Below are 144,179 nucleotides of genomic sequence, written 5' to 3'. Positions count from 1 at the left end.
GGATTATACTCTTGCGATCAGGGGGTGGAGAACTGGCTAGCTGGGAAGATGAACACTAGTCTGTTTGAAGGGGCCACCCTCTCCCTCCAAAGTGTAAGCACAATGTGTAGAGCTGGGATTGAGAGGCAGGAGCAGGGTTCCCACGCGTACATGATTTGTGATCCACGGGACCTGGACTTCCCTCCCATTGGGCACAATGTTGGCACGAAGCCTGCTATGGTGTGTGTGGAGGCAGGGCATGGAATTCTAAGGCGATGACACTGGTCAAGGGAAGGTCCCTTTCCTCACTCAACCCACGCTTCCCTTGTCAGGCAAACACTCCTCAGAATCCAAGGTAATGGGTGAGAGCAGGATTCACCATTGAAGAGTTCGCAACTTCGGGGTGGGGAGGTGGTGGAGAGGTGGTGGAGAGAGAAGGGGCAGCAGGGTTAGGGTATTGGTTAGCACAATGCTGAAACAGCGCCAGCGCCCAGGATTTGATTCCCGTGCCTTCGGTAAGGAGTTTCCATGTTCCCCTTGTATCTGTGTGCGTTTCCTCTGGGGGCTCCGGTTTCCTCCCTCCGATCCAAAAAAAACTTACCAGGGGTTATAGGTCAATTGGGTATAATAGGGCAGCCCGAGCTCGTGAAGGCCTGTTACCATGTTGTATGTCTAAATCTGGTATAAAATGTCTGAACTCCCTCTCCATTTCCTTTTGTTCTTTCACAGCATTGGTCAGCTTGTGTGAAAAGATGCACAGAGGCAAGGACCGATTGGGCATCAAATCAAAGTGCACTTGTGTCGATGGAGACGAGAGCCAGGTGAACAACGCAGCTGAGGTGAACCAGAGTCCCAAGGTAGCGAATGATGTCATGACGTATTCCTGTTGACATAACGTGGGCCAACAACCGCAACCTTCTCCCTATTGCCTAGGATCGTGCTTGCAAAAGAACTGGCAGAGACACAATCCTCCCACTGTTGTATGGAGCTATCCATGCTGCAAGCCTACACAGCCATGGCTCCTAGACTCTCTGTTACATTGACATCTATATTGGTTCTGCCTTCTGCACCCATGATGAACTTGTCAACTTTATCCACTTTGCTGCCAACTTCAACCCTGATTTCAAATTCACTTTGTCCTTCTTGGGTAACTTTTCCCCCTTTTCTTGATCTTTGTGTCTCCAAACTATCTGCAGACATCTTTGATAAACGTACTAACTCCCAAAGTTACCTTTGGCAGCACCTCTCCCCACCCTGTCTCCTGTAAGGCTTCTATTCTATTTAATTCCTTTGTCTATGCCACATCTGCTTCCAGGATGAGGCTTTCTATTCCAGGATGTCTGAGATGTCCTTCAGAAAACGTGGCTTCCCCTCTACTGCCATCAACTCAGTCCTTACCTACACCTCCTCTATTTGCCCTGGCCCAACGTGAACAGGATTCCTCTGTCCTATCCTACCCCTCTAGTCTCCGCATCCAATGCATCATTCTCTACAAATTTCTGCCACTTACAACATGATCCCACCACCAGACACTTTTTCCCTTCCTTTCTCCGTTTTTCACAGGATCTCTTCCTCCATGTCTCCCTCAACAACTCCTCCCTTCCCACCAATCACCCCCTCGGTACTCACTCCTATGACCGCAAGAGGTCCCACTTGCGCCCACATTTCCTCACTCCCCACCCATTCAGGGTCCCAAACAGTGATGTACTACATCCAGTGCTCCCATTGTAGCCTTCTCTACATCGGAGAGCCTGGGAGTTGGCTCTGCTGAGCACCTTCACTCTGCCTGCTGCAACATCAAGGATCTTCTAGTGGCCACCCACTTCAATTCTGCACCCCATGGCCACACTGATACGTTTGTCCATGGCCTCGTATTGGCAAACCGAGGTCACCCGCAAATTGGAGGAACAGCATTCTGTCTTGGCAGTCTGCAACTGGATGGCATCTGTATAAACTTCTCCAATTTCGGTTAGCACCCCACCTCCCCAGATCTCCTTCTTTTAACTTGTCCCTCTTTCTCCCTTCCTGCAGCTCCCCTGCCCCCTCCCCCACCTTCCGAATCCTATTGGAGAACTATCTTTATCACTTCTCTGCTTCTTCCACTTCTACCCCTTCCCTCCCACCCCCACTTCTGAATTCAGACGTTGGCCTGAACTTTCAGCACCCTTGAGGAAGGGTCCATCCCTGAAACATCGGCTGCCTCTTCATTTTCTATTGGATGTTGTGTGACCTGCTGAGTTTCTCCAGCACCTTTGTGTACTAAACAGTTGCAAACTTCTAAGCCCTCTTTTATTTGGTTCAAGGTTTCATGCTTATCTCATTGCCTTTTAATGATGCTGACAAGCCTATTTATACCCTATTTACAGTAAAAAAAATCCCCATCTCCCAGCACCTACGGGATCACAGATGCCAGAAGTATGAATTTTCTGATTGACCGAGACTCACTGTTACAATGCCTAGCTAAAACACCTGCATTAAGAATACAACATTTAAAAGACAAAAGACAGTGCAAAATGTTAAGTAATATGGAAAAAAAATCAGTATTCTTTAATTATGTAAAGTTCACTTTAATCGGCTGATTCCTGCGACTTACAAAATTTAAATTTGAACCCTGGTCACTGGCGCTGTAACAGCGTAATGCTATCCACGACGCTAACCATTGCCACCATCATAATTAACCCCCTCCCCTCACTCCACACCAGTATACCAGTCAAGGCCCTCAGTGCAACCGAATTCCAAGCCAGTGTCCTGGTCAGGCCCTCAGCGCAACTGAACTCTCCTCCATGCTAGTGTTCTGGTTGGCGCAACCCCACTCACCTCCACGGCAGTGTCCCGGTCAGGTCCCCAGCACACCTTCCTTTAAATTCAAACCCCGGTCGCTGGCACTGTAAGAGCATTGTGCTAACTGCTATGCGAACCATGCGTCATAATTAACCCACCCTCCCCAATATTTACAGATAAAGCCTTACTAATACACTTACTAAAGATAAAATCTTTTACGAGGCAGGGATAGGGAGGCACTTTTGGAGAGTCGCCCCAGCGCCGAGTGGCATAGACCAGCTCTTCATCTTGGGCACTGCCATTTTATTCAAACAGCTACTGCAGGCAGGGCATGACCCGGGTCGCTCAGCTGGCTGAATATTTGTTCCCATTTTCACCAAGAGGTTGTGTGTTGTTTCAGAGAACCTTTACTTTTATAATTTTAAACTTTTGTTTAAAATTTTATTCTTATTTATTTTTAAAATTGGTTTGTTTATTTTTTTTTCGATGGTTTTGCTGGATAATGGGGATTTTACTGTAAATTCTTTCTTTGGCTTGGCTTCGTGGACGAAGATTTATGGAGGGGTAAATGTCCACGTCAGCTGCAGGCTCGTATTTTGCTGACAAGTCCGATGCGGGACAGGCAGACATGGTTGTAGCGGTTGCAGGGGAAAATTTGTTGGTTGGGGTTGGGTGTTGGGTTTTTCCTCCTTTGTCTTTTGTCAGTGAGGTGGGCTCTGCGGTCTTCAAAGGAGGTTGCTGCCCGCCGAACTGTGAGGTGTCAAGATGCACAGTTTGAGGCGATATCAGCCCACTGGCAGTGGTCAATGTGGCAGGCACCAAGAGATTTCTTTAGGCAGTCCTTGTACCTCTTCTTTGGTGCACCTCTGACACGATGGCCAGTGGAGAGCTCGCCATATAACACGATCTTGGGAAGGCGATGGTCCTCCATTCTGGAGACGTGACCTACCCAGCGCAGTTGGATCTTCAGCAGCGTGGATTCGATGCTGTCGGCCTCTGCCATCTCGAGTACTTCGATGTTAGGGATGAAGTTGCTCCAATGAATGTTGAGGATGGAGCGGAGACAACACTGGTGGAAGCGTTCTAGGAGCCGTAGGTGATGCCGGTAGAGGACCCATGATTCGGAGCCGAACAGGAGTGTGGGTATGACAACGGCTCTGTATACGCTTATCTGTGTGAGGTTTTTCAGTTGGTTGTTTTTCCAGACTCTTGTGTAGTCTTCCAAAGGCACTATTTGCCTTGGCAAGTCTGTTGTCTATCTCGTTGTCGATCCTTGCATCTGATGAAATGGCTCACTAAATGACTTCTGAAACTATAATTTAGTATCAGATGCATTGACTCTGTTCCATGATTTAATAAATAACTCTCAGGTTCACAGAGGTTGATTTACCTCTGTTAATCAAACTTCATTAAAGTCCAAAAAAACTCTGTTGTTCCTCATTATCATTTTTGCACTGTAATTTCCTGACTGGCTGGCCTGCAATTTCTGGATTTATGTCCTTCTTGGAACTTCATTCTTAGAACAATGGTGAGATGTTGGCCAGCCTCCTGACACTGTCTCAGTGTTGAGGGAGGAACAGAAACCATAACTTCAATACTTATTTCCTCAACGATGTGAAATGCATTCCCATTCAGACTAGCACGATTTTTTACCTTAATTAATCCCAATTCCTCCCCTTTATTTGTTTTTAACCTCTTCATCGTCCCCACTTTATGTATTTGGCAACATCTGCTTCCTTGTTAAAGTCTATGACAATGAGATAAAGTAAGTCCTTTGCAATATTGAAAAATCACCAAGTCCTGGTAAAGGATAATAGTTTTATAACAAGTGATAGCTAACAGGTTGGAGGGCATGGTTAGCGTAGAGGTCAGTGCAATGCTGTTACAGCGTCAGCGACCTGGGTTCAAATCCAACACTGTCTGTAAGGAGTTTGTGCGTTCTCCCTGTGTCTGTGTGGGTTTCCTCCATCCCTTCAAAAATGTACAGGGGTTGTAGTTAATTGGGGTATTTGGGCGGCATGGGCTCATGGGCCGAAAGAGCCTGTTCCTGTGCTGTATGTCTAAATTTTAAAAAGTAAATAAAATTAAATTTTATTCAAGGAATCTTTATTTTTATGCCAATAGCCCTCATGATTGTAGAGAGTGCTAACATCTCATTCTGAGCTTCTTATTTGCAGCCACAGAAAGAAGCCAAATTAGAAGGGCCAAGCTTCCTGACATCTGGAACAGAGTCCACTAAAGCCAGATCAACGTCTGGGCAAAGCCAGGGAGCCAACACCAACCACTCCTGTTCCCAGTCACCGCTGCACTGGTTGGCAGAACTAGCTACAATCAAGGCGAAAGAGGAAGCAAATGGTACAGAAATATGTCACCACTAACTGTAACATTGCATCTGATGATTATATCACTGGGAAGGGTCATTGGTTGGACAACAATTTCCATTTGTGCACGTTATGTTAAAATCAGTATTTTACCTAAATCAGGAGGGATCAATTAGTAATTTAAGTAGATTCATTCTTGCACTATAGCTTGATTGTGTTTGGTGGCACAGTGGAGAGGTAATTAATATCCAACGCAGGCTGTACCTGTCGAGGGAGTGTTGCTGGACTGACAGAGGCATTTTTATTCCATGTTGAACTTGTGTTGAATCTCCTCAGTGTGTTGACACCAACGTGTAGTAGAGTAAAACTAGTTGGACTTTGGCTCTGAAACACTCGTTTCTGGTTTTGGATCATTGAGATTTCTGCAACTTTAAAATAAAAACAGGAGCAAGATCAAGCAGGCTAAGTGGGCTCACGAGTCTGCTTATGTTCAATCTGTTAAGATCAGGCAGGTGCAGGAAAGTGGTTTGTGGTCGGACTCCGTGACTCATTGATTCTCGCCTAACTTTGTCCTCCGCCTTTGTACTGTGAGTGGTTCTCAGGTCCCGCAGCTAGTATCATTGTTCGTTCCTTGGCAGAAGAAAGAATAGTGCAAGTGATATTAGCATCATGGAAGGGGAATTCCTTTGGCTGGTTCAACCTGACCCACTTCCCTACACTTTCCCTACATCCCTCCAATGTTTTTTTTTCCCCCAGCGTGTATTCAATTTCCTTGAAGGCATCCATTGAAACTGAATCCTCCATCCCACACTAAAAGCAGTGTTTCATAACAGCATCTTAAAAATCAGCACTCCTCTGACGATCAGCTATTCAGCCCATTGAGTCTTTGCCAAAGCCTTAGTGATACTGTTGTCCTTTGTTGCAGTCAATGCCATCCTTGTGTCTGTACTTAATTTCACCTGACCACAGGCAATCTAAACTAATGATGAGCGAGCGGCAGTTCCAAAACAAAAATTCCAGCAGCCTGCATTCTCTTGTGACTCTTCAGTGACACACAACCATTGCTTTGAACAAAAACAGAGGCCAGGTGTCGCAATGAAAGTTAGTTATTTTTCCAAGGGATGCAGGGAGTGCAGTTGATTTGATTTTCTTCCCTGAGCGTCAACATCTCCGAGGATCTGTCCTGGAGCCTCCATGTTGATAGAATCATGAAGAAGGCTCACCGTGAGGATTTGATATGTCACCAAAGACTCTCAAACTTCTACGAGTGTACCATGGAGAGCATTCTGGTTTGTTGCACCACTGTCCAGTATAGGGGTGCTAATACTCAGGGCAAGAAAAAACTCCAGAGGTTTTTTTTTTGTTTTTTTTTAATTTTTTATTTTTCACACCATAAATCACGTTAGCCATGATATACACTTTTTCTTTTTCACACATATACAGTGACTTTTTCTCCCCCCCCCTCCCTCCTCCCAAGCCACCCCCCCACCCCCCCCCCCCCTCTCATCCATTTTAGGTATACAATCTAGGTTGCATTAAGCCAGTCAGACAATGTTGTCATTCAACAAAAATACACCAGAAATTCTACTGAGTCCATTCTTTTCTTTTCTTCTCCTTCCATCAACTTAGGTAATGTTTGTTCCTGGTAGGTTTTCGCTATTGTATTTAATGTAAGGCTCCCATACTTGTTCGAATATTTCAATATTATTTCTTAAACTATATGTTATTTTTTCTAATGGAATACATTTATTCATTTCTATATACCATTGTTGTATTTTCAAATTATCTTTCAATTTCCAGGTTGACATAATACATTTTTTTGCTACGGCTAGGGCTATCTTAACAAATCTTTTTTGTGCATCTTCCAAGTCAATTCCAAATTCTTTATTTTTTATGTTACTTAGGAGAAAGATCTCTGGATTCTTTGGTATATTGTTTTCTGATATTTTATTTAATATCTGATTGAGATCATCCCAAAATTTTTCTACTCTCTCACATGTCCAGATTGCATGAATTGTTGTTCCCCTTTCTTTTTTACATCGAAAACATCTATCAGATACTGTTGGGTCCCATTTATTTAACTTTTGCGGTGTAATGTATAGTCTGTGTAACCAATTATATTGTATCATACGCAGCCTCGTATTTATTGTATTTCTCATCGTTCCAGAACATAATTTCTCCCATGTTTCCTTTTTTATCTTTATATTTAAATCTTGTTCCCATTTTTGTTTAGTTTTACCATTTGTTTCCTCATTCTCCTTTTCTTGCAGTTTAATATACATATTTGTTATAAATCTTTTGATTAACATTGTATCTGTAATCACATATTCAAGGTTACTTCCCTCTGGTAAACTCAAATTGCTTCCTAAATTATCTTTCAAGTGGGATCTCAGTTGGTAATATGCCAGTGCTGTATCTCCAGTTATATTGTACTTATCTCTCATTTGTTCAAAGGATAAGAATCTACTTCCTGAAAAACAATTTTCTATTCTTTTAATCCCTTTTTTTTCCCATTTTCTAAAGGAAAGGTTGTCTATTGTAAAAGGGAGTAGCTTATTTTGCGTCAATATTAGTTTTGGTAATTGATAATTTGTTTTATTTCTTTCTACCTGAATCTTCTTCCATATATTGAGGAGATGGTGTAATACTGGAGAAGTTCTATGTTGTACCAATTTTTCGTCCCATTTATATAATATGTGTTCCGGTATCTTTTCCCCTATTTTATCTAATTCTAATCTCGTCCAGTCTGGTTTTTCCCTTGTTTGATAAAAATCTGATAGGTACCTTAATTGTGCGGCTCTATAATAATTTTTGAAGTTTGGCAATTGTAAGCCTCCTTGTTTACACCATTCTGTTAATTAATCTAGTGCTATCCTCGGTTTCCCCCCTCTCCATAAAAATTTCCTTATTATTTTCTTAACTCTTTGAAGAATTTTTCTGTCAGTTGTATTGGCAATGCCTGAAATAAGTATAGTATCCTTGGAAAAATGTTTATTTTAATACAGTTTATCCTTCCTATCAGTGTTAGTGGTAGCTCTTTCCAATGCTCTAAATCGTCCTGTAATTCTTTCATTAGTGGATTGTAATTGAGTTTATATAATTGGCCTAGATTTTTGTTTATTTGTACACCTAGGTATCTTATTGCCTGCATTTGCCATCTGAATGGGTATTCCTTCTTAAATTTTGAGAAATCCGCGTTATTCATAGGCATTGCTTCACTTTTATTTACGTTTATCTTGTATCCCGACACTTCTCCATATTCCTTCAATTTCTTATATAGTTCTTTTATTGATAGTTCTGGTTCTGTTAAGTACACTATCACATCATCCGCAAATAGACTGATTTTATATTCCCTGTCTTTTATTTTTATTCCTTTTATATTATTATCTATTCTTATCGATTCTGCTAGTGGTTCTATAGCTAGCGCAAATAATAATGGTGATAGTGGGCATCCCTGCCGCGTTGACCTGCTTAAGTTAAATTGCTTTGATACATGTCCATTTACTGTCACTTTCGCTAACGGTCCCTTATATAATGCTTTAATCCAATTAATATACTTCTCCGGTAAACTGAATTTTTGCAATACTTTGAACAAATAATTCCATTCTACTCTGTCGAAGGCTTTCTCTGCGTCTAAAGCAACTGCTACTGCAGGTGCTTTATTTCCTTCTACTGCATGAATTAAGTTAATAAATTTACAAATATTGTCTGTTGTGCGTCTTTTTTTGATAAATCCAGTTTGGTCTAAATTTACCATTTTCGGTACCTGTTCTGCTAATCTGTTTGCTAATAGTTTAGCTATTATCTTATAATCTGTGTTTAGCAAAGATATTGGTCTATATGACGCTGGTGAGAGTGGATCTTTCCCTTGTTTTAGTATCACTGTAATTATTGCTGTTTTACATGAATCTGGTAAGTTTTGTGTCTCATCAATCTGGTTGATTACATCCAGGAGGGGCGGTATTAATAGGTCTTTAAATGTTTTGTAGAATTCTATTGGGAGTCCATCCTCTCCTGGTGTCTTATTATTTGGTAATTTTTTTATTATCTCTTGTATTTCTACTGTTCCAAATGGTTCTGTTAATTTATTTTGTTCCTCTATTTGTAGTTTTGGTAGTTCAATTTTAGTCAAAAATTCATCTATTTTCCCTTCTTTCCCTTCGTTTTCAGTTCGGTATAATTGTTCATAGAATTCTCTGAAGTTTTCCTTAATTTCTTTTGGATTATATGTAATTTGTTTGTCTTTTTTCCTTGTTGCCAATACCATTTTCTTAGTTTGCTCTGTCTTAAGCTGCCATGTTAAGATTTTGTGTGTTTTTTCACCTAGTTCATAATATTTCTGTTTTGTCTTCATTATATTCTTCTCCTCCTTATATGTTTGTAATGTTTCATATTTTATTTTTTTATCCGCCAATTCTCTTCTTTTAGTTGTATCTTCCTTTATTGCTAATTTTTTTTCTATGTTTACTATTTCCCTTTCCAACTGCTCTGTTTCCTGATTATAGTCCTTCTTCATCTTGGTTACATAACTTATTATTTGCCCTCTAATGAATGCTTTCATTGCGTCCCATAGTATAAACTTATCTTCCACTGATTCCGTATTTACTTCAAAATACATTTTTAATTGTTTTTCAATAAATTCTCTAAAATCCTGTCTTTTAAGTAGCATGTAGCATGGGGTTTAATCTCCATCTATACATTCTTGGAGGGATGTCCTCTAGCTTTACTGTCAGTATTAAGGGTGAATGGTCTGATAGCATTCTCGCTTTATATTCTGTTTTTCTTACTCTATCCTGCATACTAGCTGATAACAAAAATAGGTCTATTCTTGAGTATGTTTTATGTCTAGTCGGGTAGTATGAGTATTCCTTTTCTTTTGGGTTTTGTTTCCTCCATATGTCCACAAGTTTCATTTCTTGCATTGATTTAATTATAAATTTGGTTACTTTGTTCTTCCTGTTAATTTTTTTCCCCGTTTTATCCATATTTGGATCCAAATTCAGATTGAAATCCCCTCCTATTAGTATGTTCCCTTGCGTATTAGCTACCTTCAAAAAGATTCTTGCATAAACTTTTGATCTTCTTCGTTAGGTGAATATATATTAAGTAGATTCCAAAGCTCCGAATATATCTGACATTTTATCATAACATATCTCCCTGCTGGATCTATTATTTCCTCTTCTATTTTAAATGGCACGTTTTTGCTAATTAATATAGCCACTCCTCTTGCTTTTGAATTATACGATGCTGCTGTTACATGTCCTACCCAATCTCTCTTTAATTTCTTGTGCTCCAATTCAGTTAAGTGTGTTTCTTGGACAAATGCTATATCTATTTTTTCCTTTTTCAGTAAATTTAGTAGTTTCTTCCTTTTAATTTGGTTATGTATTCCATTAATATTTAAAGACATATAGTTCAGCGTAGCCCTTTTATATTTTGTTTATCTTCTCTTTCCGTTTTTCCATCATTACCTTTCCTCCTTTTCCATTTCTGTTTTCTTATTTTCAACTCTTTACAAGACAACATTCCTACAACATCCAACATTTTCCTTGTTCTCCTATTTCTATCTTCTTTATCCCCAATCTCCCCTTCCCCTCCTGAGTTGACCTTTATCCCTTGTCGGACAACCACATCTCCCCTCTCCATTTGGATTTGCGAATCCACTCGCAAGTGTCAACTGATTTTACAGTGACCGCTCTTTTCCCCCACCCAGCCCCCCCCCAGAAAAGATTTCACTTTTCATATGTCACAAAGGTCACTCTTTTAATTCCCTCCTTATTCTCTCTATTCCATTACCTTCCCTTATTAATTCTTGTCTATACTATCTATATTTTCCTCTAATTACAGATACTTTCACGTATGCACATTGTCTCTATTCACTCTTATACCTCTTTACCCGCATACATATCAATCGTGGTCATTTTTACCCTCATTACCCGTCTTCATCCCTCAGTCTATTTTTGTCTTTACACACATACATATCAATCGTGATCATTTTTACTCTCATTACCCGTCTTCATCCCTCAGTCTATTTTTGTAATTGTTCTGTAAATTTTCGTGCTTCTTCTGGATCCGAGAATAGTCTGTTTTGTTGTCCTGGAATAAATATTTTCAATACCGCAGGATGCTTCAGTATAAATTTATACCCTTTCTTCCATAAAATCGCCTTTGCTGTATTGAACTCTTTTCTCTTCTTTAGGAGATCAAAACTTATATCTGGATAAATGAAGATTTTTTGCCCTTTATACTCCAGTGGTTTGTTGCCCTCTCTTACTTTTTCCATTGTCTTCTCCAGTACCTTTTCTCTTGTAGTATATCTTAGGAATTTTACTACAATAGATCTTGGTTTTTGTTGTGGTTGTGGTTTAGAGGCCAATGCTCTATGTGCCCTTTCTATTTCCATTTCTTGCTGTAGTTCTGGACATCCTAGGGTCTTAGGGATCCACTCTTTTATAAACTCCCTCATATTCTTGCCTTCTTCATCTTCCTTAAGGCCCACTATCTTTATGTTATTTCTTATGTTATAATTTTCCATTATATCTATTTTTTGAGCTAGTAGTTCTTGTGTCTCTTTAGTTTTTTTATTAGATTCCTCCAATTTCTTTTTTAAGTCTTCTACCTCCATTTCTGCTGCTACTGCCCGTTCTTCCATCTTGTCCATTTTTTTCCCCATTTCTGTTAAGGTCATATCTATTTTATTCACTTTCTCTTCTGTGTTGTTTATTCTTCTTCTTAAATCATTGAATTCCTGTGTTTGCCATTCTTTAAATGACTCCATGTATCCTCTAACAAGAGAAAGTATATCCTTTACCTTGCCTTTCCCTTCATCTATTTCACTGTATTCTTCCTCTTCTTCTTCCTCTGGGTTGGCCATCTGTTGTTTCTTTGTTGCCCTTTCCTTCTCTTCTTTCTTGTTTCTATTGTCTTCTGTGGTCTCTTCTTGCTGCAGGTGTTCTGCAGCTGTCGTTGCCGGCTGTGGAGATCGACTCCCCAGCTGGTCCCCCCTCCCGTCGTTTTGTTTTTTTTTCATGCGCGGTTGCGCCCTTTTACTCGGCTCTGCGAGCCATTGTTGTAGTTCTTTTTCTACCGACCTGAGGTAGCGGGCTCCTCTCTCCACAGCGGGCCTCTTCGGACAGGTAAGGCCTTCACCTTTTTCCTCCGTTGTCTTCTCTTCCTCTCTTCTTACCGTTGATTTTGATTTTTCTTCTTTTGTCTCCATCTTCTTTCCACCTTTATACTCACTTTTCTTTAACTTTTATTTCTGTGCCTTTGTATTTTCTCTTGTTTTTCCCGACTTTTCTGGAGAGGGCTGGAGTTCTCCGTCCGGCCACTACTCCATCACGTGACTCCTCCATCACGTGACTCCTCCACTCCAGAGGGTTGTTAACACAGCCTGTGACATCACAGGCACCAGACTTCATTCCATCGAGGACATCTACATGAGGTGGTGTCTTAAGAAAGTAGCCTCTATCCTCAAGGACCCCCACCATCCAGGCCACTCCCTCTTCACTCTGCTACCATTGGGGAAAAGGTACAAGAGCCTGAAGACGAGCACCCAGCGACACAAGGACAGCTTCTTCCCCGCTGCCATCTGATTCCGAAATGAATAATGTACAGACACTGCTTTACTTTGATTTGCACTATATTTATTTATTTATATGTCAAAAAACAACAAATTGTGTGATGTGTTCATGACAATAAATTCTGATTCTGATTACAGAAGCAGATGATGTCCCAGGTAATGGACCCAGGAGTGCATCCTTGAAGAGCCCTGCCAATCAGGATTCGAGAGCAGCTGAACACTGTTCAACGCTGTGTGACCTACTCACTACCACAGCAGGCAAACTGCGTTTGGGGTCCACAGATGCTGGCATCGCATTCGCTCCAGTCTACACAACATTAAACAGTGTAAGCATGGGAATGGAGAGACATCTTCAGACTGATCATGTGGGGAATTTATGAGGAGTTTGTGGTGGTATGAGCCCAGAGAACCCTAAAACCCAGCAAAAATAGATATTCTCCACAACAAATGGTTACTTAAACAAAAGTTTTTCTTAATTAACTCTGTCGACTTACTTAACCTAACTTAACTCCCTTCTAATTCTAAGCGCATGTGTAAGTTCAGAAAAGTTCTTTGGTTCACAGTCCAATCTCACTTCTCATTCCTCCAAGTTCACTGGTTGCAGGCAATTTTTATACTGTGCACAGAATTTAACATTAATAAAGTTCACCAGGCTTTGGTGCTTGAAAGGTAAATGGTTACCGCTCAGTTAGATTCTTGTCAGTTTTCAGAGAGAGATGTTTTGTTCCAGGACCTCCACAACTGATGTACTTCCATCAGCCATTCTAGTGTCTTGCTGACGAAACTTTCCCCCCTTCAGGGTTCTCCAGATGATAGCCTCTTTCTTTCAAGTCACCACAGAGTTCCTTTTTGTTTCTCTTATTCCAAGTGAAACATTAGACAGCCAGTCCTCTCCTCTTGGATGGAGAAACTCAGTAGGCCAAATGGTGTATTTTATAGAGCAACGATAAAGATACAGAACCAAAATTTTGGGTTTTGAGCCCTTCAAGGTATGGAAAAGTGTAGGCAGGCACCTGAACAAACTAATGGGGAAAGGGGCAGAGGCATGGTTCCACTGACAGGAGGTGGATAAGGGAGGGAGGGCACACCAGCAAACGGGGGTGGGGGGGGGGATGGCTCTGTGAATGGAGAGGGAAGGGGGTGGAGATTAGAGGAAAGAAGGCAGGGAAAGGGAAGGAAGGGAGAATGGGGAGCAGGTTAGTAGAAACCGGAGAAGTCGAAGTTCATGCCATCGGACTGGAGAGTACCCGGATGAAAAATCAAGTGTTCCTACAATTTACCATCGCTCTTTGAGGGATAGTACATAAGGCCATGTGAATGCTGGAGCGGGGCGCGGAATTGAAGTGATTGGCCAGATCCCTGTCACTGATGCGGAGAGAGTGAAGGTGCTTAGCGAAGCGATCTCCCGGTCTCTCCGATGTAGAAAAGGCCACAAAGAGAGCACCGGAGGCAGTAGATCACTCTCACGGATACACAAGAGAAGTGTTACTTCACTTGCAAGTTTATGAGGAGTTGGAGGTTGGCAGGTCCTATGGTACAGAAATGTGATGGTGAGTGACAGCTGAAGCAAATCAACCTGTTCTATGGAGGAATTTGAATGGAAGTTGTATGTTCATCTCTGATAATATTCTGCATAAATGTGCATAAATTATTTGGAACTTGCAAGTGTCGCCCTTTACGAAAAATGCATTTACTGAGGAGCAGCTAGGCCTTGTGTCCTGGAATCTCCTCCCAAAGCCTCTCAACATTTTGACAGATTTTGTCTGCTTTTAAAATAGTCCAACGTATTGGAGTAAACCATTGGTCATTTGTCCCAAAACGTGGCATCATTTCTATTTATGTAAGACTTGAATGAAATGCTTTGGGACATCTTTATTGCAGCAAATTTCTTGTGTATACCTGGAAAGAGGTTTTTTTTTCTCCTCACTGTCATGCCTTGAGTTGCTCCCTTGCAAGCAATTTCGCCAGGAGGGACAAATTGATCTTTGATTGCATTGGTGTTTAGGGAAGCACAGTAAATGCTGGAGGAACTCGGCTGGTCTCGCTGATATTTTACTTGAAGAAGGGCTCAGGCCCGAAATATTGGCAATGTATCATTACCTCCTATTGACGTTGTGAGACCGGCTGAGTTCCTCCAGCATTTTGGTATTTTGACTATCGGGATCTTCACTCCTTGGTGTATTGGGAGCCTTCTGGCTGCCTATTAATCTCAAGATTACCTGCTGTTCCAAAGTGTTCTGGAGCTTTGTGATCCAAAACTCTTCACGTGAGATGCAGGCACTCATTGTTTGTTGAACTTTTGTATTATTGCTACCAATTTTTACTCTTTAAAAATCCTGTTGACCCATGGTTAAGGCAGGCCACACCTCTGCCTCGATCAAAAAGCACCACCATTCAATACATAATGCTCTAAGCTGTTGTTGCTCTCTTTGGCATGACAGTGCAACGTGACATCACGGACCATGCCGAGCATTCTGGATGACATCATTGCATCAGTGGTAGAGAAGAAAATTCCGATCACCAAAGCAGCGAGGCAGGGCGCGGAAGGTCAGCCGGGGAAAATGTGTCATGATAAGGAATATGACCCAGTCGCCATGCAAGACCAAGAACCAAATTCCACTTTCCATTACCTGTGGCTTGCCAAAGGAAATTTGCCTTGGATTCAGGATCCCACGGACAAGAATAACTGGAAATTCTTCCAGGAATACTGGATGAAAGGACTGGTGAGAAAAATTAAACCTATTTATGGAATTTCTGCGAGGATACCAGTTCTCTCTTTGTGTTGTCCTATTAAACTCTCTGTGACAGGTGCATGGTTAGGGTCAATGCAATGATGTTACAGCATCGGCAACCCGAGTTTGAATCCCATGTTGGCTGTAAGGAGTTTGTACATCCTCCCCATCTCCACGTGGGTTTCCTCCCACCCTTCAAAAAATGTACAGGGGTTGTAGGTTAACTGGGTGTAATTGGATGGATGGGCTCGTACGCCAGGAGGGCCTGTTACCGTACTGCGTGTCTAAATTTAATTTTAAATTTAAGAACAAGACCTCTTGGGATGAACATACTTTTATTTTCAAATTGCTGTCTCCATCTCTTTACTTGTCTCTCTAACCTCTCCCTCTACTCATGTCTCCACTTATTCCACCTTCAGTCCAATATCCTATTGTTTAGCCTCTTCCCAGAATCATCTCCTCCACCACCCCCACCCCCTCCATTTCTGTCTCGGTAAAGGGTCCCAATTTCTACCCATGGATGCTGCCTAATCTGCTGAGTTCCTTATTTCTCATTGTTTACTATCTCTATGGTGTCCAATCAAATCTCTCAGGCAGAGTTGGCACACAACGGATAGGTCAAACACTCTTGGTGCAGCCACAGTGTGGGTTGGATGAAGATTGGAGCATCTTCTGTTCTGTAAAAGTTGATGCATGTCTTGTTTTGCACATTTACTGATTTGTTTCATTGTGATCTGAAGCCGGTGCTGGTGTCTGGGGTCCTGACAGCAACAGACACTAATTCCTGGGGACCTGAGTGTTTGAGGCAAGACCTGGGAGAGCAGAGTGTGAGCTTGGTCAACTGCAGGGACCACTCCGTCCTGACCAGAGCAAGGAGCAAAGAGTTCTGGGAAGGATTCAAGACCAACTCCAGTGAGTACCTCGGTGTTGTCATCAAGTGCCGCTCCAAATCAGAGAGTGAACAAGCCTAATCTTAGGTTAATGTAGAGGCACTGAATCCATTATTCTGTTCATAAACCCGAGCTCACTCCTGAGTTTCAATTACATCTTAAAGCAAAAGGTAAATGCAGCAGATGCTGAAATTGTAAAAATTAAATCAGAAAATAATATACTGACAAAAAAAACCACCTGCTTGAACATAGAACACTACAGCACAGTGCAGGCCCTTCGGCCCTCGATATTGTGCCGAATCATATATTCTACCAAAAATAATACAACCCTTCCTACCCCATAATCCTCTATTTTTATTCCATCCATGTGATTGTCGAAGAACCTCTTTAAATGCCCCTAATGATTAAGCCTCCAGAACCGAATTCCAGGCCCCCACAACTCTCTTGACCAAAAATCTTACCCCTGACGCCTCCCCTAAACTTTCCCCCCTTCATTTTATACAGACATCCTCTGGAGTTTCCTACTCCCGCCCTGGGAAAAAGGCACTGGCTATCTCCCTTATCTATGCTGCTCCGAATCTTGTAGACCTCTATTAAGTCACCTCTTATTTTCCTTCGTTCCAAAGCGAAAAGCCCTGAAGCCTTAGCTCTCCTGACCTTGTATTCCAATCCAGGCACCATCCTGGTAAATATCTGCAGCCTCTCCATAGTTTCCACATCCCTCCTGTAATGAGGTGACCAGAACTGAAGACAATACGCTTAAGTATGGTCTCACCCGAGATTTGTAGAGTTGCAACATGAACTCCTGAGCTCAATCCCCATCCCCCAACTAATGAACCTCAGCATCCCATTGGCCTTCTTAACTGTTTTATTGGTGTCTTTGAGTCTGCAGATGTTGGCTGGTCTGCTACGCTAACAGCTGCTGAATCTGATCCCTATCATTTGACGGATACCCTGGTTCTGTTAATTCACTTGAGAGTCCATGGACTGGTTGTTACTGCTCCAATAAAGTGGATCTCAGCTTGTCTGAGTGTTAGACACATGGACTTATAAAGACTCTCTGTTTCTCCTGCAGACTGCCACAGACTGAAGGGTAGAAGCTCAAAGATCTTGCGGTTAGATTACTGTGCTTCAGAGAAGGAGTTCAGCGAGCAAATGCCTTCTCAGTAAGTGACAGCAGTTTTACTGACTTCTGATGGGAGGCAGGTATATAATCTGTAATGGGTGTGTTAACAAGGAAGTGGAAACCACAGATAAGAAAAGGAGTCCTTTTACTTGGAGTGCTTTATCTGTACAACTCACTATCATGGATAGCTAAAATGAATAGGACGGATGCATTCAATAATAATCTAGATAAGGATGCATTACAGGGATTAGATAGTGAGAAGATTATCTAAACATGAACGTAACAAGGAATAGAGCAGTTGGTATTTCGAGGCGAGTAGGAATGGTCCCGACTCATCATTTACCAGTTCTGAACCCATGACAGCCTTTCCTTCGACTTGACATCTGTTAAGTGTTCAAAGACCACTTTGTACAGGGCCAGGACTTTTCTGCATCTCCACTACTGGATTGCAGATGCTGCAATCTCGGGTGCACAAAGAGAACCTGGAAGGGCTCAGCGGGTCGGGCAGCAACCCTGGAGAGAAACGGTCAGTCCACGTTTCCGTTCAGGACTTGGACCTGAAACAAACATCGACTGACAGGATAACAACTCGCCCCCATCTCCTCTTTGTGCACTTACAGAATGGTTAAAGCGCAAAAGAAGGCCTTTGGCTCTTCACAACTATAGGAGCATCCTAGATCGGCCCATTCCATTAGCCAGAGCATCAATCAAAGGCTATGGGGAGAAGGCCGGACAGTGGGGCTGAGTGGGTCAGCTTTACAAAATGGATCAGCTTACATATGCCGGTCCTAGATTGTTAAAAATGTCACCCCAAAGCCAGAGGTCAATCCTGTACGCCAAGTTTTAAATCTGAACCTTATGAGCGAAGTCTCAGCACTTCCCGCGGGGTACATCCGCTTTAAACTGCCTCTTAAAGGAGCCGACGGCAGATTACTTTAAAATGATCTAATAAAATGTAAACCTTTACTGGGTAATTTGCTTTCAAAATAGTGTGAATTTGTACATTAAATGTGCCCAGCAGCATCATTCCACTTGTTAGCGGTAAGTGCCAGACTTTGGGTCATCTGATACGGTGAGTATAGCTCAAAACCTACATTTCAGGTGGAAAATTCAGGGTCATCTTGTACGTCAGTTCCACCCCTTATCTACGGTTTCAGTTACCCGCGGTCCGAAAATATTCAATGGAAAATTGCAGGAATAAACTATTCATAAGTTTTAAATAGCATACAGTCCTGAGTGATGTGATGAAATCTCGCGCCGGGACGTGAATCATCCCTTTGTCCAGCGTACCCACGCTGTATATCCTACCCACCCATTAGTCACTTAGTAGCTATCTCTGTTATCAGATCGACTGTCACAGTATTGCAGTGCTTGTGTTCAAGTAACCCTTACACATTTATGGAATGTAATAGAGTATGTTATCATAATGTTCTATTTTATTATTAGTTATTGTTGTTGATCTCTTACTGTACCTAATTTATAAATTAAATTTTATCATGTGTACTGTATGTATAGGAAAAAGCATAGTGTATATAGGGTTCAGGTCTTGGAACATCCCTCATGGACAAGTGGGGGGAAGTACTGTACAGTATTTCTGTTCCTATGTTTTATGGTCTAGACCTGTGGAGTGAAGCCAAGAACAGTGAAAGCACCTCTCTTCTACCCCACCATCCCCCCAACCATCCTTACTACCATTGAATGTATTTTAGGTGACCCTCTTCCTGTTTGCAGGTTTGAAGAGCTACTTAGGAAGTTGCCATTTCCAGAATACACCAGGAATGATGGTAAACTGAACCTTGTTTCCCGATTCGCTGAGGAGACCGCCAAGTCGCAACTGGAGCTGAGGGTGTGCAGTGTGTATGGTAAGCAGTGGTCCGTGATCGTAATGAGCCAGCCTTTCATTAGTTCCCCCATGCACCAATCATCATCCTTGCAGCAGGGACTTTTTTTTCTTGGTTGTGTTCTGAGAATCATAGCTCCCCTGATTGGCATCAGGAGGTCTTTGTATTTCAGGGAGGATACACCTATCTTGGAGACTGACGAGCATGGATAGATTCCTCTGCACACACTCAGATTTGACCCTCAATTAATTTTTTTTTAAAGTGGCTGCTGGAAATAGAAAACGCAGGAAATACTCAGCAGGGTCAAACCTCAACAAACCCATTCTGACTGACATTGATTAGTCCTTGCCTCGTCCAAGCATGGATTAATTCCGTCCCTGCAAGGGGTGATAGTTAGCACCAGTGACAGGAGTTTGAGTCCAGCACCTACTCCCTGGCTTTCTCCCCATAACCCTGTGCTGACTAATCAAATACCTGTCAATCTCTGCCTTAAATACACCCAACAACCTTGCTTCCACAGGTACTTGTGGCAATAGATTCCATGGACTCATGACCCTCTGGCTAAAAGAAATTTTTCTGCATCTCTGTTTAATCCTGAAGTTGTGCCCTCTTGTTCTAGAGTCCCCTACCATGGGGAAACAACCATGCCACATCTACTCTATTCAGTTCCTGTGGGAAGAAACTGTTCCTCAGCTTGGTCCTACTGACTCTGATCCTCCTAGGTCTCTTCCCCAACGGGAGCAGCTGAAAGATGTGTGTGAGGAGGAAGGGGACCTCAATGATTTTGCACGCTCTCTTCAGACAACAATCCCGATAGATCACATCGATAGGGGTAAGGGGAGGGGGGGGCAACGGAGACCCCTAATTGTTTTTTGACAAGAAAATGTGTTGGCTTTGCAGGCTTGAGCTTGGATGATGGAGATAAAGGAAGCACCAGTCTCCACCTGGAACTCACTGACACAATGCACATCTTGGTCCATGTGGAGCCTCCGAAGGAAGAGAAGGACACACTAGAGAAAGGTTCGTTCAAAACTTGCACTCAACTCACTCTGTTTCCCTCACCTTGTGACCCATGCTGGGCTGGTTTACCCTGTGGGGAGATCACCAGGGCCAGTGAAGACCATCAAAATAACTCGGACCACAGAGTTGGAACAAAAAAAAGAACTGCAGGTCGAGCAACATCCGTGGGAGGTAAACAGAGTCAATGTTTCATGGCGAGGACCTAGTCATCAGAATTGGTATATATGTAAAAAAAACTCTGAAACCGGTGGAGAGAGTCTCTGATGGGTTTCGGACTGAAATTGTCAAGGTAACAATACTTTAAAATCTGCTGTTTGGCGACAGAATAAAGGAAAAATAAACAGGTAAAAGGGGAACAGTGGAGAGAGTCTGTGATGGGCTGTGGACTGAAGTCAAAGTAACAAAATCTGGTTAGAGGCAGACTAGAGGAAATAAATAAACAAAGTTGTCATGACGTTTGTGGAGAGAGGTGTTGGCTGAAATTAAGTCTCAGGCCTGGGAGAGCAGGGATTCATAAGAGAGCAAGGCCCTCTCTGCATTGTCCCCTCACACAACTCTATGGTGGGGACAGTGTGGCTTCAGGCAATGCTACTTTTCTCCCTTCTACTCCCTGTTCCAACTTGGACAATGTTAGTCTGCAGCTTATCACAGATCCGTGTCGTCTCCCCGCTTCCTTCTCACCTTTTCGTTCTGCTGAAGAATTCCTGTCCTGAGGTGTTGACCTGCTCTCTCTCCCCACTGATGCTGGCCGACCTACCTGCATTCACCTTGGAACAGGATTCGCATTGTTCCTGCAGCAATGTGTTTGCATTTATGCAACACCTTCAGTGGTACGATTAGCACAACGCTGTTACAGTGCCAGCAATCAGGACTGGTGTTCGAATCCCACCCTCCAATTGGACTCGTGGGCCAAAAGAGCCTGTTACCATGTTGCATGTCTAAATTTTAAAAGTTTCAGTCAAGTGCAAAGACTTGTTAGGATTTTTAAAGATTACACTCTCCGAGCTGTTTCTCTCTGTTACCCAAAACCCATCCAGCGTGTCTGAGTTTATACAGGATTCTACGTCAGCGACTGACTCCACACCAGCTGAGGCCTGGATTGAACATGGGTCCATCCCGGCCTCTGATAGTGGGGCCGTTGCCTTTCATATGCTTTGGGGTTGCCAGTGGTGGGATTTTTTTAAATCCATGATTAAAGGGTTTCTCCCAGATACAGGTGATCAGGCAAGTGCAATGGAGAGAAGCGAGCAAATCCTCTGCAGAATCCAGGGAACATTCAGTTCTACAAGGGCAAGGTTATATTCATACGCATTATCAAAAGCTGATGCCAAATAAATGTGAGGCAGGTGGGAAATTGATTGGGTTCCAAATTATGGGAAGTATTTTGGTGTCAGAGCTGGAACCTGTGACCTCACAGTATCAGTAGAAAAGGAAAAGCTGTGCCAGAATACAAATCCCAAGCCTTCACTTCAGTGAAAGATGTTGCTTGCGATGCATTTAGCATAAAGGTTTGTTGTGTAAAATCCCCATTATCCGGCACCTACAGTGATCACGGATTCCAGATATGCAAATGTTCCAATTGCCAACTAACTTTAAAAGACAAGAGTGCAAAATGTAAAGTAATTTCCATAACTTACAAAATTTAAATTCGAATCTTGATCGCTTGGGCTGCAACAGTGTTGCGCTAACTATGCTGCCATTATAATTAACCTGCCCCCTCCCCCAAGTTTACAGATAAAGCCTTACTAATAAAAATAAAGACTCTTACTGGGCAGGGAGATTTGCTGCAGCGGAAAGCTGGAAGGCGCTTCATCCCTGTGTCCTGGTGCACTCTACCATCTTCCTCGCACAGACTGCCCGACTTACCTCCACACCAGGGACCCGGTCAGGCCCTCAACACACTTTTCTCGCGCTAATGACCCAACCTGCCTCCACACAAATGCACATTGAGGGGCAAACCTACGAGTGTCCAACAAAGTCTCAGTGCTCCCCACCCAGTCGTATTTCTCTCAACATTTTTATTTCCTTTTTTCGGCGGTTGATTGAGCTTCTAGTTGACTGAAATCTGGATAATGGGGACTTTACTGTGACCCAACCGCTGGTTGTGTTTCTCTGTGACTGGATTTTGAAAACTGCATGTTTGGAATCGATGCTGTGCTGGGGAAGCAGGTCGTTGATCAAGAATGATTTCAAAAGGCACCCTTGTGTGTCCTACCATTGATAATGGCTGTTTTAAACAGCAGTTCTTGGCAGCTTTGAGGGAGATGCTGTGGATGACATCATCACGAGAAGACTAAGGGACCCGAACGAGAGGCCTGGAGCTCTCTGGCACATCTATACCAGCCAGGACACTGAGAGGATAAAGGAGTTTTTACAGAAGGTAGGGTTATTTACTTCTCTTTGAGGCAAAAAGTTCCGACACAACCAAAGTTGATTCTCAAATCTTGCTCCTTGATTGGGCATTCATGGTGGGCAAACTTGAAGACACAAATGTTTAGCCAGAATACCTTTGTCTCAGCTGGGATTAAGCTTGGCTGCCCCAGGAGTGCTGCTGTCTACTGCTTTCTGTGTTCACCCCAGGCCCTCTGTATTTCACAGAGCTTGGGAGCAGAATTTTGTCATTAACTAAAACTCCAAAACAGAATCTTGTGTTGAAACACTATTTAAGTTTCATTTAGAATACAGCATGGCCACTTTCTGGCCCACAAGCCCATGCCAAATTAGCCTACAAACCCCTATATTTTTTGAAGGAAACCCACTCAGACACGGTGAGAACGTACAAACTCCTTACAGACAGCGCGGGATTTGAATCCCGGTAACAGCGTATGCTAACCGTGCCTCCCTTTACTTGAGGTTGAGAGATTACCATAATGTTACAGCTCCTACTAGGAGATGAAGCCTGTCTATATTTACAGCCAACTTTCAATGATCCAAAGACTGACCAATTTACAATTCCTGATTGTAGGAACTCTCTGCTTGTGAGGGGAAAATCCACAGCTCCAAGAAATGGAAACCCCAACGTTCTCATGCAGTTAATTGCACTCCCTCCCCCACCCTTCCCTTCTGGACTGAACAAACAATACTTCAACTCACTTCTCCTTTATGCTGTATGAATTACATTTGAGGTGATCCAACACAATTATAGTGGTTAAGTGGATTAATTCAATAATATTTCAGATGTGATGAGTAGAACAGAATCGCACTTGGGGAGGGGGAACTAAAGCTAAATATTTTGGCGATGTCCAAGATCATTCGGTATTAATGAAAGCCTGTGATTTTAGAGCCTAATTGTGTGTTTTGAGGAGGTGACAAAGGAAATTGATGAAGGTAGGTATTTGGATTATAGTAAGGTTTTTGACTCCATTTCTTCGCCCCCTCCCCCTCCCCCCCCAAGTAGGCTCATTCAGAAAGTCTCGGATCCTTGGCTGTGTGGATTCAGAATTGGCTTGCCTGCAGAAGGCAGAGGGGTAGTATCCTGCCTCGAGTTCAATAACTAGTGGCATTTTTTTAGGGATCTGTTCTGGGACCCCTGTCTTTGACTCTTTATAAATGATTTGGACAGAGGGGTGGGCCACCAATAAGTTAGCAGAGGTACATTGGAGGTGTGGCTAGTGCAGAAGGTTGTTATAGGCTACAGCAGGATGTTGAGTTGAGCAAAGAAACAGTAGGTATGAAATGATGCATGTGGAAGGTGAAAGTACATGTTTTTTGACAGGATTCTTAACAGTGTGGAAGAAAAGAGACTTTGGGGTCCAAATCCATAGATCTCTCAAGATTGGCATATGGTGTGCTGGCCTTCATTAGTTGGGGCATTGAGTTCGAGCCATGAGGTAGTGTTACAGCTCTGTAAAATTCTGGAGGATTGTGTTCAGTTCCGGTTGCCTCATTACAGGAAGAATGTAGAAGCTTTATAAAGGTAGCAGAAAAGATTTACCAGGATGTTGCCAGCATTGGAGAACCCATCTTGTGGAGCAAGGTTGATAGATTAGGCTTTTCTCTTTGGAGTGACAAAGGATGAAGGGTGCCTTAATGGAGGTATATAAGATTATGAGAGGCTTGAACAAGGTGACAGCCAGCTCCTTTTTCCTGGGGTGACAATAGACATCTGTTTAAGGTAATGAAGGAACGTTTAGGGAAGACGTCAACATCAATTAATGGGTACATTGAAGGTATTGCTGAGGGTGGTGGAGACATTTAAAAGACACATGAAAAATAGAGAGGTATGGGTGTGAGGGAAGGAAGGGGTAGATTGTTGTGGAATAGGTTTACATAGGACAGTGCAACAGCTGAAGGGCCTGAACTATTCTATATACATGACCAGCAATAAACTTAACCTTCCCGTCACCTATTTGTGTTATTCACCCTAACTAACCTACTGAGAAATGCCATCTGTAAACCAACAATTCCAATTTGCCAGTTTGTAACCACTTCAAACAAAAGGGGTCTCTAGGTTACCACAAAGTTGTGAACATTACAGGTCTGTGGGGAATCAAAGCCACACGCTTTTCTTTGTCACACGTAAAATTGTGAAGATTAATGCTCTCAAAGTTCTAGACTAGTGGTTCTCAACCTTTTTCTTTCCACTTCCACTTTAAGTAAACCCAATGCCATCGGTCCTCAGTGATTAGTTAGGGATTTCTTAAGATGAGATGCGAGTGGGAAGGGAAGGTTGAAAATTCATTGCTCTAGTTCCAATTGTTACTGAAATATTTTGCTTGAGAAAAATTGTCATTGGCCCATTTCCTTTGGAGTTATGAAACCGTGCACATAATGAGTCAATTAGGGACGGTTAAAACAGTGGTTTTCAAACGTTTTCTTTCCACCCACATATCACCTTAAGCAATCCCTTACTAATCACAGAGCACTATGGCCTAGGGAATACTTTAAAGTTGTATGTAAGTGGAAAGAAAAAGGTTGAGAACCACTGCTCTAGAACCATGCACATTCTGGTCAATTTCTGGGAGTAGAGGACAAACGCTCTCCAGCCCAGTGAATGTACAGATCATTGACCAGAGGGGCATTGCTAGGTTGCCTCATTAACTGTTCCTTGAGAAGTCTGGGTGGATGGTCCGTCGAGGAATCAACATGTTCGGAATCCTGTTGGAATAAGTAAACAGAAGGCCTGTGTTGTTGCCAGGTGGAGAAGGAAAGAGATCTAGAAGGCCAGGATCAAGTCCTCGTTCAGAGCGGGTACCTGGATCAGAACCTGAGGGCAAGACTTCTGGAGGAGAGTGGAATTCGAGGCAGGGCTGTGTTGCAGTTCAGGGGCGATGCAGTCCTTATTCCCACCGCAACCACCTATCAGGTAAAAACAATAATAGATCATGATTCGATTCATTTGTACGTGTTGTTTCATTCAAAGTTTTACAGCACAGAAATTGATAGTTTGGTTCAACCTTGTCTACGCAAGCATTCACTCCATATTCATCTCAACCTTCCTTATCTCTGTATGTCTCTTAATATTACAATTGTTTTTGCCTCTGGCAGCTCATTCCATTTCCCCACCACTCTCCATGTGAAGAAAAGGTGACCCTTTGCTCCATTTTAAATCCCTTAGACTCTCAGGCCATCCATTTTCCCATTTAGCCCCACTGCCCAGCCTTCTCGCCATAACACTTGACGCTCTGGCTGATCAACAACCTATCAATCTGTCTTAAATACGCCCAATGACCTGGCCTCAACAACGCCCTGTGGCCACAGATTTACCATCTGCTTAAGTCCTTGAGTTTTAGTTTCCCCTACCCTGGCAAAAAAAAAGCTTGTGACTATTCTTCTCATCTATCTTTGCCCTCATGGTTTTTTTTTAAATCCTTGAAGGTGATCCCTCAGGCTCCTACACTCCAGGGTGGAAAAATCCCAGCCTTTACACTTCTTCAAATTCAAGCCTGCCTATCCTATTAACATTCTTGTGAATCCTTCCGAGATTCTCCAGCTTAATGATACCTGTCCTAGAGCTGGGTGACCAGAACAATTGGCGTTAGCAATCGGGACCAGACCGGTGTTCGAATCCTGTGCTGTCTGTAAGGAAATTGTACTTTCTCTCCTGGGGCTCCAGTTTCCTCCGACCCTTCAAAAACTTACTGGGATGTAGACTAATGGGATATAAATTGGGCAGCACTGGCTCTATTTTTATTTAAATTTAATACCCCACGTGCGGCCTCACCGACATCATCTACAGTTCTAATGCAAGATCCCTGTTCCAGCACTCAGAGTCCTGACCAATGACGGCAGATGTTGCAAAGGCCTTTAACCTTCATGTAGCCACCTCTGTGGAAATCCTTAAGGGTGGAAGGAAACCCACGTAGACACAGACAACGTCAGATTCGAACCCATTCGCTGGTGCTGTAATACTGTTGCACAAACTGCTGCCCAGCCCTGCAACACTCTTCAGGACCCTGCCATTTTATTGCTGCAGTGCAACATCTCACCAAATTAAATTCTCTCTCCTAGCTCTTCTACATTCTATTGTAACCTTTTTTGGAGTCATCCACAAATTTCCATATTGTTAATGTAGATGACAAACAGATCACAGGCCTCCCATCTGAGAAACACTACTACTGTGTCCTACCATCATGCCCTGGATGTCAGACAGGACCATGTCAAAGATCTAGCGGAAAGATGTCTACCACCCTGCCCTCGTCAATTTTTCTGGTCAAAAAAAATAGTTCTTGAGACCTAGTCCCTAATCCTTGCAAATTATCCAACCTTAACTTTTCAAATGCATGTAGATCGTGTCGCTTACCTCCTCCGGCTGATGTTCATTTAAGTTTTGTGGAGAAAACCCAAAACCAAGGAGCAGAGAGTTCTGCTGCTGGCGACGGAAACTCTGCACCTGCCATCACCGTCTCTCCGTCTCCTGTGCAGGTGCAGTACTTCAGCAGTTGCATCTCCGTAACAAAGCAGTTCGTCTCTCCGGAGCACGTCAAACACTCGCTCGCAACAAGGCCACTCACAAGGGAGGACAAGCCTCTGACGCAACATGCACACAAACTCCAGGTGAGGAAGAGGGATGGGAGCGGAGGTCAGGAAAGGAGAGGGGAAGGCTGTGCAGAAATTCTCAGTGTATGGAAACAAAATCTATTGCCATGAATGTCACAAAATTCGTTGTTTTGCGGTTGCCTCATAGGGGAAATATTGCTATAAAATCACATTTAAATAGATAGTGCAAGAAAAAGGAGAACCCGAGATGGTGTGGTTCATTATCCATTCAGAAACCTGATGAGAGAGGGGAAGAAGCTGGTTTTTTACCTTTAAGTGTTCGTTTTCAGGTTCCTGTACCTCCCTGACAGTAGCAAAGTGGCCTGGGTCTTTGAGGATAGAGTCTGCTTTCTTAAGACGCTGCCTCACATCCTCAATGGTGTGATGCCCCAGGCCAAGTTTTTTTTCCTGTCCTCCATATCAGTGATGCAACCAGTGAGAATGCTCTCCACGGTATACCTGTAGAAATTTGCAAGAGTCTTTGGTGACGTACTAAATCTCCCCAAGCACCTCACAAAGTATAGCCGCTGGCGAGCCTTCTTCGTGATTGCATCGACATGGAGGCTCCATCCATGACAGATCCTCAGAGAGAGGTTGACACTCTGGAACTTAAAGATCCTTACCCTCGCCACTGCTGGCCCCCTCGATGAGACTGGCTTGTGTTCTCCTGATGGAGGGTCTCTGCTGACTCAGGCTTCATTGGAGAGATGAGTGAATGTTACCAAAGTGAGACAGCTCGGAGACATCCTTCTCCAATCGACAACATGGGCGTTGGTTCTGTTCATTGTCGGTTGAACCAAGGCATTTGCTTTTCTCTCCACAGATGAAGAGTATCCTCTATAACACTGTGAAAGACTGTGTGGAGACGCTGGCAGCTACAACACTGGGCTGAGAACAGCAGCCTGGGGGATGCACTGAAATTTAAAAAAAAATGACAATAAAATGAATGAAGTTTTGTAATATAACATATCTGGACATTGTCAATTCTTCCTTTATCTACCTTACCTTTCAAAAAAGATAGAAGAAAGCAGGTGAGTGGGCTTAATTGGGTACAAAATGATCTGAAGTGCAGAGGGAGAGGGGAATTTTGCACAAACCTTTAGACTCGGGGGTGAATGTCGTGGTCTCTGACTTTTCCACCAATGCCAGTAGGGAGTGATTATAGCCATCTTGCACCAGAGGGTGCAACTGAGCAACATCCAGACATTTTTCTCCCTTAGAATCTGCCCCGTCAAAGTTTTGCAGTAACTCGGGTACAGCGGACACTGTGGTTGTAGTTAAAAACAGACAAACGCTGAAGGAACTCGGCCGGTCTCACAGCGTCCATAGGAGGTAAAGATATATTACTGACGTTTCAGGCCTGAGCCCATCTTCAATGATGAAGGCTGGAGAGAGAGAAAGGAGTCCAGACCGAAAGGTGTTTAAAAAAATATTTTAATTCAAAGAAGCATTTCTGTTCTTTTGCTCACACCACGAGGAAGGGCTCACAGTAATACATCTTTACCTTCTGTGGAAGCTGAGTTCCTCTGGCAGTGAAGATAGGAGAATTTCCTCACTTTCCAACTCTGTGAATAATAAAAACTATACAAGGCTAAAGACTACACAATTATCAAACACATACATAGATTAGAGATGTATTCATTTAAACCAGCTAATCTTATCACCCCGAAAGAGCTAACTCAAGTCAATATCTTTGATTCTGCTGCCAAGAGAAAGAACATGGTAAAAAGCACTTGGATTCATGCTGGAGGGATTCAATACAAGTTAACATGATCACTCACCAACCAGCTAATGGAATATTGCCCTTTAAATTTTACAGTATTCCAAATACCTTTGAATGATCAACCAGGGACCATGAGATGAAAATAAAGAAACTTCTGGTAGGATAGGCCAGGCCAGGAATTGCAGTGAAACGGCAAGGCCCTGGAGGGATTTCTTAAAGTGGTATGAAAAAGGTTGAGAGCCACTGGTCTAAGGGGTTTGTACATTCTCCCCTGGCTGCCTGGGTTTCCTCCCATTTGCAAATCTGTAACAAGATGCAAAATGCTCGAAACATCCAGCAGGTCTGGCACTGTGACAGAAGCACATCTAAGCTGTTCAGGTTGAAGTTCAGACATCAACCCTGCTCCGTCCCTTCAAGCTGATGGCAGAATCTTTCAAATGGAACCATTCCTTATCCCCATCAGTTCCCCTTAATTATCACCATGGAGTCCTGTTCTCTTACCCTTTCTCCGCAACTGCACATCATCACACAAAAATGCTGGAGGAACTCAGCAGGTCACGAAACATCCATCACAAGTTCAAGATTCTTCGAAAATAGATGTAATATTACATAAAAGTGCATTTAGTCGGCCAAAAGGCAGACAAAGATTCACCATCAGCAGAAATTGCCCAGCGCCCCTTACAGTCAGAGAAAGAGAAGCAAAAGAGAGACACCCCACCCCGAGCCAATAAGTGTCTGCAAATTATGCTCCTGCAACCTCACTGATCAGTCCAAACCACCGGCAACCTGAGTTCCAGATCTGAACCTCCAACATAATCAGGTAGACCCTCCTATCTCTTGCATCCCGGTTCCAACATCTGGTACCTCTCCAGCAGCCTGCAGTCTGTGTGGGTTCCTTGCCTCGAGTCGCCACAGCCCGCAGTTTGCATTCTTGAGCAGTCATGGTCACTGTCCTATGGGTCGCCTTCTCCTCAAATGGGGGGGGAGGGGGTGATGGTCTCTCCGTTTTCTGGTGCCCTGCGCCATCTTTCTGCTTCCCTGGAGTCTGCAAAGCTACCATACTCAGGGACTGCCGCCACCTTGTATGTGAGAAGTAATATAATCAATATTATGGCCCTGAGCCTCATCTGGATGCTGCGAGACCGGCTGAGTTCATCTGGATGCTGCGAGACCGGCTGAGTTCCTCCAGCATTTTTTGTGTAATTACGACAATCACAGTGTCCGCAGACTTTATTTCACTGCAAATTATAATTGCCTTTTGAAGGCAATAATTTTTTTAAAAATGAGCAAACAGGCAAATAATGTAAAACAGTAACAGCTTCCAGAGGTGTATACAAAGTCCAAAACATTTCTCCCTGAGAATGATAGGAAATAAAGAAATAAAGAAATGGGAAAGATTATCATTAATTCTTTTCTATCGGTATTCATGGTAGAAGTAGAAGATGGTATCTATCATTCTTGAGCTATTTTTAATCATGGAGCTATAGAAAGCAAAGAATTTTAAACAGTCCCCAGAACCTAGAAAATGAGGTATTACACAAGCTTATGAGGTGTGTAAGACGTCAAGTGCTGAAGAGCTTGCTCTGAATGGGCAACTAAAGCGGCATCGTCTGCAAAGAGTAGTTCACGGACAAGTTTCTCTTGTGTCTTGGTGTGAGCTTGCAGGCGCCTCAGATTGAAGAGACTGCCATCCGTGCTGTACCGGATGTAAACAGCGTCTTCATTGTTGAGGTCTTTCATGGCTTGGTTCAGCATCATGCTGAAGAAGATTGAAAAGAGGGTTGGTGCAAGAACACAGCCTTGCTTCACGCCATTGTTAATGGAGAAGGGTTCAGAGAGCTCATTGCTGTATCTGACCCGACCTTGTTGGTTTTTGTGCAGTTGGATAATCATGTTGAGGAACTTTGGGGGGCATCCGATGCGCTCTAGTATTTGCCAAAGCCCTTTCCTGCTCACGGTGTCGAAGGCTTTGGTGAGGTCAACAAAGATGTAGAGTCCTTTGTTTTGTTCTCTGCACTTTTCTTGGAGCTTGACGTCCTGTTTTGCGGAAACTGCCAAAATGTTTGGCCTGGAAGTCAGCCTGAAGAAAACTGAGGTCCTCCATCAGCCAGCCCCCCCCACATCTCCATCGGGCACACAAAACTCAAAACGGTCAACCAGTTTACCTATCTCGGCTGCACCATTTCATCAGATGCAAGGATCGACAATGAGATAGACAAGAGACTCGCCAAGGCAAATAGCGGCTTTGGAAGACTACACAAAAGAGTCTGGAAAAACAACCAACTGAAAAACCTCACAAAGATAAGCATATACAGAGCCGTTGTCATACCCACACTCCTGTTCGGCTCCGAATCATGGGTCCTCTACCGGCATCACCTACGGCTCCTAGAACGCTTCCACCAGCATTGTCTCCGCTCCATCCTCAACATTCATTGGAGCGCTTTCATCCCTAACGTCGAAGTACTCGAGATGGCAGAGGTCGACAGCATCGAGTCCACGCTGCTGAAGATCCAGCTGCGCTGGGTGGGTCACGTCTTCAGAATGGAAGACCATCGCCTTCCCAAGATCGTGTTATATGGCGAGCTCTCCACTGGCCACCGTGACAGAGGTGCACCAAAGAAAAGGTACAAGGACTGCCTAAAGAAATCTCTTGGTGCCTGCCACATTGACCACCGCCAGTGGGCTGATATCACCTCAAACCATGCATCTTGGCGCCTCACAGTTTGGTGGGCAGCAACCTCCTTTGAAGAAGACCGCAGAGCCCACCTCACTGACAAAGGGCAAAGGAGGAAAAACCCAACACCCAACCCCAACCAACCAATTTTCCCCTGCAACCGCTGCAACCGTGTCTGCCTGTCCCACATCGGACTTGTCAGCCACAAACGAGCCTGCAGCTGACGTGGACATTTACCCCCTCCATAAATCTTCGTCCGCGAAGCCAAGCCAAAGAAGAGGTGTGTAGAAGCTGCAGAGATGTCGGCCGTGTTGGTTATCGCCTGGAACGTTTCCTGGGGTTCCAGATTTTGGAAAAGTGCAAGTGGGGATTTGCCATTCAGGAAAGGAGGGAGAAAACTCTAGGAATGTAGCCGCACCTCAGACATATACCTATGGCATAGAGATTGCTTAAGCTGGAATGTGAGTTTAGGGGGCCAGTTTGAAAACCACTGATCCAGATTGATGACTTGGGACTTAGCCAAATGTGGTGCAGATGCAAAGGTGATGTGGGCAAGTTGTGAGGTGGACACAAATAGCTGGCAAAGATTGGCAGATGGAGAAGAATGGAGGAAAATGTGAGGTGATCCACTTTGAAAAGAATAAAAACAAATGATTAATTAATGGAGCGAGACTGCAATGTTAAGGAGAATCTGAGAAGCCTGTACCTAAATCTACAGTACCCCATAATGTGTGTAATGGGTATTTGTTCTACACAAGTACAATGAATGGATGCACCAAACTACTTACCCGCTGGAGCCACACAACTCCGTAAGATACACCAACTGCAGTAAATTACCGACAGAAAATGAGATAATAAATCCCCACACGGGCCAACTAGTTCTTTAGGACAGCAAAGTCTGCGAAGCAGTTAGCACAATGCTTTTTCACTGTCAGCGATTGGGGTCAAATCTGGCGCTGTCCATAAGGAGTTTGCACGTTCTCCCTGTGTCTGGATGGGTTTTCCTGGGGGCTCGGTTTCCTCCATCTGTTTGAAACATACCAGGGTGGAGGTCATTGGTGTAATTGGGTGGTGTGGGCTGAAAGGACCTGTTACCGTGCTGTATGTATAAATTTCAATATAAAAAGCTAGATAGTGAAATCAAAAGGATTTACATTTCAACAGGCCGTTAATTGGTACAGCAAGTCATTAGGAATGCTAATGAGATATTGGTTTTCATTTTAAATGGTCAGGAGCATCAAAGTGGGGACGTTTCAATGCAACTTTATCGGGTGCTGAGATACTGCAAAGAGTTCTTGCTGACATCTTTATGAAAGGGTGTGTTTGCCAGTGCAGGAAAGGTTCATCTGGGTGCTTTCTGGGCTGAATACATCTGTGCAAAGTGAAGGGAGGGAAGTTCAGGAGACTCATCAAGTGCAAGTTATTTTTACATAGAGCCTCGAAAGCATTGCCAGGCCTGGTGGTGGAGGCTGGAACCATGAGAACTCTGAGACAGGCACTTGGACGAAAGAAAAATAGAGGGTTATGAGATAGGGAGTAAGGTATTTATTTGGTTGGAATATATAGGTCTGCACAACATTGAGGGCTGAAGGACCTGTACTGTAATGTTCTAATTCAGAGAATCGAGAGGTGATTTTATCAGAACATACTAAATTTTGAAGGCAATTAGCATGCTGAGTGAACAAATCCTCTTGCATCTGAAACCAGGAGCTGTTACTTTGGGATGACCTCACTTCAGAATGAGAGGAGTTATAAATAGTGGACTTTTCCCCACACAAGGAGTTGTGGGGTAGAATCATTATATAGGCATTTAAAATGTATGTACGGGAGAGTGTCGTCAAGAAAGGGGGAACAGGCATGAGGGTTGCTCCCTCTTCTCGTGTTTGATTCCATTTCCACAACCCTCTAAAGCAGTGGTCCAAATCGGGTTTTTTTTTCCTGGAATTAAGGAGCTGTGCAAGCCCATTCTCATCCCACCACCAGACACATCTTCCCCTCTCCGCCTTGCGTAGGGATGACTCCCTCGTCCACTCATCCCTTCCAGAAACCGACCCCTGCCACTGAAGGAAGTGCCAATCTTGAGCCCACACCTCCTCCCTCACTGTCATTCGGGGGCCCAAACAGACCCTCCAAATGAGGTCGCACTTCACTTGTGAATCTGCAGGAGTGGTCCTTCTGCATTCGGTGCTCCCATTGTGGTCTCTACGTCAGAGAGACTGGAGTCAGACTGGAAGATCGCTTTGCCAACCACCTTCCCTCTGTCCGCATCAATGACAGGGATCTCCCAGTGACCAATGATTTCTGTTTTGTACCCCACTTCCACGCTGACGTGACATGTCTGTGTGTGGCCTCACTCAAGGCCATCTATAAATTTGGAGAAACTAACCCTAATTTTCCATCTGGATTTTCTCCAACTGGATGGTATTAACATAGACTTCTCCGGTTTCTGCTAGCCCATTCCCCATTCTCCCTCCCCTCCCCATCCCTCTGTCTCCTTTCCTCCAGCTCTCCATTTACAGAGCCATGCCCCTCCCTCTCTCATCCACCTCCTGCCTGTGGGACCACGCTCCTCCCTATCAACACTTTGTTCAGGCGCCTGCCTACATTTTGCTCACCTCGTTTCAAGCCCGAAACGTTGGCTACATATCTTTATTTTTTCTAGTCAAAGTACAGTTTCTCCAGGTTTGTTTTTTTGTTTCGATTACGGTGTCTGCAGACATTCTGATAAAGACCAGAGCGAAAGCTACATGGAGGGTACATTGCAGTGGTTCTCATTTCCATTTCCATCCCACTTGAAGTAATCCCTATGCCATAAGTACACTATGATTAGTAAGTGATTGCAGAAGTGGAAAGAAAAAGTTTGAAAAGCCAGGAAGTGAGATGAGGAAATACTATATACTCTCATCCGTGGAATATGAAGTGTTCACCAAAACCTCTTGTGTAGATTGATGAGAAGGGGCAGGCCCTTCAGCCCACAATTTGCACTGAGTATGATGTCCAAAATAAACTAACACTCTGCCACCTGCACATGATCCATAACCTTGCCTATCTAGAAGCCCCCTAAACACTGTTATTGTATTCAACAGTACCCTCATACTCCAAGGGAAAAATTTTGTATGCTCAGCTCAATAGATGGCAAAGCAATTCTGATCAAATCTCTCCCAAAGATGCAGTTCAAAGCTGTATGCAATACTCCAAGTGTGGTCTTACCAGCACCCTATAAAACTGCATTAAAACTTCCCTCTTTGATACTCCAGACCATTGACGACAAAGACCAGAATCTCATTGGCATTCCTAATTAGTTGCTGTGGCAGATGCAAGGGGAGGATGGAGGATGAATGCACAAATTGGAATATTGTTACAACAGTGGGAATGAGGATCAAAGAGATTGATACTAAAAACCAGCACAATGTTACTTACGTTCCTTCATTACTGGTCTCTGTACCATGAGGTCCTTCCTGGAAACCCTCCAGACATAATTTAACCTCTCTTCAGTCTTCATTGTTTAAAACAAAACAACTGCAATCTTCCCTCATAACTAAAATTCTCCAACCTTGGCAACAACCTCGTTAAGCATATTCACATCCTCTATGCAGAATCACATACTGTAACTCACCTGTTTCCTTCATCCTTGCTTCTCTCACTCTGTGATCGCTCCACCTGGCTAGATTTTCTCTTGACATGTTCCTCTTCTGCATTGAATATCCATTCAGGTCAATGGTCCTCACTGCAATCAAAAGAGACCTTGTCATATGGCTGATTGTGGGAACTTACCGTGCACACCATTTCCTACCTTGAAAGCTGAGAAGAGCTCAGCGATGATTTGTGAATAAGGCTGAAGAATTGCCTCTCAGCCATTACATCATGGCACCAGAGACCCGGGTTCAATCCTGACCTCCGGTGCTGTCTGCGCAGAGTTTGCATGCTCTCCCTGTGGCTGCTTGGGTTTCCTCCCACATTCCAAAAGCCCATTAGTTGGTAGGTTAATCGACCACTGCGTGGCCCCTGGTGTGAGTGGACAAAGGGGAGGAGAGAAGGAAGAGGGCAAGGGAGAGGCAGGGAAGGGAAGGAGGGCACAGATGGGGGAAAGGATGGAATATAGGATAGGGAAAATAAATGGTAGAATAAAGGGGATTACCATAGAATCCATGTAATTGAGCCATTTATGGACTCAGTGGCTGAAGGGTCTGTTTCCATGTTGTATCTCTCAGTGACTCAAGATCTTCTTTCATTGGTCTATAAAGGAAATCACACATTAACGCATTAAAAATAAATTTCTTAAAAAAAAAAGGGTCAGATAGTGATCAAGTTTGATCCAGAGTAAACGTCTCACCGCAGTGTGCCATTCAACATTCCCAGTTCAAATTACATGTATTGTTAGAACATAATGTTTATGTTGTGCCAACCAGTATATACCTACCAAAAAGAAATAATTCTAAACCCTCCCTACCCCATAATTCCATCCATGTGCCTCTTTGACATGTCCCCAACATTCCAGCCTCCACCACCACCCCTGGCAATGCATTCCAGGCACCCACGACCCTCTGAGTATAAAAACATACCCCTGACGTCTCCCCTAAACTTCCCTCCCTTCACTTTGTACAATCGTCCTCTGGTGTTTGCTACTCCCACCCTGGGAAAAAGGAACTGGCTGTCCACCCTATCTATGCTCTAGACCCAATTGTTACTGAAATATTTTGCTTGAAAGAGCCCATTTCCTTTGGAGTTCTGAAACCGTACACATAACGAGTTAATGAGGGACGATTAAAACAGTGGTTTTCAAACTTTTTCTTTCCACTCCCCTCTTTTACTAATCACAGAGCACCTATGGCCTAGGGAATACTTAGTGGAATGTGAGTGGAAAGAAAATGGTTGAGAATCACTGATCGAAACAGTATTAAAACATCAGAGATTGTAATGCCTAGACCTACATAAGGTCCCCCTTATCGTTCCAAACTCCAATGAGTACAGTCCACTCACAAACATTTATTTGCTCTCCTTATTCACTGTCTTCTGCAGTCTCAACTTTCCATTTTGCACAGCTGGTATCTTTGATGGTCCTGCACCCTTAGGCACTAAAACATATTCCCATGCAGCTGTGGAGCAGAGTACTAATGGATGTGGTAGCCACACACGGACAGCCATTTGCTCCCCACCTGGCAGGGGAGGTGGGTTTGGGGTCAGAGCCAAGAAAATCCAAAGCGAGCGAGGCACGAAACCTCGAGGGAGAGAGGGAGGATGAGAAATGACGAGCACGTCAGCAACATCCCTCTGCGATGTTCGAGGGCAATCACTCGCACGGTGCAGAGATGGGTACCGGCTGGGTCACACTGCCTGAAGGTGATGGCCAGCAAGGAACAGCAGCGGTGCCTGTGACTCATTCAGTCTTCTTGTCTCCTCTTCCTCGTTCACACTGCATTGCCCCAAGGTCCGCATTCCTTGGGCTCCAATAGGTAAGGACTGAAAAGCTCGCGTCAGCTTTCTTCTCCCTTCTGTTTCATGCTCATAATCTTTGGCATAGGAGGAGGCCATTTGGCCACTTCAATCCATTCTATCCATTCCATTCCCCAACTTACCTCCCTTAAATTTAGACATACAGCTCAGTAACAGGCCCCTCCTGCCCACGAGTCCGTGCTACCCAAACACCATAGGTAACCCATGAGCCTGGAACATTTTCAAGGGTGGGAGAAAACCCATGTAGACACGGGGAGAACGTACAAACTCCTTACAGACAGCACAGGATTCGAACCCGGGTCACTGATGCTACAATAGTGTTGCGCTAACTGCTACGCAAGCAGCGCTGCTCATCGACCCCCCCCCCCACCCCAGATTGTATTATCTTCACTTCCAATGAGTTTAAGCCAAGAGCTGCCAAAAGCTCCTCATATAACCATATAACAATTACAGTACGGAAACAGGCCATATCGGCCCTTCTAGTTCGCACTGATTTACATGAAATTCCAACTAGTTCCACCTACCAACTCCCTGTCCATAACATTCTAACCCCCTCATATCCATGTACTCATCTAACCTCCTCTTAAATGACAGAAATGACCCTGCCGCAACTACCTCTTCCGGAAGGTCATTCCACTCAGCCACCATTCTCTGAGTGAAGAAGCATCCTCTTATATTACTCCTAAAATTTTGCCCCCTAACCCTTAGCCTATAACCCCTTGTTCCAATCTCCCCTACCCTCAGGGGAAAGAACCTATTCACATCTACTCCCTTCATAATTTTAAATACCTCTACCAAATCTCCTCTCAACCTTCTACACTCCAATGAATAAACTCCCAGTCTACTCAATCTTTCTCATTATTCTAGATAATTCTTTCATTCCTGGAATCATCCTGGTGAACCACCTCTGAATTTTCTCCCCTTGCCCATCTTCCCATCCTGCCTTGCTCCTTTCTCCAACCAGCCCCATCCAACACTGAAAGTAGGCTTGCAGTTTCTGAGACAAAGAGCACTGTGATTAAGCATGTTTTGGGTAGCAGTCGACATTTCTCAGAACAACCAATGATACAAAACCTGTTTTACATAAACAGCCCAATGTCTGCTTCGGGTACAAAGTTCCAAGTTAATTAATGATAGAGCCATACTCGGGCACAGAGCGGTACAGGAACAGGCTCTTCAACCTGCAAGTCTGTGTCAAACATGATGTGCAAATCAAAATAAAATTATGCTGCTTGCACCTGATAAGATATCCCTCCATCCCCTACATCTTTATGTGTCAGTCTAAAAACCTACTATTCAAAGTTAACATTTCTTCACAGAGTACATACATGACATCACATACAACCCTGAGATTCTTTTTCCTGTGGGTGAGGCAGAATTACCACTTAATGCAAAAAAATCCCGAAAACATACAATGGAAACAAATATAGAAACGTTAACAAATTATGCAATACAGAGAGAAAAAAAAAAATCAATAAAGTGCAAAAGTAAGAGTCCTTAGATGAGTCTCTGATTGAGTTTGTCGGTGTGGAGTCTGATGGTGGAGAGGTAGCCACTGTTCCTGAACCTGGTGGTGTGAATTTTGTGGCACTTATACCGCTGGCAGCAGCGAGAACAGAGCATGTGCTGGGTGGTGTAGATGTTCTCAATAGTGGGGAGGGTTTTGCCTGTGATGTGTCAGCTTTCCGCTCAGGGGCATTGGTGTCTCCATACCAGACCATGATGCAGCCAATCAGCAAACTTTCCACTGCACATCAGGAGAAATTTGCCAGGGCTTCCAATGTCTTACCAAATCTTCACAAACTATGCTATCTGCTTCCACCATTACACTTGCCAGCACTTTTCTGGCACCCATCAATATCCGTCTCAAATATTTTGGCTCCAAACAATTTCCATTCCCTACATCTCAATCCTGGGATAAATGATTTCAGTGTGGACACATCTCAGTTGAGAAACCATCTCATCGTTGAGAAGCTCTGTGTTGCTGGGTGAAGTGTGGCAATCAAGACTGCTGGTATTTCACAGAGAGTGGTTGAAATTTGGAACCTGCTGCTGGAAGAGGTGACAATCTCCAATGTAGTGAAAAAATGGTGGCACTGGTGCTAGGGTGGACCTGTGTAGAGCAGGAACACAGTACTCCCCAATAGTGTTCCACTACCCAGTCCAACTACTGACAGCTCCACATGGGCTTGAAATGGCCTGTTAAACCCTGCGACCGCAGGGTCTGGGCCCATACAGCGATACCTGTGTTCGGCACTGGTATTGAGGGGTTGCTGAGGACTGGCACAGAGCATCAGAAAACAGGGGGAAACACCACTGCCCTTTGAGAAGCAACAGCAGTGGAGACGGTGACCATGGCGGCGGACCAGTGAGGGGCTCTGCGGCTGAAGAACGCATGGGCTGTTGGCGGCTCAAGGTGAGGAACCCACACAGGCTGCATGCAGCCGTGGTCAAAGGGCTTGCACCAGGCTGTGGACTGCTGGAGACAGGCTTGAGACTGCTGGAGGGGGTATCAAGCATCAGAACCGGGATGCGAGAGGGTGCCGAGGGTTGGAACTGTAGGTGTGTGTGGCTGCAGAAGCGCTGGAGGCGGATTCAGTGACTCTCGGAGAACTCACTTGCTTCTCTTTCTCCGACTGTAAGGGGAGCCCAGCAATTTCTGCTGATTGCAGACCCATCTAACACTTTCGGGAAAGGAAATAATAATAGACTCCAACATCCCACTCAAGGGTTAACACAGACACTGTGAAAGATTGCAAAACAGATCAAGATGCAACTGGAGATACCTTATATTCAAGGAGATTACACCAATTTATGATGAAAACTATTTGTTGGATTTAACAGCCTGTTGCTAATGGATCTATGAATCACCTATTAATATCGTGCTTCAGTAACTTTCCCACCCAAACCCAGCCTGGTCTCTGGCCCAAGGAATAACTGAGTGTTTTTTTCAAAGCAGCAGTCTCATTTCCTGTGTGCCGATCCCACCGCATCGTGGCTAGATTGTGTCAAAACCTGGATCATTTTGGTTTTTAAAGAGGCCAGGTCTGGGTTCCCCTCGGAGCTGATGGAATCGCGGAAATACTCTACACGCTTTGTCTGTGGTAGGGATTGCACAGACCATCTTGGCAGCCCTGGGATCATTAATAGTGAGTCAGCTCACAGGGGCAGTGTGCTCCGACCAGGGTGCTCCGACATGGTAGAGGACTGAAAAAGAGGAAGCTCTTCTGAAAATGGGAGAGTAAAACTGTCATGTCTTTGGAAACCAGAAATCGAATCGGAATTGGCAGAACAGAAATTAAAATCCAATGCCCAACCATTTCAATTCTGTGCACCTCTTCCACACTAACATGTCTGACCATGGCCTCCTGTACTGTCAAACCAAGAACACCCATAAACTGGAGGAGCAACACTTACTTTGCTATCCCACGCCTTTGCTAGCCCACTCCTTCCCCCATCTCCATGTCTCCTTTCCTCCAGCTTTCCACTCCTTTCAGTGCCATCCTGCCTCCCCCTGTTTGCTGCTGCGCCCTCCCTCCCTTATCCACCTATCACCTCCTCCCTGTGGGCCTCCCCCTGCCCCTCACTCCAACATTTAGTTCGGACGCCTGCCTACATTTTGTTTACACCTTGATGAAGAGCTCAGGTGCAAAATGTTGGTTAGGTTTCTTTACCTTTGCTACATAAAGGACACTGGTTGACCTGCTGAGTTTCTCCAGCATCATGTTTTTACTTCAGCCGTGGGGTCTGCAGACTTTCATGTCTTACTTCAGCAGAAGAGAAGGCTGGTTGCAATATCCAATCATTTTATTGGATGGTTGTGTTGATGGTAAACTGTGGCACAGCTGGTAAAGCCATTTTTTGCCTCACAACTCCAAAGTGCCTGGTTCAACCCTGACCTCCAAAAGCTGTCTTTGTAGAGCTCACAGACTGTCTTGTGACTGTGTGGGGTATCTCCTCACCCCCTCCCCGGGGGCTCTGGTTTCCTCCCACACCCCAAAGATGGCAGATGGGCAGTGAGTTAATTAGGGGGTTGGAACATGTAACACACTAATGAGGGACAGAAACTGAGGGGAGTCAATGTGAATGCTGGGGGGAATAAACTGGGGTTAGAGTAGGAATTGATGGTCAGCACTGTTTGGGTGGGCCAAAGGGCCTGTTTCCATGCTGTTCCCTGCTCTGCTTTGGACACTCCCGTGGGGGTAATTATATCCAAAGGTAAAGATGGAACCTGACTATAAAATATCACAGGATGACATGGTTGGCATTGTGTTTAGGGCAGTGACTTTACAGCACCAGTGATCAGGAGTGGGGTTTAAGTCCCACACTGTCAGTGTGGGTTTTCCTTGGGGGCTCCAGTTTCCTCCCACTGTTCGAAACGTACAGGAGATGTAGGTTAATGGGGTGTCAATTGGGAGGCACTAACTTATGGGCCAAATTTAAACTGAGAATCATACCTCTGACCACAATGCACAAGGGATTCGACCAAAGCCTCAGGGTTAAAACGTTTGCAGACACGGTGATGGAAGTAAAAACACACTCCTGAAGAAATTCTGCGGGTCAAATGGTGGACTTTATATAGCAAAAAAAGATTCATAACCAACGTTTCGGATTGAACCCTTCACCATAGTGTGAACAAAATGTCGGCAGATGCCCGAACATAATGGTGTGGCGGTGAGGGGCAGGAGGGAGGGGCACAGTCCCACAGGCAGGAGGTAATAGGTTGATAAGGGAGAGAGGACACAACAGCAAATGGGGGGGGGGGGGGGGGGGGAATGGCTCTATGATTGGAGAGGGAAGGATGTAGAGGGAATAGAGAAGAGTGGGAGAATGGTGAGTTGTCTAGCAGACACCGGAGAAGTTGATGTTAATCAAAGTCAAAATCTGTGGGAGCAGGTCCCAGACATTTACAAGCTGCACTGCAATGGCACACCAAAACCAGAGGATGTAGGCAGATGGTGTGTGGTAACACCACCGTTCACAGCTTCCTCTCCAAGTCACACATTATCCTGACTTGGAAGTAGATCTCCGTTTCTCAGTCGTCACTAGAATCCCCCTGCATCCCTTAACAATAAAGAAAAGTTCAGATTTGTTGTCAGAGTACATGGGACATTGCAAACAACCCTGAGATTCTTTTTCCTGCGGGCCAGGTAGAATTTCTACTTAATGGTAATGGAAAAATGATCTCAGGAAAAGGTGTACAAAAGAGAGAATTTTAAACCAAGAAAGAAATGCAAACACACTGTGCAATACAGAAAAGGTATATTCAATAATAAATAATTTGCAAAGAGTCTTTAAATGATTAGTTGTTCAGGAGTCTGATAGTAGCAATAATATCCTGCAATGCAAGTCCAATCAGGGGTAGCAGCAAACACATCAGTGACAGCCACAGCCTACACCTCCTGATCTCGGTAACACTGATGACCTCTTGGCATCTGCCATTGACCTGCTCTCGCACCGCCTCCCTCCATACGTGGGGAGGTCAAGTCATTGGCACCAAGTTACACCTCAACCTTGTAAAGCCTCCAGCCCAAACGATCCACCCTGAGGCCACCAGTCCACTTTGTGTCATTTGGATCCCTGGGGGGGGGGGGGGGATGCAGCACATTTAACCCCTGGTATCTGGCACCTATGGGAATGGGTGGATGTCGGATAAATGAATTTTCCAGTTGCTTGAGATTGCGTGTTGCATGATTGGCGAATTAACGATGAGGTGTGCCCATTTTGAACTCCATATTTTATACCAATTTATTTTGCCGGTTGCTTGAGATTGCTGGTTGCTTGAATTCTGCATAATAAGAGCTTTACCGAAAAGCCTTGTTATCTTTTCATCTCTTAACAATTTTTCTTAATGTCATCAGTAGGAATACAGAAGAAAACAAAACTGAGTCCTAAAGGCAGGGGGGATGGGGGGGATAGCCAAAGGGTTGAGAATGGCTGATCTACTGCAGGTATAGGCCCTTCAGCCCATTGTTGTGCCTACCTAATAACCAACAACTGCCTAGAATTTCCCTCCCGAATAACCCTCCAGAATCAGAATTAATTGTCATGAACAAGTCACAAAATTCGGTGTTTGCTGCAGCGTCAGAGTGTAAACATTTATATAAACCACTTTTACAACAATAAATAAAATAAACATAACAGTGCACAAAAAGTGTGGCCGTGTCTGTGGTTCATTGATTATTCAGGAATCTGATGGCGGAGGGGAAGAAGCTGTCCTTGTGCCACTGAGTGGTTGTCTTTAGGCTCCTGTACCTCTTTTCTGATGGTAACAGAGTGAAGAGGGCCTGGCCTGGGTGGTGGGGGTCTTTGAGGATAGAAGCTGCTTTCTTAAGACACTGACTCATGTGGATGTCCTCAATGAAATGAAGTCTGGTGCCTGTGATGTTGCAGGCTGAGTTAACAACCCTTTGGAGTTTATTCTTGTCCTGAGAGTTGGTGCCTCCGTACCAGTCAATGATGCAACCAGCCAGAAAGCTCTCCACAGTACACCTGGAGAAGGTTTTGACAATCTTTGGTGACATACCATATCTCCTCAAACACCTCACAAAGAATAGTCGCTGTGAGCGTTCTTCGTGATTGCATCCATTTTCCTCAGTTCCTTGCACCTACTTAGTAGTCTCTTAAAAGATTCTGTGGTCCCTGCCTCCACCACCATGGCCACAGTGCATTCCATGCACCTACCACTCTGTGGGAAAAATGACGCCCCCCTGTACTTAATCCCAAGCACCTTAATATTAGGCCCCCTCATGGTACACATTTCATCCCCAGGAGAAAGCCTCAGTTTGTCCACAGGTTCAATGCCTCTTGTTATCTTATACACCTCTATCAGGTCCTCCGTCGCTCCAAGGAGAAAAGACCATCTTTTTTTTTTTTTTTTTTTTTTTTTCACACCATAAATCACATTAGCCATGATATACACTATTTCTTTTTCACACATATACAGTGACTTTTTCTCCCCCCCCCCCTTTCCTCTCAAACCACCCCCCCACCCCCCCCCTCTCATCCATTTTAGGTATACAATCTAGGTTGCATTAAGCCAGTCAGACAATGTTGTCATTCAACAAAATTACACCAGAAATTCTACTGAGTCCATTCTGAGAAAAGACCATCCTCACAGGGAATGCTCTCCAGTTCTGGGAGAAACAGCCCAATAAGGACTAGCAGCCCAGTCCGCGTTCCGTAAGGCAGGGGAGGACCATGTTCCCCTGTAAGGTAGGGTAGGACCGTGTTCCTGAAGGGGTTAACTCACAGGAAGATGCAAGTGGTTTAGGGAAAGGAGTCTTTCCATTGACAGAAGCTACTGGAAGGAAAAGAGCAGACACACAAGACAGGCAGGATTTACGCAGGTTGAATGACACACAGGATCACTCTTCCAGATAGTCCCTGCCCTGTGACCCCCTTCTTCAGTAGATAAATTAAACATGAACTGCCTCTGACCTACTTATTACAAAACACATTTCAGTGTGTCACTCTTTCAAGGCTAAAAATCAGGTTCAATCGCAGTAGGTATGCCGGTTTCAAGCATCTGCAGATCAACTTGTGTGTTAACCCTTGACTTTCTCAACTATGAATTTACATCGGTTGGGATTCCAGAGCCTTCCCTGGGAGTGTGCGATAGGGCAACGTGCTGTGAGCTTTTACGCTACATCTCATCCATGCTGACCCTGCTCTGGAGATCCTCGAGGGGGTTTCTTTTCCAAAGGGAAAAGCCTTTTTGGGAAATCCGGCGAGTCAAGCAAGGTGCAATAGCAAATGAGTATCTGACCCTGACTCGGAAGGGAGGGTGGACTATAGAACAATACAGCATTGAGGCAGGTCCTTCAGCCCTTCTATTCCATGCTGAACTATTATTTTCCTTAGTCCCATTGCCCTGCAACCTGTCCATAGCCCTCTATACCCCTCCCAAATACCTGTCCAAATTCCTCATAAATGTTAAAATTGAGACCCCATTCACCACTTCAGCTGGCAGCTTGTTCCACACTCCCATCACTCTGTGTGTGAGGAAGTTCCCCATCACACTCCCCCAAACCTTTCCCCTTTCACTCTTAATCAATGTCCTCTGGCTTGTATCTCACTAACCCTCAGTGGAAAAAGCCCATCTACATTTACTGTCTAGACCTTTAAATATCATGATCAAATCTCCGCTCATTCTTCTATGCTCCAGGGAATAAAGTCCTAACCTGTTTAACCTTTCCCGGAAAGTCAGTTCCTGAAGTCCAGGCAACATCCTAGTTTAATCTTATTTGCACTCTTTCAATATTAATGATGGTTTTTTTTTTTTTTTTTTAAATTTTTTTATTTTTCACACCATAAATCACATTAGCCATGATATACACTATTTCTTTTCACACATATACAGTGACTTTTTCTCCCCCTCCCCCTTTCCTCCCAAACCACCCCCCCACCCCCCCCTCTCATCCATTTTAGGTATACAATCTAGGTTGCATTAATCCAGTCAGACAATGTTGTCATTCAACAAAATTACACCAGAAATTCTACTGAGTCCATTCTTTTCTTTCCTTCTCCTTCTATCAACTTAGGTAATGTTTGTCCCCGGTAGGTTTTCGCTATTGTATTTAATGTAAGGCTCCTATACTTGTTCGAATATTTCAATATTATTTCTTAACCAATATGTTATTTTTTTTCTAATGGAATACATTTATTCATTTAAATTTGGTAGTTTCTTCCTTTTAATTTGGTTATGTATTCCATTAATATTTAAAGACATATAGTTCAGCGTAGCCCTTTTATATTTTGTTTATCTTCTCTTTCCGTTTTTCCATCATTACCTTTCCTCCTTTTCCATTTCTGTTTTCTTATTTTCAACTCTTCATAAGACAACATTCCTACAACATCTAACATTTTCCTTATTCTCCTATTTCTATCTTATTTATCCCCAATCTCCCCTTCACCTCCTGAGTTGTCCTTTATCCCTTGTCGGACAACCACATCTCCCCTCTCCATTTGGATTTGCGAATCCACTCGCAAGCGTCAACTGATTGTGCAGTGACCGCTATTGCCCCCCACCCCGCCTCCCCCAGAAAAGATTTCACTTTTCATATGTCACAAAGGTCCCTCTTTTAATTCCCTCCTTATTCTCTCTATTCCATTACCTTCCCTTATTAATTCTTGTCTATACTATCTATATTTTCCTCTAAGTACAGATACATTCATGTATGCTCATTGTCTCTATTCACTCTTATACCTCTTTACCTGCATACATATCAATCGTGATCATTTTTACTCTCATTACCCGTCTTCATCCCTCAGTCTATTTTTGTCTTTACCCACATACATATCAGTCGTGATCATTTTAACTCTCATTACCCGTCTTCCTCCCTCAGTCTATTTTTGTAATTGTTCTGCAAATTTTCGTGCTTCTTCTGGATCCGAGAATAGTCTGTTTTGCTGTCCTGGAATAAATATTTTCAATACCGCTGGATGCTTTAGTATAAATTTATACCCTTTCTTCCATAAAATCGCCTTTGCTGTATTGAACTCTTTTCTCTTCTTTAGGAGTTCAAAACTTATATCTGGATAAATGAAGATTTTTTGCCCTTTATACTCCAGTGGTTTGTTGCCCTCTTTTACTTTTTCCATTGTCTTCTCCAGTACCTTTTCTCTTGTAGTATATCTTAGGAATTTTACTACAATAGATCTTGGTTTTTGTTGTGGTTGTGGTTTAGAGGCCAATACTCTATGTGCCCTTTCTATTTCCATTTCATGCTGTAGTTCTGGACATCCTAGGGTCTTAGGGATCCACTCTTTTATAAACTCCCTCATATTCTTGCCTTCTTCATCTTCCTTAAGGCCCACTATCTTTATGTTATTTCTTCTGTTATGGTTTTCCATTGTATCTATTTTTTGAGCTAGTAGTTCTTGTGTCTCTTTAGTTTTTTTATTAGATTTCTCCAATTTCTTTTTTAAGTCTTCTACCTCCATTTCTGCTGCTACTGCCCGCTCTTCCATCTTGTCCATTTTTTTTCCCATTTCTGTTAAGGTCATCTCCATTTTAATTATTTTCTCCTCTGTGTTGTTTATTCTTTTTCTTAAATCCTTAAATTCCTGTGTTTGCCATTCTTTAAATGATTCCATGTATCCTCTAATAAGAGCAAGTATATCCTTTACCTTGCCTCTCTTTTCTTCTTCTATTTCACCATACTCTTCCTCTTCTTCTTCCTCTGGGTTGACCATCTGTTGTTTCTTTGTTGCCCTTTCCTCCTCTTCTATCTTGTTTCTATTGTCTTCTGTGGTCTCTTCTTGCTGCAGGTGTTCTGCAGCTGTCGTTGCCGGCTGTGGAGATCGACTCCCCAGCTGGTCCCCCCTCCCGTTGGTGTGTTTTTTGTCATTCGCATCGCGCATGCGCGAAACTTCGCGCATGCGCGGTTGCGCACTTTTGTTCGGCTCTGCGAGCCATTTTTGTAGTCCATTATTTACCGACCTGAGGGAGCGGGTTTCTCTCTCCGCAGCGGGCCTCTTCGGACAGGTAAGGCCTTCACCTTTTTCCTCCTTTGTCTTCTCTTCCTCTCTTCTTACCGTTGCTTTCGACTTTTCTTTTTTTGTCGCCATCTTCTTTCCACCTTTATACTCACTTTTCTGTAACTTTTATTTCTGTGCCTTTGTGTTTTCTCTTGTTTTTCCCGACTTTTCTGGAGAGGGCTGGAGTTCACCGTCCGGCCACTACTCCATCACGTGACTCCTCCTATATTAATGATGGTTTTCCATGGTCAGGTGACCAAAACTGCACACAATACTCCAAATTTGGCCTCACCAATGTCTTGTACAATTTTAAAATAACATCCCAACTCCTTTACTAATACTTTTATTTATGAAGTCCAATATGCCAAAAGCTCACTTTACAACCCTTTCTACCTGTGACACCACTTTCAGGGAATTATGTATCTGTATTCCCAGATCCCTCTGTTCTACCACTCTCTTCAGTGCCCCACCATTTATCATGCATGTCCCACCTTGGTTTGTCCTTCCAAAATGGAACACCTCACACATGTCTGCATTAGATTCCATCTGCTAATTTTCAGCCCATATTCCCAGCTGGTCCAGATGCCTCTACAAGCTTTGAAAGCCTTCCTTGCTGTCCACAACACCTCCAATCTTAGTGTCATCTGCAGATTTGCTGATCTAATTTACCATTTTATCATCGAGATCATTAATATAGATGACAAACAACAATAGTCCCAGCTCTGATCCCTGAGGCATCACTCCTAGTCATAGGCCTCCAGTCAAAGAAACAATCATCCACGACCACTATGGAATTTTCTGCCCATTGAAGCAGCGGAGTGGACCTCAGTAAATATATTTAAGACAAGGTTGGATAGATTTTTACATAGTGGGAGAATTAAGGGATATGGGGTAAAGGCAGATGATTGGAGATGAGTCCATCATCAGATCATGTTGAATGGCAGAGCAGACTCGATGGGCCGATGGCCGACTCCTGCTCCTATTTCTGATGTTCTTATGATACTAAATGAGCATCCAAGCCTGACTAGGAGGGAAGGAATCAAACTGTTTTTTTTTGTCAAGTGTAGCAAGATGCAGTGAAAAGCTTTATTTTACACATTATCCAGACAAGTCAGCTCTTGCTTAAGTACGACTTTAAACAAGAAAATCTGTACACAGAAAAAAGCTAGGGAAACTCAGCAAGTCACACAGTGCCCATAGGGCTTGAAAGGGCATCAATGTTTCAGGCAAGAACCCTGCGTTGGGAATGTAACAAAATAGGTAGATGCCCAAATAAAAACGTGGGTGTGGGGCAGGAGAGGTGGGAAGGAAGAGAAAGGGGATGGATTACAGGCCAATAGGTGGATACAGGTGGAAGGGAAGAAGGGATTGGAGGAGTGGGCAAAGGGCCAAGGTGGCTCGAGAAAAACTGGCTTGCCTGCAGAAAGCAGAGTGTAGTAGCATGGACCCTAATCTACCTGGAGGTCAGTCACTTGTGGAGTTCTGCAGGGGTTTGCTCTGGGACCCTTGGTCTTTTTCTTTTTTATAAATTACCTGGACAAAGAAGTGGAAGGATGGGTTAGTAAGTTTGCAGAGGGTGGGTGTTGTGGATAGTGTAGAAGGTTGTCATAGATTACAAGATATACACAGGATGCAGAGTTGGGTGGAGAAGTGGTAGATGGACTTCAATTCCTACAAGTCTGAAGTGATGCATTTTGGAAGGTCAAACTTAAAGATGTTTAATGGCAGGATTCTTAACAGTGTGCAAGAACAGAGGGACTTGAAGTCCAAATCCATAGATCTCTTAAGAGTGCCATGGAGGTTGACAAGGCAGTTAAGAAGGGTTATGGTATGCTGGCTTCATTAGACAGGGGATTGAGTTCAAAAGCCATGAGGTAAAGTTTCAGCTCTATAAAACTATGGTTAGACGACACTTGGAATATTTTTACACACAGAGAGCAGTGGGTGCTTGAAATGCATTGCCAAGGAGTGGTGGTAGAGTCTGGCATAATAGGAACATTAAAAAAACCAGACAGGCACGTGAATGCAAGAAAAATAGCTGGGCAAGGTTTGGATTGTTGAGTAGGTTCAGGTAGGTTGGCACAACATCGTGGGCCGAAGGGCCTGTACTATTCTGTAATGTTCTACATTCTAACCCATTACTGCTGTTTGACTCTCTTTTGCTTCTCTTTCTCCAATTAGGGGCGCTGGGCAACGCTCACAACAACCTTTTGATTGCCCAATGGCTGGCACCAATTAAAACATATCATGTATATTACATTTTTAATATTTTAATTACATGACAAGCAAAGGAACCTTCGTGGCTATCACCTCATCAGGGCTTCCTGATCTGAGAAACTATCGCTTCACATTCCCTCAGGAATCCATTCCCTCATTGTCAGGAATGATCTGATCCCCAGCTTTGATTCCCAAGAATGATTGCTACTTCTGGTGTTGGCCAACAGCTTAGACCACACAGGGGCATAGTTGAGCCTTCTCTTAGGTGAAGGCATGCTTCGCAAATATTATTGAATGGCTACCCACATAGATTATGAATGCACTCCATGGGGTGACTCTGCCACTCACCCAGAGCAATCACACAGTAAGCACAACGCAGACGTTGCTTCTCAGTGCCCCTGCCACCCGACTGTCGATGAATCACAAGTGGGAGGGCTTGCTGTGCGTACTGATTGAAGACTCCAAAGGCTTTGTTTGATTAAGAGGGAGAAATGCCAGCAGGCACTGTCTCCTGTTTACTCTCCATGACCCCACTGCTTAAACAGCCAAGGAAGGGGTGCACAGTGATGTCCCAAAGTACCCCACCTGCACTTATAGTTTAATTTCAAAAGCCACGAGATGATCCTTCTAGATGATCCTTCTCTGCAGCATTAAGGAATGCAGGAGCTCAGGGGCGAGGAGTTGATTCTCTCCTTTCTTTGCCTTACAAACAGACAAGGAGCAGAAAGCATTTCAGTGTGTGTGAATTTCCTGTTTGCCAATTAACCTCCTGTCACCACCAGCCAATCCAATCCCAGGGGAGTAGGTTAGTAAAATATCTTCAAAGTTTCCCCCTTACTCCAAGAACCACCACAATTGTCAGGCTTTGAATTCGACATCCCAGCAGGCGGCACGGTTGGCGTAATGGTTAAAGCAATGCCATTACAGCGCCAGTAGTCAGGTCTGGATTTCAAATCCCACGCTGTCTGAAAGGTGTTTGTACATTCCCTCGTGTCTGCGTGGGTTTCCTCCGGGTGCTCCGCTTTCCTCCCATCCTCCACAATGTACTGTGTAGGTTAATTGGGCAGCATGGGCTTGTTGTTCGGAAGGACCTGTAAACTGTGCTGTATGTCTCAATTTAAAACTTAATTTATATCCCTTCAACTTGACCTTGGATCCGTCCAAAGCCATGCACCACTTACCTGCAACTAGCAGGGATGCTCTCCACTTTCAAAACCCATTCAGTCATTTTCCGTGGCAGATCGGTTACCTCGATTCGTGCGGGCTGCTCCAATGGTCCACAAAGCACTGAGAAATAAAAAATGGCATCAAACCCAGCTTTGTGTTCCTATTGGTTCTCAACCAATAGTCCACGACCCACTGGTGGGCCACAGCCTGCTTCCACGTGGGTCTTTAAAAATGTTAAACAAAATACATTAAATTAGGTAAAGACGTGTTGCCTTTGACTAGAAAATATTGCTCAGTCATTGCCACCGGTGGGCCACGGCACGTTAGGATTCTAGGCAGGTGGGCCTTAGACCAAAAAGTGTTCAGAACCACTGGAACTAATGTCCATCTCCAATGCCTCTCAGCATATGGAAGAGGTTGATGAACCTGGTTATCTTCTGAACAGGCATTGAAGTTGTTCCCTACCCAGCAGTCAAGAGCCTGTAATATAATGCACATGTCTTTACTGATAGATCTGCCACCATGATCAGCTGGGGACAGATTCAATACTTTGGGTGGCAGGTAGGCAATCTATCAGGGGAACTCAGTTCCAGGGGTGCAGAGCTAATTTATTTAGGTACTGGAGCTCACCAACAATGGTAACAAGGAGGTGCCAGAGCCATCCCCTGACGTGCCTGGAGTGACCCCCTGCTCAGCACTGCACCCCTGCTCAGTTCGCTCTTTTGGAGCTCTTCCCATCTGAGACCCCACTGAGAGAACCTGGCCGGCAGCCTGACACAGACAACAATGGTCTGCACAGGAGCCTCGAGAAAGCTGACATTGCTCCATCAACATGGGAGGATCTGGTTCCAAGATCGCTCGCAGTGGAGGGACGCCATCGGAAAGGGTGTGGACACTGTTGAGAAGAAGTTCAAAGAGCCAGCAGAGGAAAGTCACAGGAAGCACCATAACAGAGGTTCTGTCCCTGCTGCCCCTCCAGGCCTCACCTGCCAAGTATGTGGCAAGCAGAACCTGTCAAGGATCGGCCTGTTAGGCCACTCCAGGACACACATATTGAACCCTACAAACTAACTGAAAGGAGCCATCATTATCTTATGGGATGGATAGAAACTCCAAATGTGATCTTACCAAAGATTTGTAGAGTTGCAACATAGCCTCTCTACTCCTGAATTTAATACCCTCCCCCATGAATGAATCCCTGCATCCCATGGGCCTTCTTAACTATCCCTTAACCTGTGTGGCAACGTGACGGATGTATGGATTTGCATCCTAAGGTCTCTCTGTTCATCCACATTCTCAATTAACCAACCATTAGCCTTCTAGTTTGTCCTTCCCAAATGCATCTCCTCACATTTACCAACTCTGCCCAACTCTGAATCCTGTTTAAAACCTCTTGTAACCTTCAACAACCGTTCAGCTCCATTCACAACCTTCATGTCATCTGCAAACTTACGGACCCATCCTTCCGCCTCTTCACCCTGGTCATTTATAAAAATCACAAAAGAGCTGGGGGGGGGGTCCCAGAACAGATCCCTGCTGCACTCCGCTAGTCACTGACCTCTGGGCAGTTGGGTGAAACCCATACAGTCACAGGAAGAATGTGCAATCCCCACACTGGCAGCACTGGAGGTCAAGATCAAGCCCAAATTGCAGGGGTTGCAAGGCACAGCACATTGAGCTGCACCTCTGTGAATTGTGCTGTTTTTCTTTTGAATCACAAAACTCCATGAAAACCATTGCATCTAATTGAAAATCTGCCTGTAAGTTTTGGTGGCATGACATCAGTCTAATACAACACACAAATTTACTGGAGAAAATCAGCAGGTCACCCAGGATCCATCTTTTACACACCACCTGTTTTTGCAAGAGACCATAAAACATAGAAACAGAAATAAGGCCATTCAGCCCATTGCGTCTTCCCGTCATTTAATCATGAGTGGATTTATTTCCTCTCTCACCCCCATTGCCCAGCCTTCTCCCCATAACCTTTGATGCCCTGGCTCATCAAGAACCTATCAATCTCTGCTTTAAATACACTCAATGACCTGGCCTCCACAACCACCTGTGGCAACAAATTCCACAGATTCACCACCCTCTGGCTAAAAGAATTTTTCCGCATCTCTGTTCTAAAAGGACGCCCTTCAATCCTGAAGTTGGGCCCTCTTTTCCTAGACTCTCCCACTATGGGAAACAACCTTTCTACATGTACTTTGTCCACACCTTTCAACATTCAAAATGCTTCAATGAGATCCTCCTTCATTTTCCTAAATCCCAATGCATACAGACCAAGAGCTGTCAAACGTATAACCCTTTCATTCCTGGAATCATCCTTGTGAATTTCCTTTGAACCCTCTCCAACGTCAGCACATCCTTTCTTAAATGAGGAGCATAAAATTGTTCACAACGCTTCATGAAGTCATACCAGTACCTTAAAAAAACCTCAACTTCACATCCCTGTTCTCTCATATTCTATTCCTCTTGAACTGAACGCCAGCGTTGCATTTGCCTTCTTTACCACCACCTTCAGATATTCTGCACGAGGACTCCCAGGTCCCTTTGAATCTGGGAATTTTCAATTTGCTTTTACCTGATGAAAGGATCAGGCTCAAAATATTGGCTAATTTTCACTTTCCAAGGATGCTGCGTGACCTGATGAGTTTCTCCAGCACGTTTGTGTATTGCACTCAACCCCAGCATCTGTCGACTTTCTTGTTTAACTAACATTAGTCCCATACATCTGACCGTTACAGCGCCAGCGATCAGGACTGGGGTTCGAATCCTGTGCTGTCAGTAAGGAGTGGGTAGTTTTTCCCCTGGTGGCTCTTGTTTCCTCCCACCGTTTGAAATGTACCGGAGGTTGTAGGTTAATTGGATGTAATTAGGCAGCCCGGGTTTGTGGGCTGAAATGGTCGTTATCTTACTGTAGGGCACTAGATGAGCAGTGAGAGAGAGTTCTGTTTATGGTTAATAGTTGTAAAGTATCTACAACACAAAAAAACCCCACTTCCCTTTCTACCTACCCCGGTGACTGCAAAAAATGCCACACTTGCCCCCACCCCTCTTCCTTCATCACCATTCAGGGCCACAAACAGTCCTTCCAAGAGAAGCAACACTTCAAGGGTCATCTCCTGCTACTCTACATCGGACTGGGAAACAGAACAAAGGTGCTCAACAAACCTATCTGATGTCCTCCTAGCAACCAACCATTTTAATTCCAAGCACTGTTCCCATACCAACATGTCTATTTCATGGCCGCGAGAACTGTCAAACAGAGGCCACCCGCAAATTGGAGGAACACCACCAAATATTCCATCTAGGCACTCTCCATATTCTTTTAGATAAAATACTCGCCTTCCATATTTATGTCTGGTTGTGCGTCTGCGTGTTTTGCACCAAGGACCGGAGAACGCTGTTTCGTCAAGTTGTACTTGTGCAATCAGATGACAATAAACTTGAACAACCAGATGGCATTGTGATAGTACAGACCTATCACCAATGTATATAGTTACAGTATCTAGAATATGTAATAACTGTGCTTACAGCGATTGGCTGAGAGCTTAGCCACACCTACTGTCTGGGCCTTAAAGGGTTGTGTCCCTAGCCAGGTCGGATCATTCCGGACTGGTCGGCCATCTGTGAAGAGCTCCTGTCTTTTGCTAATAAAAGCCTTGGTTTGGATCAACAAGTCTTTGGTTCTTTCGACGAGCTCTACAGGCATTAACATCAGCATCTCGTTTCTGACAAACCCCTCCCCTGTGTGTATGTGTGTCTCTCTCTCTTTCCTTATCCCTCTGGCTCCCCACCCACTTCCCTTTCCATTCTATGAGCTATCCCTTCCCCATCACTTCTCAGATTTTTTTTTCCCCACTTTTCTACCCTCCCACCTACGACCTCCTGCCTGTTGGCCTGTGCTCCTGCCCTGGCCCTTCCTCTCCTCTTCTCCCCCCACATTTTCATTCAGGAGCTCACCTGCCTTTTGCTCACACCTGGATGAAGGCCCAGGCCCGAAACTCTTTATTTCCTGTAGATGCTGGGTGACCTGCTGAGTTTCTCCAGAACATTTGTGTCTTGCACTGCAATCCGAGTGTCTGCAGACTTTCCTGTTTAATTCTTTCCTAAGCTGGTGCTCCTCGGAATCAGTTTCTAAATTGCTTACACAGGGCACTGTGTTATGGCTTTTAGACTGCAATGTTGGGAAAATCATGTAAAAAAATTAACATCATTACTGCCCATGTGGTCATTCACACTGGGCGCCTTTTTAGACTGAGTGTTGGGGATGGACGTGTAGTAGAGTAGATGACCGACAATGAATTTTTCCAGTACGATTTACACTGAAGGCTTCCTTCAAAAAGTTGTAGGGATCCTGCAGGATAAATCACGGGGCAGGAATCGACTCCAAATTTCTGCACGTTCCTTTTTACACTGCCTGTGTAGGGGCAAAACTCCTCGAATGTGCTGTTACATGCCTGTCGTCTATTAGGGTTAAATCGCACATTAGGGTTAGACACTTCTCCCCAGTCTAAAGCAGCAAACTCTCCCACACTGAGCTTGGGTCTCCGATGGTCACCAGACCAGGGAAATGAGTGGTCGAACTGAGGAGGAACCTCTTCTGCCCAACCCCGCCTCACCTGCAATCACAGGGAAAGCCTTGGAGAGATGACACTGAACTGTAAAGGGAAAGTTCACAACAGTTGCTCAGGATCTTGGAGCAGAACACATCTGGAATGCTGCTTGTTCAGGCTGCGTAAATGCAAACAGATTCTCTTCCTCCTGTCTCATCCATGTGGCAGGTCGGACATGTCAAAGGAAAAACAGTTTGTAATCAGCGTAAATGCAACTCCCTTCAAAGACCGGCAGACACTTCTTCATGGGCTCCTGACCTCTTCTTCCTCTAAACAACCCAGATAAGTTGTCTGCCTGGTTCTTGTCAGCACCTTTTAAATTCAAGCTTTTCCATGTAACCTCTCACAAAAGCAACTCCCCTCTCACCACAACAGGAACATGGATACTCCCCTTATTGACTCTGTCCACCTCTTCACACTGAAGCTCATTTGTTTTGTCCCAATTGCAGAAGAAGCTTCACTCAATTCATTTTTAATGATTAAAAAAAAAATTTAGACATGCAGCACGATAACAGGCCCTTTTGGCCCATGCTGCCCAATTAATCTTCAACCCCCCCACCCCCCGGTATGTTCTGAATGGCGGTAGCCAGAGCCCCCGGGGAAACCCCATACAGACGTGGGGAGAACTTATAGATAGCATGGGATGCAAACCCAGTCCCGATCGCTGGCACTGCAACAGCGTTGGATTAACTGCTATGCTATCCATGACACGCTTTTTTGGTTTAGTTTACATTTAAGTCTACTCTGTCAGACTTTATACACAAGAGTTTTGGGGTGTGTTCAGCTCAATAAATTTACTGCAACATCAACAGTCTAAATGTTTTCCACAGAATATGTCCACCCAACCATGTGCTCCATTTCTGAGGGCACTAAAACATGAACAAGACCACAAACACGGTAGGCAATCAGGGGGTGATGGACCCCTTCATGGCCAGATGCAGGAGGACCAATGAGGACCATCTGAAGAAACCATACCTCTCTGCTCTGGGAGTCCAAACATCGGGAGTTGGGCAGGGTGGTGACGAAGAGCAATCAGAACTTGAGGAGCAGCTCACAAAATTCTCCAGACATCTTCACCGGAGAGAGTCAGAGAGGGCACGGGCAAGTATTTCTATTCAATATTACATAGATTGGTGGGTGCCTGGCATGCCCGGAGGAACCCCATGCATACACGAGGAGAAGGTACAAATTCCTTACAGACAGCACCGGATTCCAAACCGGGTCGCATCATGCTATCCGCTGTGCTCACCTTGATGCCAACATAGTCCCCTACCCCTGATTCTGCCACTCTCCTACACTCTTGGGGCTAGTTAATCTGCTAGTCCACATGATCCTGTTCTGAGAGGAAACCAGAGCACCTGGAGGTTGGGGGGGGGGGGGTTGGTGAAACAATGCAGACCCAGGGAGAATGTGCAAAGTGGACACAGACAGTACTAGAGGTGAGGACTGAACCCAAGTCCCCGACGCTGTGACGATGGCAGGATTTCATCAACCTTTCCCGTCCCAATAGAAAGGGCACATAGAGTATTGGCCTCTAAACCACAACCACAACAAAAACCAAGATCTATTGTAGTAAAATTCCTAAGATATACTACAAGAGAAAAGGTACTGGAGAAGACAATGGAAAAAGTAAGAGAGGGCAACAAACCACTGGAGTATAAAGGGCAAAAAATCTTCATTTATCCAGATATAAGTTTTGAACTCCTAAAGAAGAGAAAAGAGTTCAATACAGCAAAGGCGATTTTATGGAAGAAAGGGTATAAATTTATACTAAAGCATCCAGCGGTATTGAAAATATTTATTCCAGGACAACAAAACAGACTATTCTCGGATCCAGAAGAAGCACGAAAATTTGCAGAACAATTACAAAAATAGACTGAGGGAGGAAGACGGGTAATGAGAGTTAAAATGATCACGACTGATATGTATGTGGGTAAAGACAAAAATAGACTGAGGGATGAAGACGGGTAATGAGAGTAAAAATGATCACGATTGATATGTATGCAGGTAAAGAGGTATAAGAGTGAATAGAGACAATGAGCATACATGAATGTATCTGTACTTAGAGGAAAATATAGATAGTATAGACAAGAATTAATAAGGGAAGGTAATGGAATAGAGAGAATAAGGAGGGAATTAAAAGAGGGACCTTTGTGACATATGAAAAGTGAAATCTTTTCTGGGGGAGGCGGGGTGGGGGGAAATAGCGGTCACTGCACAATCAGTTGACGCTTGCGAGTGGATTCGCAAATCCAAATGGAGAGGGGAGATGTGGTTGTCCGACAAGGGATAAAGGACAACTCAGGAGGTGAAGGGGAGATTGGGGATAAATAAGATAGAAATAGGAGAATAAGGAAAATGTTAGATGTTGTAGGAATGTTGTCTTATAAAGAGTTGAAAATAAGAAAACAGAAATGGAAAAGGAGGAAAGGTAATGATGGAAAAACAGAAAGAGAAGATAAACAAAATATAAAAGGGCTACGCTGAACTATATGTCTTTAAATATTAATGGAATACATAACCAAATTAAAAGGAAGAAACTACCAAATTTAAATGAATAAATGTATTCCATTAGAAAAAATAACATATTGGTTAAGAAATAATATTGAAATATTCGAACAAGTATAGGAGCCTTACATTAAATACAATAGCGAAAACCTACCGGGGACAAACATTACCTAAGTTGATGGAAGGAGAAGGAAAGAAAAGAATGGACTCAGTATAATTTCTGGTGTAATTTGGTTGAATGACAACATTGTCTGACTGGCTTAATGCAACCTAGATTGTATACCTAAAATGGATGAGAGGGGGGGGTGGGGGGGTGGTTTGGGAGGAAAGGAGGGGGGGGGAGAAAAAGTCACTGTATATGTGTGAAAAGAAATAGTGTATATCATGGCTAATGTGATTTATGGTGTGAAAAATAAAAAAATTAAAAAAATTAAAAAAAAAAAGACAACAAATACTGAGGTAAAACTCCAGTATCAGTCAACACCTGGCAGAGAAGGTTGCAACTTAGGAGTCACAATGCTATTCCAGTGCTAGTGACCCAGGTTCGAATCTGCCACTGTTTGCCAGGAGTTTGTACATGTTCGCCTGTGTTTACCCTGGATGTTCCAAAAAGTTGGGTCTCATTGGGCAGCATAGATTTCATGGCCCTGAAGGGTGTTTTACCATGCAGTATCATTGAAATGATCCCGGCCTTGATCATGTGATGTTGGCCTTGGTCGAGAGTTCTGAATGAATGACTCACGTTCTCATTTCTGCTTCTGCGTGAAGTGTTTACAAGGCAGAAAGTCCCTCACTCCCATCATAAACTTGCTCTGTTGGGCTGGAGCAGAATGAGAGGGGATCTTACAGAAATGAATAAAATTAGAAAAAGCATAGATAAGATGGAGGTAGGTAAGTTGTTTCCATTGGTGGGGGAGACCAGAACTAGGGGACAGAGCCTCATGATCCAGGGTAGTAGATTTAGGATGGAGATGAGGAGGAACTGCTTTTCCCAAAGGATCTGTGGAATTCGCTGCCCATTGAAGCAATGGAGGTGGTTCAGTAAATATGTTTAAGACAAGGTATGATAGATTTTTACACAGTGGGAGAATTAAGGGATGGGGGAAAGGCAGGTAGGTGGAGATGACCCTATCATCAGATCAGCCATGATCTTATCGATTGGCAGAGCAGGCTTGACGGGCTGAATGGCCTACTCCTGCTCCTTGTGTTCTTGTGTAAGATGTTGTAACTTGGAGAAAATAGGGGGGGGGGGGGGGAGGTCTTGTTTTCGATTAGATTCACCTGACTCCAATCAGTGAGGAGCAGCTGCTGTTCAGAATGAGAGAGAGACACTGGAGGTAAGAGCACTTGGGAGAGAATATTTGGTGGTGTTGAGAGAGGAAGAGATCTTTTTCCAAGACCCAAGAGGAAAATCTTTATACACATTCAAGGTTGGTGGCTGAGAGCAGAAGAGGGTTGAGGGTAAAAGTCAGATTCAACATCCCCATCCCCCCCCCCCCCCCCCACCACTATGGTGATGGACGTTAATCCTCTTCCATCCCCCTCTCTGTGCTCTTTTTGGGTGGGGAAAAGTGGATTGAACTTTGGAACTTTTCACTGAGTTGGTGTTGAGCCCTGTCCCCAACTGAAAGCCGATACTGAGGGACGGTACTGACCAGCTTGGGGTGGCTGTCCCTGACCTTCCTCTCACTTCCCCACTTCCAACTGCTGCTGCGCACCCCACTTGCTGTGTCTGAGCTCAGGCCCGAGGGAGCCAGGCAAACTGGTGCAACGGACTGGCCATTAGGGAGGTCTCTGAGCTTGGCATCTGTGGGCCTCGGGACGGGAAAGGTTTTTTTTTTTTTTTTTTTAAATTTTTTTATTTTTCACACCATAAATCACATTAGCCATGATATACACTATTTCTTTTCACACATATACAGTGACTTTTTCTCCCCCCCCCCTCCTTTCCTCCCAAACCACCCCCCCACCCCCCCCTCTCATCCATTTTAGGTATACAATCTAGGTTGCATTAAGCCAGTCAGACAATGTTGTCATTCAACCAAATTACACCAGAAATTATACTGAGTCCATTCTTTTCTTTCCTTCTCCTTCCATCAACTTAGGTAATGTTTGTCCCCGGTAGGTTTTCGCTATTGTATTTAATGTAAGGCTCCTATACTTGTTCGAATATTTCAATATTATTTCTTAACCAATATGTTATTTTTTCTAATGGAATACATTTATTCATTTAAATTTGGTAGTTTCTTCCTTTTAATTTGGTTATGTATTCCATTAATATTTAAAGACATATAGTTCAGCGTAGCCCTTTTATATTTTGTTTATCTTCTCTTTCTGTTTTTCCATCATTACCTTTCCTCCTTTTCCATTTCTGTTTTCTTATTTTCAACTCTTTATAAGACAACATTCCTACAACATCTAACATTTTCCTTATTCTCCTATTTCTATCTTATTTATCCCCAATCTCCCCTTCACCTCCTGAGTTGTCCTTTATCCCTTGTCGGACAACCACATCTCCCCTCTCCATTTGGATTTGCGAATCCACTCGCAAGCGTCAACTGATTGTGCAGTGACCGCTATTTCCCCCCACCCCGCCTCCCCCAGAAAAGATTTCACTTTTCATATGTCACAAAGGTCCCTCTTTTAATTCCCTCCTTATTCTCTCTATTCCATTACCTTCCCTTATTAATTCTTGTCTATACTATCTATATTTTCCTCTAAGTACAGATACATTCATGTATGCTCATTGTCTCTATTCACTCTTATACCTCTTTACCCGCATACATATCAATCGTGATCATTTTTACTCTCATTACCCGTCTTCATCCCTCAGTCTATTTTTGTCTTTACCCACATACATATCAATTGTGATCATTTTAACTCTCATTACCCGTCTTCCTCCCTCAGTCTATTTTTGTAATTGTTCTGCAAATTTTCGTGCTTCTTCTGGATCCGAGAATAGTCTGTTTTGTTGTCCTGGAATAAATATTTTCAATACCGCTGGATGCTTTAGTATAAATTTATACCCTTTCTTCCATAAAATCGCCTTTGCTGTATTGAACTCTTTTCTCTTCTTTAGGAGTTCAAAACTTATATCTGGATAAATGAAGATTTTTTGCCCTTTATACTCCAGTGGTTTGTTGCCCTCTCTTACTTTTTCCATTGTCTTCTCCAGTACCTTTTCTCTTGTAGTATATCTTAGGAATTTTACTACAATAGATCTTGGTTTTTGTTGTGGTTGTGGTTTAGAGGCCAATGCTCTATGTGCCCTTTCTATTTCCATTTCTTGCTGTAGTTCTGGACATCCTAGGGTCTTAGGGATCCACTCTTTTATAAACTCCCTCATATTCTTGCCTTCTTCATCTTCCTTAAGGCCCACTATCTTTATGTTATTTCTTCTGTTATGGATTTCCATTGTATCTATTTTTTGAGCTAGTAGTTCTTGTGTCTCTTTAGTTTTTTTATTAGATTTCTCCAATTTCTTTTTTAAGTCTTCTACCTCCATTTCTGCTGCTACTGCCCGCTCTTCCATCTTGTCCATTTTCTTTCCCATTTCTGTTAAGGTCATCTCCATTTTAATTATTTTCTCCTCTGTGTTGTTTATTCTTTTTCTTAAATCCTTAAATTCCTGTGTTTGCCATTCTTTAAATGACTCCATGTATCCTTTAATAAGAGCAAGTATATCCTTTACCTTGCCTATCTTTTCTTCTTCTATTTCACCATACTCTTCCTCTTCTTCTTCCTCTGGGTTGGCCATCTGTTGTTTCTTTGTTGCCCTTTCCTCCTCTTCTATCTTGTTTCTATTGTTTTTTGTGGTCTCTTCTTGCTGCAGGTGTTCTGCAGCTGTCGTTGCCGGCTGTGGAGATCGACTCCCCAGCTGGTCCCCCCTCCCGTCGGTGTGCGGGCCTCTTCGGACAGGTAAGGCCTTCACCTTTTTCCTCCTTTGTCTTCTCTTCCTCTCTTCTTACCGTTGCTTTCGACTTTTCTTTTTTTGTCGCCATCTTCTTTCCACCTTTATACTCACTTTTCTGTAACTTTTATTTCTGTGCCTTTGTGTTTTCTCTTGTTTTTCCCGACTTTTCTGGAGAGGGCTGGAGTTCTCCGTCCGGCCACTACTCCATCGCGTGACTCCTCAGTATTTGTTGTCTTCTTGATGTTAAGGGGAAGAAGGGCTGGAAATGGGAGTGAAATCATCCCCATTCACTGCTGATAGGATGTGGAAGTGCCAATGCACAGGACAGGAAATAACTACAAAGAGTAAAACATGGAAGTCTGCAGATACCACGGGTGAAGTAAAAAGAAGATGCTGGAGAAACTCAGCAGGTCAAACAGTGTCCTTTATATAGCTACAGTGAAAATATACAACCGACATTTCAGGCTTGAGCCCTTCATCAAGGTATGAAAAAATGTCAGGTGACATTCAAATAAATAAGGGGGGGGGGTGTGGAGAGGAGCATGGTCCCATAGGCAGGAGGTAATAGGTGGATAAGGGAGGGAGGGCACAGCAGCCAACAGGCGGAGGGGGATGGCTCTGTAAATGGAGAGGGAAGGGGGTGGAGAGCTGAGGTAAAGAAGACGGGGGGGGGGGGGGGGGGGAGGAGGGAAACTGCAGGTCGATGTTAATGTTATCTGGCTGGAGAGTGCCCAGATGGAAAATCAGGTGTTGTTCTTCTAGATGGTCTTGGTGGAATAGTACAGGAGGCCATGGACAGACATGAGAGAATGGGAGTGGGGCAAAGAACTGAAATGGTCGTCACCGCACCAGTGCCTATTATCTCCTGCCTTTGCGACCATCCGTGACAGGTTCACAATAAATTTTGATTCTGATCTCAACACACTGGTGCTGATCTCATAGCTCTGCTTTACCCCGATTTGGGAGAAAAGTGTGGGACTTAGCAGTTAATTTACTTTTCTTGATGATGTTTGACCCATCTGCAACTCCTCAGAACAGTGCTATGGGACATTTAATGTGCATTTGTGAACAGAATCTGGGAAACATCTCCTCTGGCATATTCCCTCCATATTTCACAGGAGTTTGGTGGGCCTGGTAGTAAAACATTATGCTGGAGAAACTCAGCAGGTCAAACAGCGTGGCAAAAATAACCCACAGTTCATCGAGGTAACGAGACTGTTTGACCTGCTGAGTTTCTCCAGCATTGTGTTTTACTTCGATCAGTGTCTGCGGACTTTCATGTTTCACTCCAGTCTGTGCCTTGAGTTTTGAGGCAGATCCTCCGAGATGTTGACAACCAGGAATTTGAAGTTCTTGTGTCCATCAGGATTAAGATCATGGTGAGGAGGACATTTTCTTTTAAAACCAGACAGGCCTCTCTCTGTCTCTTGGAGCGTCGTCTTGCAACTCCTTTTGCCATCTTGAGCGCTCCGACGTAGGTGCCAGACATCAGCTGAGGAAGTGTTTCCTTGCAGTTTTAGATTTATGCATTCCAGGAACTGCAGTGTCTGGTGGTATAGTTGATAGTCATTCAAACTGAGGTCAGAACTCAACAAAGAGCATTGAGCGCAAGGACAGCTTCTTCCCCCTCCACCATCAGATTCTTGAATGAACCACAGACACTGGCCCACTTTGACTTTTCGTGCAGTTTTTATTTATTTTTGTATGGTGGTCACTTATACAAATGTTTGCACTGTGAAGCTGCCACAAACAATGAATTTAGTGACTTGCTCATGACAATAAATTCTGACCTGAACTTTAACCGGACACTCAAACAAGATAAAACTGTGCAGAACATTGTGCCTCTTCTCGTCTCAGGCTGATTGAACCCAAACCATTTAGGGTAACGTTTACACACTATGTTACTGTCCTGCAGTAACATAAACCAGCACTGGCTGCCTTCCACCCCCTTACATCATTGTCAAATGCTGAAGAGCTGGAATGGAATGTTTTCCATTGGCAAAACCAAACACTCCCAGACACAACCAAATCACCATTCACTTTTGATCATCCACGCTTTTTGGGTGACCAGACAGTGTGGAGGCAAAGATATATTACTGATGATTCAAGCCTGAGCCCTTCCCCAAAAAGGACAGGAGTCTGAATTAACGACTGGGGAAAGAACAGGAAGGGGGAGGGGGTACAGACCAACAGACAAAGGATGTTAATAGGATACAAGAGGACATATAGGCCAGAACCAGTTAAGTTTATATTATAGACAGCAGTGTTGGGGAAAAATTGAGGAAAAAAATTAACATAATTACTGCTTGTGTGGCCATTCACACTGGGCGCCTTTTTAAATTGCAGGTACCTGAGTCCAACAGTCCTGGGGGTTAGACATGCAGGAGAGTCAATGAATTTTTCCGGTATGATTTACACTGCAGGCTTCCTCCAAAATGCTGTAGGGGTCCTGCAGGATAAATTGCGGGGCAGGAATTGATTCAAACTTCCTGCCCATTCCTTTTCAGACCGTCTGTGTAGCAGAAGAACCCCTGAATTGTGCCGTTACATGCCTGCAGTCTAAAAATCATCCGTGAGGCAACAGGTCTTAACTCAGGACCTCAGTGAATGGGATGGTTTTAGCTTTACTTCTTGCTCTCTAATATTGATCATCGATGCTGAACAAACCAATAACTTGTTCAGGAGGACTAGGACCCACATCTAATAAACATAGGCCAGGCCAGTTAGATAATGATCCAACTTAACTGGGTGGCACGGTCAACACAGCGGTTAGCACAACGCCTTTATGGCGCCAGCGATCGGGACTGGGGATTGAATCCCATGCTCTCTGTAAGGAGTTTGTACATTCTCCCGATCTGTATGGGTTTTCCCCAGGGGCTCCGGTTTCCTCCCACATTGGAAACGTGCTGGGGTGGGGGGGGGGGGGTTATAGGTTAATTGGATGTAAATTGGGCAGCAGACTTGTGGGCTGAAATGGCCTGTTACCATGCCATAGGTATGTCTAAATTTAATGCCTTAATCTCTCTGCCACCAAAACATTACCCGAAATGTTACCAGTCATGCACGTAGTTATTAACCTGCATCCAATCCCATTTTTCACTGTAGCCTTCATTCCTCCGATCGCCCAGGTAGTTGTCTAACTGTATGTGGGTCATTGGAAACAACAGCTATGTTAATGATGTAGTACACAATGAGGTTCAGAATTGTATGGACTTACCTTGTGCATCGGTCTTTACCTTTACCATACAAGTGATAGGGTGTTTAAGGCTCACTCTTGTTAACCATGAGGTAATACTATAGAACTAGAAAATTCTGGTTAGACCTCAGGAATTGTGTTCTGCCCTCCTCATTTAGGAAGGACATTGGAGACGGTGCAGAGATTTATCGGAATGCTGCCTAGATTAGAGAACACGTCTTAGAATGAAAGGTTCAGGATGCTCGGGCTATTCTCTTTGGAGTGATGGCTGGCAAGAGGCAACTTAACAGTGATGTTTAATATCATGAGAAGCAGAGTGGAGAGGCAGCACCTTTTCTCCAGGGCGGCATGGGCCAATACCAAGAGGATGTCTGTTTAAGGCAAGTGGAGAAAAGTTTTTAGGGGATATGTCAGAGTGGTGGGTGCCAGGAACACACTGTCAGGGGTGGCCATAGAAGTCAATACAATCAGGACATTTATATAGGTGTGGATTTAAGGGTTATAGATGGGAGTGAAGGATTAGATTGATTGGGGAATAGGTTTTTGGGCAAAAGTGACCTTACTGTGCTGTACTGTTCTATGTTCTAGAGGTCCATCAGTTCACTCAAGTCAGCCATGGATCTGAGCCCATCATTCTCAAGGAACCCAATAGGTAGCTCATAACCTTCCCAATAAAGCAGAAACAAAACACTGTATGTGCTGATCTGAAAGGCAAATAGAAAGGTCTATGGAGAGAGAAAAACCAGGTCCAAGTCTGAGTCAAAGGCCTTTTATTGGCTTTGTTTCTCCACTGTCTTGCTGAGTATGCCAGCCTTCAGAGGAGCTCTATCGAGAGCGTCCTGGCCGGCTGCATCAGAGTGGCTTCAGGGAATGGGATCGTAGGTCAATCCACAGAATCATAAAAGTGACAGGGAGGATCACCGAGGCCTCCCTCCCACCCCCAACAGCCCTTCGATGTGATCCACCAGGATCGTTGCCTGAAAAAAGCATGCAAAATCATTGAGCCTACTCTTTTCTTCTCTACTCCCACCACTCAAGTGCGACATTCCCATTTCCCAACCCAAGCAAGTCAGGATTCTGAGTCTGTTTCGACCCAGTGGGTCCCAGCCCATAGCCAACCTTTTCAATCTGGATTTATAGAAAGCCCTTTAGCGGAATGAGATAAATTTTCTTCTCAATCTGGCCTGGGTTTCAAAGCAACCTCCAAGTCTGTCATTCAGCACGGAACAGACCTTTCAGCCAACTTATAATCCCCAGGTCAAGGACAAAGTGCAGGGGAGACATCAGGGTGAAGTTTTTTTTATCCAGAGTAGTGGGTGCCTGGAATGCGTTTCCAGGGGTGGTGGTGGTGGGGGCTGGGACAATAGGGGCATTTAAGAGACTCTTAGACAGGCACATGGATGAAATAAAAAAAAGAGGGCTGAGATAGTTTCTTTTAGGACAGGTCAGCACAACATTGTGGACTGAAGGGTCCATACTGTGCTGCAGTGTTCTATGTATGTCTCAATTCATTTGGAAAACAAAAATAAAATTTAGATCACACCTTTCATGAATGTTCCAAGATATCCCAGAAAATGAAGTCTTGTTTTGCCTAACACCAGACACCTGGAAGAGTCCATCTATTCTGAGTTAACCCTTTGGACTCAGTGTCCCTATTTCAGGCACTTCCAACAAACACAAAGACTCCGATTCCCTGTATTCAGAGACTGGTTTTATACCCAACCACCAGCTGGTTTGAACTGGTGTTCGTACTGTAGTTTACCCATCGACCCATATATTATGAAAGGTTAAAAATGGCTGGAGTCCGAAGGGCTAACTCAGAACAAGATGCTGGAATCAAGTGCGATGCACACAATACAAAAGAGTGTGGTTCCCTCACTATTCTCTGACCTCTATTGTGGGATGAGCACCAGGTGGACAGAGGGTTCAAGTGTGCAATCAAAGTTACCTGGAAGTCCAACTCCTGCTTGAGCTCTGTGCGCTGCAAACCTGTGTTCCCCTGGAGAAAATTACTTACAACTTGAGGAGAAAAAAAGACAACACTTTATTGAAAATTTGGCAACCATACCCAAATTCCATAGGAGCATAATTATAATGTGGACCATTGTGCCTCGCCGCCCTGCTTCCCCTGTCTGCCCATCAATTGACAGGGGCATGGGGCTGTGGGCCTCACCCCATCCCAACCAGGAAAAGTTAAGAAAAAGAATGCAGACTGAGCGCTGACAACCCATAAACCCCAGATACATTTTCCATACCTTTGTTGTCAACGTCCTGATCTTGTGTGTAACTGCTTGGTTAAGTGTTAAATGTAGAGGGGATAAGGGGTCAGAAAAAGCTTATAGAAACTCTATACAAAATCTTTGTTGATGTTGTCAACATTAATATCAATAAGACTGATAACTGTTTAAGTTTGGAAAATCGCAAATATTTTAAAAAATTGTGCAATTGAAGCCTCATGGAAGAGAGTGAAGAACCCGGGTGTACAAAGTGGAGAAGGAGCAACCGGGATGGTATTTAGAACCTCGAGGGCAACCAACAGCAACATCAAACAGCAAAGAAATAAAGGCAAGACTGTGGGTGGTTTAGCAAAATTTTAATCCTTTAAATTGATATAAAAATACTTTCATAAATATTTTTCCAGAGGCTGTACATTATTTAAATTACATGCTGAGCTCAATAAGTTACATTATAAAGTAGTGTATCACTCGCAGATTGATTCAAGTACATTGGATGCAATCAACTCACACAAAGGTCCACATGGCTGGGCGCAAGCAAAAGCAGAACACGGTGATGGTGGAACTCGCTTTCACTGTCCTGCTCAAACCCCACACAAGGCCAACGGAGCCAAGTCAGTGCAAGGATTCTCGCTATGTGTGGCCTAACACCACGACATCTCTGCACTGCATCAAGGCAACTGGCGGCCAACTACCTCTCTTTGCCGAACATTGCTTCCACTCACCATCAATGCCTCACAGACCATCTGCGACTTTCCCCGTTCCTCTCCCCCCCCCCCACCCCCTCCCCGATTCTTCTGACAAGCTGTATCGGCTTGACAATACCCCCCTCCCGTTAACCGAGAAAGGTTAAAGGCCCAGAAGTTTATCACCCCTCACACCCTTCCTCCGACAACCTACTTCTACACTAATTTTCCTAATCACACTAACTCGGTCTGACCCGAAATGGTCACCGATTTTCTTTCTTCACTAATGCCGAGAGTTATGCCAGCATTTTCTCCCTTTACATTATACATATTTCAACCCCGGTATCTCCCCTCCCTGATTCGAACTTGTACCAGGACGAACTCATTCTCCCAACCTCAACTCCGCATCCTCACGATCATTATGTACAACTAAACTACAAGGGGAAAAGAGGGATTGGGCATATTCCCATGGCTGGAGAGAACGGAATTGGGATTCTGCTGCTATGGACTCTGTCCTCACCCTCTCTTGGTAACACTCCCTGACAAGTTCAGCCATCCTCATGCAAGGTAACAATTTCTCTGAATGACCACAAGAACAGCCCAGATCATTTTGCCACATTACTCTTGCAATGTCCATACAACTCTGATAAAACCTTGTTTCATTACATACAACACCACCAACTAACACTTCACCATTCCTTGTCCATTAACCCTCCACAGCACATAGCTCCAATGGCAGAGTCATGGGTAAAGGAGACCACGTTAAAAGCTGGTTTCAAACCAAGATGATAAGGTAATTCTATACAAAAGCACCCAAACTCCCATCCATCAATTCATTCCCTAAATGTCCGATAATTTACTCCAAAAGCTTCCAACTTTGCAGTTGGCTGACTGAGCTACAGGGACCCACTGCACTGATTTCTTCTCCATTTTGTTCAACAGCAGCACTCCAACAAGCACGTGGCCACCCTGTCGCGATCTGGCCACATATCCGACTCCTGCACAATGACGTTAACTCCTTCTGCTTGGTGGCAGGCATCAGCAGCTGGAGAGGGCACCCGTCCGGATCACACACATTCATGAGTCCCAGGTCTCACACGTCCTCCCGGATAGAACACCCTGTTGACGCGCCCATTGGGGCATGAGAGCGGGGAGTTGCAGCGGGGTCCATGTGGTAACCTCTCTTCTGCGGACAGGCTATACCATATGGAAAGGATTGGAAAGCAGGTTAGATCAGAGAGGAACTGCATCGGGCATGCAGATGCACACCACACCATCCTGACTAAAGACATATACTTCAAGAAGCTCTTCTACGCAACATGACCATTAAATATCCCAGTATCACCAAAAGGAAAGGACTCAACGATGTTGCTGAAAATTGAAGTTGGAGTTCGCTCATTTTTCTTCTGCATATAAATGGAGGCCATTCAGGCCATGACCAATGAAGGCTATCTCATTTCACCTACATTGTAAATAGAGGCAAATCAGGCCACCATCAATGTGCTATCCCATTTTGGCCTCTTTCCCATTCTCATCAGCTAACCTCCTCTCCACCATCCTTGCCCATCACCCAGTCGCTAGGGGGTCAATACACAGTCATTCACCTGTCAATCCATTTGTCTTTGGAACGCGAGAGGAAACCAAAGCATCCAGAGGAGATCCACATGGAGAGCATGCAAACTTCACACAGACAGCACCAGAGGACAGGATTGAACCTGTCTCTAGAGCTGTGAGCCAGTGGCTCTACTAGCTGCACCACTGTGCTTGCCAGTAAATGGAGGCCAATGGCCAGTGGGGTTCTTGTTGGGGTCAGAGCTGTTCACAGTTTACAGCCATGGTAACACATCCAAGTCTTCTCATCACAGAAAAGTAGGAGGTTGTGTTTGCTGTGAGAAGGAGCACAGAAGATGCATTGAATGACTGGCTGAAGACATTGAAGATGTGGGACGTCGTCCACTTTGGTCAAAAGGAGAAAATGGAAAGGAAACAAATCTTTTTGAATGGTGGGAAATTGAAAGGTGTGAGAGGGACCCAATGTCCTTGTCCAGAGGTTACATGCAGACATTAATCTGTATTTTCATTGAACCTCTGTACTCTCTAAAATTGGCTGTATGAATGTTAGAGATTACCCAATAGACTGCTCACAGAGAACCTTTTCTTTTAAAAAAAAACTGTACTAGGAATTATGTGCCAAATAAACTAATTTTGACGCGCAAAGTTCCCCAGGCACTTTGTATGTTGCTCCAGTTCTCCAGCCTCTTGTTTACCCCTTACAATAAAATTAACTTAATCTAGCAAACTTTTTTTATTACAAGATGGCTTGAAGACAAAGTGGCAGCATCTTGGTCCGATAACACTGGACAACAAAGATTTTGCTTCCGGAACACTTTTGGGTGTATTTACAGATTTTGGGCTGCTGATCATGAAAATCAACTTAAGAATGTTCTATTAGGTACCATTTTTTAGCTATACCCTATTTTTGTGATTTCCTGCCTTATTTTAAGTCTACTTCAAGTAGACAAAATCGTGAAGCGCAATGTGGCATTGAAGATTCATTTCTGTGTTCGCACTTGGACGTCTCTATCAATCTGTGTGCAGTCGGTGACGAACATGGTGAAAGGTTTCACCAGGACATTGCGACCGTGGAAAAGCAGTGTCAGGGCAACTGGAATCCATCAAAGCTGGCCGACTATTGTTGGACACTGGCACGAGAGACATCAGATGCTGAGCGCCAGCCGACATTTTTCCTTACGTTGATTATGTATCTTTATCTTTAATATAAAGTGCACTGTTTGATCAACTGACCTTCTCCAGCATTGTATTTTTACTTCAACCATGGTGTCTGTTGACTTTTGTGTTTTACTAATGGCAAGACATTTTTATGTCAGTTGAACTAACGCAATGGGTCAGCACCATTATGCGATTAAACATGCCAAATTCAATCAAAGTTAATTTAATGTTTCTCCAACTTCCTATGTAATACAGCGAATCTGAAATTACCTTTGTGTCCAGCTTGAAGATGTTTATCATAACTTCCAATTTTATTTCAGGAAGCAAACCTTTTGAAAAAAGTTTGTTGTCCAGTGTAATATAGAACCCTGAAAAATAACCATCACCCTATACAGGCCTCCCGTTATAAATTACGCTCTCCTGTCCCACATACCCTCCTTGTACAGAGCTAGAATGGTGGAAGAGGGAGGCGATGCATTGAGGTAAGCGCTAATGGGTCGTTGATGATCAGCGTGGTGTGCTGAAGGGGCCATGACTCTACAGCCAAGGGAGGTGGAGATCACTCAGCCCATCGCCACAGTGCATACAGAGAGACCCGCGAGGTAGCCCCCCACCTACCTGATCACCAGGCACCCGACTTGAACCAGAGCCTCTGTGTTGGGAGGGGGATGCAAACGCCAGTTTGTACATCATTCTCTGCCTGTTCACAGTGTGTAAAGTTCAGCTACAGAAGGAGTGACTGGATGAGCAGATACAGTGTGGGGAGCATTAGCTTCATTCATCCTTTAGAGCAAGTTTCTGTTTGGCTTGGGATGGATGTTCTCAAGCGTTTAAATGCTGTCGCCTGTGAATTATATACAACGTTTCAGTGTTAGGTTCCTCGTCACTATTTACATGGATTGTGAGGTAGGCGGGTGCTGGGTTAGAGGGCCCAACCACTGGTCATACAGACGACTCCTCAGGGTTGGCATCTGGCAACATCTGCCTCTGCTTCAGCTTCTTTCTCAGCTCCTCAGAGAAGGGGTCGGCGCCCTCCTCACCCAGCTGCAGTCGGATGTAACCGTTGGTGTTGGCTCCGCGTATGTTGGACAGGTTGAGGCGGGTGGGAGACTGCACGGAGGTGGGGAGGGGCTGGCCAGGGATGCCATTGGCTGTGCCGTTGAGCGACGGTGAGCCGCCGTTCTGACAGGGCGCGTGGCCAGGCACGATCTTCAGGGAGCCGTCAGAGTAGTAGTAGGAAGGCGCATCCCAGAGCTTCTCGTCTGAGCTGGAGGTCTGGCTGGGGACAAAGGTGGTGCCGCGGGGCAGCTCCTTGGGCAGGATGAGTTCGGTGGCCTGGGAGCCTGAGGCCTCCCTGGCCTCGGACGTCTTCCCCAGCTGCTCCCTCAGCTTGCGGTGAAGGTAGATGACGGCGGCCAGCAGGCAGGACAGGACCACGGCACCCAGGATCAAGACACCCAGCCAAACCAGGCTCAGGCTGAAGCCGGCAGACTTGCTTTCCAGCGCCACAGCCAGACTGGGGAACACAGCCAGCGAGTAATTCCCCGAAAGAACGCGGCCATGCTTCTCCTCCGAGTAGCACAAGTAGTTGCCGCTGTGCTCCACGCCCACATTCGATATCTGTAAGGCTTTGGGCTGAATCTCGTAGCCGGTACTGGTGACCTTGGTGAGGTCTTGGCCCTTGAAGAGCCACTTGGGAACAGCCAGGTTGGAGATGAGCCAGCATGGCAGGAAGATGTTAGTGCCCACTTCCACCTTGATGGTCCTTCGTTCTCCTGTAAGAGATGAGGAAATAGGGACTCGTCATCCTTGGCACTACTACAAAAAACAGAAGCAGCAGACCACTCAGCCCCTCAGACTGCTTCGTCATTCAATAATAATGGGGCAACAAGGTCAGCGTAGTGGTTAATGCAACGCAATTACAGCACCAGCGACCCTGGTTCAAATCCAGTGTTGTACTTTCTCCCCATGTCTGCATGGGTTTCCTCCCACATTCAAAGACGTTCAGGGTTAGCAGATTAATTGGTCACATGGGTGTATATGGTCAGAGCAGGTTTGTGGGTCGAAAGGGCCTGTTACTGTGCTGTATCTCTAACATAAATTTTTAAAATTAAATAAAATTATTATCAGTGCTGATCCATTATTCAGTCAGATCCCACTTCCTGATTCCCTTCTTGTCTTTAACCTACATTGTTCATCCATAACCTTTTGTCTTGAGGATTTTTTTGGATGGCTAATCCTTGATCCCCAAGCCCCTGTGCGATAGCAGTTACCTTTGGTGGGTTCCATCCTTTGGCACAACTCTGTGTTGGCAAATTCAACATCCTGAAGCACCGTGAGGGTTCTGAAAGAAATGAAAAGTAGCTGCAGATTAATGATAATTGATTAACAGATTGAGGATGCTATACTTTAGAGTTGTTGGGGATACTCAACGGGTCAAGCAGCATCTGGAGAGGGGGTTGGGAAGGAATTGACGATGATTTAGCTTTATCTTCATCTGACTATGCGTATACATCCAGATGAAACAAAATTCCCCCGGAGTCCTGCGTGTGCACACACACACGCACGAACTCCAACCCACACACACACACACACAATTTAAAATAAATAAATAAATAAATAGATTGAGAGAGATATATATAGATATATATATATATCTATATATATATCTATATATATATTTGGGATGATTTACTTGGTTACAGGCTACTGTTCATCAATCTTGCAGCCTGTGGGAAGCAGTGATCTCCCCGCCTGACAGCCCTGATTTTGATGCTCCTTGTATGTGATTGTGGGTCAAAGATACTGTGAAAACAAGAAATTCTGGAGGAACTCCACAGTTCTCAACGTCTATTGGGGGTAAATATAGATTACTGACATTTTGGGCCTGAGCACTTCTTTAAGGTATGAGCAAAAAGCAAGCCAGTGCCTGAATCAAAAGGCAGGAGTGTCAGAGCCACCATCACCAAGCTGAGGACCTCTTCTTCACGTGGGCAGGGAGAATGCTGAATGACTGATGATGAACTGTTTCAAGATGCTACTATTTATGAAACAAAATGTATTTATTTTTTACACATGTATATAGGCACTGCTTGTCTGTAGGTATGTTATGTCTGGTTGTGTGTCTGCGTGTTTTGCACTGAGGACCCTCCCTCCCCACATCCTCCTCCAACACGTCTGGCCAGTGGGAAGTGGTGGAGATTGAAACACAGGTCTGACCTTTTGTACAACGCAATTTCCACATGCATTGTTTCCTTTTTTAAAAAAAGCACAAAGGCTCTGGTCCCAGGGGTTGACAATTAATGGAATGTACGCCAAAATTCCAAGACTCTGCCTAATTAAAAGGAAGCCACATATTCTTGGATAGTAGCTGATAGCAAACTCAATAAAGCACACCACTCACAGAGTACAATGAGCATTTTGTTCAATTTCCCAAGAGTTTAAGTTTTGCAGCATTTTCATTTTAGTAAAATAAACATTCCTCAGTAGTTTTTTAAAGATGAGACTACCTTCAGGTTATCAAACAATGAAAGGTAATGTTTCTCTGACAAGCTCCAATCTTCTCTCATTGAGTGCTGGTTCCTGTTCTCTTGTATCTCAGTAGCAAGTAGGTTTAGCTGGCTACGATGGGCATTTGCAGAGAGCTTTTATCACCTGAACCCATTTACAATAAATACAAGTCAGTGTTAATGGTGATTAATAACTGTCACCAGACCACCACGTGGATTAGGCTGTGCAAGGAACACAAAACCACGTGCAGCAAATAGTCCAGTCCAGTTTCTGTTGGAAAAGGCTTGGTGTAGCCAGGAAACATCTGCCCTGCTCTGAAGATATGGCAGAGGTTGGTTGACTGCCGAGAGGGAGAAGATGAAGTCTGCTGGGCTGTCTGAAGACCAGTGGGCACTGCATGGGCTGAGCTGGGTTATGGGCAACAGTGAGAACAAGGCAAGGGTTTCCTGTGAAGGTGACTGAAACACTCCTGTAAAGACGCAGGAAAACAATCCACCGAATATTGCAGTGAACAACCAGGCCCTTCTAATCTGTACTGAACTATTATTCTGCCTTGACCCAATAACCTGCACCTAGACCATAGTCCTCCATACCACTCCCACCCATGTACCTGTCCAAATATTTCTCAAATGTCAAAATTGAGTCCACATTCACCACTTCAGCTGGCAGCTTGTTCCACACTCCCACCACTCTCTGTGTGAAGAAGTTCCCCTAATGTTCCCAATTTCACTCTTAACCCACGTCCTCAGGTTTGTAACTCAGCTACCCTCAGTGGGAAAAAAAGCCTACCTACATTTATTCTGTCTATCCACCTCATTCTTCCACATTCCAGGGAATTAAGTCTTAACCTTTCCCTGTAACTCAGACCTTCAAGTTTAAACCTAATCCAGGAGAATTTTTTTTGTATCAACAGGAATTGTTTCTAAACTTTTAAACCCTTGTACTCCTGCACAGCTGTAACCTGATGCATTTCCCATCCATTGAAGACATTTATGTAAGTTGATACCTCAAGAAGGCAACAACATCATAATGGACTCCCATCACCCTGGTTACAACCCCTTCTCACTGTTGCCTTCAGCCAGAAGGCACAGAAGCCCAAAACCTATCGCCTCGAGGTTCAAAGAAGTTTCATTCCCAAAGCTATGGGCTGCTCCATCACTAAAAATGACTGTCTGCACTCTTGTAACGACATCTTTTTCTTGTACCATGACATTGGTGAACTTTTACGTTCTACTTATCTTTTGCAATTATCTCTTTTCCATTTAATTGTAGTTATTTTTTAACCAAAAGACCTGTGTGACTGTGACTGCACAAGTAAAGATTCCAGTATGTACATTATACATGTTAATTCATCATCTTATCCCCTACACCATCATTGATAGAAGAGGCCAACACACACCTTTCCGAAACAATCTGGCAGGGCCGCGCCTTTCCCTCCCACTACCTGCGCAAATTAATTCACCTTAGGTCTCCCTCCACTGGCATTGCCACTCTGCAGCTCAGATACACACTCCTTGCCCACTCAACTCCACTTATTCCTCCACCCACACTCCCTGCCCTGCTGAGCATTTCCAGCAATTATGCTTTAGAATGTAGAACACCGCAGGCCCTTCGACCCTCGATGTTGTGCTGGCTCTTAAAACCCTCATCTATGCTTCTTGTAGACCTCTGTAATCACCCCTCATCCTTCTTTGCTCCAAAGAGAAAAGTCCCAGCTCTGCTAACCTTGCCTCGTAAGACTTATTTTCCAATCCTGGCAAATCTCCTCTGCACCCTCTCCACAGTTTCCACATCCTCCCTATAATGAGGTGACCACAACTGGACACAATATTTTAAGTGTGGTTTCACCAGAAATTTGTAGAGATGCAACATGACCTCTTGACTCCTGGTCTCAATCCCTGACTAATGAAGCCCAGCCTCCCATAGGTCTCAGATTTCTGGCAGCTGCAATTTTATGCCTTTATGTCCAGGCTCCTCCCCCTCCCCCCAAGTGAGCATGGGTCCCCCTGCTTACTTCGTCATGGTGTCAGTCCTTATGCACTGGTCCTTGGCCCAGACACAGTGCGGGTCCCTGGCCAGTATGCAGTCGGAGCAACTTTGGTACTTCCCACAGTCCGCCATGGGGATCTGGACCACCTGACTGCGCGAGCCAGCAAACAGAAGCCTCTGCAGGAAGGAAGGAGGCGGTGTTAGAATTCACGACACCCATCAAGACCCCGCGCTTCTCTCCCCACGGACGCAATGGCACAGATTGCTTCAGCACCCTGGGTTCAATCCTGACCTTGGGCATTGTTTGTTAGCCTTTTCTCCCTGTGACTGTAAGGGTTCCCCCCCCCCCCCCCCCACTCCCTCGGGTGCTTCAGTTTCCTCCCAAATCCAAAGGTCGGGCCGGTTGGTCGGTCAATTGGCAGCTGTGAGTGAGAGAACCTGGGGATGACTTTATTGAGGATGTGGAGAGAATACAATGGAATTAATGCAAGCTTAATATACCTTGGTCTAGCATGGACTCAATGGGCCGAAAGGCTTGACTACTTCACAGGACAATTATAGAACAGGCAGATTGCTAAGGAAACAGAAGGTGACCAAAAGCTTGGTTCCACACATAGCTATTGGCTGGTTAAAAGACTCTTAGTCAGACACATAGATGCAGGAAAAATGGAGGGTTCTGGGTGTGAGGTGGGGAAGGTTTAATTTGTTGAGTAGGTTTATATAGGTCAACACAACATTGAGGGCTAAATGGTCTGGTACTGTGATGTTCTATATCAGTCTTGACAGAGGTGAAGAGGTTCAGAGAGGAAATTCCCAAGTTTAAGGATCAGGTACAGTCATCAATAGTAGAGTCAGGAATCCTGAATTTGTTGCCACAGACGGCCAAGTCAGTGGGTGCACTTAAGGCAGAGGTTAATAGGTTCTTGATTAGTTTGGGGAGAACGAAGGAGAATGGGGTTGAGAGAAAAAATGGATCAGTCATAGTTCGAATGGCAGAGCAGACTTGATGGGCCAAATGGTCCAATTCTGCTCCTACATCTTGCAGTCTCAGCAGAGAACAGCAGATGTTTCAGAGGGTTTTAAGAGCTATTGGAGGTGACAGGTTGGGAGAAACAGAATTTAAAAGATCAGAATTCTCCTCCAGTAAAACCCCTGTTATCCAGAACTCAAGCAACTGGCAAAAAAAAAATTGCGGAAAATAAATTACGGAAGTTTCAAATTGGTTTGCCTCACTGTTAGTTCGTTAATCATGCAATCTCAAGCAACCAGAAGATACACTTATCCAGCATCTACCAATCCCCATAGGTGTTGGATACTAGGGGGTTTTTACTGTATTCAGTCTGTTGCTACTGTAGGTCAACAAATGTGGGGCAGAGAGATGACAGGAAGCAGAGATCAGTGAAATCCCACTCAATTCAGGACAGATGTTGCCTCTCTGCCAAACTCTTGTGATAATATTCTGGAGAATAACATGGAATGATCTAACTCTCTGTACCAATCTCCCACCATCTCTCCAGTCAGGACAAATTTTAAAAAAACTATCCATAAGAGGAACTCAGCAGGTTTGAGAAATGTGAATGGGGAAGGGAAGAGATCATTCAACAGGACTGGGGAGGGGAGATTCCCAGTGCCATGAGCAGAGTGGGAGGGGTGAGATGGGGGCAAATAAGAAGTTGGTGGACCGGGGAGGGTTAAAGGATGGCAGACAGAGGAGTTGGAGGTGAGTGATTTTTTTTTAAGACGTACAGTACGGTAACAAGCCCTTTCGGCCCACAAGCCCCATTACACCCAATTAACCTACAATCCCAGTATGTTTTGAAGGGTGGGAGGAAATCCACTCAAACACGAAGATAACGTACAAATTCCTTACAGACAGCGCCAGATTTGAATCCAAGTCTCTGGCAATGTAACAGAGTTGCACTAACCTTACTGCTCTTGACAGGTGCCTGACAAATGGGAGAGAGTGGGGGAAGAGGAGAATGGGAAAGTGGGGGGGGAGGGGGGAAAGAAAAGGAACAGGCAGTTCTTAGATGAGCCATAGGAGGATGAAGGTGGAGACTTTGTGTGGAGTAGGTGGGATGGACCCTACAGTCCCTAAAGCATTTGCCCAGCCCTGATGTGCGTGACCCCATTCAGACCACGAGTCCATGCCACTCAATTACACCCAAATGACTTACACTCCTGGTACATTTTGGAGGAAACCGGAGCCCCCAGCGGAAACCCACACAGATACATGATCCGACACAGGCTGCACTCAGAGAGGCAGAGAGAACATATGTGAGAGGATAACTGTGGGCCTGTGTGCTTCCACCTGGAACCGACAGATGTCAGAGTACATCCAACTGGGATTCTTTCTCCGGCATGCGAGGCAGAATTACCATTTACTAGTAATGCAAAAAAAAACTATACTCATTGTACACATGTCAACAAATAAAGAAATGTAAACAAACTGACTGCAATACAGAGAGAAAAAGATCAATAAAGTGCAAATGTAGAGTCCTTAAATGAGTCCCTGATTGAGTTTATTGTTGAGGAGTCTGATGGTGGAGGAGGAGCAGCTGTTCCTGAACCTGGTGATGCGTTGAGTGACCTTGGGGTGGCTTAGTGCTTACAGAACGTTGGGCTGACTCACCTTCCTCTTTGAGATGGTTAGGCTCTCCACAGGCTGTGCCTCCTCAAACAGCTGGACCTCTTCGATGACATGTGCTCGTGAACCAATCATTACAGCCTTCTGGAGCCATCCCTGTCCTAAGGATGGCGGGGGCGGGGAAGCAGAAAGCACAGGGGAGTCATTTGGAATAAACCACAGCAACCAGAAAAACTGGATACAAATCCACCCGGATCAGGATTTGGCTCTTCTTTTCAGTAGGACGGCAGATGGGTCAGAAGATCTGAAAGCTCCAGCTCACAGCAAGACACCATCAAACTGCCTCAAGTTCCCATGCAACAGCTAACCTCCTCTTCCCAACTCCCCCCAATGCACTTCACCAGAGGGTCCCAAACTGAATACAGCACCAAGGAGAGATGCATTTGTCCTAATATTTATTTTAAAATGTAATTTTGATCTACGGCCCTTTCAGCCCACGAGCCCGTGCCGCTCAATTGCACCCAAATGACCTACAACCCCGATACATTTTGAAGAGTGGGAGGAATCCGGTGCCCCCGGAGGAAACCCACGCAGATAGGGGGAGAACGAATAAGACACACGGGATTCAAACTCTGGTCCCGATCACTGGCACTACAACAGCTTTGCACTAATCGTTATGCCCCAATGGCCATCAACCCAACTCCCTCTCCAATAGAGGCCGCTTGATCTGCTGACCGTTTTCCAGTTGTTAATTTAGATTCATTTTATGGAAGGAGATGTAGCATCAACATATGGTGGAATTTCCAGAGCAGAGGGTCATTGTCACCCATGGCAGGCCAAGCAAATCCAGGGAGTCATGAAGCCAGACATTGGAGTGGCAGAATTAGAATTTCTTGTTATGAACATGCCACGAAATTCATCGTCTGTGGCAGCATTCCAGGCACAAATTTTTAAATTACATGTAAAAAAACTAGTGCAAAAGAAGGTTCGTTGCTGAAAAGGGAGAAGCTTTAGGAAAACTTCACACAGAGAAAGGTGGGGATGTGGAATGAACTGCCAGCTGAAGTGGTGAATGAGGGTTCAATTAAGAGAATTTGGACAGGTACATGGATGGGATGGGGTATGGATGGCACAGGTCAGTGGAACTAGGCAGGAAAATAGTTCAGCCCAGTCTAGAAAGGCCGAAGGGCCGGTTTCTGTGCAGTGATGTTCTCTGGTTCTATGCCCCTGGGCCTTGCCACCAGCTTCTGCTCGGTATGCCCCCGTCTCACCACTAAGCATCTCTCAGGCAGGGAAGGAGCATCAATGCAGGGAGCCTCAGGAGAGGATGGTGTGAGATTAATCAGTTACCATGCCAAAGCTTGGAAAATGTTGGATTTGTAAGAAATCCATGTCCTCCCACTTGTGGTCATGTCTCGGGTCTGCTGGAGCCAAAGGTCTGAGATTCTATAAAATAGATTAAAGAACCACTCTTTAAATCCTAATACAGCAAGATCCCTGGTGTCTAACCCCCCAGAGGTTTGGTTAGATGCCGGTTGCTTGAGAGTGCGTGTTGTGTGGATTGGCAAACTGACCCCTGAGGGCACCAATTTTAAACTTTCGTATTTTTTTACCGATTTATTTTCCATGAATTCTGGATATTGGGGATTTTATTCTCTTTCTTTACAGTTTTCTGTCAGATTTGAAATAATCTTTTGCTGAAAAGCCAGAAGTCGATCCCTTGCATCAAATGAATAAACGTTATTGTCAAATGCCTTTCAAGGGCATCTAGCTATTGCATGATCTCTTTGGCAACTCAAGAACTACAACACCCTTTAGAACTAACCCATCTGAAAGCCACTTAAACGTCAGTCTGTTACCAGTACCACTCCTGATCTAAATTTGGCTGCAGTTTCAAGAGGACACATTTTCCCACGGAGGGAATGTCAAGGAGGCAGAGCCTGAAGACGCATGCACTGTATCCACATATGCACTCCCCACCAGCCTTCCCTTTCCAACCTTGTATTCCTGTCTACATTCGAGGGGGGCACAGTTAGTGGAACAATATAACAGTGCCAGCAAATCAAGTTCAAATCCGCCAGTCTGCAAGGAGTTTGTATATTTCACGTGTCTGCGCGAGTTTCCAAGGGTCCTCTGGGTTCCTCCCACATTCCAAAGATGAATGGGGTTAGTAGGCTAATTGGTTATATGGGAATTCTTGGTCAGCGTAGGCTCATGGGCCAGAGGGGCCTGTTACCGTGCTCTATGTCTAAATTTTAAAAAATAAACTAAAAGAGATGCTGTTTATTCTCCCCTCTTACTCCTCTTCCTAGTTGGAGTGGGGTGGGGGGAGGGAGGGGGGTGTCGGTGGGAAGAAGGCAAGAGTGTAAAAGACAGTTTTTTCCCCCACAGACAGCAGTCTCTTGAATGAACCCCAGAACAGTGATATTATGCTGCCCTTACTTGGTGCTAATTGATCTTTCTTTTCAATGCCATCCAATACTCTGTAACCCATTTCAATTCTCTACCCCATTCCCTTGCTGACAATGTCTCACCATGGTCTCATGCACTGCCAGACTGAGACTACCTGCAAATTGGAGAAACAACACCTCCAAGGGGCAGGAGGGGGAAGCACAATCCCACAGGCAGGAGGTGAATAAGGGAGGAAGGGCACACCAGCAAACAGGAGGAAGGGGGATGGCTCTGTGAACAGGGGTGGTGAACTGGAGGAAAGAAGAGAGAGGGGAAAGACTGCGGCAGCTGGCTACATTTGTACTCAGTCTCCCGAAGAGGATGTGGCAGGGTAGATGCTGAGATCTTTCTGCTGTTGGGAGAGTCTTGATTGCAAAGACACAGATACAGGATAAGGGGGTGGCCACTTAAAAGTGAGCCGTGCTGCAGTTTCTTCTCACGGTGGTAAATCTTTGAAATCATGCACCCTGGAGGATTGTGCAGGCTAAATCACTTCAAGAGGGGAGTGGACAATGTTAAGAAAGATCAGCATTATAGTCAATTGGTACAAAGGAGGGGCCGACTACTGGTTCGATGAAGAAAATAGAACCTTGCGTAAAACACAAATTTTAAATTTAGACATACAGCACGGTAACAGGCCACTTCGGCCCACAAATTCATGCTGCCCAATTTACACCCAATTAACCTACATTCCCAGTAGGTTTCCTACAGTGGGAGGAAACCAGAGACCCCAGGGAAAACCCACGCAGACACAGGGAGAACAGACAAACTCCTTACAGACAGCACGGGATACGAACCCCGGTCCTGATCGCTGGCGCTGAAAAGGCATTGCACTGACCACTACACTAACTGTGCCACCCCAAAGGTCTGCAGACACCGTGACTGAAGCTGGGGAAATTCAGTAGGTAATACCTTGATGAAGGGCTCAAGTCTGAAATGGTGGTTTCGTATCTTTATCTTTGCTACATGAAGTACACTGTTTGGCCTGCTGAGTTTCCCCAGCGTTGTGTTCCCTCTCTAACTCTTTTCTCCCTAACCAGGACACAGTCCATAACCAACACCGTGAGGATTGTTCCATCAAACTCTCCCCCCCCCCCCCCCACTTCCCCAAGCATAAACTTTCCAACTCCCCCGCCCTGTATCTCACTGAAATCAAAACACCACCATTTTGGTCCAACTGATTCTTTCCCAGAACACGCAAAACATTGAAATGCACAACTCCCACAGGATTTCCTTTTTAAAAAAATCTAATTTATGGTCGTTTAAATTTACAAAGATGCAAACCACCTACGTCCTAACTTATCTCAACATTGCTCCTGCTTCCTTCAGCACTGGTGGCCTCCTGCCATATGAAGGTAGGGTGGAGCTTTTATAAATTTAGACACAGCACAGTAACAGGCCAGGCCCTCTTGGCCCATGAGCCTGTGCCCAATTGCACTCAATCAACCAACAAACCCCGTACGTTTCAAACGGTAGGAGGAAGTCAGAGTCCCCAGGGAAAACCCACATATACACACAAGGAGAACGTACAAACTCCTTACAGACGGCATAAGATTCAAATCCTGGTTACTGGCGCTGTAACTGCTAGGCTGATCCCATCACCCCAAAATTGAGGATGGATTTCTCAGTGTTGTGTGGGTAGAAAACAGACAAATTTCACTGCCACATCCTCCTTCTTAAAGAGGAGTAGCGTCAATGGCTCTTTCTCTCTCACCGCCATCAATAACCTGGATTCCAGAGCACACTGGAGACAACGAGGTGCAAGCCTTTGCCATTAGTCTGTCCAGGTATTTTGAACAACTATTGCCTTGTGCAAATCAAGAGCTAGATGGGAGGAGCTGATGAGACTCAAGGGATCTCTGTCCCAGCAATGATGTGGATCAAAGGGTGACAGCACTTCTTTTCACTGCACACTGGAGTGGCACAAATGTGAGGTGACTGTCAACAGCTGTTGCCTCACACCTCAAGCGACCGAGGTTTGATCCTCACCAATGCCTTGCGGATTTAACCTTGCCCCTCCAATTTCCTCCATCTCAAAAACATGCAGGTTTCAATTGGTCAACTACTTCACTTCTGATCCCCACTCCTGACTGTCCACGGCCACATGCACTGCCAAACCAAGGCCACCCGTAAATCGGTGGAGCAACACCTGGGCACTCTCCAACCGGACGGCATTAGCATCGACTTCTCCAGTTTCTGCTGGACCACTCCCCATTCTCCCTCTCTCTTCCCCATCTATCTCTCTCCTTTCCCCCAGCTCTCCAACCCCTTCCCTCTCCATTCACAGAGCCATCCCCCCTCCCCCTGTTTGCAGCTGTGCCCTCCCTCCCTTATCCACCTATTACCTCCTGCCTGGGGACCATGCTCACCCCCTCCCCTCTACGATCTTATATAGCAAAGATAAACACATCTTGAAGGTCTCAAGCCCGAAACATTGGTTATGTATTGTTATTTTTGCCAAATAAAGGACACTGTTTGACTTGCTATGTTTCTCTAGCATTGTGTTTTCACTTCAGTCACGCATTCTGCAGACTTTTGTGTTTTAATCTTCTCACCTCAGGTTTGAGGGTTAAATGGCCACTTTAAACAGATGAATTGTGCAGGGAGGACCGGTAGAATCAGGGAAGACCGTTGATGGGAATGTAGGGACAATGGAATGGCTTAGTGTAGGATTAGTTCTCAATGGTCAGCATGGACTTGGTATCTGAAGGGCCCTGCTTCCATGCAATTTAGTTTGAAAAGCGAGTGTGTGACATAGTTAGTGAGGCAGTGGTTAGTGATTATTACAGCGCCAGCGACCAAGGTTCAAATCCGGTGCTGTCTGTAAGGAGTTTGTATGTTCTCCCTGTGTCTGCGTGGGTTTCCTCCGGTTCCCTCCCACCTTCCAAAACATACTGGGGGGGGGGGGGGGGGGGGGGGGGGCAGTTGTAGGGTGATTGGTATATTTGGCCAGCATTGGGTCGTGGGCCAAAAGGGCCCATTACCATGATCTATGTCTAAATTAATCCAAATATTCAGCATTGAGATCCAGTTTGAAAATGGTCAGTATGGAAGAGTAGTGCTGAAGGCCCTGCTCTGTGTTGGACATGCGACCCATTGCTACCTGTTTCTCCCAAAGGGGAGGGAGACTCACCAGTGCCGATGTACAGCACGTTCCACGAGGCCACCCGGTCCACCACGAGCCGCGTGTAGTTGACGTTCTTCTGGACCAGTAGCGGCTGGCGGCCCACCGGCCAAACCTGCTCGTTCATCAGCGGATGCTCCTTGGCGAAGTTGAGGGTGCTGTCGGGCAGTTCGAGGGAGGTGTTGTAACCACTCTTCCTGTGGCTGTTGGTGATGCACTGGGGATGAGGGAGGACCCACGTGAGGAGTTGTGTGAGGAGGTGAAAGCAATTGCCACTCTGATGAGATGGCTACCAGTTACCAGTTGTTGGTGTTAGGGCCACTTATAAATGATTTGGGTTATGGAATCAATGGGTTTGTGGCTGAATTTGCAGACGATACCAAAATAGGTTGGTTGGGGAGGTGGTGCTGAGGATACTGAAAGGCTGCAGAGACTTGGAGAGATTAGAAGAATGGGCAGAGGTGGCAGATGAGATAATGTTAGAAAGTGTATGGACATATTACTTTGGTAGAAGAAATAAATGGAGAGGTGGGGAGAAATTTCAAAATTCAGAGGTGCAAACTGACTTGAGAGTCTTCCTGCAGGACACCAAAAAGGTTAACCTCCAGGTTGAAGAGGGCAAATGCAGTGCTGATGTTCATTTCTGCACATAAAAGAGCGAGGGTGTATGTTGAGACTCTCTCGGGCACTGGTGAGAATGGAGTACTGAATACGGAATTGGGTGCCTTCATTTGAGAAGAGAAGCGCTGGTGTTGGAGAGGGTTCAGAGAAGATTTACTAGAATAAAAGGGTTAGTACATGAGGAAGGTTTGTCGTCTCTTTGACTGGACCCGGGAGTACAGAAGGATGAGGAGGAACTTCAAAGACATTTCGAATGCTGAAAGGCCCAGGACAGAGTAGATGTGGCAAGGTTGTTTCCCATGGTAGGGGAGTCTAGGACAAGAGGTCACCACAGGATAAAAGGGCATCAAGGATTTTGGGGAGAAGATTGGGAAGAGGGGCGTGCATACATATGTGTACCCCCAAAAAAAGCTCGCCTTTCCTCAGCCAGAGTCCATGGGAGAAGAACCAAAGAATGGGACAGGAGCGGACTGCTTTTGCAATATTCCCGATCTTTGGAAGATGAAAGGTCTCGGGAAGGGTCAGTCGTGCACTTACGGATCCTGGTCTGGGATTCGGCACTTTATCCGAATATTGGCCCCATTTCTGAGCCTGGTCCCGGAACACCTTGTATGGGCCGTCGAACGCTCGCTGGATGTCCTTCATCCGGTACTGGCATACAGCAGAAACATCCAGGTCAGCCCTGCGGGCAGAGGCACGATGCCGGTTAGACAGGAAGACCGTCTCATGCAGCAGGCAAGCTGACAGGCTGGAACAGGTCACCACCACCATGTTGGGGCACCAGCAAGATGGATTAGAATGCTTCGCTCTGGAAGCATTAGACATCCAGACAAAAATGGGGCAAGATGGAGGAGAAATGACAGTAATAGATTGTACCTCTTTAATCCGGAGACATTAGGACCTGGCCACAAAAAATGCTGGAAGTCTGAAATTGACCCCTAAGTGAACTCCCTAATGTTAACATATCAAAGGTCTAACAAAGCTTAAATCAGGAAATAATACTGTAAGGCGGCACGGTTAGCGCAACGCCTTTACTGCACCAGCGATCCTTACAGAGGGCGTGGGACTTGAACCTATCGAGTCCTGATCTCCCGATCACGGCAGATTTAACCTTTGCTGCACCCGCGATTGGGAGATTAGTACAAATTCCTTACAGAGGGCATGGGACTTGAACCTCTCGAGCCCTGATCGCGGCAGATTCGACCTTTACAGCGCCAGCAATTAGGACCTGACTCGATTTCCGTGTCGTCTGTAAGGAGTTTGTACTAACAGCTGCAGATTCAAACGTGCCAGACCATGGGAGTTGGTGGACCACAAAGCGCCAGATGGTAGAGGTACAACCTGTACTAGATACCTGGATTAAATCACAGCCCAGAATGAAACATGGAAGTCTGCAGGCGCATTGATTGTAGTCAAAACACAGAAATGACGGAGGAACTCAGCCGGTCTCGCAGGGTCTGAGGCAAAGATATACAACTCCTGTTTCAGGCCTGAGCCCTTCTTCAAGGTACAGAAAAGGCGGATGAATAAAAGAAATAGTGGGGGGTGGAGTTCAGACCAACAGACAAAGGTGATAATTGGATGTGGAGAAGGGACCAGGAGAGAGGGAAGGTGAGAATGGATAGGGGAAGGGGAGTGGTTTGAGTGATGTAGGCAGTTCAGACATAAATTCAAAGCACAGAGATGTTGGAGGAACTCAGCTGGGCTCACAGTGTCCATAGGTGAAGATACATTACCGATGTTTCAAGCCCAAGTAGTATATCTTCACCTCCTATGGATGGTGTGAGACCAGCAGAGTTCCTGTGTTTTGACTACAATCACAGCATCTGCAAACTTTCCTGTTTCATTCTGGGCCGAGATTTAATTCAGGCACAAATCACCTGAGGTTCCCCTGCCTGACAATACCCTACCCCTGCTGACATGGAATCCCTGCCTTTGTCTGCAGGACGCTGCCTGTGCCTGCTGAAGCCCAGTACCAGCAGGGCTCCCCCACATGCCATCAGCGAACTCAGTCTCCACCCAGGCAGGGGAAGGTGAGCAACTGCCCCAGATGGATCCCTCCCCCCTCCTCCCCACCCCACTTTTAACCCCGTGGCTTCAGGTTACACTTGCCTCCAGGCTATTTAATTGCTTAACCCTTTGATAGATGAGGCAGAGGAACTGATTTTCCCTTGTGGAAATATGAAATGTCAAGGTCAATGTGAAAGTGGTGGCTCTACATTCCGGGAAAGAGCATTAAATCCTGAACTGGAAGCTTTTGGTCCAGCTCTTTCGATAGCATTTTGAATCAATGGAACTCTTAACACATCCCCATCTTTCCTGTAAGCATACAGCAGAAAACATCTATCAGTGCCGTCAGTTTAAAAGGAAGCATCTCGGCTGTGCATTCTTTGAGCTCTTTAGGTGACAGGAAGAGTCAGGCCACTAATCAGCAAATCAACGACCAGCTCTATGCCCCACTCCCATACTCACATGGCTGTCCATGGCCTCCTGTACTATCCCACCAAGACCACCTTTAAATTGGAGGAGCAACATCTGATTTTCCACCTGGGCACTCTCCAACCTGATGGCATTAACCTCGATCTCTGATTTCTTTTTCCCCTCCCTTCCCTTTCCCCTGTCTTCTTTCCTCCAGCTCTCCATTCACATAGCCATCCCCCCTCCCCCTGTTTACCCCTTATCCACCTATTACTTTCTGCCTGTGGGACTGTGCTCCTCCACATGTCCCCCCCCCCCCCACAGCATTTTAATCAGGCGCCTGCCGACATTTTTCCATATCTTGATGTAGGGCTCAAGCCCAAAATGTTGTTTCTGTATCTTTGCTCGAAAAGGACACTGTTTGACCTGCTAAATTGCTCCAGTATCGTGTTTTCACTTCAAACACAGTGTCTGCAGACTTTCATGTTTTACTTAATCAACAACCAGGGACATGGGAGTTCAACTGCAGGCCTGGCTGCGCCTGTTCTTGGATGGGAGGAGATTTGAGACCAGTGTGCAAGATTGTGACTTGTTTAGACAAGAGAAATGGGGAAAGAGCACAGGTTGGCAGGCAGTTCAGAACCACAGCCACTCCGCAAAGTTAAAGTGAAGGCAGACAATACAAGAGGGAAGTGAGAAAATACTTAAGGGGGAGTAGTTTTAATCAGAGTCTTTTTGGAACAGATATAAGGAGGGATTTCTTTAGCCAGAGGGTGGAATTTGTTGCCACAGATGGCTGTGGAGGCCAAGTCATTGTTTATTTAAAGCAGAAGCTGATAGTGTGTCGAAGGTTACAGGAAGAAGGCAGGAGAATGGGGTTGGAGAGCAAAATAAATCAGCCATGATCAAATGGCAGAGCAGACTCTATGGGGTGAATGGCCTAATGTCTTATGGTGTAAAACAGAGTCAATGGAACAGGAATAATTTGTAGAGCTACGGGCAAAAAGAATGAGAATGGGACCAATTGGGTGGGTGGGGTTGGGTGTTCGTGGGAGTGAGTGTGTGCCCAGATGGCTTCTGTGTTTATTTACCTCGTTTTTGGATTTTGTTTAAGCAACGCTATTGCCTAGTATGGAACGCCATCTTCCACAACTCCCAGAGCAGTCAGTCATCTCCACAATTTGGGAGGCAATTGTTACCCCTGGGACAGGAGCGGTTGGGGTCATTCATCTGAAGTCTATCTGCAGCCTTGTCCCAATTTAAAGGGGTCAACGATGATGCTGGGAGTAGTCAAACAGTCCTCCCACTGCAGTTGAGGTTCTCAGCAGCAATAGAGGTGAGAACCAGGCCTTGGATGTTGGCAGGGGGTAGGGAGGCAGGAAGGGAAAGGTTTGTCACAAAGACCTACCATTGAGCCTGGAAGATGCCGTAGAACACCGTGTTCTTCCAGCTACCATCATTCAGCGTGTAGATTGTCTGAATCTGGTTCAGGTGAAGTTGCAGCTCTGGAACCGAACACAATAACCGGGCCTTCAGAAAGGTGGTCCATTTCTTCTGAAGGGTTCGAGCCCCACCCAGGTCGCCCTGCAATTGAAAGGACAAAGAACACTCACTCTTCTGATGCCATCCAACACGCCTGCCTTGAATCGAGCAACTTGGTGTGCCAATGCAGTGGGCATTCTGGAGATGATCATAACCATGTCGATCTAGAGCAGAGTCAGCCAAACTTCCTTAATGCAGGAGCCACATACGACAAACCTGATGTTTGAGCGATCGCAAGCCATGCCCACCAATGCTATCTTAGTGAGCGGTGAGCAGTGGCTCATTCCATGCCTGTCATAGCCAACATACCATATATGTCATCGTACAAGATGACTCTATACAGTATGACCCCTGGAACTTCCACCTAAAATGTTGGTTTTGAGCGATATCCTTTGTATAAAGCAATTCCCTCTCCCCCAAAATCTGGAACTGACCAGTGGATGCTGTTAAAAGCAAATCACATTATTTTAATAACAAATCATCATTTAAAAGTTTAAATTTTATTTAGATAATGGACCCTGCAGAGGAGCGCTGAGATTTCATATATAACTAGCGCAAGATTGCATCAAGGCTGGCGGGAAGATGGCGGCAGTCATCAAGATAAGAATTTCAGTTTCTTTGGTTTTAAGGTGAAAATTTTAAGATTCATAGATCATTCTAAACAACAGCACATTCAGTACAGGTATACTCTGCTTTATGAAACTAGAGCGTCACTATGAAAGCATTCATAAGCCGAAATGGCGTAAAGCAAAGACCCACTGAAATCCTTTTGTTAAAGCGAACACAGGTTTCTTTGTAAAAGCGAATTTTCGTAAGGTGAGCATTTGTAATATAGGGTATACCTGTATTGCCATGAGCCGCATATTATATGTCAAAAAGCTGCATGTGGCTTGTGAGCGTGTTTTGGCCACCCCTGATCTGGACTCACACCAAGTTGTAGGCACAGAATTGGGCCCTTCAGCCTGTCAAATCTATGTCAACCATCGTACTAATCTGAACGTCTCATTTACTTGCATTTGGCCCTTGGCTCAATTTACCTCGACAAGCGTGGCACGGTTAGCTTGGGATGGCAGCGGTTAGCGTAGCAGTTAGCACGGCGACTGGGGGTCCGAATCTGGTGCTGTCTGTAAGGAGTTTGTCTGTTCTCCCTATGTCTGTATGGGTTTCCTCCCACACTCCAAAATGCACGACGGGGGTTGTAGGTTAACTGGGTGGCAAGGGCTCATGGGTTGGAAAGGCCCATTACCAGGCTGCATGTCTAAATTTAATTCAAGTTCTTGCCTTGATGCTTCTTAAGCCCCTTGAAAAGGCCTGCCTCTATCACCTCTGCAGACAGCAAATTCCAAATAATCTCTGAATTTGGGGAAACCCCCTCCCCCTCCAGATAACCTCCAAACTTCCTTACTTTCACCTCTTAAACCAGTAACTATTCAGGCTCAATTCACATCAGGACAATGTTTCCTTCCTGAAGATTATAAGATGTTTATTTTTCAAGGAATCCAAGTGTTTTCTGAACTTCACTACCAGAATCTAGCTCTTCAGGTTTATTTAAATTATTTTATTTTAAATTAAACATACGGCATGGTTCCAGGCCATTTCGGCCCACAAATCATACCACCCAATTAACCTGGTACATTTCAATTCAATCCATTATTTAACCTCCACCCAAGTATCTGAATATTTTAATATGCCTTCTGCCACACCACCCAAATACACACATTAATCTACACACAGATCACAATTCCAATAGCACTGGATGACAAACTTTTCAAAAGTTTTGCTTCCTGTAAAAACATTGGGGATTATGATGGACAACTTCTGAACACAATGATAATTTCAGATTTGCTGTATCACGTAGGAACTTGGAGAAATATTAAATTAACTTTTATTAAATATAACATTTCCTCGCATAATGACCTAAAAATGTTTTGCCGCTGATATTTGCTTGTACTCAGCATCTGATGCCTCTCAGGTCAGCACCTAACAATAGTCGGCCTGCATTGATGGATTCCAGTGGCCCCGATACCACTTTTTCAGTCGCAAGTGTGGATGCAGAAAATGAATTTTCAATGATATGTTGCACTTTGTGGTTTTAGATGCTTGAAGTAGACTTAAAATGTGACAGGAAATCACAAAAACATCTTAAATAATAGCATGTGGTAGGAATATTTTACGGTGATTTTTGTGATCAGAAGCCCAATAATGCATAAAATATGCCCAAAAGTGTTCAGGAAGCAAAGTCTTCATTGTCCAGTGTAATTTTACCACTGCCCTATCTTTCCAAACAGAAATCCCAAATCTGGAGGGAGGCAGTGAAGATGTTTCGGAGGGGTAAACCCCAAAGGCAGGTATAGTGACTTCGATCCAGTAAGTCGTCGCTTGAAGGCCAAGTGAAACACTCGTTCATGACACGTTTTCAATTAGTTTCAATACAAGTCCAGATGTATTTTTATTTCATAACCAACTTCAAATTATCTTCTTTAACGCTGACATGAAATAATCATAAACAACATCTACATTTGATGCTCCGTGAATACAGAGAAACATCAGTGTTGACTTTCTTCTAAAGTTATCGGTGTTTCACTCACCCTTCTCTATGGCTCCATGTTTAACGTTCTAAATGAAGCTCCCCTAATGTGTCACGCATTACCATGCATGCTCCAACCAGCACGCTAACACCCGAGCGCACTGCGCATGCTCTGAGGACCCCGCATGCCCACAACTACAGAGGGAGCTGCACCCAGCCAAAACATACTCGGGATGCCTCCGATACCCGTGGGGACCAACAGGACACCTACCGAACAAGTAAAGAAATTAAACCGATTTGGCTCGTTTGGCCCCTGCAGCAGGTGTAGCTCCTCCCTCCCCCCCACCCCCCAACCACGAACATTAAAAAGGACAGGCAGAAACCAGCTCCTGGAGACTCATTCCCAGTCTGCGTGCTCCATGTAGCTCGCCTCGAGTGCTGCCCCAGTTTTATGCCCATCAGCACAAACCATAGTGAAGGACTGCTTCTTTTCTGCTGTTTTAATTATTTTTTTCCAAAAATAGATTTTATTCACAATGAATTATTCACAAAAATGAAAACTATTCAAAGTCTTTTCACACCCATAGTATCAATCGCATCTATACACTCCCATTGCTGTACACTGTTACATTTGTTCGCTAAATACACTACCCCTGTGGAACCTTGTTGCCTCTACCCGCTCTGTTCCCCTCGGTCTCAGCCCCTCAGCGCCTGGTAATGGGATGACTTCAGACTGTGGTCCTTCCCCCCCCCGTGCCTTCACGTTGGTTGTCCCGAGCCTCAGTGCGTCCATCCCTGAGCCTGGAATGTGCTAGCTGACAGCATTCCCAGACCCACATCTCCTCCGGGTGCTGGAAGACCAACAGGTTTCGGGCAAGCCAAAGTGTGTCTTTCACCGAGTTGATGGTCTTCCAGCAGTTCTGGATGTCTGACCCCGACTGCGTCCCAGGGAACAGCCTGTAGATCAGAGAGTCATCAGTCACACGGCAGCTGGCAATGACAAATGAACCTATCCTTTGTAAAAGAAGATGACCGGTACTTTTCTCTGGCACTTTGTCCCAGTCACTATACACCTTGCACTTTTGACTGACCGTTAATGCTGCACCATGCACTTTATTACTGCATACTTAAGTATGGGTTGACTTGCCTGGGCAGCACATAAAGCAAAGCTTTTCACTGCATCTTGGTACAGGTGAAAATCAACAATTCAATTTAATTTCCTCTGCTCTCTCATTATACAGTGAGAGGTTATGGTTTGATGTGGAGTGTGAGTGGTGTAGTGGAGGCAATGTCAGCATTCCAAAGGGAGTTGGCCAAGTAGTGTAAAGAGTCTGCAGAACTCTGGGGATGGACAAAACTGGAGACAAGTAAGATGGGAGGAGGTCAAATGATTTAAGATGCAGCTCGCTTGCACCATCCAGCACTCCCACAATCCAAAACTAATTTGGATGCCTTGTAATATAATTAACTCCCAAAATCAAACCCCTCAATCCCAAACTGAGGCGAACCTCTTCTGACCTCTACATTTCCCATGACCTTTCCCAATCAGCTTGCTGAAATAGTGTCAATTTAGAGCAAATGAAAAAAAAACCCAAGTCATCTGGGATTTCGATAGTCACTGCCCAGAAATGACTGTCAGTGCCTTCAACAGCTGCCGGAGGACCGCAATTTGATTCTAATTGAATTGAAAATGAGGATCCTGGGCTGCCACTTCCTCACCCGGTGGGAAAGGCTGGTTGTTTGGAAGATATTGTGTGATGGAAAGGGTTTTAATGAGAAAGGTTAAAATCAAGATCGTAGTGGGGGAGGAGCAAGCAGAAGAATGCAGCAGAGAGCAGATGTGGGGGGGGGGGGAGGGGGGATGATAGATGCTAATCTGAATACAGATACTCCTGTGAGATGGAAGCAATGGCAGGAAGACGAGAAGCAACAGGGTCAGACAGAGTGAGGAATTCTTCAACATCCCCATGAAATCGTCAAGAAGCCTGTGGCGATCTTTCTCAACGAATATATGTATTCAGGAGGATCAGAGCCAGGACCACCAGGCTGAGGAACAGCTTCTTCCCACGGGTGGCGAGAATGCTGAACGACCAAAGGAACTGTTCACACTCACCATCCGAGACACATTTGTACAAAACAATTTTTTTTATAGATAAAACATTTGTCCTACATGTGTATTGTCTGTATGTGTGTTAAATCTTGCTGTATGTCTACGAGTTTGCACCGAGGACCGGAGAACATTGTTTCGTTGGGCTGTACTTGTACAATCAGAGGATAATGCATTTGATTTGAATGAATTAGCTGTCCCCTTCATCGGGGGTGGATACTGATGTATGGTCAGGGATTAGCTCTGCCGAACACAAACACCCCATCTCAGAAGCCCAACGAGCAGCCTGCCTGTTCCAGATTTTAATCACACCAACACTGGTGGGGTGGGGTGGGGAGGAGCCAGACATGGTACACTGGGGCAAAGGCAGGGTAATCTAGAGACACCAAGGAATGGTGTTGGAGAGAGGAAAATCAGCAAGATAATAAAATCCAGCACTTTTAAACTGTTTGGCATATAATTCAATATAAAATTTTTTTTTTGGACATACAGCATGTTAACAGACCATTCCGGCCCATGAGCCCACGCCACCCAAACACACCCACGTGACCAATTAACCTATGATCCCCGTACATTTTTGGAATGTGGGACGAAACCAGAGTACCTGGAGGAAAGGCGCACGGATCACAGGGAAGAACATACAAACTCCTTACAGACAGTTACATAGGAAGTAGAAACAGGAGGAGGCCAAAAATGGCCCATCTGCCATTCAATAAGATCATGGCTGATCTAATTTATGACCTAACTCCACCTACCTGCCTTCTCTCCATATCCCCTAATTCCTCTATCAATTAAAAATTTATCTAACCGAATTTTAAATATGTTTAATGAATCAGCCTCAACCACTTCCCTGAATAGAGAATTCAAAACATTCACTACTCTCTGGGAAAAACTATTTTTCTTTATCTCTGTCCTAAATCTACTCCCCCGAATCTAGAGACTGTGTCCTCTCGTTTTAGTTTCCCCAGCCAGCTCAAAACACCTTCCTACATCTATCCTATCCGTAGACAGTTCCGGATTCGAACTTGGGACACTGCCGCTGTAATAGCAATGTGCTAACCATGACTCCCGTTAGGTTAATAAGACATTGTGGGCACAGTGATACAAGCTTGTACAGGGCAGAATCACAATTCAGTAGGCGACTCACTCCTTTGACTTTACAACAGCTCTATATAGATGCAACATAGGTTGTCTCTCTCCCCCAAATCCTTTCTCCTCTGGTGCTAGCACAGCTCCCTTCTGAACACTTCGATTGAACCTACTTCCATTACACCTCTGTGCAGTGTAAAAATAACTTCTGCTTGAGGTAAGAGCAGAGCATCTGCACAATAGAGGTGGGGGAGGGAGGAGGGCAAGCACTAATTGAGTTAAAGCCCAAACCAGAGGCGGCACTCAAACTGTTAAGACTAGGAATGAGTTTCCAGACTTGCTGGATTCTCCACCTCGATCCTGCCCAGAAGGATTGTGTTGAAAGACCAGCATTCAAAACTCACCTTACATACGCGGGCAACTCTTGCCACAACTTGATCTCTGTAGCAGTCGTACTCTACAGCTCTCTCACTGAAGAAAAAGTAGATTTTATCATCGTCCCCCGAGTCACTGTTGGTGCTCTCCTGGATGTAGGCTGATCCAACGAAGTTTGGTTCTGGAAAGAAATGCATCAAATTGCAGAGACAGGAGAACAGTTAGGCAGCATTATATATCTTAATCCTATCACTTGCCCCATTCTTAATAGAGTGCAAAAAGCCTGCCCAAACAGCCATCAAATACTCATTAACACTGATCTCATTTCCCAGGTCTTGGACCAGAGCCTCTTATACATACATACAGCACAGTAACAAGAGAGAGCTTCCGCTAACATTCATAGATTCATCATCTTCTAGTCCATCCATCCACAAATGCAAGGTTTGAGAAATGATTTTGCCAATCGTGCCAACTTCAAAGGATTCTGGAAGCGATCACAATGTCCATCTCGTCTCTACCTCACCTCCCCTGATTGCAGGAGGCAATAAGCAGTGCAACTGGTGTTTCAAGAAGAGATGGGAGGGCTTGGAGGAGTGAAAAGGATTGGAGAGAGATATGTAAAACAAGCAAGTCTACAGTCACCGTGGTTGAGGCAAAAACAATGGTGAAGAAACTCAGCTGGTCATATAGTGTACATGTGGTCTGACTTACAATTTTTCAAAGTTACGACGGTTCAAATCCGAACTTTCAATTTTTAATTACGATCTGATCCTGCACTTGCGATATGCAGTAGACTACTCACAATGCTGGGCGATGGCAGCATCGTGCAAGAGTATCGTACAGCATATTTCAAATATTCTTATTGCCCAGTGTGCTTTCAGCTGTGTATGTTAAAACGTTTATTTTCAGTGTGGAATAAATGTATTCAAAATGTAATCATAAAAAATGGTAGGTGCGGTATTCTTTATTGACATAATATTTTTTCCCACTTACGATGGGGTTGCCGAAATGCAACCTCATTGAAAGTTGAAGAGCACCTGTACTTTATATAGTAAAGATAAATAACCAATGTGGGGTGGGCTTGAGCCCTTCATCCAAGTGTACTTTCACAAAGGACTCAAGCCCAAAACGTTGATTATGTATCTTTATCTTTGCTATATAAAGTACACACTTTGATCAGCTGAGTTTCTCCAGCGTTGTGTTTTTAACTGGAGAATTATTTGAAAGTTGTGGTTGATTGAGTATGAAATCAGGAATAGCGAATAGCAACAGGCTAACTGCTTCACGTAATGAGAACAGCTACCGTTTGATTTAACGGCTTGGCTCAGATAGTAGGTTCAACGTCTGACTGACACATGGCATCTCTTGAAAACTGGCCTTCACAAATCAGGGCCAGGTCCTCTCCTGGTACAGAACCGCTCTGCCTCTCCCAGCACAGGCTGCCCCTTGTTCTTCTGTTGGCAGTGCCAGTTTCTGGAAGATCTCACCGGCTGGCATGGCTACTCCTGCCCTGGGGAAAAAGGCACTGGTTGTCTACCTTATCAATGTCTCTTGTAATCTTGTGGACCACTGCTCATCCTTCTCCATTCCAAAGAGAAAAGCCCCAGCTCTGCTAACCTTGCCTCGTAAGACATAAAAGAGGCGAGTACTCGAGGAACCAAGTGAAGAGTCTGTAAACTAACCCACCGAGAGAGGTGACACATACTCAGGTTTTACCGGGAGAAATGCTGAGCGAGAAGGTTTCTTCATTACGTCTGAGGCAACCCATCTCTCTCAGGGGAAGCAGTACAGATTCCAGTGACCTTCAAGGCTACAGTTCTGTTGACAGTGCAAGGAAGCAGAATTCAGTGGTCAGAGAATAAGCGGTGGGGACAGTCAGCGGGTCAGTGAACGTCCCAGGTGGCAACTTAGTCTCGCAGCTGACGTGAAAATATTTGTGCAGGCAAGTTTTACTTGTGTAATTTAAGTCTTACGAGGCAAGGTTAGCAGAGCTGGGGCTTTTTTCTTTGGAGCAAAGAAGGATGAGAGGAGATTTGATGGAGGACTACAAGATTCTGAGAGGCAAAGATAAGGTGGACGGCCAGCACCTATTTCCCCAGGGTAGGAGTAGCCAACACCAGAGGACCTCTGTACAAAGTGAAGGGAGGAAAGTTTAGGGGAGAGATTAGGGGTGGGTTTTCTTTTAAAAATAGAGTTATGGGTGCCTGGAATGAATTGCCAGGGATGGTGGTGGAGGCTGGAACAATAGGGACATTTAAGAGACTCTTAGACAGGCACATGGATGGAAGAAAAATAGAGGGTTATGAGGTTGGAAGTTTAAGGTTTTTTTTGTAGGTGTATATAGGTCAGCACAACATTGTTGGCTGAAAGAATATAGGATATTATGGCACAGTACAGGTCTATCACAGCTACACTGCCCCACCCTGGAGGTATTTGATGGGGTACCATATGACACAGGAGGAGGTAATCAGGTCCAAAGACTATCCCTGCTCTGATTCTCATCATTCCCAGTCTTCCTCTTGTTCTTTGTTGTCTGTCACAGGCCTGAAAATTCCCGATTCTGCCACCAACCCAAGGGGTGATTGACATTGACCAATCACCGTGCCCAGAGCACATCTCCGGAAAGAAGGGGTGTGCAGTGGGAAAGGAGTGAACCCAGGAAGTCGCAAGGAGTTCATCAATCTTCTGCACAGACTGCTCTGGAGGTGGGGATTCTGCAACAGTGCTACCCGCAGGGTCACTGTAACGCCCGAGTAAACTGTTACAACGAACTGCACATCTCCCCAGCGCCAGCAACCCGGGTTCGAATCCAGCGCTGTCTGCAAGAAGTTTGTACGTTCTCCCCGTGACCTAATGGGTTTCCTCTGGGTGCTCTGGTTTCCTAGCACCTTCTTAAAAAATTACATAGTTTGTCGCTTAATTTGTGTACTTGGACACCAGAGGCGTCTGTAAATTTTATTTAAAATTTAACACATGCCACCCTTGCCCAGGGCATGTTTGGTGCAACAGTGCAGAAGAGATCGCTGCTCCATATTTAAACTGCCTTTTCCCTGCTGTGGGAGTGTCTGATAGGACAGTTCAAAGGCAAGTTTACTCTGGATCTACTCTGTTTTACCCGAATCGATGCTGACATTAGAAACCATTCCTGACATGACTAATCCTGTCATTCATTCGATGATCAGCAGAAATTTTCAGAGTAAAAAAGACTTATAAACCTTTACCATTCAGCCAGCTGGCGAGATATTCCGTCTTCATGGAGTAGCGATGTCCCAGATTGCGCAGAATAACTGGCTCCGTGCCAAGAAAATCATTCAGTGTTGCCGAATACAATTCACCATCTGGCAAAAGAGCACAGATCAAATTTCACTGTCGAGGAAACATCGGTAGTGGAAGGGTGTGTGAAATAACTCTGGGACTCCCTGCAACATCCAGCCTTTTTGAGTGAGCTCTCCTCAATGGGGCCAACGCACAAGGTGAAGTTCGAGAGACCACCATGTAGTGGGCTGAAGTTCGCTCCTCAAGCAGTCAAACTCTCTGACTTACCTCAGTGCTGAACCTCCAAATCTTTCACTGCTTTATCTGGTGGGTTAGTCTAGAAACACTGACCACTTTTAACAATGCCACAAAAATCAACTCAAGAGTTCACCTTTAAATCAGTTAATGACAAACCCTTTGACCAGCAGAACGTTTCTTCACCTTTACAATGTGACATACAAAATGTACAGGGGTCGTGGGTTAATTGGGCAGCATGGGCTTGTGGGCCTGATACCGTGCTGTCTGTCCAAATTTAAAAAAAACAATTGAAGATTTCAAAATTTAGTAATCTCCCTTCATCTCCTCAAGTTTTCCCAAACTTTTTATCTGGGGATGAATCATCGAGTTGGCGACGAGGCCTCTGTGAGCCTTACTCACGCACTGTAAAGCCTCTGTTAACCCATGCACAGGTCTTGGCAAAACCTCAGACTCTTGATATCGAACGTCAGAGCTCACACCCCCAACCCAGATCCTTCATGGCTTGTTTCACCACTTCAATATGTAATACTACGTGTTAAATTTCCCTTTGTTTTCTGCACAGCCGTATAATTGGTGTACCATCTTTTGCAGCTCTTTTCCCTTGACTGCCTTTATTTTCAGATGATATCCAGATCAATTATTTACAAAAGATTAAGTTCGGTCCACCTATGTACCACCTTCTCACTGACTCACACCCTCTCTCAAAGGTTCATTTTATATTCAACAACTTACCTTGTATTTATTCCCATGACATTTATCTTACTTGCTTTCTCAACAGATGCATGCTATCCACAAGCATTTTACAAACAGTGCGGAGAAACGATATTAGTATTTTGCAGATCTATAATGGTTCCCTGTTCCGCAGTGCCCCGATTTTAAAATCTGCACTAATCCCACATTAATCCCATTTAATTCTCCCGACATTCATATCCACTCCCCGACTTGGAGACAATTTACCGTGGTTCATTAACGGATCAGCCCATGGATCTTTAGGACATGAGGGAAAACCAGAGCCCGACACAGTCACAGTGAGAGCATGCAAACTCCACAGAAACCGCAGCAGAGGCCAGGATAGAATCTGGCTCTATCCACTACTGCAGTGGTTCTCAACCTTTTTCTTTCCACCACTTGCATCCCATTTTAAGTAATCCCTATGCCATTGGTGCTCTGTGATTGGTAACGGATTGTTTAAGGTGGGATGTGAGTGGGAAGGGAAGGTTGAGAATCACTGCAGTAGTGGATAGAGCCAGATTCTATTCTGGCCTCTGCTGCTGTTTCTGTGGAGTTTGCATGCTCTCACTGTGACTGTGTCGGGCTTAATTGTCACTTAAATATTTTGCTTGAGGAACATTGTCATTGGCCCATTTCCTTTGGAGTTATGAAACTGAGCACATAACAAGTCAATTAGGGACGATTAAAACAGTGGTTTTCAAACTTTTTCTTTCCACTCACATCTACCTTAAGCAACCCCTTATTGATCACAGAGCACTGATGGCATGGGGATTACTTAAAGTGGGATGTGAATGGAAAGAAAAACGTTGAGAACTGCTGCACCCCTGTGTCATCGATTGGAGCCATGTCATCAGCTCCATCCCTCGTGACTGTGCACAGAGATTAGGGCAAAGATGTCATAGATGAAACCATTGAAACCTAACTGCACTGTACAAAGATAGGCAGTGGAAAGAACTCTACCCACTCTCCACTGACCCAAATTCAATGGTTCCTCCCTCATGTCTTGTAGTCATTTTTCAATGCTAAATCAGGAAAGATCTGGTACGTCAGCCCCTCCACTGAAGGGCAAATTAATCTTTTAAAAGTAGAACAGTATGAAAAAGTCAACGGGGGGGGTCAACGTGCAAAAGTTTCCACTGCAAATCCGCACTTCCAACATTATTTGCAATCATCACTGATTCCTGTGGTATATTTCCCATCTAAATGGGAATGGAGGACCATCGCCTTCCCAAGATCGTATTATATGGCGAGCTCTCCACTGGCCACCGTGACAGAGGTGCACCAAAGAAGAGGTACAAGGACTGCCTAAAGAAATCTCTTGGTGCCTGCCACATTGACCACCGCCAGTGGGCTGATCTCGCCTCCAACCGTGCATCTTGGTGCCTCACAGTTTGGCGGGCAGCAACCTCATTTGAAGAAGACCGCAGAGCCCACCTCACTGACAAAAGGCAAAGGAGGAAAAACCCAACACCCAACCCCAACCAACCAATTTTCCCCTGCAACCGCTGCAATCGTGTCTGCCTGTCCCGCATCGGACTTGTCAGCCACAAACGAGCCTGCAGCTGACGTGGACTTTTTACCCCCTCCATAAATCTTCGTCCGCGAAGCCAAGCCAAAGAAAGAAATGTAATGTGGGAAACTGTTAACCTTGCATAATGATTAGCGCAACACTACTACAACGCCAGCAACCTGGGTTCGAATCCAACACTGTCTGAAAGGAATTTGCATGCTCTCCTTGTGTCTGTGTGGGTTCCCTTCCACCCTTCAAAATATACTGGGAATGGAGGGTAATTGGGTGGCATGGTCTCATGGGCCTGAAGGGCCTGCTACTGTGCTGTATGTCTGAATGAAAAGAAAAAAATTACAACCTTGTGCCCAAGCACAGGATGCTTGCTGGACAAGGGGGCTTGAGAGGTGCTTGGGAAGAAGATAAAAGATGAAGAGCCTGTTACTGTGCTGTATGTCTGAATGAAAAGAAAAAAATTACAACCTTGTGCCCAAGCACAGGATGCTTGCTGGACAAGGGGGCTTGAGAGGTGCTTGGGAAGAAGATAAAAGATGAAGAGCCTGTTACTGTGCTGTATGTCTGAATGAAAAGAAAAAAATTACAACCTTGTGCCCAAGCACAGGATGCTTGCTGGACAAGGGGGCTTGAGAGGTGCTTGGGAAGAAGATAAAAGATGGTGGTGGGTAAGCAATAAGACCACGATGCTGGAGGCCAGAAGTCATTATCAAGGGACCTGCAAATCTCACTGCAGAATTAAAATTTGTTTAATCATTTGGTACTGTATTAAGAAAAAAAAAATCCAATCCTAGGTACAATGACTACCTATCTACTAGGTTGTTTTAAAAACCCTGGTTCATTGACGTCTTTGGGAGTCTGCATCCTTTCTCAGTGAAACATCAAAGTCTGCAGACCCTGTGATTGCAGTAAAAACACACTGAAATTGCTGAAGGAACTCAGCTGGTCTTTCAGCCTCCATTGGAGGTACAGAAATATTACCAACGTTTCGGGCCTGAGTCCAGACCAATAGACAAAAAGTGTTAATTGGATACAAGAGGAAAGGTGAACATTAATTTTGGCTCCGTGAAAGGGAGAGAGAAGGACAAAGATGGGAAGATAGGAGAGCTTAATGGAAGCCACAGAAGTCAATGTTAATACCATCCAGTTGGAGGGTGCCCAGACGGAAGATGGGGTGTTGTTCCTCCAATTTGCAGGTGGTCTCAGTCCGGCAGTGCTTTAGACCACAGATAGACGTGTCAGCAAAGGAATTGGGATGGGGAAGCAAATGATGAGAGTCTTTACTCAGTTGGATTATAAGACTCCAGTCCCCTACCAATGTAATTATTAAAATGGTTGTTGGTTAAGTTTGGACTGTCGTGGTTCAAGGAGGTTACTCAGAACCTTCTCAAGGGTGGTTAGGAATGAGGAATAAATCTGCAACGACAGGCGAGATATCTGGGACTCTGCCGAGTTGTGTTTTCCTTTCTTGGCTGTGGGCATTGTACGTTCTGATGGTTTATACAGGGAAGCAGAGGGACGGGAGAGGGCGAGCATTGTGTTTGGAAAGTATGCCAGTTGTTTGCATGGGTCAGCTTCCAGAAGTAATCAAGTGGAACAGGAGCTGACAGACAGGATAATTCATACACAAACACCACAGCTGTGTGTGTAAACGCGTCACGTTCTCGAGTGTCAGTAGCCTCCTACGCCTGGCCCTCGAAGCCTTTCATCTGGTCAAGTAGTTCAAGGACAGGACAGGGAATGTCAGCAAGCTGAGATCTGCTTGTACCTTGAAGAAGGGTTCAGGCCCGAAATGCTGACAACACATCTTTGTCTCCTGCGTTTGCTGAACGACCGGCTGAGTACCTCCAGCATTTCGATGCATTTTTACTACAATCACAATGTCTGCAGACTTTGATGTTTCTCTCAAACACAAGCACTGGACGTTTTGATCAAAGCCCCTCGCACTTCACCTCCTGCACCAAGCCCTCACCCCTCGGGTTTCACATCTGTCCTTGACAGGGGTTGCTCTTCCCAGAAACAATTCACCCTCGATGGCCCAAAACTCGCCTTCGGCCCCTGACGTTGAGCAGGCGGAGGTCCTGCCCGCTCCCAACATCTCCACTTGCTCTGCAGGCAACAGCAAAGAATGGGGAGGGGGGTTGGGGGGGGGGGGTTGGTGGTTGGAGAATCTCTCTCCAGCATTGCACGATACCCCACAGGGCGACGCAATTAGCTTTCAGTGAAATAGAAGCACTTAATTGAGCTTGAACAAAAACAAACAAAGTACAGCAGAACCATTATTCTTATTTTGCACTGGAAGTTTCAGGTTTCAAGAACTCATTAACTCAACTGAGGATTAGCACCGTCTTGCGATTGGCTGAGCCACAATGCAAGCCTGAAGGATGTACAACATTCAGGAAACTTGAGCTCGGCTAAGTGAATCGTTACCAAAGCGCGATGTTTAATGCATCGAAGGATGAGCAAAATAGCTGCTCCAATGCAACTCCTTCCCCCACCCCCCCCCCCCACCATTTGCCCCTTGGGTCAAGTTCTCAGAGAGTGCCTGTGCATGAATCAGAAAAGGTTGGTTTGCAGGTGCAACAGGCCATCAAGAGGGTAAATGCCATGTTGGCCTTCATTGCTGGAGGGATTCAATTGAGGAGCAGTGAGGTTCTGCTGCAACTATACAAGGTCCTGGTGAGGCTGCATCTGGACAACCATGTGCAGTTCTGGTCTCCTTACTTGAGAAAGGATGTTACTGGCTTTGGAGGCGGTGCAGAGGAGGTTCAGGCTGATTCCAGGGACGAAGGGGTTGGCCTATGAGGAGAGATTGAGTTGTCTGGGACTGTACTCGCTGGAATTTAGAAGAATGAGAAGAAATCTTATAGAAACGTTTATAATTATGAAAGGCATAGAGGTAGGAGAGTTGTTCCCATTGGTGGGGGATATCAGAACTAGGGGACATAGCCTCAAGGTTCAGGGTAGTGGATTTAAGACTGAGATGAGGAGGAACTCCTTTTCCCCAGAGGGTAGTGAATCTGTGGAATTCGCTGCCCGTTGAAGCAGTGGATATATTTAAGAGAAGGTTAGGGAATTAAGAGATTATGGGGGAAAAGGCAGGAGATGATCACCCATGATCTCATTGAATGGCGGAGCAGGCTCGAAGGGCCAGATGGATGACTCCTACTATTTCTTATGTTCTTAAGGAGAGACCTGGCACAGATTGTGCACCAGGCACCAAGTACTCACCCACTATCAGACCGGTGTGACCTTTGGAAGGATCGTACGGGCACTTTCCCTTTCCACCTTCCACAGCCGCTTTGTTCAAAGTAAAATTCCGCACATCCTGTTTAGAGGGGGAGAATATTAATGGCCCTTCCTCAGAAAACACTTCAATCCTTTCCTCACACTGAGGAACCTTCTTGCTCATCTCAACAATATTAACCTATGATCAGACCACATCTGACATTCCATCAAAGCCCAATCTGCCATACTGCCAGGATCTGGGAGATGAGGGAATACCGGAAGGAATGTCAGCTGAGGAGAAACTGCTGAAAAGATTGATAGCAAGATAGAAGCTAAGGTGAGGGTGCAGAGGAGATTGGAATATAGGTCTTATGAGACAATGTTAGCAGAGCTTGGGTTTTCTCTCTGGAGTATAGAAGGATGAGAAGTGACTTAATAGAGGTCTAAAAGATTCTGAGAGGGATAGATTAGATAGTCAGGGAGTAGCAAACACCAGAGAACATCTGCACAAAGTGACGGGAGGAAAGTTTAGGGGAGACGTCATGGGTAAGTTTCTTTTTTACCCCCCACGGAGAGTTGTAGGTGCCTAGAATGCATTGCCAGCAGTGGAACAATAGGGGCATTAAGAAACTCTCAGACAGGCACATGGTTGAAGAAAAAATAGAGGTTCATGAGGTAGGAACGGGTATGTTTTTTTGGTAGGAATATGTGGGTCGGCACAACTTCGAAGGACAACAGACCTGCACTGTGCTGCAGTGTTCTATGATAGGATGGTGTTTAGGGGAGAAAAAAAGGAGGAAAGAATCAACACAAGGCAGAAGACAACTTATGTCAGCTTTTGGTTACAGCAAGCATTCTTGCCCAAAAGAGGGTACTCACAATGTATGTGCACTTGGGTTGGAAAGCATAGGTCCCACAGGTGTACAGGTGGGTGTGATTGAACGTCTGCAGGAAGCGAATGTAATTGAAACAGTCGGTCTGGAAGGAGAGTAAAAGCAAACAGGTTATTCCACTACCAAGGCAACATTCATCGTTCAGCCAAGGATTGACTTATTGTAAAGGTGGTGACCCCCCACCCCCAAATCAGGTACAGGCTTAAACTTGGGTGATGTGGAAAAATTAGCCTATACAGCAGGAAGAGAAACCGGAACTTCATCTTGACAGTTTACCAAATTGTTGATATTGTGTAAACAATCGGCAGGAGAAGCTCAGGGGGTCTTGCAATGTGGTGGGGAGTGGATGGAACAGAAATGTTCTCGCTCCAGGGGAAAAATAACAAAACAAAAAAAAAAAAGCCCCAAGATGTTCTACGATGTCAAATATGTTTCCACATTGAGCAATGGAGGGGAAATCATTACTCTTTAGCCCCATTCAGACTGGCTCTTTAACCCAGTAATTAACCACCAATCTACCGGTTAAACGTGCCAGTGTGAATGCTCATGAACTGGCACACAGGCATCAGATCGCTCCAGGGATGAACCGCCTAAGGAGGGTGTATCATCATCGATTCATTGTGAATCAGTGGGAAAGGTACAGGGACTATGCAGGATGTCACTGCTGGAGGATAGGTGCTCTTCTGCTCTGGGGTGCCAGGTGGTGTGATGCAGAGAACCGGCTAACATCGGTCCAGTGTGAACGGCAAAAATAGACTATGTTGAAACGGTTCATTGAACCGCCAATCTACCGACGTGAAAAGGGTTTTTGATAAATTCCCATGGAGAGTGGGAAGAGGCCAGAGTGGAGGGTCATGGGGGAGGTTACACAAGCAAGGAGGGATTTGAGAACAATTGGAATTTTAAGGTGTGGGTTGAACATCCCCAGAGAAAAGGTCTAGTCTGAAACAAGACACAGGTCAACTGTCGGGCTTTCCCTGATTGATTCTCCATTGGCTGCTAATTTTGAATGGGTTCGTGCAATGCTGCTACAATACCAGCGAATCGAATTCGCATCTGGCGCTGTCTGTAAGGAGTTTGCATGTTGTCCCTGTATCTACGTGGGTTTCCTTCTAAACAGACGTGGGTTGTAGGTTCATTGGGTGGCCAGAAGCACCTGCTACTGAGCTGTCTGTCGATATTTAAATTGAGATGGGGGAAAAAGAGGCAGGGGAAGAAAATGAGAAGGGATTTAATGGTGTTGAGTCACGTAACGTGTTGCAACAGCACGCTTCGGTGGAGAGTGGGATTAGCAAACAATACCCAGATTTTGGTCAGCATAGTGGCCACCAACTCCAGCTCACACAGGCCCAGGAACAGGCTGGGAAAGGCACTGAGGCGCACAAAGCTCCGAGCCTTCCCTGCCGCTATCCAAGATTCTCTGCCCTAATGAGAAATGACAGTTATTCTCCTCAGCTTGGCAGACCTCCAACAGAAAGCAGAATGCAAAGAAACTACAGGCCGACTTATCGTTACACAGCCCAGGCTGCAGTGTTATGCTCTGAGCTGCGTGTCTGCAGTGTGACCCCATGATGTCCTTGCAGGCTTTGAGACACAAACCTGGTTGTTCTTTCCCTTCTGAACACAATCCATCTTTTTCTCCAGTGGGGCCCTCCAAACGATCTGTTTCAACAGAAAGAGCAAAATAATTAGCACAGGAACCCCAAATGAATGACCATTTTTTCTGGGACCTTTTGATTGCCCCAATTCTCTGCAACTTGTTTACACATCAGAAGTGCTGGAGAAACTCAGCAGGACCTGCAGCGTCCATAGGAGGCAAAGGTACATAACCAACAGGTCTCTACAACCTGCGCCAGAAAAGCCAACCGGTGGAAAGTGGTTCTCTCTGGATTAACGGCTCCTCGAAACCAGATTGCTTGTTCTACGGACTCTCCTTGCAGCTTTAGAGGGAGATCTGAAGAAGACCTTTTCCCATCCAAAGAGCAGGGAGAGCCTGCAAACTCCCTCACAAACAGCACAGGTCAGGAAAGAACCCAGAATGCCCGCAGGCAGCCTTGCTAGCCACTCCACTGTGGACCCCCCCCCTCCCAATTCTTCAGAAGGTACAGTTGCCTGAAGGCCACCACCTCTAGGTTCAAGAACAGTTTCTTTTGTAGTGACTGCCAGACAGATGTTATGCAAACCATTAAAAGAACACACTCACACATTCTTTAGTACAAAAAAAGGCGTTGACATTTTATTATTCCCTTCACATCCACCTTCTCTTCTCCCTAGACCCCGCGATTCAGCGTAAACCACCATGCTCTTCGAACTCCCTGTTCCGGCCCACCAATTTCCCGCACGTCACCCTGGATCTGTCATCAGCCGTGACCGGCTCGCGCATGCTCATTAGATCGCCGGTGGTGAGTGACTGTGTTCTAGGCCTGCGTAAGTACATGACTACGTCAGCTATCAGGCTCTTGAACCTCCCCTTGTAACACTAATCACGGATGTCCAACACCACATAAAGGGATGTCTGCATCAATGCACCAGAATAACTGAATATTTATTATCCATCTATCTTCTCCATTCATTTTCTCTAAAACACCAAACATTTCAGCATGAATCCAGGCACGCATACTATTGTAATTTTTTTTTTACAACTATCTGTTCACCTGCATAAGAATTTTGGAGTAAACATATATCGTACAATATGTATGGCAATAAACCTGTTCACGTTATTACGGAAAGGAGAAAAACACACTGAAATGATGCAAGAACTCAACCGGTCTTTTCAGCGTCCATCGAAGACAAAGGTACACTGCTGATGTTTCAGGCCTGAGCCCTTCAAAGTAGAAGAATGAGCCAGGAAGTCTCAGAATTCAAACAATGGGGGAAGGAATAACAAAAGGGGTTAATTGGACACAAGGGTTAGATAAAAATTTATCATGTTTGTGCAAAAAGGGAGACAGAGATAGAGGAAGGTGACCGGGGTGGCGGGGTTTAACGAAAGCCAGAGAAGTCAGTTAATGCCATCTTGTTGGAGGGGGCTCAGTCGGAAGATGAGGTGTTGTTTCTCCAAATTACGGGTTGCCTCAGTCTGTTATTCTGTTTATTCCTTGAAAAAGGGCTCTGGCTCGAAACGTCAGCAATACAGTTTGTACCTCTTTAATCTGGCGATGTGGGACCACAGAAATTGACCCCTAAGGGAACCCTCTATATAAACATATCAAAGGGAGAACAAAGCTTAAAACAGGAAATAATACTGTGGGGTGGAACTAAAGGTTAGCGTTACGCCTTTATAGCCCCAGCAAATAGGACATTAGTACAAACTCCCGGCAGAGAGCGCGGGACTCAAACCCTGGTCCCGACCGCTGGCACTGTAAAAGTTGAATCTGCCACCGATAGAACTCAAACCCGGCAGATTCGATCTTTACAACGCCAGCGCGGGACCGATATTCAAGTCTCACTGTAAGGAGTTTGTACTAATGGTGGCAGATTCAAATGTGCCAGACGTGGGAATTTCCAGATAAAAGAGGTACAACTGGTATATCTTTATCTCCTAAGGATGCTGAAGACCAGCTGAGTTCCTCTGGCATTTCGGTGTGTTTTTACTACAAACATGGCATCTGCAGACTTTCATATTTCACACATTACGGAAATGATGGCTGATGACGTGGCTCTAATTTTAATATTGTGTTCCCCTGTGGTGAAATTATTCGTCAGCAGGAACAGCTTCTCAATATCCTGAACCCAATCGAATCACCACACAATCATTTGGAATTCTGGGGACAGAAACACAAGAGGAAATCTCGCCACATTTGTCAACGCTCAGTTTAGCACCACATCAGTCATTCTGGAACCCGAAGCCTTAAATCTGGAACCTAAAGGACTTGAATACAATTTTTTTTAGGCACGAGGGAGTTTGCAGATGCTGGATGTCACCAAAGACCTCCCGAAAATTTCTGCAGGTGTACCATGGAGAGCATCCTGTCTGGTTGTATCACTCTCTGGTAAGGAGGTATCAATGCACAGGACAGGAAAAGACTCCAGAGGGTTGTAAATTTGGCTAGCAATATCACGAGTACCAGTGTCCACTACAATAAGAACATGCACAGAGGCGGTGTCTTGAAAAAGCAGCCTATCCTCAGAGGCACTCCTCACCCACCCTACTACCATCGGGAAGGAGGTGCAGGAGCCTGAAGGTGAGCACCCAGCAACAGGTTCAGTAAGAAACAATGACCACAATTTTTGCGCTGAAACAGGAGCGACTGCAGATGCTGTGGTTGAAGTTTTAAAAAAAAAAGCACGATGCTGAGCAACTCAGCAGGTCAAACCGTGTACGTTATGTAGCAAAGATGAAGAAACATAACCGACGTTTCTGGCTTGAGGGTCCTTCATCAAGGAATGGGCAAAATGTAGACAGGTGCCTACAGTTTGGCGGGGGGGGGGGGTGGCGGGGGGTAGAGGAGCACAGGCCAGAGGTAATAATAACCAATGTTTTGGGCTTGAGCTCTGTCTGCATAAATGACAGGGATTTCTCAGTGGCCAACCATTCCAATTCTGCACCCCACTTCTGCACTGACATGTCTGTTCATGGCCTCAAGCTCTGTCAAACCAAGGTCACCGTAAAATGGAGGAGCAACACCTAATCTGGGCACGCTCCAACTAGATGGTATTAACATCCATCTTCTCTGGTTTCTGCGGGACGACTCCCTCTCTTCCGCATCCCTCTGTCTCCTTTCCTCCAACCCTGCACCTCCTTCCCTCTCCATTCACAGAGCCATCTCCCCCCCCCCACTTGCTTGCTGGTATGCCCTCCCTCCCTTTCCACCTTTTACCTCCTGCCTGTTGGTCTACGCTTCCTCCACTCCCACCTTCCTCCACCAATTTGTTCAGGTGCCTATCTATATTTTGCTCACACCTTGATGAAAGATTCAAGCCCAAAATGCTGGTTGTGCATCTTTATCTTTGCTCTGTTCTGCTGAGCTTCTCCAGCATTGAGTTTTTAAACACAATTTTTTCAGTTGGTTCGCAAACTGGCCATCATCTTGCTGGCTAGAATTGAACTGAGGGGCTGAAAGGCCTAATGCTGCTGTGATATTCCCAGCATCCTATTATTGGCTAGTGTTAACTCACGGTGCCCAATGCAGGGGGACTGAAGGTGAGATAATGTCAAGGTTTGCTCTCGCCACAATGCAAGGGGTCTGAAGGTGAGATAATGTCAAGGCTCGCTCTCGCCACATTGGAGAGACCGAGATCGCAATCAGCTTTTGAAAACAACCCCACAGAGACATTAAAATGTCATCTGGAGCAACATTCCTCAATTGCAACAGTGGGAACACTTCACGTGCTATAAAGCAGGCCACCCAAAAAGGACAAGAACAATGTCATTTCAATGAAGTGAAACACAAAGTTCTGCAAACGCCGTGACTGTAGACTAAATGCTGGAGGAATTCAGCCAGTTTCTTTGCTCATTCCTTGATGCAGGACTCAGGGCCGCAACGTCGGTAATCTATCTTTACCTCCTCTAGAGGCTGCGAGACCGGCTGAGTTCCCCCGGCATCTCTGTTTTTACTCATGTCATTTCAATGCCCAGGAAAGCAATTGTTGTGGGAGCTCTTTCCTTACCAAGATTCATTATACACAAAAGACAAACTGTTCGTCTGAAGTTGAGTACATCATGAAACATTGACACAGTTCGATATAAAACCACTCAATGAAGTGCGTGCTTGGTTCAGTGAGGTTAAATACACTGAAGGAACCTGTCTGGACAGATCAGAGCTGTTGGAATGTGCACATCCACTGTGCCCCCATGTCTGCTCCAATCAAACAGTCTGGCACAGCGCTGATGCACCCCCCCCCCCCCGCACCCCCTCCTCAAGACAGAGCAAAACACCACCACTTGCCCAGCGGTGCTCTCGAATTCGAGCCAACATTGCTAAAATTAAACACTGCAATTAGGCTGCTATTTAAAACGCAACCTGAGAGGGAGAGAGCATGGCAGAATTGGATTTAGCTGTAATTTAACACCGCCAATCTTCCGGAAAAGCATCTCCTATGCTGATAAAAGCCCAGCATCTCTTGTCCAGTGCCAGCAGTTGTACAACCAAAACCATTCTCTTCTGAAACGTTCCACTGGTCACATATTCACGGTTTTATCAAAAGTTATTAGAAAACCCTTGCATTATGGCAGCAATGCGGGGGCAAAGTTGGTGTAGCGGCTAGTGCAGCACCAGCAATTGGGGCCAGGGTTCAAATCCCGTGCCATCTGTAAAGAGTTTGTATGTCCTCCTCGTGCCTGCGTAGGTTTCCTCCAGACGCTCTGGTTTCCCCCCCCCCAAATCATTCAATAAGTACCAGAGGTGGTTGGTCAATTGAGCTGGAAGGGCCTGTTACCTTGGTGCATATCTAAATTTAAATAATTATGGCCATTTGGCCCACTACATTCATACTAGTTTCCATCAGTCCTTTCATTAGCCTGCATTTCTGTAACATATTCATTCCCATATGATCAACTCCCCTTCTAATTCCTCTTAACCACTCACCTACAAATTCACCTTAGCACAACATTGTTATTACTGCAACAGCGACCCAGCACTGTTTGTACATTCTTCCCCCGTGCCTGTGTGGGCTTCTGTTTTTCTCCCACCCTCCAAAAACATATAGGTTCATTGGTGTCTTTGTGGGGCATAAGAGTGAGGGCTGGAAGAGCCTTATACCCCACTGTATGCCTAAACTAAATTCTCAGGGGTGTTCGTGATGTTATGCATGTACTCTGACAATAAATCTAAATCCAATCAAGACAATTGGTGATCTTGATGGGACTATGGAGAAAATAAAAGGCAATCAATTGGAACAGTTTCTTGATGGTCGACATGGACTCAATGGCTCTAGTGGCCATTTCCCATGTTGTATGACCATACGATAACTGACTGACAAGTCCCAAGCACACAGCAAGCAGGGTCAGTGCATCAGACAAGACAACTCACCACAACCCCCACCCCCCCCCGCACCCCTTCATCCCCACTTTATTTCTCTCCTACCGAGAAAATTTTTAAAAATTTAAAAAATATTTTATTATTTCAGTCTGTGGGCATGCCCCCCCACCCAGGGGGCCATATGGTTGAGAATGGCAATTCCACATGATACTATTTAGAACAGTCCTCAAACTTAAAGCCCATTACGTACTACATCCCAAGTGCACCATCAGGGAGAAAAGTAATGAACTTTTAATAAACAGCAAGGTTGGTGTGGCGGTTAATGCAGCGCCAGCGATCAGGACCAGGGTTCAAATGCCGCGCTGTTTGTAATGAGTTTGTACATTCTCCTGTCTGCGTGGGGGGTCCCCTCCTCCCACCGTTCAAAACGGACCGGGGTGTAGGTTCGTGGGATGTAGATTGGGCAACACAGTACTCATGGGCGTACTCTGCTGTACGCCTAAATTTAAAAACACTAAAATGAATAATATAATAAAGTAGAGAAACATTTTAACCTCCACAAAAATGGTATTTTACCTCCTGAATGCTTGGTTACTTAGGGGTGGCACGGTTAGTGTAGTGGCTAGCACTACGCCATTACAGCGCCAGCAACCAAGCTTTGAATCCCGCGCTGAATGTAAGGAGTTTGTACGTTCTCCCCATACTTCTGTGGGTTCCCTCTGGGGGCTCTGGTTTCCTCCCAGCCTTCAAAACCTACAGGGGTTGTTGGTTGATTGAGTGCAATTTGGCGGCATGGGCCTGAAGGGCCTGTTACCGTGCTCTATGCCTATATTTAAAACTTCCCATCAAGTTCTTCCAATCATTGAAATAGCTCTCTCATGTTCTGTTTATGGCCTCCCTTAATCAGTAGGAATCATGTGCTTTATCCACTACCCACAAACGAGTGAGGCAGACGGAGGCCCCGGTCCGGGCAGAGAGTTGGAGGCGGCGGCCCCAGTCCGGGCAGTATGGGCCGACCTAGGAGGGGAGGCAGGCCCCTCAGCCCGGGTAAGAAAACTGCATAGGAGAAGGCCATTCCGATATAAAACCTACGACCCTAGGACCTCGCTCCCACGTCCCAGCTTGCTTGGCCACGGCACACGAACCATGGGTGTAAAGGGTGGGGCCAGTACTGTGCACACTGCACTCCACCTAAAGGCTCCTTTGCGCAGGCCCGAGGACAGGTCCACGTCCTCCCCCTCCACGTGTCCCGCATCGGACTTGTCAGCCACAATCGAGCCTGCAGCTGACGTGGACTTTTACCCCCTCCATAAATCTTCGTCCGTGAAGCCAAGCCAAGAGGAAAAAAAGAGAAACATAATGGCAATTTTGTTCCTACCTTGATGAAGGGCTCAACCCTGAAACGTTGGTTAGGTATTTTTACCTTTGCTACATAAAGCACACTATTTAACTTGCCGAGTTTCTCCGGAATTGTGCTTTTACAACATACTGGCAATGCTTACCTAGTGTCACTGTTACGGTCCTAACTCCAAATAATGCTTCCTCTGGGCCAAGGACAGGTCACTGGGCTGAATTGGGGTAGGGAATGATTAGAGTTGAACACACTGAATGGTGTGAAGGACAGAGGGTAAATATGGGAATCCCTTTTTTCGAGTTCCAATCTGGCCATGCATTGTAAAGAACTCGGAACAATGTCTAAACAGGCTGTGGGGATCTGCTGAAAACCTAAACGCTCCTAAGGGGTACGATAGGATGCTTTTACCAGTGGGAGAATCTTGAACAAGGGGGCATAGTTTCAGGGAGTTGGTCATTTAAAACGGAGGTAGATAGAAATTTCCTCATGCAGATTCTCTGAGACGATCTGGAGCTTTGTGGAGGCAAGGTCAGCGGGGGGGGGGGGGGAAGAGTTGTATGTTTGAAGAATTGGGGAACTGAGGGCTATGGGGGAATGGCACAGAGAGCATTTGCGGCAGATAAGCCACGACCTTATTGAACAGCAGATCAGGCTTGAGGAGCCTATTCCAGCTCCTAGTCTTTGGCCTCTTGTTGACTGAGTCTCTTCCCTAGTGACACCTTTTGAGGCAAGGAAGAATTAGGCAGCAGGAAGTGAACCTTGAATGTGAAATTTTCACAATAAAATGAGGGGAGAAACAATAATTGAAACCATGTTAAGTGAGGTGTTCCTGTACATATTGTAACCCACAGTGCTGTTTCCACCCCCCACCCCCCCCCCACTCCCCACCGCCCTTCAATGCATTGTCCACTGACGCTACTGGCTGAATGACATTCATTATTTATTTATTGTCCATCAATCTTTTGTAAGACCATAACACATGGTAGCCAAAATACCCTATTCAGCCCATCGAGTCTACCCGTCATTTAATCATGAACTGATCCATTGTTCCACTCAGCCTCACTTTCTCCCCATAACCTTTGATGACCTGGCTAATCAAGAACCTATCAATCTCTGCCTTAAATACACCCAATGAACCGGCCTCCACACCCCCTTGTGGCAATGAATTCCACAGATTCATCCCCCCACTGGCTGAAGAAATTCCTCTGCTGCTCTAAGAAGACACCATTCAATCCAGAAGTTGTGCCCTCTTGTCCTAGACCAGGGGTGGCCAAACCGCGGCTCGTGAGCCACATGCGGCTCTTTGACCTTTAATAGGCGGCTCGAGGAAAATTCAAATATTCTACAAATTTCTACCCCCTCGCCTGCCCGACTCGCACTGCCGGTCTCCCACCCACCTGACTAATTTTGTAAGGTGGAAATCTGATTAAAATATCTCTAATTTTTTTGTTTACTTTTTTTTTTACATAATTCTCTTTGCGATTACTGAAACTAATACAAATTAACAGTTTAAAAACTCCATGCATGAATATTATTGCATTTAATCTGCATTTTTATATAATTTTTTTGTAATAAAATGTGTATGTAACAATAAAAACGTGTGTGTGAATTTTGTTCTTGTCCTACAGCTCTGAAACATCTGAGCTTTATCGTTTGTGGCTCTTACATTAAGCAAGTTTGGCCACCCCGTCCTAGACTCTCCCACAACTACTCTGCGAATGCCTTTCCACAATGAGACCCACCCCCTCATTCTTCTAAATTCCAACTAGTACAGGCCAGGAGCTGTCAAAAGCTCCTCATATGATCCCCGGAATCCTCCTTATGAACTTCCTCTGAACCCTCACTAACGCCAGCAAGTTGGTTGGTGTAGCGGTTAGCGCAATGCTAGCGATCGAGTTCGAATCCCGCGCGATCTGTAAGGAATTTGTATGTTCTCCCCATGTCTGCGTGAGTTTCACTGGGGGCTCTGGTTTCCTCCTTCCATTCTACACTGAGGGTGTAGGTTAATGGGGTGTAATTGGGCGGCATGGATTCATGGCCCGAAATGGCCTGTTACCGTGCTGTATGTCTAAATTTTAAAAAAATTAGAGGATCACAAAACTGCTCACAATACTCTCAGTGAGATGTCACCAGCGCCTTGTAGACATTCTCTTTCTAATCTAATTCAACGTATGCTATTGAAGATTTTTTTTAAACAAAGTACGAATTTTGGCGTAGGTTACAGTGTACAATGGATGTGACAATAAACTTTACATCATTATTCTGCTCTCATGCTTCTAAGGGTGGCGACAGACTTATTTAACAGACACCAACACAAGCTGTAGCTCAAATACCACCCAACCACCCCCCCCCCCCCACTCCCACCACACCATAGTCAAGTGTTACTGAGACTGCTTTACAGCCCAAGTGTTGCTCACCGCGTCTTTCACCTCCACCGTGATGTCCTCCGTCCAAAGTGCAAACACTGCCTCTCGAGCACCCACATACAGCGCCTCCCCATCTTCATCCAGGCGCAGGGTGGTGTAATTGAAGACTTTGGGTTTTGAGAAGCGTTTCACCTCTTTCACCACTGCAAGAGAAGAAATCAAGCCTCTATTTAACCATGCAGCATTTTTTAAAATGCACACTGGCTACAAGCGTTTAAGCCCTGCGGATGGGTAGGGGGGAAAATTCCAGACCAACCCATGCCCAATCCCAGCTGGATTTAGAGCGATCGTGGAGCACGTGGAATAGAACAGTGTAGGAGGGTGGCTGTGTGCTCATCACCCATAGTCCACAACTGCTCAAATCCAGTGAAACAGACCATCACACCTGATGCCCCAGCGACATGATCTATGGGAATTGTTGTCTGAGGAGGGCGCGCAAAATTCCATCCCGCACACACCATCTTTCAGCTACTAGAGCAGTGGTTTCTTTCCACTCACATCCCACCTTAGGTAATCCCTATGCTTTAGGTGCTCTGTGATTCGTAAGGGATTACTTAAGGTGGGATGTGAGTGGAAAGAAAAAGTTTGAAAACCACTGTACGAGCGTAAAACACCGAAGTCTGCAGACACTGTGGTTAAAGTAAAAACACAACGCTGGAGAAACTCAGCAGGTCAAACAGTGTCCTTTATATCATAACGGTAAAGATACATAACCAAAGTTTCACGCTTGAACCCTTCATACCTTTTGTGTTTTAAAATCTTAATATCAGTTGCTCCCATCGGGGAAGAGATACAGGAGTATCAGAGCCAGTACCAGGCTGAGGAACAGCTCTTCCCACGGGCAGTGAGAATTCTGAATGAATTGCTCATACAAACCCTCTAAGGCTCTACTATTTATTAAACAATATAAATAATCTTCACACACATACGTTATATATGTATGTTCAATAGCCTTTTGGTCACCCTTGGGCAAAGTGTAGTACCTGTTTAGCCTCCCAATCAAGGTCACTGCAGATGGTGGATGTATTTTTTTACAAATAGATTCTACAAATTGGAGTTTATGGTTGTAAAACACTGGGCAGATCAATCTGTAGATCAGTCGCCAGGGTTAACCCATCCAGTGTGGACACTGCAACTGAAGGCGGCAACAGGAAACCACTTCAGTATTTCTCCCCTTGTATAATCATGAACTCAGCAGCGACTGTGGTCTCAGCTCAAAGATGGAGTCTTCATCAAAGAAAAGGCAACAACTACAATTCAGAGGGTCAGAGACACGATTGCCCACTCTGAATGGCAAGGCACCTGAATGATACAAGTACCGCATATGTATCATTTGTCTGTATGTGCATCATGTCTGGTCGTGTGCTTGCAGAGAACGCTGTTTCGTCGGGTTGCACTTATACGATCGGATGATACTTGTGCTTGTTGGTAGCCTCATTACGATCTCACAGCGATACACGTTTTACACATTATACCCCACACCATCTCCCCAAAAGGCACCATTTCCTCTACCCCATGCACTTTCCTGTTCATTCTTCCATTACCTGCTGCACCATGCATCGGTTGAATTGCCTGGATACCACACTAAGCTTTTGCGCAATTGCAAAAATTTCATTTCATTGCCGCACATTCTAGAGCAGCCATTCTCAACCTTTTTTTTCCGGTTATGGACTTCCTCAGACTCTGCACAGTTTACAGGGCCCCCTTCCCTGTGAAGCGGTCAGGTTTTGGTTTCTTCTGTACTTCTACCAACTGCATAAGAAACATCAAAAAAAATATTGATGCTACATGAGATGAAAAAATAACAAGGCTTTTACTTAAATGGGTTATGGCCCTGTTGAGAATAGCTGCTCTAGAGCACAAGCCTGCACACTAGCAGACGACAGCCACATATCACAAAGCTTATAAACATATTCCATGCCATTATTTATTAAACTCCAGACAGACTATCGATGAGGAACAGACACACGTGTGAACGTACAAACACCCCACAGGCCACTTGCTTCCTAATCCATATCGTGCTATGCACATTTTCTCTGATGTTCTGAATTGCCGTGTCAACCAGCACAGCTGTGACTGACTCAATTGGGTCTTTAATCTTAATTTCAGAGACACAGCACGGTAACAGGCCCTTCTGGCCCACGAGCCCGCGCCGGCCAAATACCCCCATGAGACCAATTAAATCCGAACATCTTTGGGACGTGGGAGCACCCAGTACCTTAAAGAGAGCACAGATTCGAACCTGTTTGTTTTGTTCAACATTCCAAATAGGAAGAAAACTGGAGACCATCAGTAAAAGACAGTTAGAAAGCAACGAGGGAATCCAAGAGCCATCCAAGAATGATAGAGATGTGAAATAGAATATAGAACATTGCAGCACAGTAAAAGCCCTTCGGCCCATGATGTGCCAACCTATAAAACATTCAGGTGCCTTGCCATTGGATGTGGGCAATCATGTCTCTCCATCTGTCATGATCTTTGACCCTCAGAATTGTAGTTCTTACCTCTGAGCTGAGACCATCGTCAATGTTGAGTTCACGATTATACAAGGAAAAAATACTGAAGTGCCCACACTGGGCAGGTAACCCTGGTCTTTGATCCCAGATTTATCTGCCCAGCATTTTTTGTTTTACAACCATAAATTCAAATTGTAGAATCTGCCTGTACAAACCTATATATACCTACCCAAAAAAACAGATCCTCCCTACCTCATAACCCTCAAATTTTCTTTCATCCATGTGCCTGTCTAAGAGAGGCCCCTACTGTTCCAACCTCTCCACCATCCCTGGTAATGCATTCCCAACACCCAGACTCTGTGTAAGAAAAAATACTTACTCCGGGATTCTCTCCTAAAATGTCCTCCCTTTACTTTGTACAGATACCCTCTGGGGTTTGGTACTCCCACCCCTGAAAAAAGGTGCTGACTGTCTACCTTATCTATGCCTCTTATAGACCTCTATTAAATCACCTCTCATCCTTCACTCCAAAGAGGAAAGTCCCAACTCTGCTAACCTTGCCTCACAAGACATATTTTCCAATCCAGGCAACATCCTGGGTAGATCTCCTCTGCACCCTCTCCACAGCTTCCACATCCTTCCTGTAATGAGGTGACCAGAACTGAACACAATTCTCTAAGTGTGGTCTCACCAGAGATTTGTAGAGCTGCAGCATCACCTCACAACTCGTGAACTCCATCCCCCCCCATTGAATGAAGCCCAGTGCACCATAGGCCTCCTTAATTAACCTACCAACCTGCGTAGGCACCTTGAGAAATCTATGGATATGGACCCTAAAATCCCTCTGTTCATCCACACTTTTAAGTATCCCACCATTAACCATTTACTCTGCCTTCAAGTTGTACCTTCTAAAACGCATCATCTCACACTTATCCAGATTGAACTCCATCTGCCACTTTCCCGCCCAACTCTGCATCGTGTTTAGATCCTGTTATAACATACGACAGCCTTCAAAGTCATCCACACCTCCAATCTTCATATCGTCCACAAACTTACTGACCATCCCTTGACTTCTTCGTCCAGGTCATTTATTAAAAAAATCACAAAGAGTAGGGGTCCCAGAACAGATCGCTGAGGAACTCCACTAGTGGAGGTGGATACTAGGGGCTACTTGGGAAACTGATCCTGAAACCCACATCACACTGCACTGGGAGCAAAATTCAATCACAGGGAGATTCAGCGTAAATGTGCCAGCATGTAAAATGTTACACGGATAGAGATGCAGAAACACAAACAACCCCCTTGGCTCCGATCATTACTCATCTGCATGAATCTCAATCACCAGCTCTAGTTCTGTAGCCCTCTGTGCTTTGATGGTTCAAGAGCTCGTCCTTCACATTTTAAATGTCGTGTGAGGATCCGCTATCTCTACTGTCCCAGGGTGATTAATGAGGCAAAGACACAGAGCCTCTCCTGGCTCCTCAAAGTGTTTTAGCTGTCCTGCAGCGACTCTGGATCAGGCCTCACCATCTTCATAGAAAGTCCAAAGGGGCGCAATGCTGTTTCAGCAGCTGCAACCCGGATTCGAATCCGGGTGTTTTACGTTCTCCCTGTGACTGCGTAGGTTTTCTCCCACCCTTCGAAAAAAAAATGTACGGGGTTTGTAAGTTAACTGGGATATTCAGACGCTATGGGCTCATGGGCTAGAAGAACCCATTACCGTGCTGTATCTCTAAATTTAATTTTAAAAATCAACACTCTTCTCTTGTCTGGCTCAGCCTAGCTCCACCAGGGTTTCTGAAACCCAACTTCATTGCGGTTGATGACGCCTGCTAGATTCGCACTCACTGTCCTCACCACCGGTACATGGTGCTGGCATCTCCAAAACGCACCCCCACCCCACCAATAGCTTTGCCCCTTTCAACAATGCCTTGGTCACCCAGAGAGACCAGGCCAGCCACCAAAGGCCCCAACCAACCTTGAGGTGGGTCATTGGGCCTCAGCTCCCTTCTCAATGTGCAAGGACTGAAAGGCTCAGCCCAAAGGGGGACGGAGGGGGTATTTCCTTCTCTGTGGCTTCACACGCAGTGACAAAAGTACAGCCCCTCCCCCACTTACAAGCACTGTTCCCTCAAAGCTGTGGCGTGCGTGCGTGCGTGCGTGCGCGCACACAGCTTGTGACCAGAGCACAAAAGGGTTACCTAAAAGAATGTAGTAATTAATAATAATACTTCATGAAAATAATCACTTGGCTGTTTCTGTTATTTCAATCATATTTGCATTATATTGAAACATGCCAATACAGTTTTATTAGCCACGAGAGATGGCCTGTGCTAAAATGATCTTGCACCAATTCAAGTTTACAGATGCACGTGCTTTTCGCGCAGGAAAAAAATTTGCACACCGCCAGATTTTTGCGCACATTGACCACTTACAAACTAGAGGGAACTTTGCTTACAAGTTTAAAGCTACTGCCAATATCTGCAGATAGAGATTATTTAAATTTTAAATTTCGACGTACAGCACGGTAACAGGCCATTTCATCCCATGAGGCCGTGCTGTCCCATTTAAGCCTACACCCCTCAGTACATTTTGAATGGTAGGAGGAAACTGGAGCTCCTGGAGGAAACCAACATGGGGAGAACCTACAAACTCCTTATAGACCGCATGGGATTCCAAACCCGGTCCGGTCCCGATCACTGGTGCTGCGAAGGTGTTGCACTTAACTGCTACAACAACCATGTCGTTGGAACAGACGGAAGAGTAGCAGCATGGCTACAGACCCAAGCCAACGCGGGCCTGAAACTCCCAACGGACGCGGGCCGGAAACCCCCGACATGCACGAGCATTTCTCTCTCCCATTTTCATAAATGCTTATAGCTCAATCGAGGCATTGAGTGGATTACCACGTGCTGGGGGGAAAAAAGATTCTGCTGTGACAGCCACTGATAGCAGTTAACAGCTGGCTGCCCTTGTACAGATGTGCACTTGGACGCAAGAAATACAAATACGCCTGCCCACCACAATGAGATCATGGCTGATCCTGACTCAGCCTAATCCCATGGTATCCAAAAAACCTATTGATCTCACACCTTGAACTCTTTCAGCGACTGAGCACCCCCATCTCTCTGGGGGAGACAATTACCGAATGTGTACGAAGAAATTCCTCATCTCAGCATCCACTGCTGACTCGTTTGATTTGGAAAATATATGAGACAAGGTTAGCATTTCCCTTTGGAGCAAATGATGAGAGGTGACATAATGGTAGGTCTTTAAGATTATCAGAGACACAGATATGAGAGACACTCAGCCTTTTCTTTCTTGGGGGTGTGTGGGGGCAAGCAGCAAACACTAGAGGCATCAGTTCAAAGTGAAGGGAGGAAGGTTTGAGAGAGATACGAGGGGCAAGTTTTTGTTTTCAGTTTCCACATCCTTCCTGTAATGAGGTGATCAGAACTGAACACAATATTCTAACTGTGGTCTCACCAGAGATTTATGGAGCTACACCACCACCTCACGACTCCTTTTTTTTAAAATTTTTTATTTTTCACATCATAAATCACATTAGCCATGATATACACTTTTACCTCACGACTCCTGAACTCAACCCCCCTGACTAATGAAGCCAGCGTACTATTAGCTAGCTTCTGTCCTATCAACCTGCACGGCGTCCTTGAGAGATATATGGATTTGAACCCCAAGGTTCTTCCACACTGTGAAGTATCCTCCATTAATCATGTGCTCTGTCAAGCTTTACCTTCCAAAATGCTTCACCTCACACATATCCTGATTGAACTTCATCTGCCCAACATTTCGGGCCTGGAACCTCTGTTAAGTGAAAAGCAGACTGGCATCAGAATAAAGTGGTTGAGGGAGAAGGGAAGACAGGGCAGGGGGTGGAGTGAGCCTTTCATTGCATCGGGACATTGTACTTGAGTACATGACTGGGTAGGTCACGTCTCCAGAATGGAGGACCATCGCCTTCCCAAGATCGTGTTATATGGCGAGCTCTCCACTGGCCACCGAGACAGAGGTGCACCAAAGAAGAGGTACAAGGACTGCCTATAGAAAGCTCTTGGTGCCTGCCACATTGACCACCGCCAGTGGGCTGATATCGCCTCAAACCGTGCATCTTGGCGCCTCACAGTTTGGCGGGCAGCAACCTCCTTTGAAGAAGACCGCAGAGCCCACCTCACTGTCAAAAGACAAAGGAGGAAACACCCAACACCTAACCCCAACCAACCAATTTTCCCTTGCAACCGCTGCAACCATGTCTGCCTGTCCCGCATCGGACTTGTCAGCCACAAACGAGCCTGCAACTGACGTGGACATTACCCCTCCATAAATCTTCGTCCGCGAAGCCAAGTCAAAGAGCCAAAAAAAGACATGACAGTAAATTCTCATTCATTCATTAATTGGCGCAATGGAACTCAAAGTTGAATAACTAACACACCGGTCATCTATTCCCACAGCTGACGTGGATCCCGACTAAATGTGGGAATGTGGTCAATAGTGAGAAACTGAAGGGATTATTATTTGGAAGAGTTTGTGAGGTTACATCCTCCTACTTGCTGGGGAAGTAGAGCGAGATTTCCCATTCCTCATCTTTGTCCTCCGCCTCATTGACCCCCCGTCCTCCTCCATCCTACCCCCCCCCCCCACTACACCCTCACTCTTCCATTATATTGAAACGTGCCAATACAATTTTATCAGCCACGAGAGATGGGCTGTGCCAAAATAATCTTGAAACAATTTCAAGTTTACATTTACACATACTTTTCTCACAGGAAAAAAATTTGCACAACCCAAGATTTTTGCGCAACTAGAGGGAACTTTGCTTACAAATTTAAAGCTACTGCCAATATCTGCTGCTAGAGATTTATTAAATCTCCTCACCCCGTCATCCTCCCCACCGTGGCCTCCATCCTCTCACAACAACCCACACCCACCCCCCCGCCTGCTCCCAGACTCTGACTCCACCTCCATCCTTCCATCGTCCCCCATCCCCCGCTGGCCACCTCCCCCCTCCTCACCTGTCATACACCACTGCTCCTTCTCACCAACCTCCGCCCCCATACTCCATCACCCCCAGGCGCCACACCAGAACTCAGTCCCATTCACAAAAGGTTTGACTACTTTCCCCTTCTCCAGCCAGATGGCTGTTCTTAAGATTCTGCCCCCCCCCCCCCAATCACCGCTTCCCCAAATTTGACTGAATGAGGCAGGATGGGAGAGCAAACTCAGTGTGCCAGCATGCATCTGTGGTGGCAGGAGGGACAGTCGGTGTTTCAGCTCAAAACCCCAAATTGGAAATGGTGCAGGGGGGGATTGACGCAGCAGATCCGCCAGCATTCACCTCTGCGGACCCCCCCGTGCCCCTCTGGTGTCTAAGTTGACGGACTGAAACAATGGCTTATCTTCTAGTCTTGGTGGCTTTTCCTAGGCACTGTGGAATTCTTCACCAGTACCTGCACATCATTAATTCAGCGGCAGCTCAATGCTGGGCTGGATGCCAGCCAATTCCCTAGTATCTCATAGGGTACCACCTCGCGGTCTAAAATAGGTTACAGCTGTTATTCCTTCTTGTATGTAATTATCAGAGAAGTTTCTGAAATGAAAGCCGCAGGACAACTTTGGACGCAGAAGAACAAAGTGCCTGCAAGGCTCAAATTTGACTCATCAAAAGGCAATTAGAAAGCTTAGTGGTGGAACTGCCTGGACCACATCCTCTGCCCACCCCCACCTCCATGCTCTGTGGCCCCTCGATAGGTAAATGAGACCTCCTGTGTGATCTCAGGCCCTCAATCACCCTCCCAGCGAGCCACAACCACCAGTACCGGATTTCGACTGCGGCTGGTTTCAATTAAAAGCAAGTGGAACAGAAATCTCACGTTATAACTACACCACCCCACCCCCCCCAACCCCAACACGCATACAGGAAGGATCAGGATCAATCAAATCTGGACGGGATGATTTTTTTTTAATTTTTACATCAACACGGTAACTGGCCCTTCCAGCCCATACCATCCAAATACCCTAATTAACCTACAAACCCTGTGTTTTTGAAAAACTCACGCCAACACAGGCAGAACATGCAAAGTCCTTGGAGACACCGCCAGATTCAAACCTACTAAACAGTGCTATGCTAAGGGTGACGCCCAAATATTAAGGGATCTCCTCAGAAAGCGCAGAGGAAGATTTCACACTGAAACGCTGACTGTCCCTCCTGCCACTGCAGGTGCCCGCCGAGTTTGCTCTCCCGTCCTGCCTCAGTCAGACAAATTTGGTACAGCCTGTGCTGCACAATCCTGGGAGCATTTGACAGGTTAAGATAAAGGCTGGTTTTCACCATACGCACCCTGTGTGTTTGATTTAACTGGGAGTTTCCTCCACATCTAACACAGGCTCAACTTACCCCCGATGCAAGTGGGACAATGCAGAGGAAGTATTTTCATGTTTCTAACCTTCACAGTGCCCGAGCTACCAACAGCAAGGCAGAAAACAAAATTTATGTTGACAACATTCACACAAGGTAAAGTAAAATACAAAAGAGAAATCCTGAGTTGATGTTTGCTGTGAAGGCTTCCTTCCACACCCTTTCCCATTTCACTGTTGTACTCTCCCATAATGGAAACAGGAAATATTATTTCCCAAGGAACCCTGCCGGCTGTTCGTTTATTGACAGACTGGTAGCCTGTTTGTGTTGCAATCAATGGTCTGTAATAGCAGCGAGCTCTCCAAAATGGCCAGATGCAACATGCACCCTTTGGCACACATTCTTGTGGCTGGGCGCACCTCGACGCTGGGTCAGAGTGGCACTGCCGGGCCACCCACTGAGAAACTCCTTGGGGAAGGGCAGCAATTTGCTGTCATCCTGCTGGATCCAGGGATCCTGCAATTTCCCCGTTGTACGGAGACATGATTAACACGCTATATCTCTAATCTTCCCCAAGTATCATCTGGGCAGGCCCACGTTTGACTCTTCTAACGCTCTCCAGAACAAATTCAGAACAATTTGGTCTCTCCACTCTTGGCTGCCTCAGACTGGGAGATACAGCTCCCTTTTAGATCCTTCCATGGCTTTGTCCCCCACCCGCCCCACCAACCCGCTTATCCGCAGTACGGTTAGCGCCACGCGATTACAGCACCAGCAACCCAGGTTCGAATCTGGCACTGTCTGGAAGGAGTTTGTACGCGCTCCCAGTGTTTGTGGGTGTTTCCTCCGGGTGCTCTGGGGTGGGAATGGGGGGAAAGGAGACAGAGGGATAGAGAAACTCTTGTACCCACCCACTAGTATCCACCCACCTCCCACCTGTTAGTCTACACTCCTCCACCTGGCCCTTCCTCCTTTCCCTCATCCCCTCTTCTTTTTATTCAGATGCCTGTCTGCTTTTTGCTCATACCTTGATGAAGGGGTTAGGCCTGAAACGTTGGTTACCCTTTACTTCCTCTAAACCAGTGGTTCACAACCTTTTCCACTCTCATACCATTTTAAGTGATCCCTACGCCATCGGTGCTCTGTGATTAGTGAGGGATTGCTTAAGGTACGAGAATCCCTGCGCTAGACCCAATTGTTACTGAAATATTTTGCTTAGCGCTTGACGTAGCACTTAGCGCAACCCCTTCACAGCACCAGCCATCGGGGATGGGGTTCAAATCCCGTGCTCTCTGTAAGGCGTTTATATGTTCTCCCCATGTCTGTATGGGTTTTCACCGGGGGGCTCTGGTTTCCTCCCACCCTTCAAAACGTACCGGGGGGGGGGGGGGGGGGGTTGTAGGTCAATTGGATGGCACGGGCGCATCAGCCAATAGGGCCTGTTACCACGCTGTATGTCTACATTTATAAAAAAATTGTATGACAGTGAATTTAAGGGGAAGTGATGAAGGGTCAATTCACCTCTCACAAATCAGAATTTATTGTTATGAATTTCGGTGATTCACACAGCATCATCGTTCAAACATTCATATTATAACCACCTTACATTATTGCTGATTGCTCCCCAGAACATTCCCTAGAACATTCTGCTTTTATTTTATTTGTCCAGGAACTTTAACAGAGACCAGGATGCCCATCACAAGCACAGAACTGAATAGAAGGACACAACAGGGGATACCAGGCAGGCATTGGAAGAGGAAGGTTTAAAGGAGGCACCACACAGAGTGTTATTCATCAAAAATTACCCAAAACCACATGCTGGAAATCTAAAATAAGGACAGAAAATGCTGGAAACACTCATCAGGTCAGGAAGCATCTGGGGAGAAGTGAAAGACAGCTGTTATTGCATGAGGAGTGTGAGGAGATTTGTTGTGTAACCAAAACCTCTGGCAAATTTCTACAGGTGAACCAAAGAGAGAATTCGGTCTGGTTGCATCACTGTCTGGTATGGAGGTGCCAATGCACAGGACAGGAAAAGACAACAGAGAGTTGTGAATTCAGCCTGTGACATCACGGGCTCCAGTCTTCCCTCGGTCGAAGACGTCTACAAAAGGCGATGTCTTAAGAAAGCAGCCTCAATTCTCAAGGACCCCCCCCCCACCCCCCACCACCCAGGCCAGACCCTCTTTACTCTGCTACCATCGGGAAGGAGGTACAGGAGGGAGCCTGAAGACAGGCACCAGCGGCATAAGGGCAGCTGCTTCTCCTCTGCCATCAGATTTCTGAATGGACAATGAACCACAGACACTGCCTCACTTTCTCATATTTTTGCACTAATTTATCTTTTTTTTAACATGTAATTCATACCAATATTTGAACTATAATACTGCGGCAAAACAACAAATTTCGTGACAGGTTCATGACTATAACTTCTGATTTCAAGTTCAGAAGTGAGAAGGGGACAGAAATGCAGGTAGAGTATTATTATTTGCCACTGAAGCCTGAACACAGTTCTTGAATTTGTTGAGTCATCTTCTATCGTCCTGCTTGTCTGCCTTCAATCATTAACAGCGGAACATCATCACCACAGGAAACTCATTAATCCTCATCGCTCTCAAGTTGCTCCGTCTGTGCAGCACACGCAGTGTCTGATGATTGTCTCCCTTCCCATGGACCCCTCTCCCACTCTGTTCCTTCCTCTCATCAAATGACCTCTGCCTACAACCCATCACCCGAAGCCAATCATCCTTTCGTTGATGTCATCAATCTGCTCTTGACTGACAGCTTAAAACACAAATGCAGGAGTAGTCTCTCATGACTTTTCACACAGAAGAGATCCCACCTCCACATTTCAAAAGCACAGTGGTCTCCACATACAGCCATTCCTCGTCATACGTCCGAGTTCCGTTCTGACTGATTGGAAGCATCTCGTAATGAATGCTAATCAGAAATTCACTGCATCCGTTTTATCGTTCATCCATTGGGAGCGAGGCGGTGAGATCGGTGTGGGGACAGACAGCAGGCTGCTGGGAGGGAGCGTGGTGGTGGGATCAGTGTGGGGACCGACAGCAGGCTGTCTGGAGGGAGCGAGGGTAGTGGGACAAATGCAGGCTGCCAAGATAGTCTCCCAACTGCCCACCACCACCACCCCCCACACTGATCCCACCGCCCTGCTCCCCCCCACCCCCACACCCAACAGCCTGCCACCAGCCCCCAACGATAGATGAGGGTGATGCTAATTTATGATGTTAATTTATACAGGTTTTTTTCCTTCAGTCATATGTACAGATGGTCATAAGTCAGGAAGAGGTTGCATTTGAAGCGGTTTGTGGGGTTTCTGAAGACTCAAGCATTCATGACAAGGAAGCCAAGAGTGGAGATTCAGGGTGAGGCAACTTCTATTTAGCACATCCTATCTACATGGGTGACTAGAGGGTGGGGGAAACTCGACCTAGGGGACATATCTTCAAGATTCAAGATAGTAGATGTAGGATGGAGATGAGGAGGAACTGCTTTTCCCAGAAGGTGGGGAATCTATGGAATTCACTGCCCATTGAAGCAGTGGAGGCAACCTCAGTAATGTATTTAAGACTAGGTTGGATAGATTTTTAAGAGTAGAGGGATTAAAGGAGACAGGGAAAAGGCAGGTAGGTGGACACATGATCATCAGATCAGCCATGATCTCATTAAATGGCGGAGCAGGCTCGATGGGCTGAATGGCTGAATCCTGCTCCTATTTCATATATTCCTATCTTCATCCACTTATTCACCTTCCAGCATCCGGGCTGTGCCTTCTCGAACACATCCACATCCTCCCATCACACAGCATTCTGGCCATCAACCAGCAGGTTAGACCAATCCCATTTTATTCCCCTACCCCAGATTCTACCACTCATCTGCGCACCATGAGGAAACCTATAGTGGCCAATTACCCTGCCAACTGCCATTCAGTTGGGATTTGGGAGGAAACCGGAGCACCCGGAGTTAACCCAACGTGCAAGCTCTGCCAAGACTGTGCCGGAGGTCAGGTTTGAACGCAGGTCTCAAGAGCTGCAAGTCTGAGGCTGTACAAGTCACCTGTAAGCTTGTAAATGTGAAGAGGGTCTCTCCAGACCTCTAGAATTCATCTCCCCTCTAATCCACATTAAAACATGACACCATAGCTGAGGAAAAGAGCCATTTGCTCTCTCATTCCTTTACTCCTGAAGACAATAAATGTGCACACTGAATAAATGTGTCTCCCTCTAGCACAATCCCTCACACTTTTTAATCAAATGGCCACATTAACCTCTGTAACCAATCAATAGCTCCAAATTTGCTAGATTAATGAGGACCATCAAGTATCTCGGAACACGGAGGAGTCACGTGATGGAGTAGTGGCCGGACGGTGAACTCCAGCCCTCTCCAGAAAAGTCGGGAAAAACAAAGGAAAACACAAAGGCACAGAAATAAAAGTTACAGAAAAGTGAGTATAAAGGTGGAAAGAAGATGGCGACAAAAAAAGAAAAATCGAAAGCAACGGTAAAAAGAGAGGAAGAGAAGACAAAGGAGGAAAAAGATGAAGGCCTTACCTGTCCGAAGAGGCCCGCTGCGGAGAGAGAAACCCGCTCCCTCAGGTCGGTAAATAATGGACTACAAAAATGGCTCGCTGAGCCGAGTAAAAGTGCACAACCGCGCATGTGCGATGCGCATGAAAAAAAACACACCGACGGGAGGGGGGACCAGCTGGGGAGTCGATCTCCACAGCCGGCAACGACAGCTGCAGAACACCTGCAGCAAGAAGAGACCACATAAGACAATAGAAACAAGAAAGAAGAGAAGGAAAGGGCAACAAAGAAACAACAGATGGCCAACCCAGAGGAAGAAGAAGAGGAAGAGGAAGAGTACAGTGAAATAGAAGAAGAAAAGAAAGGCAAGATAAAGGAGGTACTTTCTCTTATTAAAGGATACATGGAGTCATTTAAAGAATGGCAAACACAGGAATTTAATGATTTAAGAAAAAGAATAAACAACACAGAAGAGAAAATAAATAAAATGGAGATGACCTTAACAGAAATGGGAAAGAAAATGGACAAGATGGAAGAGCGGGCAGTAGCAGCAGAAATGGAGGTAGAAGACTTAAAAAAGAAATTGGAGGAATCTAATAAAAAAACTAAAGAGACACAAGAACTACTAGCTCAAAAAATAGATACAATGGAAAACCATAACAGAAGAAATAACATAAAGATAGTGGGCCTTAAGGAAGATGAAGAAGGCAAGAATATGAGGGAGTTTATAAAAGAGTGGATCCCTAAGACCCTAGGATGTCCAGAACTACAGCAAGAAATGGAAATAGAAAGGGCACATAGAGTATTGGCCTCTAAACCACAACCACAACAAAAACCAAGATCTATTGTAGTAAAATTCCTAAGATATACTACAAGAGAAAAGGTACTGGAGAAGACAATGGAAAAAGTAAGAGAGGGCAACAAACCACTGGAGTATAAAGGGCAAAAAATCTTCATTTATCCAGATATAAGTTTTGAACTCCTAAAGAAGAGAAAAGAGTTCAATACAGCAAAGGCGATTTTATGGAAGAAAGGGTATAAATTTATACTAAAGTATCCAGCGGTATTGAAAATATTTATTCCAGGACAACAAAACAGACTATTCTCGGATCCAGAAGAAGCACGAAAATTTGCAGAACAATTACAAAAATAGACTGAGGGAGGAAGACGGGTAATGAGAGTAAAAATGATCACGATTGATATGTATGTGGGTAAAGACAAAAATAGACAGGGATGAAGACGGGTAATGAGAGTAAAAATGATCACGATTGATATGTATGCGGGTAAAGAGGTATAAGAGTGAATAGAGATAATGTGCATACGTGAATGTACCTGTACTTAGAGGAAAATATAGATAGTATAGACAAGAATTAATAAGGGAAGGTAATGGAATAGAGAGAATAAGGAGGGAATTAAAAGAGTGACCTTTGTGACATATGAAAAGTGAAATCTTTTCTGGGGGGGGTGGGGTGGGGGGAAATAGCGGTCACTGCAAAATCAGTTGACGCTTGCGAGTGGATTCGCAAATCCAAATGGAGAGGGGAGATGTGGTTGTCCGACAAGGGATAAAGGACAACTCAGGAGGTGAAGGGGAGATCGGGGATAAATAAGATAGAAATAGGAGAATAAGGAAAATGTTGGATGTTGTAGGAATGTTGTCTTATAAAGAGTTGAAAATAAGAAAACAGAAATGGAAAAGGAGGAAAGGTAATGATGGAAAAACGGAAAGAGAAGATAAACAAAATATAAAAGGGCTACGCTGAACTATATGATTTTAAATATTAATGGAATACATAACCAAATTAAAAGGAAGAAATTACTAAATTTAAATGAATAAATGTATTCCATTAGAAAAAATAACATATAGGTTAAGAAATAATATTGAAATATTCGAACAAGTATAGGAGCCTTACATTAAATACAATAGTGAAAACCTACCGGGGACAAACATTACCTAAGTTGATGGAAGGAGAAGGAAAGAAAAGAATGGACTCAGTAGAATTTCTGGTGTATTTTTGTTGAATGACAACATTGTCTGACTGGCTTAATGCAACCTAGATTGTATACCTAAAATGGATGAGGGGGGGGGGTGGGGGGGTGGCTTGGGAGGAGGGAGGGGTGGGGGAGAAAAAGTCACTGTATATGTGTGAAAAAGAAATAGTGTATATCATGGCTAATGTGATTTATGGTGTGAAAAATAAAAAATTTAAAATAAAAAAAAATATTTGCAGCTAGACAGTTGGAATCCAAGGCAAAAAATTGACAAGCCGGAAACTGCATGGTTGGATGAGTACTTATACAAGCAAAATAAATTTGTACTTATTGAAAACAAAAAAAAGTATCTCGGAACACATAATAAGCAATTCAGAACATCTTTCAAAATGGAATGTGAGGAAAAAATGTCTGGGTGGCACAGTTGGCGGAGCAGTAACGCAACACCTTTACATCACCAGCGATTGCAATTCGAATCCCGCGCTGTCTGTCAGGAGTTTGTACGTTCTTCCCTGGGGGCTCTGGTTTTCTCCCACTGTTCAAAACATACCGGGGGTTGTAGGTTAATTGGGTGGTATATTGAGCAGCATGGACTCGTGGGCCAAAATGGCCTGTCACTGTGCTTAATTTTTTTTTAAATGTTAACATTTAAAAGGGATGGATGGGGGGGCGGGGAGGAGATTGCCATTGTCTAGAAACAATATGAATTCAACAACTCACAAGAAAACTCAATGCCACACAGGACGTTACGGTCTGCAGGCACCTCATCCCTCCAGCACTGACACACAGGAGCAGCAGTTTGTACAGTGGACTCGCCAAGGCTCCTTAGGCAGCCCCTTCCAATCTCTCCAGTCAAAACAGACAAGGGCAGAAAGAGTCTGTGAGCACCTGCCACCGAGAAGTTGCCCTTGAATCCACACACCGTCCGGACTTGGAAATCTATCTCTGGTTCTTCACCATTATTGGGTCAAAATCCTGAAACTCCTTCCAGAAGAGCATTGTGTACAGACCCACACCTCAAGGTGCAAGAGGAAGCTCACCACCTCCTTCTAGGAGGAAACAGGGATGAGCAAAGCCTACATCCGTTCAATCAATAAAAAAAAACATTATTTGCCCATCCAGGCACAGGGACCTGGTTTCAGATGGGCAGTACCGCCTACAGATGGAACGTCCTATGGAAGTTCAATGGGAATAGCTCCTTACAACAGATTTATTGTCAAAGTACATACATAACATCACATACAACCCTGAGATTCTTTCTCATGCAGGCGAGACAGAATTACCACTTATTGGTTGTGCAAAACAAAAAATTGTTCACAATGTAAACAAATAAGGAAATGCAAACAAACCGACTGCAATACAAAGAGAAAGAAAAAAAATCAATAAACTGCACTTCAGAGTCCTTAAATGAGTCCCTGATTGAGTTTGATGTTGAGGATACTGATGGAGGAGGGGGAGGGGGAGCAGCTGTTCCTGAACCTGGTAGTGCGGGTCTTTCCTGATGGTAGCAGCGAGAACGGAGCGGGTGCTGGGTGGTGTGGATCCTTGATGATTGCTGCTGCTCTCCAACGGCAGTGTTCCCTGCAGGTGTTCTCGAGGGTGGGGAGAGTTTTGCCTGTGATTTCCTGGGCTGTGTCCACTACCTGTTGCAGGGCTTTACGCTCAGGGGTATTGGTATCCTCCATATGAAAGAGGAATCCTCTCTGGTTGGGAATAAAGGCTTCTCTGCTTATTCTATTTCCAGTTAGCCACTCACATTTCACAATGACTCCTTCTGGGGCTGTTTCTCTGCTACAATAGGAAGCACATGTGCGCGGAGGAAAATGCGTGACCCTGGGTCTCGATACATCAAGGACATGGGCAGAATTCCCAAGCACCTGCATCTGATGGTGTAGGCGATTCTACTGAATTCAGCCTTGACCCCTGCTGCAGCATACAGGAATAAACCTCCAGGCACACACAGTGGGTGGCAATCCTCAATCTGGCATCTGTGGTGGGGGGGGGGGGGTGGTGTTTGGGTTAAGTTGTAATCTCCTTAAACATGATCAGGGTTGGCATGGGGAGGGGGGAGAAGTGGAGATCTGGAGTTTTTAAAGAAACACTCAGAATTCTCCCCCCACCCCCATCTGACCCCAGGGGTTACCCGCACAGCCAATAAACCTACTGCCGCCGACTCATTTTGGATGAGCCTCCCTCCATCCACACACACACACACTCTCAACACGAATTCAGTCCCCAGAAAATTATATTCTTTGCATATAATTACAGGCTTGAAGCTGTAAGCTGGCAAAGGTTCTCAGTAATTTAAAAAGCTCCAAGAGATTTGGAGCTTAATGCAAAACAAAAATTGGATCTTCGCTCAGCTGAACAGCACCAAATTTTGGTTGTGGAGGTGGGGTGTTGGCAGACAGGAGAGAAGTCCCTCTTATATTTTCACTGTTCACACTCAATCTCCAAGCCTTGGAGCAAGTTGAAATGCATTAGCGAAAGACCAGGCAGGCACCCCAGTTGGGACAGGAAAGGATCACATGATATAGGAGCAGAAGGAGGACCATTGAGCTTGCCCCACCATTCTAATCATGAGCTAATTCATTGTCCCAATCACTAGCTTTCTCACTGTAACCCTTGATGCCCAGGCTAATCAACTACCTGAGATTCTCTGCCTTAATTACACCCAATGAGCTCGCTCCCACAGCTGCCCATGGCAACAAATTGTGCAGTCTCACAACACTCTGGCTAAAGAAATTTTTCCTGATCTCTGTTTTAAATTGACACCCTTTTATCTGAAATTATGCCCTTTTGCCCGAGAGTCCCCTGCACCATGAGATATATACGCTGTCCAGACTTCTCAGCATTTGAAAGGACTGGGCAGCGAGAGGGGGTGAAGGCGAGATCTTGGGCAGCAGGTAGAAACATAGAAGATAGGAGCAGGAGTAGGTCATTCGACCCTTCGAGCCTGCTCCGCCATTCAACGAGATCATGGCTGATCTTAAAGTTCAGTACCCCGTTCCCGCCTTCTCTCCGTAACCTTTAATACCCTTATACTGAAGAAATAGATCTAATTCCCTCTTAAATATATTTAATGAACCTGCCTCTACTGCCCTCTGTGGCAATGAATTCCACAGATTCACCACCCTCTGGGTAAAGAAATTCCTCCTCATCTCGGTCCTAAATGGTTTGCCTATTATCCTCAAACCATGGCCCTGGGTTCTGGATTTTCCCATCATTGGAAACATCCCATCTGCATCCATTCTGTCCAGTCCTGCCAGAATTTTATATGTCTCTATGAGATCCCCTCTCAATCTTCTAAACTCCAGCAAGTACAATCCCAATTTGCGCAATCTTTCCTCATAAGTCATTCCTGCCATTCCAGGTATCAGCCTGGTGAATCGCCTCTCCACTCCCTCTATTGCAAGAACATCCTTCCTTAGATAAGGTGACCAAAACTGCACACAATACTCCAGGTGGGGTCTCACCAAGGCCCTGTACAGCTGCAGTAAGGTATCCTTGTTCCTATACTCAAACCTTCATGATATGAAGGCCAACATACCATTTGCCTTTTTAACCGCCTGCTGTACCTGCATCCTCGCCTTCAGAGACTGATGTACAAGTACCCCTAGGTCTCTCTGCACTTCCCCATCTCTTAATCTATTGCCATTCAAATAGTAATCTGCCCTCCGGTTTGTATTACCAAAGTGGATAACCTCACATTTATCTACATTGTAGTGCATTTGCCATGTATCTGCCCAGTCCCTCAATTTATCCAAATCACACTGGAGCTTCCTGACCCCCTCTTCCATGCACAGCTTAGTGTCATCTGCAAATTTGGAGATATTACATCCAATCCCCTCATCCAGATCATTAATGTAAATTGTGAACAGCTGGGGTCCCAGTACAGATCCCTGTGGCACCCCACTGGTCACCGCCTGCCACTCAGAAAACGAGCCATTTATCCCAACTCTCTGTCTTCTACCTGCCAGCCAGTTCTCAATCCACATCAATACATAATGAGTTCATATAATGGAGATCTGAAAAGACAACAGCAGTCACCACCTGAGGGAATTACACCACCTAACAGCACGGTTAGCGCAACGCTATTACAGCGACAGTGACTGGGATCCCAAGCTGTTGGTAAGGAGTTTGCACGTTCTCTCCATGACTGTGTGTTTTTCCCGGGGGCTCCGGTTCCTTCTCACCGTTCAAAATGTACCAGGTTGTAGGTCAATTGGTCAACACGGGCTTCTGTGCCGAAAGTGCCTGTTACCGGGCTATATGTCTAAATTACTTTTTTTTAAATTTAAACACAATAAGCCATGGCTGAGTTAAGCCAATGAAGGGAAGAGGGAGGATTCACAAAGTCCAAGAGGAGTCAAAACATTGGTGTAACTTTAGAAACACTGAACGGCCTGGAAATTGAGTCTTGATAAGAGTTCTAACCTGAAATATTGACCCATGGTGTTTCCTGACTTGCCTGATCTTGCATTCTTTAGTCAAGATACCAAGTATCTGCAGCCCCAGTGTTTCTCGTCCCACACAGAATTCTGCATTAGGGCCATCAAGTATTCAGGGGCTCTTATGGGGGTTAAATCTCCCAACCTGTGCAATGTCCTTCTCCGTGTAAGGCATTTGACAAGATTCCCCCTGAGAGACTTCTTCGGAAAGTCATGAGGGATGGGATCCATGGAATTTTGGCTGTGGGGATCAGAATTGGCTTGCCTGCAGAAAGCAGTAGTGGAAGGGAAATGTTCTGCCTGGAGGTCAGTGACTAGTGGAGTTCCGTCCGCAGTGGATGTTCTGGGACCCCTGCTCTTTGTGATTTTTTTTTAAATGACCTAGATGAAGAAGCAGAAGGATGGGTCAGTAAATTTGTGGATGATATGAAGGTTGGAGGAGTTATGGATGGTGTTGAATGAAGATTGTTGTAGGTTATAGACAGGATACAGAGTTGGGTGGAAAAGTAGAAGATCGAGTTCAATCTGGATAAGTGAGGTGATACATTTTGGAAGGTCAAACTTGAAGGCTAAGTACAGGGTTAATGAAAGGTTACTTAACAGTGTGGATAAACAGACGGACCTTGGGGTTTAAATCTCTATATCTCTCAAGGTTGGCACGCAGGCTGATAGGATAGTTCAGAAGGCCTATGGGATGGTCAGGAGGTTGAGTTCAAGAGTCAAGAGGTCATGTTACAACTCTACAAATCTCTGGTGAGACCACACTTAAAATATTGTGTTCAGTTCTGGTCACCTCATTACAGGAAGGATGTGGAAGCTATGGAGCGGAGATTTACCAGGATGTTGCCTGGATTGGAAAATAAGTCTTATGAGGCAAGGTGAGCAGAGCTGGGGATTTTATCTTTGGAGTGAAGGATGAGAGGAGACTTAATAGAGGATTACAAGGTTCTGAGAGATATAGATAGGATGGACGGCCATCGCTTTTTTCCCCAGGGCGGGAATAGCAAACACCAGAGGACATCTGTACAAAATTAAGGGAGGAAGGTTTAGGGGAGACATTAGGGGCAAGTTTTTTTTTAATTGCATAGAGAGTTGTGGACGCATGGAATGCCTTGCCAGGGGTAGTAGTGAAGGTTCAAACATTAGGGGCATTTAAGAGTCTCCTAAACTGGCACATGGATGAAAGAAAAATAGAGGTAGGGTTTAGTTTTTATTGATAGGAATATATGGGGTCAGCACAACATCGTGGGCCGAATAGCCTGTTCTTTGCTGTAGTGTTCTGTTATGCCCCATGCCTGAACACATGTTATCCAATCAGACAGGCAGCACATATTCCAAGTCAATCCACAGAAGCCAGGAGTGCATGGCATTAGAATGTGCTGCCTTGTTAGGCTGCTGCAAGTACATTCAATAGCATCATTCACAACTGGGGAAGATTATGGAGGAGGACATTGCAAGGAGTTGGGAGAATTATGGAGCTTTGCCAAGCCGCAAGCATTCATACTTGCTTGCAGTTAGCGGGTTTATTGTGTTCGCATCGATACCATCTATGAACCGGCCACATCTCAGCAAGGTTTCAGTCCAAGCATGTTGCAGTGATTGAAAAGCTCAAAAAGCATCCATGGCAGTGGAGTCTCCTGCAAGACAGGACATCAGTGAATGGAGCCATAGATGCGAGAGTTGCACAGGAGCCCAACACTGCGTCAACAAAGCACAAAGCTTTCAGTCACTCCGATGCCTTCCCTTCACAGTTTTATTCATCTACAAAATCCCAGAACACAGGGTCAAGATGACACCCTCAGCGATACCAACCTTTTAATTTAGACATACAACTCAGTTAACTGGCCATTTCAGCCACTATTACATACCAGGGGCTGTAGGCTAAGCAGGAGGCACAGACTTGAGGGCTGAAGTGGCCTGTTACAGTGCTGTATGTCTAATTTAAAAATTAAAAGGTTGGCCACCTCTGCCCCAGAGTATTCTCCATCACTCAATTAGATCATAGATATCATTGTTAATTAAAATCTCTCAGGCAATATTTGCATGATCTGCCAAATGCAAAAGAGAGTTCCATATTTCAAAGTCTCTAAGTGTAAAATTATCTCCTGATTCCACTCCTGTAGTGCTCGCTCCAATTTAAGTCTCCACTCACTAAGCAAAGATAGCTTTTGTACACTGACCCGATCAGTCCCCGCCTTGCATCTTGATGCATTCTAAATTCCATCAGATACAAGCATGGTTTAAATGTGCTCTCCTCACAGAGTGGATTTTGGAAATCTATACTGCCCTCTCCCAAAGGCCAGTATAGCCTTTCCAACATGGGGTGGCCACAATGGCGGATTAACCATTAGGCTGAGTGGGCAGGAGCGGGACCTCGGCCTCTACAATTATTTCGACCACCCCCCCCCCCCACCATAAAACCCTGCGTTAATCAACTCCCTGGCAATTTCAGATCGCTTGGATAGTCCCATCGACCCTCAGAGGTTGCTAGGGACCACTTTGGAGACCTCTAATATGTTATTTAACCTCACTTTATTCTATTCAATGAAAGGTGGGGAGGGGTGGGGGGGTGGTGGGGGGAGGAAGGTCAGGGTAGTTTACTAAAGCTCAACCTAAGGGCCTGGGTGGTAGCTAATCTGCCACTGGGTGGCCAGAACTGTTCATAGGGTTCCTGATACAGTCTATCCACTGTTCTGCCTGGGCACAGCAATGATCCAGGCTAGCCAGAAGCGGCCACACCTCCTTCACAAGAGATCGATTTCACTCTTTGTGCCAGTTTCCCCTGACAAACAATTCTTCAAACTGCCGAAGGCAAAGCAAGACCTGAAAAAACAGTCCCGCATTTGGGATGATTCATGGTGCACTGCACACTTCACTCCCCCAGCATCTCTCATCCATCCCGAAAGATTGGGGTGGATCCCAGGGACCATTACCTCCTCTCTCCTACAGGCACAACCTCGTCTGCTTCTGCACCAGCAAGATTTTGTTAATTACAAATAGGTGGCACATTTAGCGCCATGCTGTTACAGTACCAGCGACCAGGGTTCAAAACTGGCACTGTCTGTAAGGAGTTTGTTCGTTCTCCCCGTGACCTGCGTGGGTTTCGTCCGGGTGCTTCAGTTTCCTCCCACCTTTCTAAAAGTGAGGGTGGGGTGGTGTGTTGCAGTTATAATGGTGTAAAGTAATTATATGTGGGTGTAAATGGGTGACACAGATTTGTGGGCCAGAAGGCGCTGTCACTGTATTGATTTCCCCTACCACCTCCTTCCATTCCGCCCCTGATTTGTCACGGTCAAAGCTCAGAGACACAAGAGATTGCACTTAATGGAATCTTGAGCAAAACAAAACCAAACTGTTCAACGGGTCAAGCAGCGTCCATGGAGACAAAAGGGATCATGAACATTTCAGCTCAAGGCCCTCCATGCTCATCAAAACTCTCTCAAATAAGGCGCACATACCGATTAGCACTGCATCCTTCTGTCATCTTCCAACCATTCCCATTCTCTGCTTTCAACGAGGCTTTGTGATCCAGGACTGGACACTGCCCGACTTTGACTTCTCATGCATTGTCTATTTATTTATTTTTGTAAGGTGGTTTATACGAATGTTTCCACTGTGACGCTGTCACAAAACAACGAATTTCAAGACTTGTTCATGACCATAAATTCTGATTCAGAATTTGTTAATCAGGCAAAGATGGTACCCACTCATGCCGACATACTGCAACTGGTCTGAGCGCTGCTGTTTCACATCAGGCATCCTATTTATTCAGCTATTTCTCTCAAATGGGCCGCAGCCCAAGGGCGCTCAAAACAGAAGGATGAAATTTGCCACTCACCATCGTGCCGCACGGTCTTGCGAGGTGCCGTGTTCCAGCCGCTCGCCTGGGCCACCTGAACCAGCATCACGAGCGCAATATTACAGACCAGCGACCGGGAGGCATCACCGGCCATCTCTTCCGACCCCGGGAGCCCCGGCAATGTCTTGGACGTGACAGCTCCCCTCCTCGCAGGGCTTCCCAACTCTGCGAGCCGCTGGAGCAGTTGGTATGGACTGGCCTCAGTTGCTGTCAACAGGCGCAGGATCTGCGGAGGAGGAAACAGATGGGTGTAGCAACACACAAACGTGAGAGGAAAGGCAGGAAGAGCTTCTGGGTAGAGCCTGACCTGCATGCACATGGTTATACTATTAACCCTTGCCACATACCCTGGGAGAAGGTGGGGAGAGGTGAAGGGGCACCGGAGGTAAAATCTTTCACAAAGATCAGTCGACCCGCCCTTGGACGTTTTGCAAATTTAGACCCATTTCCTTCCAAATTCCCCACAGCCCTTTAAATGTTTCCTCCTCAGTAAAGATACAATTTCTTCCTGTAATTGCTTCTGAATCTGTTTATAACTCCCTTTCGGGCAACACATGTCGCATGCAGAGTTCAAAGAAAATCCTCATCCTATCTCTCCACAGATATTTACTTAAATTACTTAAATTACTCTTCTCCAACATGCAATCTGGAAGAATTGGAGGTGGCGGTCATCACATTAATCTTCTCAACTCTGAAAAGTCACTGTAAATGTGTGAAAAAGAAAAAGTGTATATCATGGCTATTGTGATTTATGGTGTGAAAAATAAAAAATTTCAAAAAAAACTTCTCAACTCTGAAGGGGAACAGGAAAGTCTGATTTTAGTGCAGTTCACAAAAGTGCTGGAGAAACCCAGCAGGACACACAGCATCTGGAGGAAGTAACCAATGTTTTGGGCCTGAGCCCTTCATCAAGGTAGGAGCAAAAAGCAGGCAGGTACCTGAATAAGAAGGCGGGGGTGGGGGGAGAGGAGGGGATGGAGCACAGGCTAACAGGAAAGCGGTCATAGGTGAATACAGGCTGGAGAGTAGGAAAGAAAAGCTGAGAAGTGATGGGGAGGGGCGTAGCTCTGAATGGAGAGGGAAGGGGAGATGTTTAAGGGAAACCAGAGAAGTTGATGTTAACACTGTTTGGAAGGAAAAATTGGTGGAGGACGGTCCCATCCAAACTCAGCAGAAAACAACCTGCATGCAGCAGATTGGAGTAACTCAGCACCCAACCAGCCCACACCTGAATTTATCATAAAACGAAGAGCCTCTCCCCTCATCGGGAACCTGTCCAACTGCCTTATCAACCTCAGGTCAAACAAACACATACAGGCTGCGTCCGTCCTGAATCTCCGCACCATTTTCTTCCCCTCCTTGATCAAGTTGTCGGTTGTGTATCTTCACCCCCTCTTATAGATGCTGCGCGCGTGACCTGCTGAGTTCCTCCAACACTTTTGTGCTTTAACGACAGTCGTCTGCAGACTTTCGTGTTTCGCTCCTCCCCGCCTCTTTTGCACGTGGGCTGGAGATCTCTCAAACAGCTTCACATGAAAACAACCCAAGTTCACACTTTGGCATTACGGTACAGGCCAGTCAACACGCTGGGTCCTAGAACAACAAGCTCCATCTCATTTCCCTCCAACACTGCAACTATATTCAACGGACGTTTTCCCCTCCCCAACCATCGACACAATAGGGCAAAACCCCCAACCCTGGCCGCCATCTACAAGGTCAAGTTAGGAGTGTGTTGAAACACTCTCCATCTTCCTGGACATGTGCATCCCCACAACATTCAAGAAACTCAGCACCAAACATGCACAGCAGTCTGCTCGATAGACAACCATTCACTCACTCAACCACAGGCACACCATCACACTGGTTTGTACTATCCATGGCCATTCTCAATCTTTTTTCAGCAATGATCCCCCTCGCTCAAAAGTTTATGGGCCCCCCCTTCCCTGTGAAGCAGTCAAGTTTAGTTGGTTTCTTCCATACCTCTCTCCTACTGACAACCAGATATGCTGGCATACAAGACGATCCCTAAATTTGCATCTAAAATGTAGGTTTTGGGCTACACTCACTGTATAAGACTTCCCCAAGTCTGGCACTTAACATTGACCAGAGGACTGATGCTGTTCGGCAAATTTAATATACTAATTCACAATATTTTAAAGGCAAATTACCCAGAAAAGGTTTAATCTTATTAAACTAAACCATTATCGGCTCCTTTAATGTGCCGTTTAAAGCCTGTGTAGAGTTGATGGCAGTCAGACTGGGCTGTTAAGGTTCAGATTTTATACTTGACGCAGTGGAGTGTAGACGTAGAACACTACAGAAAAAGTTTGAAAACCACTCTTAATCGTTCTCTAATTGACTCGTTATGTGCACAGTTTCAGAACTCCAAAGCAAATTATTTCAGTAACAATTGGGTCCAGAGCAGTGGTTCTCAACCTTCCCTTCTCACCCACCTACCACTTTAAGCAATCCCTTACTAATCACAGAGCACCAATGCCATAGGGATTACTTAAAGTGGAATGTGAGTGAAAATGAAAAGGATGAGAGCCGCTGTTCTAAGCCGTCCCTACTTCATAACCCTCTATTTTTCTTCCATCCATTTGTCTGTCTTAGAGTCTCTTAAATGTCCCCAATGTTTCAGCCGCCGCCACCACCCCCAAGCAAAGCATTCCAGGCCCCCACAACTCTGTGTAAAACAAAAACTTACCCAATGTCTCCCCTAAACTTCCCTCCCTTAACTTTGTACAGGCGTCCTCAAGTGTTTGCTGGTCCTGTCTTGGGAAGCAGGTGCTGGGTGTCCACCCTATCTATGCCTCTCATAATCTTGCAGACCTCTATCAAATCTCCTCTCACCCTTCTACACTCACTGTAAAGAATTTTATACTTGGCATACAAAACGGCTCCTGGTATTGGGGTGATATTTTTAACTTTTGAGGACCGTCTTATATGCGGCATATACAGTACATGAAAAACATCAAAAATATTTAATATTATTCGAGGTGAAAAGAAACAAGGCTTTTACTTAAATATGCTGTGGATTTCTTTGGAAATGGCTGGTCTACAGGATGCACTACAGCAAGGGAGTAAAAGCACGGGGAACACCACCACTCGGATGTTGCCCTGCAAGACAGTCAAAATCCTGGTACCCTCGCCTTTACAGCAATGTGGGACTCCCACACCTCGGACTCCAGAGGTTCAAGAAGGTAGCTCATGAAAACAAGGTTACTTCATGGCCTGTTATCACACAAGATGCTGTTAGGAGATCCCATTGACTTTGCACTCCCCTCTCCCAATGCTTTCAGTTGATGATTTCCAATGACTTCCGAGTGGTCTTTTTAGCTCTGAACACCTCAATCTCTGTGTGCATGTGTAGCAAGGTCAAAGATCTCATCTCATCCTCATCAGACATGTGCTTCCAGTCTGACAATAAATAGTCCATGCTCAAACCAGCCAAGTTCAGAAGCTCTGAGAGCAATGTCTTCGGTCTCCAAGTAAAACCATGATGCTGGAGAAACTCAGCAGGTCAGTGTTCCTTGTATAGCAAAGATAAAGGTACATAACCAACAATTTGGGCTTGAGCCCTCATCACACCTTATCTTTGCTGTATTAAAATACTCCCACTCCACTATCAGACTCCTCAACAACTCAATCAGGGACTCATTTAACGACTCGTACTAGTGCACTTTATTGATTTTTTTTCCCCCTCTCTGTATTGCACAGTTTTTTTTACATTTCTTTATTTGTTTACACGTGTAGTTGAGTACAGTTTTTTTGCCCTTTCAATTAGTGGTGATTCTGCTGTGGCCGCATGAAAAAGAATCTCAGGTTTGTATGTACTCTGATAATAAATCTGAAATTTAAAGTACGCTGTTTGACCTGCTGAGTTTCTCTGGCATTATGTTTTTAGTTCATGTTTTACAACTGGCATAGAAGGAATTTACTCCTCTCTTCAGTCTCCAAGCCCCTTGGACCGAACTCCGGGCCCCAAATTGGTGGCAGTCAGTCGGTGCAAGGCACGGGTGCTCGTTAACACGCGGACAGGATCGGGCCCTGCAAACAGACCCATTCTCTTGTCATCTGTCACAAATCTCACCTGCACAATGAGGCACAAGTCCACAGCAGTGAGATCATTCTCAATTATTAAACCGCTCACCCTTTGCATTACACGGAGCTGTTCCCAGAGGAGGTCATTCCCCTGGTTAGCATGACGTTCTAGAGACAAATTAGATCATGGCCTGTCCCCAGTTACATCATTCTCTGCTGCTTCTCCAAAGCTGCATCAAATTGCAGCCTTCAGTCCAGCTCCTTTGTAAAGAGGCAAGAGAAAAATTCACCCAGCGAAGTTCTCAAAAATTTTCCTCAAATGTGTGTACAGAGCACTTGTGCTCCACTCTCTCGCCATCCGAGAGTTCCTCTATTCCTCTCTCCCACCAAAAGATGCATATACAGTAATTCGGCTCAACTACGGGTCGAAGCTTCACACACCTTGCTGCTTGCTGGTCATCTTGAAACCCCCAGTGGCTTTACAAGATGATTATGTTACTAGTTTTGGATTCTCCTACAGCTGAAACTCTGCCCACAATTTATCACAACATCTTTTTTTTCCAGCACCTTCAACGAGGATGGTTTACTCAAATTCTCTGCTGCGCCTCTATGTCCCTGCTCTAAAACGACAACAGCAGTTATGCACCTCCCAGTGAGATTGGACCACAGC

At 45.2% G+C, this 144,179-nt stretch overlaps 2 protein-coding genes across 3 annotated transcripts in view; one reads left to right on the top strand and one right to left on the bottom strand.

Annotated features, from left to right (window-relative positions):
- Window positions 1-28,215, top strand: part of LOC138754152 (probable JmjC domain-containing histone demethylation protein 2C) — a 107,362-nt gene extending 79,147 nt beyond the window's left edge. The window contains exons 11-22 of the mRNA XM_069918016.1: window positions 709-836; window positions 4,938-5,115; window positions 12,802-12,989; window positions 15,105-15,386; window positions 16,136-16,307; window positions 17,361-17,451; window positions 19,143-19,273; window positions 20,153-20,272; window positions 22,513-22,652; window positions 25,410-25,577; window positions 27,137-27,268; window positions 28,074-28,215. Of these exons, the coding sequence (XP_069774117.1) occupies window positions 709-836; window positions 4,938-5,115; window positions 12,802-12,989; window positions 15,105-15,386; window positions 16,136-16,307; window positions 17,361-17,451; window positions 19,143-19,273; window positions 20,153-20,272; window positions 22,513-22,652; window positions 25,410-25,577; window positions 27,137-27,268; window positions 28,074-28,142 (1,799 nt within the window). The 3' untranslated portion in view covers window positions 28,143-28,215. The remainder of the gene's footprint in view (window positions 1-708; window positions 837-4,937; window positions 5,116-12,801; window positions 12,990-15,104; window positions 15,387-16,135; window positions 16,308-17,360; window positions 17,452-19,142; window positions 19,274-20,152; window positions 20,273-22,512; window positions 22,653-25,409; window positions 25,578-27,136; window positions 27,269-28,073) is intronic.
- Window positions 28,216-67,784: 39,569 nt separating this feature from the next.
- sema4c (sema domain, immunoglobulin domain (Ig), transmembrane domain (TM) and short cytoplasmic domain, (semaphorin) 4C) lies at window positions 67,785-139,687 on the bottom strand. 2 transcript variants are annotated; one of them, XM_069918014.1, is made up of 15 exons: window positions 139,445-139,687; window positions 115,776-115,927; window positions 106,684-106,746; window positions 105,071-105,169; window positions 104,195-104,291; window positions 98,418-98,534; window positions 95,226-95,377; window positions 88,965-89,140; window positions 85,676-85,820; window positions 84,527-84,734; window positions 78,988-79,103; window positions 76,381-76,532; window positions 73,130-73,200; window positions 71,475-72,631; window positions 67,785-69,323 (listed from the first exon to the last, which is right to left on the bottom strand). In XM_069918014.1, exons 1-14 carry the CDS (start codon window positions 139,557-139,559, stop codon window positions 71,799-71,801), a joined length of 2,496 nt encoding a protein of 831 aa, XP_069774115.1. In that variant the 5' UTR covers window positions 139,560-139,687; the 3' UTR covers window positions 67,785-69,323; window positions 71,475-71,798. The 2 variants fall into 2 exon arrangements, with proteins under 2 accessions (XP_069774115.1, XP_069774116.1); XM_069918015.1 differs by lacking the exon at window positions 139,445-139,687 and adding an exon at window positions 124,656-124,722.
- Between the last annotated feature and the right edge of the window lie 4,492 nt (window positions 139,688-144,179).

The sequence above is a fragment of the Narcine bancroftii genome, chromosome 2 (genome assembly GCF_036971445.1).
Source record: "Narcine bancroftii isolate sNarBan1 chromosome 2, sNarBan1.hap1, whole genome shotgun sequence".
Lineage (NCBI taxonomy): Eukaryota > Metazoa > Chordata > Chondrichthyes > Torpediniformes > Narcinidae > Narcine > Narcine bancroftii.
This window is presented reverse-complemented; position numbering and strand designations above follow the sequence as displayed.

Bases quoted from the DNA above. Each gene is read 5' to 3' on its own strand.
- sema4c (XM_069918014.1), bottom strand. From the start codon at position 139,559: ATGGCCGGTGATGCCTCCCGGTCGCTGGTCTGTAATATTGCGCTCGTG. The intron at 95,378-98,417 runs GTAAAGGTTTAT...ATTTCTTTCCAG, and splicing joins TCTCGCCAGCTGGCTGAATG to AACCAAACTTCGTTGGATCA. The intron at 85,821-88,964 runs GTAGGTCTTTGT...CTCTGCCCGCAG, and splicing joins GGCATCTTCCAGGCTCAATG to GGCTGACCTGGATGTTTCTG.